This window comes from Coregonus lavaretus (assembly GCF_964263955.1).
Source record: "Coregonus lavaretus genome assembly, chromosome: 23".
NCBI classification, from domain to species: domain Eukaryota; kingdom Metazoa; phylum Chordata; class Actinopteri; order Salmoniformes; family Salmonidae; genus Coregonus; species Coregonus lavaretus.
Window position 1 is genome coordinate 16,615,357 of NC_140010.1, and position 127,186 is coordinate 16,742,542.

At 44.4% G+C, this 127,186-nt stretch overlaps 2 protein-coding genes across 2 annotated transcripts; one reads left to right on the forward strand and one right to left on the reverse strand.

Moving 5' to 3' along the window:
• Window positions 1-13,222: 13,222 nt before the first annotated feature.
• On the forward strand, window positions 13,223-27,230 carry mep1bb (meprin A subunit beta b; the record flags this gene model as incomplete). The annotated part of the gene is made up of 14 exons (XM_084139224.1): window positions 13,223-13,294; window positions 13,546-13,564; window positions 13,662-13,712; window positions 13,822-13,865; window positions 14,105-14,183; window positions 16,666-16,783; window positions 17,463-17,641; window positions 19,033-19,251; window positions 21,503-21,655; window positions 21,956-22,171; window positions 22,384-22,851; window positions 23,144-23,326; window positions 26,470-26,629; window positions 27,005-27,230. 14 exons carry the CDS (start codon window positions 13,223-13,225, stop codon window positions 27,228-27,230), a joined length of 2,187 nt encoding a protein of 728 aa, XP_083995350.1.
• Window positions 27,231-28,541: 1,311 nt separating this feature from the next.
• Window positions 28,542-121,272, reverse strand: LOC311150638 (PH domain leucine-rich repeat-containing protein phosphatase 1-like). The gene is made up of 17 exons (XM_084188129.1): window positions 119,555-121,272; window positions 60,089-60,285; window positions 58,460-58,585; window positions 57,509-57,657; window positions 54,844-54,990; window positions 49,449-49,676; window positions 45,698-45,900; window positions 45,298-45,358; window positions 45,069-45,164; window positions 35,896-36,051; window positions 34,895-35,095; window positions 34,187-34,349; window positions 33,888-34,018; window positions 33,628-33,741; window positions 32,142-32,336; window positions 31,828-32,056; window positions 28,542-31,128 (listed from the first exon to the last, which is right to left on the reverse strand). The coding sequence occupies exons 1-17, from the start codon at window positions 121,185-121,187 to the stop codon at window positions 29,842-29,844; spliced, it is 5,316 nt and encodes a 1,771-aa protein (XP_084044255.1). The 5' UTR covers window positions 121,188-121,272; the 3' UTR covers window positions 28,542-29,841.
• Window positions 121,273-127,186: the final 5,914 nt, after the last annotated feature.

Here is a 127,186-nt window from a genome sequence, read left to right on the forward strand (position 1 = left end):
AGCTCAATTGGTTCCGTAAGAGGAATCAGCTGTTTCACTCCCTCAAATCCGATTGTCCTAATTAGTTGATTGGACATAGGGAGATGTGTAGCATCTTCAGGCCGAACACAGGTAAAAGCAGCTCCGCTATCCGCCATCACTTCCAATGGTCGGTTGTTTATTTTCACCTCAATTGTAGGATCTTTTTCCGGTCCTGATGCTACCAGCTGACACCCCCCTTTCGGATCTTCTGGGCACCCCTAGAATCCTTGCTCCGGGCCCCTATAAGGGTTCACTGGTCCTCCAGATGATCTTGACTGGCCCCTGTATCTTCCTCTGAAATTCCCTCTGATGTTTCCTCCTGGCCCATTACACTCACGGGCAAAGCGACCAACCTGTCCACAATTATAACACACTTCTGAAGATTGCTGGAAGTATGGCTTAAATCTTCCTCCTCTTCCTCTTTCTAAGCCTTCTCGTCCTCTTCCTCTCCAATTCTGTATCTGTCCAGAGACTGGCTGTGGATATGAAACAACTGGTACCGCTATTGGTGGCTGGTACAATTGCGGTTGGAACTGGTCCGGTTGAAGCTGTGGCAGTGATTGTTGATTTGGTGCACACTGATTCTGCATAACCAAAGCTTGTTTCTTCTCCTTCTTATTCTCCACCAGTTGTATTTGATTGAGTTTTCTGAGAGTTTCTTGGTCCTGTTCTTTCTGGTTGTGTTCCTTTTTCCTGTACAGATCCACTTGATGGGCTATATGATCTGTATAGACACCTTTTGTCATGCTTCCAAGTCCAACCACCTCTGCCAGTTTGCTCCTTACTGGTGAGGGCAGTCCCATCTGCAGTTTAGCTCTCAAAATTGACTGCTCAATTTGACTCACATCTGGATCATTTCCGGTAATATTTCTCCACACTTGATGAACTCTTGACACATAGGCTCTCAGATTTTCTTGTTGTCCTAGTGGGTCAATCAGAATGTTTCAGTGCTCTCCACAGCCGTTTTCTACTTGCAGCCAACAATTCAGGGTCATTCACCACAGTCCCCACATATCTATTAAGTCCAGCTCTCTGAAACATTTCTTCCATATCGGGACTCCCAAGGAGATTAGCCAAAAGTCTCTTAATGTCTCCTATGGCAGACTGTGTTCCCACCGTAATTTCTTCCAATTTTGAAATCCAAGGATATGCTCCATCTTGAAGAGTAGGCAGCTTCTCAAATATATCTGACATATCGGTATTCTGCAAAGGCTTATACTCTAGGTTCTGTCCTCAAATTATCACTGGCATCATCTTCTTACTTGTGCTCTCTTTCCTTGGCCTCAATGTATACTTCTTCTCCAATTCTTGGGATCCTTTTCTCAGCAGTTTTTTCTTCTGTATCTTCAGCTTCTTGAGTTGTTCTTCCAGTTCTCTTACTTCTTCTAAATTATTCGCCTTATCCAGGCATGATACGCATCGGTCTATATCTCTTTCTATTTATTTTGTGCTAATCATTGTAGGATAAAATCCTCTTGAATATGAAGCACCTTTAATCTCCAAATCTTTATCGCTGTCTTCATCTTCACTTTCATCAGAACTCGAATATCTTCTATTCTTCTCCTTCAAACATCCATCACCCCTTCTTTCCGCTCTGGCCAACCTCCGCCTGATCACAGGGTCATATCCACCCATGATCTCTTCTGAATCACTCTGATCATCATCATCATCATCTTCAAGTTCCATCCTCCTGAACCTCACTCCACCCTTAGTTTCCAGACATCTCGTTTTCTTCTTACTTTTGGAGTTTGGATTCATCTTTATGGTCGTTTCTGCTTGTCCTCTCTCTATTATTCGCTCATCTTCATCTCTGATGCAATAATCACCCTCCTGAATGATCATTGGAAGCTGAGGATAGACGTCCTTAAACTCTTCTTCTTTCTCGTAAGGTGGGGGTCTTTTTGCTGAATCCGTATGTGAGAAAGCTGTATTGACTTCTGCCATTAGTTTTTCTGTCACCTTCACCTCTTTTGCCATTTTCTCTATACCTCTGTTTCTTTTATCGTTGGTATCTTTTATCAGTTTTTGTCCTTCATTTTCAAACAGCTTAAGAACACCCAGCTCTCTTTGTCTATTTTCTTTATGTTGTTCCCTTTTTTTTCTCCTTCTTTTGATCTGCCTTATAAATCGACAGAAGCACTTTCATTATGTTGATGACATCAGGGTTAAGAGTCCCTTCCACTGGCCATGGTTGTTCAATGTCAGGCCAACGTTTATTCAATTTTCCAGATAACCTTGCAATACCATTAACTAGAGGATTACTATTTTCTACTACATCAACTGGAGTAATTACTTTCATAGTTGTGATGTCCATTTTCCCCATTGTAACAACTCTTTTATATATGTAGCTTACGTTTCCCTCCCTTTTATTTTTTTATTTTTTTTATTTTTAATTATTTAATTAAATAATTAATTAATTAATCAATCAATCAATATGTTTATTTTTATTAATTAATTTATTTTTATTAATTATTGATTAGTGGCAATCTTACCACATCCAATCAGGAAAAGTAAAGGAAAGTAGTCAACTTCAGAGCAATCCAAAAAAGAAAGACTTCTAATCCAGCAACACTACAGCACTCACAAACCAATTGCTTAATAAGCACCCAATTACCTTAATTTTACAGAATAATGTCAGTGCTGGATTTCCAACACAACTCTAATCAAACCAACTCATGCACAAAAAACTTAATTACATCAATTGATCAGTCTGTTGCCAAGTCCCTGTCAAATTGTCACAACATGAAATATGCTAGGCACACAAAATATCCTCTATGGGAAGGTAAGTTTTGTGAACAGAACAGTACTAGCCTTAATTGGACTTGATCCGGGCAGCACACACTGTCGCGTGACACACTCGTCAGCACCTTCTCTCTCTCTCTGTCTCCTCCTTCTCGTCTCTCATATCACAGAAGAACAAAGGAACAGACAATAATTTAGTATTTTATGCACTCACTGGGTTATTTCAACCATGCAATACCCTTTTAGAAATGCCTATGTTCACACTCACGCTAAGAAATAAGCAAACAGCTTAACTCAGGAAAATTATTGTAAGGGATCGGGGGTTGGCAGGGTCTAGACAGAGTCTGACACTTCCCCGATCTACAGAGAGGGGGAGTCATCAGACTCGATCTGGTTCACCTGAGTTCTGAGCACACCTGTCAGTAATTAGTGTAGGATTTAAGGTGTGCTCAGAAGCTCAGTCGGCGCGAGGTATTGTTCCATTGTGACTTGCTAAGCGTTTTGTTCCGAGAGAGAGAGAGAGTTTGTTGTTTTTGATTAACTGTGTATCCGACCTGTGCCTTGTTGTTTGACTCCCCGAATTGCTTAATCCTCTACTTGTCTACCTCAGTGATTACCGTCCTCTGATCCTGTGCCTGTGCCCTTGACTATGACTAAGCCCGCTCCATTGGTACCTCTGCCTGTCTATGCCTGGCCCGGTTTTGACCACAGCCCGCCCGACCACGATTAAGCTATTCCCTTGTCTGTATTCTAATAAAGCATTGCTATTCTGCGATTGGATCTTACCACTCTGTCCGAGTATTCATTACAGAATACCTCGCCAATACCATGGATCCAGCGGAATTACAGAGGCGATGGGAGATACAGGAGAAACGGATGGATGAACTCCTACAGCTACTCAACGCTGGTGCGGCTGAAGGCATCACCCCGAGCACGGTCAGTCCTCGTCATGCACCTCCGATTTCTCTACCTACAAGGTACGACGGGGAACCTGGCAAATGTCAGGGGTTTCTACTCCAGACGTCCCTGTATATGTCGTATAATCGTACTATGTTTTCCGATGACCGTAGCAGGGTGGATTTCATGATTTCTCTGCTAACGGGAAGAGCACTGGATTGGGCTACTGCGCTTTGGGCAGCTGAGGTCCCCGAGTTGAATGCGGAAGTTCAGTTCAAGAGACTGTTTCAAGAGGTGTTCGACCACCCAGTATCTGGGCGTAGTGTGGGAGACCAACTATGCGAACTTCAGCAGGGCCGTCGCACAGTAGCCGACTACGCTTTAGAGTTCCGTACTATCGCAGCCGGTAGCGGATGGAGCGAGACTGCTTTGCTCACAGTTTTCCGAAGAGGGCTGCGCAAAGACGTACAGACTGAGTTGGCTTGTCGAGGAGATATCACTGCGCTACATGAGTTTATCAAAATAGCCATCTCTATTGATAATCTTATAGTGCAACACAAGGCATCCACAGTCCGGGAGTCCTCGATCACTGGTCCTATGCAATCGACAGAGCGGAGGAGAGAATCTGAGGAGGAACCTATGCAACTGGGACGGTCACCTCTACAAGGTTCGGTGAGACAACAACGTCGGCAAGACGGACTATGCCTGTATTGTGGTCAGTCGGGTCATTTCGTTCGTCAATGTCCGGTACGACCTAACCGTACACCAGGATATCGCCTCCAAACTGCCAAACCGGTGAGTGAGAATCAAGTTTTGAACATTACATCGAAACAAATGTATGTGCCAGTTACCTTATCTGTCGGAGAGAAAGTGCGCAGGTTGGAAGGACTTATTGATTCCGGAGCGGCTGCCAGCTTTCTGGATATGGGTCTTGCTGAGGAGTTGGGAGTTCAACTTATCCCAATTCAACCTCCCCTGCGAGTCAACGCGCTAGACGGTGAGCCCATGGGCACTGGGTTCATTACGCACCGTACAGAGGTAATCAAGTTACAAGTGGGCTCCATACACCAGGAGAACATCTTTTTTTTCGTCATCTCTGCTCCACGGGAGCCACTAGTTCTCGGCCACCCCTGGCTCGTCCTCCATGATCCGGTCATCTCCTGGAAATCTGGCGATATCACCGCTTGGAGTGAGGTATGTAGGGCAGAGTGCCTCAATTTACCGTGCAAAATGTCTACTGTGGAGGATGCGCAGGGTGCGGTGTCTACTGTGGTCCCTACAGAATACCAGGATTACGCGCAGGTGTTCTCCAAGGAGAGGGCTACCGTGTTACCACCTCATCGGGCCTGGGACTACGGGATTGATCTGCTATCCGGAGCTGCACCTCCTCGTGGAAGAATCTACCCGTTGTCACAGCCAGAACGAGAAGCGATGAGCCAGTATATTGATGCGGCACTACAGCAAGGGGCCATCCGCCCATCGACGTCTCCCGCCGCATCCAGTTTTTTCTTTGTGAAGAAAAAGGATGGCGGACTGCGTCCTTGTATAGACTATCGAGGGTTGAACGATATTACCATCAAAAATCGTTACCCTCTTCCTTTGATTCCAGCAGCCCTTGAACAGGTGGGACAGGCCTCCATGTACAGTAAACTGGACCTCAGGAGTGCGTACAATCTGGTGCGTATTAGAGAGGGGGATGAATGGAAGACCGCCTTCATCACACATCGAGGACACTACGAATATTGTGTCATGCCCTATGGACTTACCAACGCGCCCTCAGTATTCCAGGCGTTCATGAATGACATTTTCAGGGACATGATTGATCGATTTGTTATAGTGTACATTGATGACATCCTAATATATTCTAACTCTCTGAGTGAACATGTGTCCCATGTACGACAGGTTCTGGATCGGCTCCTACAACATTCTCTGTTCGTGAAGGCAGAAAAGAGTGAATTCCATGTCACTACGATTTCCTTCCTTGGGGCCATACTCACTCCCGACGGGGTTAAACTGGATGAATCCAAGGTGCAAGCGGTACAAGACTGGCCTCAACCCCAGACGGTGAAGGAGCTCCAGAGGTTCTTAGGGTTTGCCAATTACTATAGACGGTTCGTGCGTAATTTCAGCACAACCGCAGCGCCCCCGTCGGCGATGACCAGCTACAAGGGTCGCGGTCTGAACTGGACGGAGGGGGCAGTGCGTGCGTTTGAGACGTTGAAACAACGCTTTACCACCGCTCCTATTCTATGTCAGCCGGACCCTACCTTACCGTTTATCGTGGAAGTGGACGCTTCGGAGGTTGGAGTTGGAGCCGTGTTATCCCAACGCCAAGGTGAGCCGCCTAAATCACGACCCTGTGCTTTCTTTTCAAGGAAACTGAATTCTGCCGAGCAGAACTATGACGTGGGTAATCGGGAATTACTGGCGGTGAAGTTAGCACTGGAGGAGTGGAGACATTGGTTGGAGGGAGCAGAGCATCCGTTCCAAGTGCACACGGACCACCGCAACCTGGAGTATCTTCACAGTGCCAAACGACTGAACTCCCGACAGGCAAGGTGGTCTTTATTCTTCAACCGTTTCCGATTCACTGTCTCTTATATCCCCGGGTCCAAGAATGGTAAGGCCGACGCGCTTTCCCGACGGTTCGAGCGCACGGAAAGACCCGTGGAGCCAGAACCTATTCTCCCCATGAGTTACCGTGCTGGTCCGGTGAGGTGGGCTATTGATTACACGATTTAGGAGAGCTTACAAGCGGAACCAGCCCCTCCAGGTAACCCCGGGGTCTAAGGTGTTTGTGCCAGCTCCTCTGCGACCTCAACTGATGGAATGGTGCCACACGTCGCTGGGATCTGGTCATCCCGGAATCACTCGAACTACACGACTCATCAGCCGAAAATACTGGTGGGATTCCCTCACAGATGACGTCAGAGACTATGTCTTATCCTGTCCAGTATGTGCTCGGTCCAAGGTACCTCGTGCACTACCGGAGGGTAAGTTGATGCCATTGCCAACTCCTCAACGACCATGGTCGCACATTGCTATGGACTTTGTTACCGACCTACCAGAATCAGAGGGCCATACTGTAATTCTCGTGGTCATCGATCGTTTCTCCAAGATGTACCGGTTAGTACCCATGACCCGTTTGCCTAACGCCACTCAGATGGCTGAGACTATGTTTACCCAGGTGTTCCGGCAGTTTGGTGTCCCGGAGGATATTGTTTCCGACCGGGGACCCCAGTTTGTATCCCGGGTATGGAAGGCCTTCTGCGAACGCTTGGGCATCTCGGTTAGCCTAACCTCCGGATATCATCCCCAGGCCAATGGGCAGACAGAACGGCTCAACCAGGAAATTGGGAAATATCTACGGCAACAATGTTCGCGGCAGCCGCAAGAGTGGAGTCGATTCCTTCCTTGGGTAGAGTATGCTCAGAACTCACTCATTCACACCTCCCTACGCTTAACGCCCTTCCAGTGTGTTCTAGGGTATCAATCCCCCCTGTTCCCATGGGATACCGCATCAGGGATGGTACCGGCGGTGGACGAGTGGTTCCGTCGGAGTGCGCAGGTCTGGGAGACGGCCCATCAACATCTCAGTCAAGCCTCACAACAGCAAAAGACCTACGCCGACCGACGCCGGAGACCTACTCCCACTTATCAACCCGGGCAACGAGTGTGGCTGTCTACCCGAGACCTGCGGTTCCGACGGAGCTGCAAGAAGCTCCAACCCAGGTACATTGGTCCTTTCAAAGTTCAGAGACGTATTAACCCTGTCACCTACCGTCTGTTACTCCCTCGACACTACAGGATAAACCCTACGTTCCACGTCTCCCTGTTGAAACTTGTCCATTATAGCCCGATGTATCCACCAATCGCTCAACAACCTACTACACCACCTTTGGAGGATGAACAGGACATCACCTATACAGTCCACGAGATACTGGAGTCAAGAAGGAGACGAGGGGGCATCGAATATCTCGTGGACTGGGAGGGATATGGACCTGAGGAACGGTCCTGGGTTCCGGCTAAGGACATACTGGATCCCGCTCTCAAGGCCACTTTCCACGCTGAGCACCCAGATCATCCAAGACCCCGACCCAGAGGAAGACCACCCGGTAGAGGTAGAAGGCCGTCAGGAGCCGGCCCTGGGGAGGGGGATACTGTAAGGGATCGGGGGTTGGCAGGGTCTAGACAGAGTCTGACACTTCCCCGATCTACAGAGAGGGGGAGTCATCAGACTCGATCTGGTTCACCTGAGTTCTGAGCACACCTGTCAGTAATTAGTGTAGGATTTAAGGTGTGCTCAGAAGCTCAGTCGGCGCGAGGTATTGTTCCATTGTGACTTGCTAAGCATTTTGTTCCGAGAGAGAGAGAGAGTTTGTTGTTTTTGATTACCCGTGTATCCGACCTGTGCTTTGTTGTTTGACTCCCCGAATTGCTTAATCCTCTACTTGTCTACCTCAGTGATTACCGTCCTCTGATCCTGTGCCTGTGCCCTCGACTACGACTAAGCCCGCTCCATTGGTACCTCTGCCTGTCTATGCCTGGCCCGGTTTTGACCACAGCCCGCCCGACCACGATTAAGCTATTCCCTTGTCTGTACTCTAATAAAGCATCGCTATTCTGCGATTGGATCTTACCACTCTGTCCGAGTATTCATTACAATTATAAATAGCTCAATAACATTTTATTTTATTTATTTTTAATCCGTCAACATATCTCTCATTAATCAATTCAATAGATCTCAATCAAATAGTTTCATCGTTAAGCAACAGACGATTTAACAAACAGAATACTTTATTCGTGTGTAAGTCTCCCCCTCCTTCTCTGTCTGCATGTCACAGCAGCTCAGTGCAGGCAGGGGAGTGGCATATTTGCTCTACGTAACTCTAAACTCATAAAATCCCACACATGCGCAGTTCATTCACCAGTGCGATTTCAGAGTGAGAAGAGCTCCCAAGCAGCTCTCTCCAAGCTAAACAACAGAAAGTAGACAGACCAGCTGTCCCTCCGTTATTTCCCCAACACAGACAAACAGTAACACTTAACATAACTCACAAACCAACACAAAACATAGAACACAAATCCTACTTTTAAGTTTCTTAACTTCACTTATCCTAATCTGCAGATTTATAGTTATTTTCTTATCCATTACAAAACATCTCTATACACTCTTGAAACTCCTCCCTGTAGAATCATACTCTTTTAACAGTTATTAAATATTCTATTTTTATAGAGACTCATAAGATTTTAACCTTAACGTCCTTCCAGGGGGCTCATATTCAGTGGGGAAAAAAAGTATTTAGTCAGAGGCCTGTAATTTTCATCATAGGTACATGTCAACTATGACAGACAAAATAAGAAAAAAAATCCAGAAAATCACATTGTAGGATTTTTAATGAATTTATTTGCAAATTATGGTGGAAAATAAGTATTTGGTCAATAACAAAAGTTTCTCCATACTTTATATACCCTTTGTTGGTAATGACACAGGTCAAACGTTTTCTGTAAGTCTTCACAAGGTTTTCACACACTGTTGCTGGTATTTTGGCCCATTCCTCCATGCAGATCTCCTCTAGAGCAGTGATGTTTTGGGGCTGTCGCTGGGCAACACGGACTTTCAACTCCCTCCAAAGATTTTCTATGGGGTTGAGATCTGGAGACTGGCTAGGCCACTCCAGGACCTTGAAATGCTTCTTATGAAGCCACTCCTTCGTTGCCAGGGCGGTGTGTTTGGGATCATTGTCATGCTGAAAGACCCAGCCACGTTTCATCTTCAATGCAGTCGTCCTGGTCCCTTTGCAGAAAAACAGCCCCAAAGCATGATGTTTCCACCCCCATGCTTCACAGTAGGTATGGTGTTCTTTGGATGCAACTCAGCATTCTTTGTCCTCCAAACACGACGAGTTGAGTTTTTACCAAAAAGTTCTATTTTGGTTTCATCTGACCATATGACATTCTCCCAATCCTCTTCTGGATCATCCAAATGCACTCTAGCAAACTTCAGACGGGCCTGGACATGTACTGGCTTAAGCAGGGGGACACGTCTGGCACTGCAGGATTTGAGTCCCTGGCGGCGTAGTGTGTTACTGATGGTAGGCTTTGTTACTTTGGTCCCAGCTCTCTGCAGGTCATTCACTAGGTCCCCCCGTGTGGTTCTGGGATTTTTGCTCACCGTTCTTGTGATCATTTTGACCCCACGGGGTGAGATCTTGCGTGGAGCCCCAGATCGAGGGAGATTATCAGTGGTCTTGTATGTCTTCCATTTCCTAATAATTGCTCCCACAGTTGATTTCTTCAAACCAAGCTGCTTACCTATTGCAGATTCAGTCTTCCCAGCCTGGTGCAGGTCTACAATTTTGTTTCTGGTGTCCTTTGACAGCTCTTTGGTCTTGGCCATAGTGGAATTTAGAGTGTGACTGTTTGAGGTTGTGGACAGGTGTCTTTTATACTGATAACAAGTTCAAACAGGTGCCATTAATTCAGGTAACGAGTGGAGGACAGAGGAGCCTCTTAAAGAAGAAGTTACAGGTCTGTGAGAGCCAGAAATCTTGCTTGTTTGTAGGTGACCAAATACTTATTTTCCACCATAATTTGCAAATAAATTCATAAAAGATCCTACAATGTGATTTTCTGGATTTTTTTTCTCAATTTGTCTGTCATAGTTGACGTGTATCTATGATGACAATTACAGGCCTCTCTCGTATTTTTAAGTGGGAGAACTTGCACAATTGGTGGCTGACTAAATACTTTTTTCCCCACTGTATAGTTAACAATTATTAACGTTCTCACCAACGGAGACTCATAAGATTTTAACCTTAACTTACATATTTCCTTACAAAAAACAAAAACCCCTGTTCTCAACCAAAACATATATATGTATATATCTCTAACATAAATCTTATCCTAACATGAGTCGACACACAGTTTAAACACAACAGAGACGTCTTTATTTTATTATTATTTTTCTCCCCCACACACACACAATTCAAGAGGAATGCATCCATTCCTACGGTCCTCTAAAGCATGCTACCGTCATTCCTTATTTTTCATTGTTCCTAAATTTCTGCTACTTCGAGTTTGCAGATATTCAAATGAGAGGTTACATCGAACATATACCTCGTCAACTATAAGTCGAGGGGTAACTTGCAAACGAATGTATCTACCACAAACACCAGTTCCCGGAACTGACCTCAAAAATCAACCTAGTGAGTTTTCAGGATTTTCGGCCCATCCTAATGATCGCCTCGTTTGAGGGATTTCCATAGATCAACGACGTCCTAATTAGTATACATTTTTCCTTAGTTCCTGGCCTTATTCCTTCATTGTATTCTTTGTGAATTTTATTCAAGCCAAAAATCCCATTTGTGTCCAGTATTATCAATTCCTATAGACACTCCCCCCTGTTTGCGTTGTTTCCAGCGCAAACAAATTTTGAAATTTAGAACGGATTCTTATCCCACAGCAAATAACAGCAAAGTGCACACGTAAGTCTTTCAAACGGTACATCTCCTCAGCGCACACATCCACATAAGCAAACGAACCGACCAGCGCCCAAAATTGTGAGAAATCTCACCTTATGTGCCGGCGTCTTGAGCGGGAGTCACTTCGTAGCTCATGAATGGAACGCTGGAGAGACGCAACACATCCCAAAGTTCCTCGTCGCCATTCTGTGGTATCTAAATAACAATGCTAATTATGCTGTGAGGACAAGAAATCCGCTGACACTGTCCTTGATTATAATAGTTTATTATACCAAAGATTTCAGCGCCAATTTACAGACTCCTGCAGACATCTGGAGAACAACTGACCCAATCTCTAATATGTTGTTTCTCCCCGTCCTTTGTTTCAACCATGGTATTTATATCCTATGCCCTATGTAACATAATATGGGTGTTTTCCCATAAACCAATCCCAGGATGCCACATAACAGACTTCCTCTAACACACCATTTGCAAACATCAGCAAAGTCATAAACTGTTTAGACACTACAGTCCTCATTGTGGTTTTACAGACATGTTTAATACGTTTTATGTACACACTTTATTAGAATATTTATGAAATGTACATTGTTATATTTGGTAACACTTATTTTCCCTCGACTCCAACCCCATTCGATGCATTGAACGGATGTGGGTGGAGCTATGTCTACATAAGGGTGCTTTTTTTTTTTTTTTTTTCACAAAAGCTCTGACGAAGGCCTTGAGGTTGATACGTAAAGCTTATTAAAGAGCAGTGATACTATCAAGAGCAGTGTGCAGGTTTCTTATTTTTTCTCATCTTATTCAACTGTTACCATGCACCTTCAAAAAAAGAGAGCTGCAAAAAATATAGCTGCAAGGTGAGATATTAAGTAAAGGTTAAATAAAATAATACTTTTTTTTTTATGTGGGAGTACCTTTTGAATTAAAAAATAATAATTTCTAAAAGATAGGGGTCAAAATTATTTTCAATACCTCACCTTGCGAGGATAACGGCACTGAGCCTTTTTATCAAATGTTTTATGAGAATAGAGGTCTTTGGCCATGCACACCAATGATGGGTTTGGCATCAAAAACGGAAGCAAATGCAGAAAAGTACCTAATACCTACTCTAAAATATGGTAGTGGATCTTTGATATTATGGAGCTATTTTGCTTCCACTGGTCCTGGGGCCTTTAAGGTCAACGGCATCATGAACGTTACCCAGTGCCAGGACATTTTAACCAAAAACCTGGTTGCCTCTGCCAGGAGGCTGAAACTTGGCCGCAAGTGGATCTTCCAGCGAGACAATAACCCCAAACATACATCAAAATCCACCAAGAAATTGTTAATTGACTACAAAATCAACATTTTGCAATGGCCATCTCAGTCTCTGGACTTAAACCCCATTGAAAATCTGTGGTTTGAATTGAAGAGAACCATAAGCGCAGACAAAGAATATCAAGGATCTGGAAAGATTCTGTATGGAGGAATGATCTAAGATCCCTCCCAATGTGTTCTCCAATCTAATAAAACATTTTAGAAAAAAGCTCAGTGCCATTATCCTTGCAAGGTGAGGTATTGAAAACAGGCGTGGCAATAATTTTGACCCCTATCTTTTGAGAAAAAATTACTTGTTAAACAATGTTTTTATCTCAGCAATATATATGTAATAGTATACCATTTTTATTTACATTTGAGCGTACAATATAGCTCAGTATTTGTATTATGTATTTTATACAGTATTTTTTATCATCTTTATCAAGGGTGCAAATAATTCTGGACCTGACTGTACATGTGTGTATGTAGCGGTGTGTGTGTGAGTGTATGTGAAGAGGTATGTGAAGAGGTGTGTGAAGAGGTGTGTGAAGAGGGGTGAGTGAAGAGGTGAGTGAAGAGGTGAGTGGACAAGTCGACTGAGTCGACTGCAGGTGAATTATGACACATTGTTTACAGCTCTGTCAATTATTGATCTTGCAATCACATGTACTTTTATCTGGTCCATTGGACTAGCTTAGCACCTTTTACAAGTCTGTCTGAGAGGCCAAGGCTACTCATTCTTAGTGTTCCATACTAAGGGACACTTTGACTAGGGAGTAAACATGGGGAGGAGAACTACATACTTTTTCATCCTCCATATTTCATGGATCTTATGTGAAAATGTCTTATCTCTGGTAAGGTTATGTTGCATTTATTTGTTTATTTATATATTGGTGAAAATTGAATAAATGTCTCAAAGAAACAATGTAGTTTTAGTACTGGTATTGAATGGTTTGCTTTGTTATTGAGATATTGTAATATGATTTATGTTGACCTAATTTGCATATTCATTTAATATTAGTATAATGCTTGCCTAATTTGCATTGTTACAATGGTCACTCACTTTCTCTAAACAATGATACATTTTCCCTCTGTTGCTTGTCAGCCTACACCAAGAGTTTTAGGCAAGTGGAGTTTCTTATTTTTTTTTCAATATTTCAAATTGAATGTCACCCATTCAAAGCTCTCATTTACTGTATGCCCTTTACATTTATTCTACAGAATACGATGTGGATGGTGGAAGGGACCTGGACATATTTGATATCAATGAAGGTTTGTCAGTTAGGATTTTACTTATGTATGGCCACATTTAATCTCGTTTCTAATAAATCAATGGGAGTTTCATAGCAAAGTGCTGTGTGTGTGTGCTTGGTCCTTACAGAGGCTGGGTTAAACCTGGTGGAGGGGGATATTGAGCTTGATGAGGTGAGTTAATAAGTAGGTCTGCTGGTGTTCACTTGAACAATTACATGTTATATCAAGCATAGAAATAGAATGATGAGAATGGGGAAGTTCCATTGATTGCAGACCACAGCAATTTAACTGCACACTCATGGGCTTGAATAATTATATTTTTATGACATGAACTCACTGCCCAGGCTTAACAGAACTAATAATGATTTATTCTCAATTTTTTTGTAAAATGTAATCAATGGCGGACTCAGAAACAAGCCCGGAATTCTATAATAGGGGATCAATACAGATGGCCAAAGACTGTTCCCTACTACTTTGAGGATGACTTGGGTAAGACCATATAGACTTTTTCCACATTTTGTTACGTTACAGCCTTATTCATAAATTTATTACATTACTTTTTTCCCTCATCAATCTACACACAATACTCCATAATTACGAAGCAAAAACCCTTTTTTAGATTTTTTGGCAAATGTATATAGGCACACACCTGTCTATATAAGGTCCCACAGTTGACGGTGCAAGTCAGAGAAAAAACTAAGCCATGAGGTCCAAGGAATTGTCCAAAGAGCTCAGAGACAGGATTGTGTCGAGGCACAGATCTGGGGAAGGGTACCAAAAAATGTCAGCAGCATTGAAGGTCCCCAAGAACACAGTGGCCTCCATCATTCTTAAATGGAAGAAGTTTGGAACCATCAAGACTCTTCCTAGAGCTGGCCGCCCGGCCAAACTGAGCAATCAGGAAGAAGGGCCTTGGTCAGGGAGGTGACTCTGACAGAGCTCCAGAGTTCCTCTGTGGAGATGGGAGAACCTTCCAAAAGGACAACCATCTCTGCAGCACTCCACCAATCAGGCCTTTATGGTAGAGTGGCCAGACGGAAGCCTCTCCTCAATAAAAGGCACATGACAGCCCGCTTGGTTTGCCAAAAGGCACCTAAAGGACTCTCAGATCATGAGAAACAAGATTGTCTGGTCTGATGAAACCAAGATTGAACTCTACGGCATGGTGGGAGCATCATGCTGTGGGGATGTTTTTCAGCAGCAGGGACTGGGAGATTAGTCAGGATCGAGGGAAAGATGAACGGAGCAAAGTACAGAGAGATCCTTGATGAAAACCTGCTCCAGAGCGCTCAGGACCTCAGACTGGGGCAAAGGTACACCTTCCAACAGGACAACAACCCTAAGCACACAGCCAAGACAACGCAGAAGTGGCTTCAGGACAAATCTCTTTCATGAGCTGAAATAAAAGATCCCAGAAATGTTCCATATGCACAAAAAGGTTTTTTCTCTCAAATGTTGTGCACAAATTTGTTTACATCCCTGTTAGTGAGCATTTCTCCTTTGCCAAGATAATCCATCCACCTGACAGGTGTGGCATATCAAGAAGTTGATTAAACAGCCTGATCATTACACAGGTGCACCTTGTGCAGGGGACAACAAAGGGCCACTCTAAAATGTGCAGTTTTGTCCTACATGACAGTGCCACAAATTACTCAAGTTTTGAGGGAGCGTGCAATTGGCATGCAGACTGCAGGAATGTCCACCAGAGCTGTTGCCAGATAATGTAATTTTTATTTCTCTACCATAAGCCGCCTCCAAAGTCGTTTTAGAGAATTTGGCAGTACGTCCAACCGGCCTCACAACCACAGACCCCTTGTATGGCGTTGTGTGGGCGAGCAGTTTGCTGATGTCAATGTTGTGAACAGAGTGCCCCATGGGGGCGGTGGGGTTATGATATAGGCAGGCATAAGCTACAGACAACGAACACAATTGCATTTTATCAATGGCAATTTGAATGCACAGAGATACCATGATGAGATCCTGAGGGGCCATTGTCGTGCCATTCATCTGCTGCCATCACCTCATGTTTCAGCATGATAACGCACAGCCCCATGTCGCAAGGATCTGTACACAATTCCTGGAAGCTGAAAATGTCCCAGTTCTTCCATGGCCTGCATACTCACCAGACATGTCACCCATTGAGCATGTTTGGGATGCTCTGGATCGATGTGTACTACAACTTCGCACAGCCATTGAAGAGGAGTGGGACATCATTCCACAATCAACTCTATGCGAAGGAGATGTGTTGCACTGCATGAGGTAAATTTTACATTTTAGTCATTTAGCAGACGCTCTTATCCAGAGCGACTTACAGTTAGTGCATACATTATTATTATTATTTTTCATACCCCCCGTGGGAATCGAACCCACAACCCTGGCGTTGCAAACGCCATGCTCTACCAACTGAGCTACATCCCTGCCGGCCATTCCCTTCCCTACCCTGGACGACGCTGGGCCAATTGTGCGCCGCCACATGGGTCTCCCGGTCGCGGCCAGCTACGACAGAGCCTGGATTCGAACCAGGATCTCTAGTGCCTTAGACCACTGCGCCACTCGTGAGGCCCGGTGGTCACAAGCACCAGATACTGACTGGTTTTCTGATCCACGCCCCTACCTTTTTTAAGGTATCTGTGAGCAACAGATGCATATCGGTCTTCCCAGTCATGTGAAATCGATAGATTAGTGCCTAATACATTTTTTCAATTGACTGATTTCCTTATATGAACTGTAACTCAATCAAATCTTTGAAATTGTTGCATGTTGCGTTTATATTTTTGTTCAGTATAATACACATATTAACTTTCTGAGACATGTTTTTGGTTCTAAAGGTTGACCATTTAAGAGGGGCAATACATGAATATATGCAATTATACTATTTATGGTCCATTGCTCAAAATGGTCCATGTGGTGTAGCCTTCAATTGAATGTGTAATTTCATCGTTACAAGAGATATCTTCTATTCACACCACAGAGATCAATGCAAAAGGTGTTATCCTGAAGGCTTTTGAACAGTACCGGCTGAAGACCTGTATTGACTTCAATCCTTGGGAGGGAGAGCAGAACTACATTTCCATTTTCAAAGGGAGCGGGTAATATAAACTGTTATGGACAGCACTGTTTTTGATGTTTTTATTTATATTTGTAATGCTTCTACATTATGTTTTTTCAAGATACTATGTTCAGTTTCTTGAAAAAACATAATGTAGAAGCATTTCTCTTTGCTTATTTGAGCTGTTCTTGCCATAATATGGACTTGGTCTTTTACCAAATAGGGCTATCTTCTGTATACCCCCCTACCTTGTCACAAAACAACTGATTGGCGCAAATGCATTAAGAAATAAATAAATTCCACAAATTAACAAGACACACCTGTTAATTGAAATGCATTCCAGGTGACTACCTCATGAAACTGGTTGAGAGAATGCCAAGAGTGTGCAACGCTGTCATAAAGGCAAAGGGTGGCTATTTGAAGAATCTCAAATATAAAATATATTTTCATTTGTTTAACACTTTTTTGGTTACTACATGATTCCATAAGTGTTATTTAATAGTTTTGATGTCTTCGCTATATTCTACAATGTAAAACATTTTTTAAATAAAGAAAAACCCTTGAATGAGTAGGTGTGTCCAAACTTTTGACTGGTAGTGCATATCTTTTTTTATGTTGGAAGGATGTGCCCTTGGGGAAAAACAGTTAGGCTATAGTATAGCCTTTGAGTTTGTATTGTATTAATGCTCAACAAGGTTTTCTGGTTGTCTCTCTTTCAGTTGTTTCTCCTCTGTGGGTAACCGACATGTGGGGAAACAGAGGTTGTCCATCGGGACCAACTGTGACCGCATTGCGACCATCGAACACGAATTCCTCCATGCACTTGGTTTCTGGCATGAGCAGTCACGGTCGGACCGCGATGACTACGTCACCATCATGTGGGACCGCATCTCTGAGGGTACTGAACCTCTAAACGTATGGTAACCCTAACCTTAATGCTTACCCCTAACACTCTGACCCCAAAATGTAGGGGTTAGGGTTATGGCTAAGGTTTGGGTTTGGGTTAGGGTTAGGGTTGTACCAGGTGAGAGCTGTCAAATACACAAGCAGCTCATGGCATTACACCTAAAGCTGACATTGCCATTGGCTGCACAGAGTCGCATTAAGAGAACCATGCAGCCTTGATTACAAGTTCGACTGTAATGTGAGATGTAATCTACACCTTGATTGTTTAGTTAAACGTTTTTCGATTTGAGTGTCATTATTTCTATATAGCCTACACTTTCTAGTTCTGAACTTCTAACGCGAGTGGGACGGGTGTGGCTTCATGACAATAACCAAACGAGCAGCAGCTCTAATTTGACAGCTCTAACGCAGTTACACTAGCTATGCGGGTGTTGGCTATCGCCGATTAACCCTTGATCTGATTGAATCTAGGCCTTTCCCACTGGGTAAAAACTGGTTAAATCAACATTGTTTCCACGTCATGATGTTGAATCAACGTGGAAAACTTTTAACCTAAATCCAATGACATGGTGACATTTTTTGTTGATTTCATGTTAGTTGAAAATTCTACCAAATGTGAATCAAAACTAGACGTTGAGCTGACGTCTGTTCCCAGTGGGTTGTTTCTGCCTGCATGTGTATTTGTCATCAGAAACATGGTGATTGGAATTCTCGGGACAACATATCCTCTAATTGTCTGGACAAACAGTAATCTGTTTTCTTACCACAAGCATATTACAATATGTCAACATGACAACCAAAAGTCAGATTAGTGCTAGCCTGACCAAACAGGCCCACCCACAGTGTACACTAGTTGTTTCACACTCAACACACAGTTCATTAATCTTTACCTTTCCCAAGAGCTATAAGCTATGTGATCAGGACAAACAAATGTCTTATTGCACTGATCGCCTGCTTAATCCTCTCAGACAAACAGGCAAAGGGCACCATGTAAGCATCAACGGAAACTTAAAGTGAAATTTGAGATTAGGGCATGATCTATCAAGTCATTAATATCAAGTCATTCATTTCATGTAATTGAAGGTCAAAGAGCAGCGACATGATTAATAAGATTCCAGTCAGCATCTTGTCATCCACATGAAGCCCTAACCCTACAGATCTGCCATCGGAGACATTCTTTGTCTCGCTGACCTTTAGGGGTTGAAGGCTTATTACAGTACATGTCAACTCTGTCAATTCAGGAGACTAATTGAAAATCCAAGGCTAGATTTGAAGAAGTGAGTAAACTGGCTGATTTGAAATGGAATTAAACCCTCCAACCCGGTTGAACTCTCTCTCTCTCTCTCCCTCACACTCCCCCCCCCTCCCTCCCTCCATCCCCAGGTAAGGAACACAACTTCAACACGTACAATGACACCACGTCCAGTTCTCTGGGTGTCCCCTACGACTACGGTTCCATGATGCACTACAGTAAGACTGCGTTCAGGAACGGTACCGAGCCCACAATCGTCACCAAGATCCCCGCCTTCGCCGATGTCATCGGCCAGCGCATGGAGTTCAGTGATAATGACCTGCTCAAGCTCCGGCGCCTGTACAACTGCAGTAAGACTCAGTCACCTTAGGCCTCTACAACTGCAGTAAGACTCAGTCACTTTAGGCCTTTACAACTGCAGTAAGGCTCAGTCACTTTAGGCCTCTACAACTGCAGTAAGATTCAGTCACTTAAGGTTCTGCAACTGTAGTAAGACATAGGCACATTAGGCTGTACAACTGCAGTAAGACACAGGCCATGTTCAAGAGCATCAGTCTGCTCAGTAAGTGATCAAAATGACTGTCTGAGCAGACTGACTTATCTACCAAGTAAGTAGGACATACTCACATTGACCTGCTGATCTACCGATCTATTTGATGGAGGCTGTAATTCAGTCAAACCCACAGTGCAGGAGACATCCTTTGCTGGAATGTCACATTTGTGTTATAAAACGCATATTTGAAGTACAGTGATTAGTTAGGTGATATGTTCAAAGCAAAACTCCTGTTGATTTTAATGAAAGGAGGTCTTTTGGAAAAAGAGGAACAGCAGGATCTTTCTGCAGTGTGTATTTGATTGAGAACCCTAGTGGATTATAAAACGTGGTTTGAGAGAATGGATGTCCTAACTGCATGGGTACATGGTAAACCTAGATAAAAAGGTTTACAGCAGGTCAAAGTCTTCCTGTGATTTCTGTTTAGTTGATGGCGATTGTATGTACAGTTGAAGTCGGATGTTTAAATACACCTTAGCCAAATACATTTAAACTCAGTTTTTCACAATTCAGGACATTTAATCCTAGTAGAAATTCAATGTCTTAGGTCAGTTAGGATTTCCACTTTATTTTAAGAATGTGAAATGTCAGAATAATAGTAGAGAGAATGATTTATTTAAGCTTTTATTTCTTTCATCACATTCCCAGTGGGTCAGAAGTTTACATACACTCAATTAGTATTTGGTAGCATTGCCTTTAAATTGTTTAACTTGGGTCAAACGTTTCGGGTAGCCTTCCACAAGCTTCCCACAATAAGTTGAGTGAATTTTGGCACATTCCTCCTGACAGAGCTAAGGTAACATAGTCAGGTTTGTAGGCCTCCTTGCTCGCACATGCTTTTTCAGTTATGCCCACAAATGTTCTATAGGTTTGAGGTCAGGGCTTTGTGATGGCCACTCCAATACCTTGACTTTGTTGTCCTTAAGCCATTTTGCCACAACTTTGGAAGTACGCTTGGGGTCATTGTCCATTTGGAAGACCCATTTGCGACCAAGCTTTAACTTCCTGACTGATGTCTTGAGATGTTGCTTCAATATGTCCACATACTTTTCCTTCCTCATGATGCCATCTATTTTGTGAAGTGCACCAGTCCCTCCTGCAGCAAAGCACCCCCACAGCATGATGCTGCCACCCCCGTGCTTCACAGTTGGGATGGTGTTCTTCGGCTTGCAAACATAACAATGGTCGTTATGGCCAAACAGTTCTATTTTTGTTTCATCAGACCAGAGGACATTTCTCCAAAAAGTATGATCTTTGTCCCCATGTGCAGTTGCAAACCGTAGTCTGGCTTTTTTATGGTGGTTTTGGAGCAGTGGCTTCTTCCTTGCTGAGCGACCTTTCAGGTTATGTCGATATAGGACTTGTTTAACTGTGTATATAGATACTTTTGTACCTGTTTCCTCCAGCATTTTCACAAGGTCCTTTGCTGTTGTTCTGGGATTGATTTGCACTTTTCGCACCAAAGTACATTCACCTCTAGGAGACAGAATGTGTCTCCTTCCTGAGCGGTATGACGGCTGCGTGGTCCCATGGTGTTTATACTTGCATACTTGCGGAAATTGCTCCCAAGGATGAACCAGACTTGTGGAGGTCTACCATTTTTTTTCTGAGGTCTTGGCTGATTTCTTTTGATTATCCCATGATGTCAAGCAAAGAGGCACTGAGTTTGAAGGTAGGCCTTGAAATACATCCACAGGTACACGTCCAATTGACTCAAATGATGTCAATTAGCCTATCAGAAGCATCTAAAGCCATGACATCATTTTCTGGAATTTTCCAAGCTGTTTAAAGGCACAGTCAACTTAGTGTATGTAAACTTCTGACCCACTAGAATTGTGATACAGTGAATTATACGTGAAATAATCTGTCAGTAAACAATTGTTGGAAAAATGACTTGTGTCATGCACAAAGTAGATGTCCTAAACGACTTGCCCAAACTATAGCTGGTTAACAAGAAATGTGTGGGGTGGTTGAAAAACGAGTTTTAATGACTCCAACCTAAGTGTATGTAACCTTCCGACTTCAACTGTATGTGTCCTTTGATCCAGCACGCTCCTCCACTTTCCTGGACACCTGTGACTTTGAGAGGGAGAACATCTGTGGTATGATCCAAGGGCCGGGGGACCAGGCAGAATGGACCAGGGTGATCCAGGTGCCCGGCGGGCCCAACACGGACTACTCCAACATGGGCAAATGCACTGGTGAGCACACCCTCAGTACACACCAACCACAAAACAACACTTTCAACCTTCCATCCTCAGGACCTGACAGGGCAGATCACTATCAGCTCTATTCTTATCTTACAGTCCAAAGGGTGATCAAAGGTCCTGCAGAGTAAATTTTTGTGTTATAAACACTGCAGTTACAAATAAGACCTAGAGTTTTCCCTGACTACTTTACCTAGTCAGGAAAACTCTGAGCCATAGTTATAGGCTCAAGTTATAGGCTGGCCCTACTTAATAATCCAAAGGAAAATGTTTACTGATGTCCATTGTCCACAGGCTCAGGCTACTTCATGCACTTTAGCACTGCGACAGGCAGACCAGCAGACACAGCCAGGCTGGAGAGCAGACTGCTCTACCCCAAGAGAGGCTACCAGTGCCTGCAGTTCTTCCTCTACAACGGTGGTGGCGCCAACGATCAGCTGGTGATCCTTGTCCGAGAGTACGACGAAGCCCACCCCAACGGGACCCTGCGTGTTATTCAGCCCATATATGGTAACATCTCTAACATACTGTATCTAACATAGCTAACATCTCTAACATCAACCTATTGACATTCAAATCAATAATCTGTTATTAGTTTAGACCCATCATATTGGTTTTTCTTAACCTGTATAATGTATATAACATATAATATACTGTAAATTCTACACAACAATATGCTCTGTACTGTATTTATAAACTTAATGGTTTCCCCTTTCTCGCAGCACCACCTCAAGATCTATGGCAACTGCACCACGTGAGCCTGAACGTGGCCAAGAAGTTCCGGGTGGTGTTCGAGGGCATCAAGGGTGACGCCCCCTCCACAGGTGGTCTCTCCCTGGATGACATCAACCTCTCCGAGACTACCTGCCCCGACCACGTGTGGCGGGTGAAGAACTTCAGCCACGTCATGGAGACCACTCCTAACAACAAACCCATCTACAGCCCCCCGTTCAAGTCCAGAGAGGGCTACACCTTCCAGATGGGGCTCTACCCCAGTGGGAAGGAGGGCTACCCGGGGGAGCTTTCTGCCTACGCCCACCTGGTGACCATGACCGGTGACACGGAGGTGCGGAAGTGGCCGTGCCCGTGGAAACAGATGACCATGATGCTGTTTGACCAGAACCCAGACATCATGAGGCGTATGAACAACCAGCGCAGTGTCACCACCGATCCTACTAAGAAACTCAATGGTCAGTCCAGGGCCAGTATTCATTAAGCATCTTAGAGTGGGAGTGTTGATCTAGGATTCATTATTATCTGAAAGGCTAAACTGATTCTAGGTCAGTACCCTCTGAAATGCCTAATATGGACCAAGACAAGTGCAGAACGATTTGAGACCCAGGGATTTCCTTTAACATATGGAGTTATATTCCATTGACAAATTAATGGAATTACCATTATTTACTGAGATGTTCCACCTGGTTTTGCATTGACTTAAAGTAGCAGTCTTCTTATTTCATAGATGAAGTCATGTACTTTCAGAGACTTCAGAGCTGTTCTTCTGGGATGACCCTCTTAAGGTGGGCGTTGAAGTGTCAGAGGCGGACGGGACCAAATATTTTCGTGGGCCGGGTGCCGGGACAACCGCATACCTCACCCATGGCAGGGCCAAGAGCAGGGACTTCATCAAGGGGGGAGATGCCATCTTCCTGCTTACCATGGAGGGTAAGAAGTTCTGAAAAGTTACCCTGTCCCAGATCTGTTTGTGCTGTATTGCCAACTCCTATGGTCAGTCATGACTAAAGCTAGCCTGGTTCCAGATCTGTTTGGTCATTGTCGCGTTTGACACAATCACACAAACAGATCTGGGACCAGGGTACTGAAAATACCCTTTTATCAAAAACATGCTAAAAGCATTCTCTACATTCTCTCAAAGCATGATACATTGTCTCTATGTTTTGCATAACCATGTTCAAATATACCCACCAGTGGGGGCTGCTGAGGGGAGGACGGCTCATAATAATGGCTGGAATGGAGCGAATGGAATGGCATCAAACCATGTGTTTTGACGTTTTGATACAATTTCACTCATTCCGCTACAGCCATAACCACAAGCCTGTCCTCCCCAATTAAGGTGCCACCAACCTCCTGTGGATCCCACCATTCATATCTCATTAAGGCCTAGATTCAATCAGATCAAGTGTTAACTCGCGATAGCCGACACCCGCATAGCTGGTGTTTCGGCGGGTTCAGATGTGTAACTGCGTTAGAGCTGTCAAATCGTGATCGGCTGCTCGTGTGGTTATTGTCATGAAGCCACACCTGTCCCACTCGTGTTAGAAGTTCAGAATGAGATAGTGTAGGCTATATAGAAATAATGACACTCAAATTGAGCATCATAAAAAAATAAAAAAGGATTTCTATCAGCATAATCAAGGATTAGATAACATCTCACATTCTAGTGCGAACTTGTAAATAAGGTTGCATGGGATTTCTCTTAATGCAACTCCGTGCAGCCAATGGCAATGTCCGCTTTAGGTATAATGCCAGGAGCCACTTGTGGATTTGACAGCTCTAATGCAGTTCCACCTACGACAGCGCCAAAACAACCGCTATGCGGTGGGTCAGCTAGCCCTTACACTGCCTTGTTGATTATCATCACACTCATTCAAATACGATCATGGGTTGTGGTTTTCCATCTATTTAAAGGTAGACTTTGGGCAAAAAAAATCTAAAATAATGGCTTTAAACTGTATAATTGATCAACCAACATCATACAAGGGCATTTCATGCTTAAACCCTCAAAAAAGTTATGAATAAGATATTTGGCTACAGAAGTGCCATTTCTTACAGATCTCTACAGCTTCCGTCCAAAAACAAATCCTGTGAAATAAAGTCAACACATACTGGAGGAGTTACTGGCTAGCTACAAGTGGCTAGCTTAGCTAACGAACTAGCTACGCTGGTCGCGGTGCACATGACCAGAATGACACATCGATGAACCACCAAAGGAACACCCCATTTCTGTTTGAAAATTGAGAAAGGGGCGGAGTTGGACCGTTTTTCGTGGACAATGTCTACCGTGATGTCCACATCACGTGATTCATTACTAATTCACACCCATTCGCCATTTCTATAATCAATCATGCTATCCAATCCAATCCCATCCCAGTGATTGTAGGCCAACATTCATTTCTATGTTAGTACTGTATGTGTACCTCCTCATCTCATTCTCATTAGTATTTGATACTCTGCTGATTTTGCAGATTTTCCTACTTACAAAGCATGTAGAGGTCTGTAATTTTTTATCATAGGTACACTTCAACTGTGAGAGACGGAATCTAAAACAAAAATCCAGAAAATCACATTGTACGATTTTTAAGTAATTAATTTGCATTTTATTGCATGACATAAGTATTTGATACTTCAGAAAAGCAGAACTTAATATTTGGTACAGAAACCTTTGTTTGCAATTACAGAGATCATACGTTTCCTGTAGGTCTTGACCAGGTTTGCACACACTGCAGCAGGGATTTTGGCCCACTCCTCCATACAGACCTTTTCCAGATCCTTCAGGTTTTGGGGCTGTCGCTGGGCAATACAGACTTTCAGCTCCCTCCAAAGATTTTCTATTGGGTTCAGGTCTGGAGACTGGCTAGGGCACTCCAGGACCTTGAGATGCTTCTTACGGAGACACTCCTTAGTTGCCCTGGCTGTGTGTTTCGGGTCGTTGTCATGCTGGAAGACCCAGCCATGACCCATCTTCAATGCTCTTACTGAGGGAAGGAGGTTGTTGGCCAAGATCTCGCGATACATGGCCCCATCCCTCCTCCCCTCAATACGGTGCAGTCGTCCTGTCCCCTTTGCAGAAAAGCATCCCCAAAGAATGATGTTTCCACCTCCATGCTTCACGATTGGGATGGTGTTCTTGGGGTTGTACTCATCCTTCTTCTTCCTCCAAACACGATGAGTGGAGTTTAGACCAAAAAGTTCTATTTTTGTCTCATCAGACCACATGACCTTCTCCCATTCCTCCTCTGGATCATCCTGATGGTCATTGGCAAACTTCAGACGGGCCTGGACATGCGCTGGCTTGAGCAGGGGGACCTTGCGTGCGCTGAAGGATTTTAATCCATGACGGCGTAGTGTGTTACTAAGGGTTTTCTTTGAGACTGTGGTCCCAGCTCTCTTCAGGTCATTGACCAGGTCCTGCCGTGTAGTTCTGGGCTGATCCCTCACCTTCCTCATGATCATTGATGCCCCACTAGGTGAGATCTTGCATGGAGCCCCAGACCGAGGGTGATTGACCGTCATCTTGAACTTCTTCCATTTTCGAATAATTGCGCCAACAGTTGTTTCCTTCTCACCAAGCTGCTTGCCTATTGTCCTGTAGCCCATCCCATCCTTGTGCAGGTCTACAATTTTATCCCTGATGTGCTTGCACAGCTCTCTGGTCTTGGCCATTGTGGAGAGGTTGGAGTCTGTTTGATTGAGTGTGTGGACAGGTGTCATTTATACAGGTAACGAGTTCAATCAGGTGCAGTTAATACAGGAAATGAGTGGAGAACAGGAGGGCTTCTTAAAGAAAAACTAACAGGTCTGTGAGAGCCGGAATTCTTACTGGTTGGTAGGTGATCAAATACTTATGTCATGCAATAAAATGCAACTTAATTACTTAAAAATCATACAATGTGATTTTCTGGATTTTTGTTTTAGATTCCATCTCTCACAGTTGAAGTGTACCTATGATAAAAATGACAGACCTCTACATGCTTTGTAAGTAGCAAAACCTGCAAAATCAGCAGTGTATCAAATACTTGTTCTCCCCACTGTATGCCCCCTCCCCCTATCTCTGTAACTGTCTTCAGATGTGTCACATCTTACGGTGACCCAGCCCGTACCCTCCTCCACCATGCCACCAGTCACCACGATTACCACCGCCATATTGCCACCTACTGACCCCTGCACTAAGGTCACATGTGGGAATGAGGGAGTCTGTGTGGTGGATGCAGAAAATGCTGTTTGCAGGTGAGGACACTTTATTATCGAGGCTTGTGGCTTACACAATACAATGGTCTGAAATGCAATCATCCATACTGAATCATATTTATCTCTATCTTTCTCTCTCTGTTCTTCTCTCTCTGCATTGATAACCACAGCTTGTTTCTCTCCTCTTTTTATTATCTTGATGCAGCTGTGCAGATCAAATTATTCCTTGTTTCCTCAGAATGCTCAGTCTTACCCTTTCCACATACACTCAGCCCAGCAGGCAAAACTGGTTGTAAAAGACGAGTGTGGTTATAACGACATCATTACAACCTGTGTATTGACTCCCTCTTTCTCCCCCTCTATATAGGTGTGCAGTGGGTAGATTGGTGACTCTCTCTCTCGCTCCCTCTCTAGGTGTGCAGTTGGTGATGACTGGTGGTACTATGGAGAGAATTGTCAGTATCTGGGCTCCACCCAGGACACGATGACCACAGCACTTATAGCCTCTTTCTCTGTGCTGGGTGGCATGTTGGTGGTGACTGCGGTCAGTGTGGTGTGTGTGAAGAGGAAGTACAAGAACAGCGGAGGTGGAGGAGACAGGGGCATCACCATGTCCAATGTCAGAGTCACAGGGATGTAATGTGTTTTTTTCCCTGCCAGCACCAAAACTACTCATGGCCAGCATTAAGTAGATGAAGAAGTTTACTGCAAAAGCTACAACTCCTTCAAATATAAAATTACAAAATATCTACTGGAAATTCCACTTAATGCCTCATCCCAATAATGATCTGCCTATCAGCCATGTATTTTGATTAGCCTGTTCATTTTACTTGAATTTTCATTTTTCTTTGTGTAAATGTAAAGCTCCAATTATTTGTTTTCTGTCTTGAAAATCTGATTACTTTTCTTGTGTAAAATGTTTTTTTTTTAATTTTTATGTTTAAACATTTGAAAGGGCGAAGTGTGTTACAAGCCTCCCTTTTTTTTAAATTTATTTTCTACCTCTCCCGCAGAGGTTATTTTAGTTTACCTTAAAACAAAACATCCCATTGTTTTGTATTTTCTTGGGTGCAAATTTTAAAAAATCATAAAAGTTTAGAGAGATAAATATGCTATGAAGTGTACCTACAGTATTGTTCAGGGAATAATTATGCTACATTAGTGTTGCTGTCATGTCATTTTCATCATACCAGAGTCTTAATCGTTTAAATGGAGACAATTAAATCTGAAATATGTTTAATACGATTTTTCTTTAGTTGCAGGTGTTAGGGGTATAACTATAATAATAGTGGTTCTATGGTTAGTCTGATAAGAAACAAATGAGATGCTAATATAAACATTTTACAATATCGACCTCTTCTGGTCATAAGGTGCACATACACCTGTATGATTTTAGAATTAGGGCACTATTCAATCCGTAGCACTGAAGTTCCGTGTTGTAGCCCGATTGACATTTAAAGGCAATGTTCCTGCGTTAGCAGAGACTGCATTCACGGTAAACGCCATATATGTCAGCTCAATTGGAAATTACCATTACATTTCAAGCGTGCTATAGCACCAAACTTCGGCTATACAGATTGAATAGAGCCCTTACTCAAACTATAGCTATAGTATGACAGCGGCGAACAATAAAGAGACTATTATCCTGCATTTCTTGATAACAGTAATGTTGTAAAAATTGTACATTTTAAATTGTATAGTAAAGTCTAATTGAATGCTATCAGCTGCACTTCTGGCAGTTTTTTTGGTTTATATGAACTTAAAATTGTATGACCTTTGCAGTTACATTTGCATCTGTAAAATACAAGAGGGCCATACATTGAAAACGGGGGGGGGGGGGGGGGGGAATACTGAGAGAAATTATTCTATATCAGTCACACACGTGTGTCAAATGCACACAAAATAAATAATTTTAATTTTGACCCAGAAATATAAAATACCACTAGAACAAAGCTTACAAATGTAAGATTTATTATACTAAAGACAGGAACGTTTGTGTAGTTTACTTTCCATGTGGATATAGCATTTGTTTGCATTACTGAACTGGACACAGTCATGCCGGTGATAACAGTTAGGCGGGCGGTGGGATGGAATACTGTGTGTATGTATTGTATGTGTGTTGTGAGCACACTAGAGGGAGTGCTGACTAACCAAGATGTAAGTAACAATAGAACTGAATGAGAAGAACCATCGTGAATTGTGTGTGCCTGTACGGAATAATAGGGTGGGTGTACTGTGTATGTACGTATCGGTGTGTGTGTGTGTATTGAACATGAGTGAGTGTGTGTGTCTACGGGAGAAAGGAAGGTGAGATCTCCAAAATGGCGAAACCAGGTCTGACCCACAACCCCTCCACACCACTAAATCCATCCAGACATACTGGTACACAGTTCCTTTAAAAGCATCAGTATAAATTTCTCTTATTTACAATCATTGGAAAAAAATCACAATTTCTCTCAGAGAAGATTAGTAAAAGTGACTATGTCACCATAAAGAGTATGCAACTCCTAAGAGTTAGTCTTTCAAATTTCTACAAAAATGTCTATGCCTTTTTTACAGGCCAAGAGCCATGATTTACTGAAGAAATACAGTATCATTAAGTGCCCCATCTTCAACAGTTAAGCGTGGTATTATTGGTGTGTACCATTTCAATGTATTTCATTGATAATAAAAAAGATTGTGTTCTCCATGTTTCATTTAACAAAGTTTTTTCAGCAACTTAATTTTCTTTACATTAAAAGATATGGTAAGTAAAAAAACTATACGGAATCATATTATCCATAACTGTGTGTTGTGATAGGCTAACCCTATTGCAGAGAGACTAGTGTTGATTACATAGGTACTCATTGGTTTGTTGTCTAATGTAAAAACAACGTTTCGTACAGTCTGTCTGTGAGTAGTAGTGGAACTACTTTGGACCATAAAAAGGTGTGTCCATAAGTAGGATACCCAATAGGGTTGGGTTATCTTAAAGGACTCATTTGCATGTCCTATTCTATAGGCCACTTTGGGGAAAGGGGTGGAGCAGGTTACAGTGTTTGGTACTCCAGTGATGTGGTCTCAGAAAAGGGGTTGAGTGCTTGTAGTCTGTAGACATCTCAACAAGGTGCTGTTTTTCAGATACATAGGTTACTCAGCTAGTCCGAAGACTCTGTATGGACTCTCCACTGTAGGGATTTCGGGGTGTGTCCTAGTAGTCTGCAGAAACATAGTGGTGAGTTGTAGTAGACTGCTGTAGGGAGTGTGTCTGCTCAGAGGGGTGTGTCGTAGTAGTCTGCAGGCTGGTCGGGGCTAGGTGGGTTCTGTTGTTTCTGCTGATGCTGCTTCATGATCTCCTTGACCTCCTCCTCCAACTCTGGAGGGATGATGAACTGGTCGTCCGGGTCGGGCTGGGCGGGGGCCGTGAAGTACCCCCCTCCCTTCTTAGATGGGGCGTCTGCTGCCACCTCGATCAGGTTGTGGCTCTTCTCCTGAGGGGCCACAGAGCCGTTCCCCCTTCTCTTCCCCAGGGTCTTCAAGTCATCACCCGGTCTGCCGCAGCCCCCTGACCAGCTCTCCTCTCTATCCTCCCTCATTTCCGCCTCCCCTAGAGTCAGCTCCACCCCTTCCTCCAGGGGTTCTGGGGTGCAGGGTGGAGGAGGTGGAGGAGGGGCCAGCAAGCGTTCCCGTACTGACGATGATGATGATGAAGAGGCCTCAGCCCTAAGGCAGTGGATGTCGGCCTCCACCTCCACTCTGCTCCCGTTGGAGAAGACCCCGGCAATGGGCTCCTCGTCCTCACTGTCCAGCCCGTTGTCAGACAGTGCGCTGGAGAAAGTGGCGCTGGACAGCTGCCTCTGGAAGGACCCGGTCAGACAGGCAGGATGGAGAGCACAGCAGCCCCGGGCAGGGAGCTCCGAGCCTGGGTGAGGGTAGGGGCAGGGCTGGGCGGAGTGCTGGGCCTGGAGGGAGAGCTGGTGGGCCTGGTGGTGCAGGTGGAGCTGGTGGTGGTGGGGCTGTTCGTGCAGCAGCACCAGGGAGCTCTGGGGAGGCTCATCAGAGGAGGCCGTGGATCCCACCTCGCTGCTCATCTCACTAGTACTGATCTCACTGCTGATCTCACTGCAGGAGGACGGGGGGACGGGGAGGGAACCATCCCCTGTAGGACGCTCCTTTATTGACGAACCCCCCGAGGAGGGGTAGCCACCCAAGCCGGGGCTGGGGGGCGGCTGGGGATGGTCTCTACAGCAGCAGGAGCAGCAGTCCTCACTCACAGAGAGCTGGACCACCACGGCACAGAGACTGTCGGTGCAGCCATAGCCCTGGGCCAGTGTACACAGCTTCTTGGCTGCAGCCAGGCCGTCTGGGACGTTACGCACCGCCTCCACCGCCTCCGACGGTGAAACGGCATCCCACAAGCCCCGGCTGCCCAGGATGAAGAACTCGTCCTGCGGGGTGAGGGTTACCATGCAGACGTAGGGCCGTGGGATCACCGCCGGGTACAGGAAGGAATATCCCATGATGCGGGTGGAGTCTGTCACTCCATTCACCTTGTTGTCCTAGAGGAGTAGGAGAAGATTACTTAAAAGTCCAACAGAAACCTGTATTCTGCTGTATCCTAACCCCTCCCAGAAACACTTACACACACAGTATGTTTAGAGTGGGAGCAGTTAGTCATTCTAACACATACCCCAATCCTCACACATTCAGATTAAAGCTCAGGTCAAAATTCTATTAAAAGAGTAATTAAGTGTGGTATCAATGATGATTTTGACTTGACTTCAAAATCCCATAACCTTCGGGGTTATAGAATTTAACATGAAATGAAATTGATGTGCATCACAAGTCTTGAATTAAACTGAGTGATATAGTGAATTTTTATATCAGTACCATTTCATTTGGAGCAGTACTTCATTTAAATTAACATCCTCTTATTCACTGTCACACTCCCACCCACATGCATAATACACTTTTAACCCCTCGTCCCCCTCCATACACATACACATACACACACGCACACAACCACACACACACACACTTGTTTTTCTATCCTCGTGGTGATAGATTCAAAATCCTATTTTCCCTAACCCCTAACCCTAACACCTAAGCTTAAAATAGCGTTTGTCCTCATGGGGATGTGGAAAATGTCCCCATGTGGGAGACCTTTCCTTGTTTTACTATCCTTGTGGGGACTTTTGGGGATTTCAGGTCTCCACGAGGATAGAAGGCCACACACAAACACACCCCTCCCTGTGTACCTCAGTGATGATGGCGTTGTGTTGTCTGATGCGTCGGTACTCTTCCTCCAGGCCTACGTTGTGCAGCAGGGAGAGGGGCAGTGGCTTGCCATCCCGACACAGGATGGCCTGGCACTTGCCTACGTTGGCAGCGGTGAGGGTGAAGCAGCCGCCCGGGTCGGTGGGGTCGTGTCTGATGTGGCACAGGGCCGCCGAGCCACCCAGCTTCTGCCCTGCCGTACCCAGCTTCCTGAGGCACAGAGAGAGAACAGGAGAAGTTTGAATATCTGATTCTGTCTAAATAATAAGTTGCGTGTATGTGTTTCCATACTAACCTCTGCATGACGAGGAAGGTGTTGGTCATGTAGTCTTCTTCACTCTTGGTCTTGTGTAGCTCCTCGGCCAGCACATCGTTCATGGTACACTGCAGCAGGTAGGGCACTTCCACGTTCCTGTCTCCATCAAACACCCCATAGAGGGCCCCACGACTCCCACCGAAACTGTTCACCGACAGGGCGGCCACACACAGCCTGTGAGAGCGAGAGAGAGGAACACGCGCAAAATGTTAATAATATTCCCTTGAGGATGTTGAGAGTTTAAGACTTACTGTAGCTCCACAGCATTGCATCTCTCTCTCACATCTGTCACACACACAAACAGATGGATGTGTGCATGCACCCACACCCCCACCCTCTCATTTTTCACACACTAACTCTACTGCCCCCACATTGACCTCACCGACTGACGTATTCATCTTAGTTAACCTCTCCCTCAACGTGATCAAAACAAAGGAGATGATTGTGGACTACAGGGACTGAGCACGCCCCCATTCTCATCGACGGGGCTGTAGTGGAACAAGTTGAGAGCTTGAAGTTCCTTGGTGTCCACATCACCAACGAACTATCATGGTCCAAACACACCAAGACAGTCGTGAAGAGGGCACGACAAAGCCTATTCCCCCTCAGGAGACTGAAAACATTTGGCATGGGTCCTCAGATCCTCAAAAAGTTCTACAGCTGCACCATCGAGAGCATACTGACTGGTTGCATCACCGCCTGGTATGGCAACTGCTCTGCCTCCGACCGCAAGGCACTACAGAGGGTAGTGCGTACTGCCCAGTACATCACTGGGGCCAAGCTTCCTGCCATCCAGGACCTCTATACCAGGCGGTGTCAGAGGAAGGCCCTCAAAATTGTCAAAGACTCCAGCCACCCTAGTCATAGACTGTTCTCTCTGCTACCGCACAGCAAGCGGTACCGGAGCGCCAAGTCTAGGTCCAAAAGGCTTCTCAACAGCTTCTACCCCCAAGCCATAAGACTCCTGAACAGCTAATCATGGCTACCCGGACAATTTGCACTGCCCCCCACCCCCACCCCGTCCCCCTATTTTACTCTGCTGCTACTCTGTTTATTATTTATGCATAGTCACTTTAACTCTACCCACATGTACATATTACCTCAATTACCTCGACTAGCCGGTGCCCCCGCACATTGACTCTGCACCGGTACCATCCTGTATATAGCCTCCCTACTGTTATTTTATTTTACTGCTGCTCTTTAGTTATTTGCTTTTATTTTTTTTGCTTAACAATTTTTATAAAACATTTTACTTTGCATTGTTGGTTAAGGGCTTGTAAGTAAGCATTTCACTGTAATGTCTACACCTGTTGTATTCGGCGCATGTGGCAAATACAATTTGATTTGATTTGATTAGTCGCAATGGTAACTTCATTTGTTTTTCACACATGAAAGCTCCCCATGGTGGTCCATATGGTTCACACATGATGTGTATGTATCATGTAGCCTAGTGTATGTTACTCACTTGTTCTTGACGCCTGAGGCCTCTGTGTAACCATGACTCCACACAGCCGGCCCACCTGACGCCTCATTGGCTGAGAAGGTCGGTGGCGGGTCGATGCGGAAACAGCGGATGTTACTGCAACAAAGAGGAGAGAGGATACTTATTAAAAAGATCACAGTGCAGGAACAGGTATACATACAAATACAGGTACACAGACAAACTAAAGAATTCAATTCCGTTCATCTTTACTCACAATTTGTCTACACTTATAGAAGACTTACTTGAGTTGTTCCAGGGTTTTGTGGTCCAGGCTGAGGCGAGGGTTGCCAGTCAGATCCAGCTCCTGGAGTTTAGGAGGCAGGATCTCAGGCAGGCTGATCTCACTCAGCTTATTACAGCTCAGATCTACACACTGTGGAGAGAGGAGAGGGTTAACACACACACACATAAATATACAACCATCCTCACACACGCATGCACGCGCATGCACACACACATAAATATACATGCATTCACACACATGTGCGCGCGCACACACGCACACTCACACATTTCCGTCATATCTGCCTGACTGTCCTACCTTCATCTCCATAAGCTGCATGACCTCAGGGAAGACCTCTATGGTGTTGGAGTGGGCGATGAGTGTGTGCATGCGTCTGCAGTTCATGATGGTGGTGGGCACCGTCTTCAGCCTGTTCCCACTCAGGTCTACCTCCTCCAGCTCCTCCAACTTGGCCATTTTACTACAGATGAGGAAAAAGGAGAGTCAGTGAGTATTTACATAGAAGAGACAGTATATTGTAAGTGTGGTAGACAAAGAAAAAAGAGAGTTACAACAGTTATTTTGTGTGTGTGTGTGTGTGTGTGTGTGTGTGTGTGTGTGTGTGTATGTATGTATGTATGTATGTATGTGTGTGTGTGTGTGACTGGCAGTATGAAAATGTATGCACTCACTACTGTAAGTCGTTCTGGATAAGAGCGTCTGCTAAATGACTAAAATGTAAAAATTGTAATGTGTGTATACAGTATGTTTATTTTAATTATGTTTTATACCTTTATGTAACTAGGCAAGTCAGTTAAGAACAAATTCTTATTTACAATGATGGCCTACACCGGCCAAACCCGGACGACGCTGGGCCAATTGTGCGCCGCTCTATGGGACTCCCAATCACGGCTGGTTGTGATACAGCCTGGACTCGAACCAGGGGGTCTGTAGTGACGCCTCAAGCACTGAGATGCAGTGCCTTAGACCACTGCGCCACTCGGGAGCCTACATCTATCCCCTTACCTGGCAGGGAAGGTGTGCAGGTAGTTGTAAGCCATGTGTAGTACTCGGAGGTGTGTGTGTCCCGTCAGTAAGGAAACACACTTATCAGTCAGCCGGTTGTTGGTGAGGTACAGTTCTTGGAGGATGCTGTTGCTCTCCTCTGATAGACTGGAGGGAGGCAGGTGCTCCAGCTTATTGGCCGAGGCATTTAGGCACCGCAAACTGAAACAGGAAGTGAGCCCTAATGTCAGTCTTTCAACCATTACACATATTCTACCGGTGAAATAACTTGTCATAGCTTGTATTAACATGTTTAGTAAATAACTGAGTAATAATTTAAGGTCACCTCTTGTCATCAGGCTCTTGTATTGATCCTATTTTATCTCAACAATACCGCCATATAATTCATTTATTTTTTTAACACACTGAATGAGTTTAATTCAGTCCCATGTAATCACATTCATTGTATGTTTTAACATCCTATATTATAGTGTACAAAACATTAGGAACAACTGCTCTTTCCATGACATAGACTGACCATTTAAATCCAGTTGAAAGCTATGATCCCTTATTGATGTCACCTGTTAAATCCACTTCAATCAGTGTAGATGAACGGGAGGAGACAGGTTAAAGAAGGATTTTAAAGTCTCGATACAATTGAGACATGGATTGTGTATGTGTGCCATTCAGAGGGTGAATGGGCAAGACAAAATATTTAAGTGCCTTTGAACAGGGTATGGTAGTAGGTGCCAGGCGCACCGGTTTGAATGTGTCAAGAACTGCAACGCTGCTGGGTTTTTCACACTCAAAAGTTTCCTGTGTGTATCAAGAATGGTCCACCACCCAAAGGACATCCAGCCAACTTGACACAACTGTGGGAAGCATTGGTGTCAACATGGGCCAGCATCCCTGTGGAACGACGAATTGAGGCTGTTCTGAGGGCAAAGGGGGGTGCAACTCAATATTAGGAAGGTGTTCCTAATGTTTTGTACACTCAGTGTATGTCTATAATGATGTGCTACCTGTCAGATTTGAGGAAGAGGTTGCAGGGCAGCTCTGCTAGCTGGTTGTGTTGTACGTCCAACACCTCCAGTAGTGGGCGCTCTACTCTCTCAGGCAGCTTCTGCAGGTGGTTGTATCCTGCACTCAGCTTCCTCAGACTGCTGCTACACAGCAACCTGCCAGTAGGGGGAGTGGAGAGACGTCATTATCACAATCAGTAACAAAATCACTGTCACAATGGGCTGCATCTCAATGGTCAGAGTCAGACAGGGAGAGAAACAAGAGTTGCATCTCAATAGCCTAAAGTGGCTTCCTCTTCTCCTTTCCGTCATCTGCACTAATAAAGAAGTTAAGAGCAGGAATGGTGAAATAACAGGGGAGGGTAGCGCTTTTATTCCTGGGTTTACATTCACCCTTTTGCAGGTTTTACTATATCATTTCTTCCATTCTAGGCACATTTCCTAATCTGCTTGCATGCGCCTCCCCTACATCAAGGTGTTTTGGTACTTCCCTTATGCATTACACTTTTCCGAGCGCTAACTATACCACAGGCCAATATAGTCTACCAGTCTAACTGTCTATCCTGCCCTCTATCCACCATTCATAGTGACAATAGTGGTAGGTGGATTGTTTGTCCAGATCTGTAATAGGCTAACTAGCAATCCTATAAAGCTGCACCAATGTTCAATATAAGCGGAGAGGCAGCTCAAAAAGCTCCCCTATTGATCTTGTTCAGGGACAATACAATTATCCTACCTAGACTAGCCTTGAACACCACATTGCAAGGAATAATTGCATTATTGTTTTCAAATGAGTACAGAATTCTACTCTAGGCTGTAAACTGAAGTGAATATGTTATTTGAATAACGGAGCAAAAGCTCTGTGATTTGAATTTGGATCAGTTGTGGGTCTACTCTCTACAGTTTATAAGGCCTATAAAGGCACAGTAGCAGGTCAGTCTGGCTGTATTTTCAGTTCTGATACTGAATGCGCTGTCTGTTGCATCATCATTCTCCCAAGTCGTCCTATAATAATGTGGCCACATATGCTCCCAGCAGGCCCAGTTATTCAGGAAAGCTTAAAGTAAATATTCACCCATTTTGAATGTTATACTGTTTTTGGTGCATCTCTGATCAATGTTCTATTGATTCCCTGGGTCAATTCATGTTTTCATGTGTATCTGAGATATTGCCGTTCAAGCAGGCAGACATTCGGCTGGTATGACGTAGCATTGAGATAAAGTCGCTCTTACTACACTGGAAGTTAATAGGAATACGACTTTTAGATCACAAAAACGTCTATCATACATGTCAGATTTCAATACTGGCCAATGTCATAACGAGGTAGGTTGTCTTTTCTCGAATGAGCCATTGATCATATTTTCACGATATTCCTACCTCGAGAAATTAGCAATTTAACAGAGGGTTTAACACATTTCTCCTATTTGACTGCCTCTTCAGTCCATGGTGCATTGCATTGTGCCATTGCGAATGTCAGACTCCACTCTGTGAGGTACATCGATCTGCAGGTTGAACATGGTGAGATTGTAGACTCCTAAATTGAAAGTGCAGTTTGTTCAGGCGATTTTACAGCTAATTAGCTACTTCACATGCTGATTTTGACATTGGTATTATTGTGTGTAGATACGTTTGCTAGCGCTACCTAGCAAGCTAGCTAGCCCATAGAGAAAGCATTGCATTGTGGGTTTTGAAGTCGACTTGAGCTGCAACAGATTTACACAACGATTTTCACCTGTTGCTACCAACCTTATTATAACGACGAAATAAAACATTTGTTCACATATTAGTGTTATATAACACTGTAAATTATAGGAATGAGTGGTTTTGGGTGGATTTTTCCTTTAACGCGCTCTTCCTCCTCTCCAATTCGAGCGGCTATTCCTGGTGCACATACTGTAGAACCCATAACGCTTCAATATACTCTAAATATTTGTCATTTAACTTTTAATTTAAACTTTTCACAATGTTTTAATCTGATTAGGCTACTTAAAAAGTATCCTGTAGGCTACCTGCGCACGTTAATCCAAAATATAATTTAAGCATTCAAACTGCAGATTGTGGTGTTGAAAACGCAAACCATGATGTTGAAGCACCCAAAGTTGGTATGCTTTGCTTATTGGTTGTGGTGCATTGGAAGAGATGCCTGTTGGTGGAGAATTTGTTGAATATATTTTATGTAATTATAAATATAGCATAAAAACATTTGTGATGGGGGGGGGGTGGAAATCGCTACAATTACATATCGGGATATTGTTTTTGACTATATATCGTATCGTATTGACAATATTGCAATATTATTTTGGCGCTAGTTGGCTGTACCTGCACCAAAAGTCCTTCATAGCTTGCTTTCAGCACTTTTATTTCCATGACTGATCAAAACTCATTTTCTCATGGCTCTGTCTTGTCCCTCTGCAGCAAACATATGGTGAGCAATATGTTTGGAACACCGAATCGCAATAAAATCACAGTATTGAATCGCAATACATATAGAATCATGAGAATAGCAATACATACAGTATCATATCGGCACCTAAGTATCATGATAATATTGTATTGTGAGGTCCCTGGCTATTCGCAGCCCTGATAAAACAATTGAAAATCTGATTTCCACCTAACTGATCATTCTCTGCAGCCGGCTCTGATAATAATAATAATAATAATAATAATTGGTTATTTAGCAGACGCTCTTATCCAGAGCGACTTACAGGAGCAATTAGGGTTAAGTGCCTTGCTCAAGGGCACATCGACAGATTTTTCACCTAGTCGGCTTGGGGATTAGAACCAGCGACCTTTCGGTTACTGGCACAACGCTCTTAACCACTAAGCTACCTGCCGCCCTGATCATAGTGTACAGTGCATTCGGAAAGTATTCAGACCCCTTTACCTTTTCCACATTTTGTTACGTTACAGCCTTATTCTAAAATGGATGAATAAAAAAAAAATCCTTATCAATCTACACACAATAACCCATAATGACAAAATTAAAAACAGGTTTTTGGAAATGTTTGCTAATTTATTCATTTTTTTTTTTTTCAATATCTTATTTACTTAAGTATTCAGACCCTTTGCAATGAGACTCGAAATTGATTCACGTCAACATCCCTGCCCCACCCCCATCCCCTGCCTTCTATTACGATCCAGTTTAGACAACCCCCCCATATATATTTGTGTATTTTACATTTTGGGGGAACTCAGTCGGGTTAGAATAGTAGAATACACAAGGTGCAATTTCGAAATTTGGTTGTGCAGCAGCAGTTTTTCGCTTGTTATTTCAGTCACTGATAGCCTGTGTCACGGTTTCGGCCGAGGCTGCTCCTCCTCCTGGTTCGGGCAGGCTTCGGCGGTCGTCGTCCCCGGAGTACTAGCTGCCACCGATCTATGTTTCATGTTCGTTTGGTTTTGTCTTGATGTTGTACACCTGTGTCTTGTTAGTCCTCGTTAGTGTCCTATTTAGTTCTCATTGTGTGTGTTTGTCTTTGTGTGTGATTGCTCTTCTGTTTTGTGTTGGAGCTACGTACTTCCCTCCAGTGTTTTGGAGAGGTTTTTCGCACATGTTAGTGCGCCGGTTGTTTGACGCCTGTGTGCGCCGTTATTTCGCCTTCGGGCTTATTGTGCTTATTTTCTACGTGAATATTGCACTAAAGTCTTTTGGACTGAGCTTCTGCGTCCTGCGCTTGATTCATGCACCACACCCACCTTCAGCACCCCTTGACAGAATCACACACCAAAATGGAATCAGCAGGATCTGCAGTTACGCCTGAGTCGCTCGAGGAGCATGTTCGCGGCCAAGATGACCAGATACGACAACTGGGGACCGCTCTACAGGACGTCATCAACACCCTGCACCGATGGGAGGCCAGCGGGGTACCCACACCTCCACCTACCCTGCCAACCCCATCGGCCGGTCCACCAGTCCCAGGTCCGGAACCCAGGGGGATTCGGCTCTCGCTCCCGAGGGCGTATGACGGAACAGCTGCCGGGTGTCAGGGGTTCCTCCTGCAGGTGGAGCTCTACCTGGCCACTGTACACCCGGTGCCCTCGGGACACGAGAGCGTTTCCGCCCTCATCTCCTGTCTCACGGGCAAGGCGTTGGAGTGGGCTAACGCAGAGTGGAGGAAGATGGACGCCAACACCATCTCCTACGCCGAGTTCTCCCGCCGCTTCAAGGCCGTGTTCGACCATCCACCTGAGGGCAAAGCGGCGGGGGAGCGTCTAGTCCACCTTAGACAGGGGAGGAGGAGCGCACAGGCGTTTGCTCTAGAGTTCCGGACTCTAGCGGCAGACGCAGGGTGGAATGAACGGGCCCTCATCGACCATTTTCGATGTAGCCTACGGGAGGACTTCAACGTGAGTTGGCCTGCAGGGATACCCATCTCACCTTCGACCAGTTGGTCGATATGTCCATCCGTCTGGACACCCTGCTGGCCACCCGTGGACGTCCCGAGGGGGGTCCGTCCATTCCGCCCTCCGGCACCTCCGAGCCGAGCCCTATGGAGCTCGGGGGTGCCGGCGCTAGAGAAAGGAGGAGGAGGAGCCCGAGGGGGCCTGTCTCCTGCACCAAGTGCGGTCGTGGAGGGCACACTGCGGCCAGGTGCTGGGGAGGGTTCTCCGGGGGAGAAGACAACAGGCCACGCACTGGGGGGGCCTCCCAGGTGAGTAGACGTCCCACTTACCCAGAGCTTTCTGTTGCGCACTTTTGTATACCAGTGTGTTTTCCACAGGTTGCACCTCATTCCCAGCATAAGGCGCTAGTGGATTCAGGCGCAGCTGGGAATTTTGTTGATCAGAAGTTTTGTTTAGATTTAGGGATCCCTCTCCTACCTGTTGACAAACCTTTTCCCGTTCATGCCTTAGATAGCCGCCCGTTGGGGTCGGGGTTGATTAGGGAGATCACAGCACCACTTAGGATGTGTGCGCAGGGGGGTCATGAAGAGACTATACAGCTGTATCTGATCGACTCTGCTGCGTACCCAGTGGTGCTGGAAATTCCCTGGTTAAGCACCCATAACCCTGCTATTTCGTGGCAACAGAGGGCTCTCGATGGGTGGTCTGCTCAGTGCGAGGGGCGATGTCTGGGTGTTTCCGTGGGGGCGACTTCGGTGGAAAGTCCAAACCAAGTGCCCGCACTGCACATTCCGCCTGAATATGGGGATTTAGCTCTCGTGTTTAGTAAAACTAGGGCGACGCAGTTGCCTCCTCATAGACAGGGGGATTGTGCGATTGATCTCCAGGCAGGAGCAGCGCTCCCACGGAGCCACGTGTATCCTTTGTCTCAAGAGGAGAGAAAAGCTATGGAGACTTACATAGCCGAATCTTTGAGACAGGGATACATTCGGCCCTCCACTTCTCCCGCCTCCTCGAGCTTCTTTTTTGTGAAGAAGAAAGATGGAGGGTTGCGCCCGTGCATTGATTACCGTGGTCTCAATCAGATTACTGTGAAATACAGTTATCCACTCCCTCTGATTGCGACCATGACAGAGTCATTGCATGGAGCGCGGTTTTTCACAAAATTGGATCTCAGGAGCGCGTATAACTTGGTGCGCATTAGGGAGGGCGACGAATGGAAGACAGCGTTTAGTACCACGTCAGGTCATTTCGAATATCTCGTCATGCCATATGGGTTGATGAATGCTCCATCAGTCTTCCAATCCTTCGTAGATGACATTTTCCGGGATATGCAGGGACAAGGGGTGGTCGTGTACATTGATGACATTCTGGTGTACTCGTCTACCCGAGCCGAGCATATAACCCTGGTGCGTCGTGTATTGAGGAGGCTGTTGGAGCACGACCTATATGTCAAGGCAGAGAAATGTCTGTTTTTCCAGGAGTCGGTCTCCTTTTTGGGTTATCAGTTGTCCGCGTCAGGGGTGAGAATGGAGGTGGATCGTGTGTCCGCTGTGCGTAATTGGCAAACTCCAACCACTGTAAAAGAGGTGCAGCAGTTCTTGGGCTTTGCGAATTACTACCGGAGGTTTATCCGGGGTTTTGGACAGGTGGCAGCTCCCATCACGTCCCTTCTGAAAGGGGGTCCGGTGCGCCTGCAGTGGTCAGCTGATGCAGACAGGGCCTTTAGGAGACTGAAGGACCTGTTTACGTCGGCTCCGGTGCTGGCGCATCCGGATCCCGCATTACCCTTTCAGGTTGAGGTAGACGCGTCTGAGGCTGGTATAGGGGCCGTTCTCTCTCAACGGTCCGGCACGCCACCTAAACTCCGCCCCTGTGCTTTTTACTCAAAAAAGCTCAGCCCGGCGGAGCGTAACTATGACGTTGGGGACAGGGAGCTGTTAGCTGTAGTTCAAGCCCTTAAGGTGTGGAGGCATTGGCTTGAGGGGGCTCAACACCCTTTCCTCATTTTGACTGACCATCGGAACCTGGAGTACATCCGGGCAGCGAGGAGACTGAACCCTCGCCAGGCTCGATGGGAGTATGTTTCTCACCAGGTTCGTATTTAAAATCACGTACATCCCTGGGTCCCAGAATGGTAAGGCAGATGCGCTGTCCCGGCGGTATGACACGGAGGAGAGGTCCGTTGAGCCTACTCCCATACTACCGGAGTCTTGCCTTGTGGCACCGGTGGTGTGGGAGGTCGATGCCGAAATCGAGCGAGCGTTGCGTACCGACCCCAGCCCTCCACAGTGTCCTGAGGGTCGGAAGTACGTTCCGCTCCAGATTCGGGATCGACTCATTTACTGGGCTCACACGTCACCCTCCTCTGGACATCCGGGTATTGGCCGGACAGTGCATTGCCTTAGCACTAAATACTGGTGGCCCACTTTGGCTAGGGATGTGAGGGTTTATGTCTCGTCCTGCTCGGTGTGCGCCCAGTGTAAGGCGCCCCGACATCTGCCCAGGGGTAAGTTACAACCCCTGCCCGTTCCACAACGACCATGGTCCCACCTCTCGGTGGATTTTGTGACAGACCTTCCCCTCTCTCAGGGGAATACCACCATCCTGGTCGTTGTGGACCGGTTCTCTAAGGCCTGTCGTCTTCTCCCTATGTCGGGTCTTCCTACTGCCCTACAGACCGCTGAGGCCCTATTTACCCACGTCTTCCGGCATTACGGGGTACCCGAGGATATAGTGTCTGATCGAGGCCCCCAGTTTACCTCCCGTGTTTGGAGAGCGTTTATGGAGCGGTTGGGGGTCTCGGTTAGCCTTACCTCAGGGTACCACCCGGAGAGTAACGGGCAGGTAGAACGTGTCAACCAGGATGTGGGTAGGTTTCTGAGGTCGTATTGCCAGGGCCGGCCGGAGGAGTGGGCACGGTACATTCCCTGGGCCGAGATGGCCCAGAACTGCCTCCGCCACTCCTCTACCAACCTAACCCCCTTCCAATGTGTGTTAGGTTACCAGCCGGTTCTGGCACCTTGGCAGCAGAGCCAGATCGAGGCCCATGCGGTGGATGATTGGATGAGGCGCACCCGGAGATCGAGTCTGGCTCTCTACCAGAAACCTACCCCTCCGCCTGCCCTGCCGGAAGCTGGGTCGGCGGTTTGTGGGGCCCTTTAAAGTCCTGAGAAGATTGAACGAGGTGTGTTATAGGTTACATCTACCTGTTGAGTATAAGAATATTAACCCCTCGTTCCATGTGTCTCTTCTCAGGCCGGTGGTAGCTGGTCCACTCCAGGACAATGAGATAGGGGAGACTCCTCCGCCCCCACTGGACATCGAGGGGGCTCCGGCGTACACCGTTCGGTCCATCTTGGACTCAAGACGCCGGATGGGGGGTCTCCAGTATCTCGTGGAGTGGGAGGGGTACGGCCCGGAGGAGCGGTGCTGGGTGCCGCGGAGGGACATCCTAGACCCATCTCTCCTGTCGGAGTTCCACCGGGACCATCCCGCGCGCCCTGCTCCGCGTCCTCCTGGTCGTCCCCGAGGCCGGGGTCGGCGCACGGCTGGAGCCGCGCGTCAAGGGGGGGGTACTGTCACGGTTTCGGCCGAGGCTGCTCCTCCTCCTGGTTCGGGCAGGCTTCGGCGGTCGTCGTCCCCGGAGTACTAGCTGCCACCGATCTATGTTTCATGTTCGTTTGGTTTTGTCTTGATGTTGTACACCTGTGTCTTGTTAGTCCTCGTTAGTGTCCTATTTAGTTCTCGTTGTGTGTGTTTGTCTTTGTGTGTGATTGCTCTTCTGTTTTGTGTTGGAGCTACGTACTTCCCTCCAGTGTTTTGGAGAGGTTTTTCGCACATGTTAGTGCGCCGGTTGTTTGACGCCTGTGTGCGCCGTTATTTCGCCTTCGGGCTTATTGTGCTTATTTTCTACGTGAATATTGCACTAAAGTCTTTTGGACTGAGCTTCTGCGTCCTGCGCTTGATTCATGCACAACACCCACCTTCAGCACCCCTTGACAGCCTGTCAATTAGCCCATGTCAGCTAAATTTTTTTACATTGCTACGTCAGTTTAGTGGCCAGCTATCTAAACTTGTTGTCACGGCTGAATTACTGGCAGGGGGGCCCCCATTGATTTTGTTAGTCAATCTCCGTCAGAAAACTGCAAACATTTCTGTCCACCCTATGGCAAAATGTGTAAAATTGCAGGAAATAAGCTAGCTAATTTTCCTCAAAGCCCCATTGCAAAATGAGTAGAATGTGGGTGCGCACACCCGCAAGGAACTACGGCCCCTCATGATGAGTTCTGTTTTTTAGTGTCCCTCACCCCCATTAAAGTTGCCCATCCCTGATCTGAAGTGACCTTCTAGTGGGGGATATAAAAAGAGAGTTAGAGAGGATGGGATGGTTGTGACTATCAGGTTGATGTATTGTGCTAGGTGAGGGATAGAAGACTGTCCATGAGCAGGGCACACAGATATGCAATATTCCATTCTACACACAATGCTATGTGGCCGGAGGGATCAATGACACCACTGGCTGTGTCTCAACAGTTTGAACTAGCATCCTTGTTTCCTTTCCTTGTGTTCTTCCCTCCATGATCACTGATCTGGCAGGACATGAGAGGTAGAATCAACATGGTGGAATACCCATCCAGTGTTTTGACATCAGTGATTATGAAGGGAAGCAGACGAGGAAATTAAGCTGGGAGAATAGAAAGAGAGATTTGACAGTAGTGAGCCATTGGGAGCAGGGAACATTGAGAGAAACTGACTGTGCTGTGATAGGAGAGAATGTGAGCGAAAGAGAGATATAATGGGAGAGAGAGATAGAGAGAGAGACTGACCGTGCTGGGAGCTCAGTAACAAGGTTGTGGCTGAGGTCCAGAACTTCTAGTTTCTTAATCTCACACAGCCACTCTGGGATGGCCTCCATACGATTCCTACAGAACGAGAGAGGGAGAGGGGGAGAGAGAGAGGTCAGGTTTGAGGAGGCTTTGTGAGTATGTTGGATTTAAGAGAGTTTGTGTATTTTCAGCAATGTTGAGTGTGTTTATACGAGGGCATTGGCCTCACCTGGAGATGTCCATGTAGGTGAGGTTGGAGGGCACTGGACTGACATCTAGCTCCTGTAGCTCTGTAGAAGAGAACACATACGAGAGCACTAAACCACCAATGTGTGTGACATAAATGGAACCAGATACTGTAGCTAGGTAGTGATAGAGAAATGCAGTGATGGAGATTAAGAATGACACAGGCTATAATGGAGAAATCCCAAATGCAGCAGGCATAGATGGGCTCCGGGGTGAAGTTTCCGCTATTTACAGATCTGGGATCAGCTTCAACTCCCCCAATCCTAACCGTAATCATTGGTGTGGAAAATGCTAAACTGACCCAAGATCAGCGTCTAGGGGCAACTTCACCCTACACTATTACAAGCACAGCAAGCATAGATGAACTCAAACTGGGGAATCACCGTTGTTCTGTGCGTAGACAGCCTTGAGCATAGAGCCCTTGGCCTTGAGGGTGGCAATGTGGTTCCTCTCACAGTGGAGGACCTCCAGGCAGGGGAACAGGGAGATATCCAGCTCCTCCAGCCCGTTGTCACGCACGTCCAGCTGGGTCACGTGTCTCAGCAGGTCTGGTTCGTCTGGAACCACCACCCGGATCTTATTCAGCCTGATGGCACAGAGGTCAGAGGTTAGAGGTCTCATAACTGTACAGTAGGCAGTATGGCCCGTAGCATAATTAAACCTCCAGACGCAGACGTCAGATCAAAATCAATGTCTGTATGGATGGATATTTGATTGAGTTCTCAACTAAAGGAAATTCAATTTGAAATCAACTTTGATGGCCTGTTGTTGTTTTGTGGTTGACACCTGAGTTTAATTGAAATGAACACATTGTTTCAATATCTACAACCTCTAATAGATGGCCTGATATCTCATATAGGATGTGTGACTTAACAAAGGCGCTATCACTGTGTATTCACCATCAGGGTTACTCATTAACTGTTATACACTACCAGTCAAAAGTTTGGACACACCTACTCATTCAAGGGTTTTTCCTTATTTTTACAATTTTTTACATTGTAGAATAATAGTGAAGACATCAAAACTATGAAATGACACATATGGAACCATTTAGTAACCAGAAAAGTGTTAAACAAATCAAAATATATTTGAGATTTGAGATTGTTCAAATAGCCACTCTTTGCCTTCATGACAGCTTTGCACACTCTTGGCATTCTCTCAACCAGCTTCATGAGGTAGTCACCTGGAATGCATTTCAATTAACAGGTGTGCCTTCTTAAAAGTTAATTTGTGGAATGTATTTCCTTCTTAATTCGTTTGAGCCAATCAGTTGTGTTGTGACAAGGTAGGGGGGGGGGGGGGTATACTGAACATACCCCTATTTGGTAAAAGACCAAGTCCATATTATGGCAAGAACAGCTCAAATAAGCAAAGAGAAACGACAGTCCATCATTACTTTAAGACATGAAGGTCAGTCAATACTGAATATTTCAAGAACTTTGAAAGTTTCTTCAAGTGCAGTCGCAAAAACCCTCAAGCGCCATGATGAAACTGGTTCTCATGAGGACCGCCACAGGAATGGAAGACCCAGAGTTACCTCTGCTGCAGAGGATAAGTTCATTAGAGTTACCAGCCTCAGAAATTGGAGCCCAAATAAATGCTCCACAGAGTTCAAGTTACAGACACATCTCAACATCAACTGTTCAGAGGGGATTGTGTGAATCAGGCCTTCATGGTCGAATTGCTGCAAAGACACCACTACTAAAGGCCACCAGTAAGAAGAAGAGACCTGCTTGGGCCAAGAAACACGAGCAATGGACATTAGACCGGTGGAAATGTTTTCCTTTGATCTGGAGTCCAAATTTGAGATTTTTGGTTCAAACCGCCATGTCTTTGTGAGACTCGGTGTGGGTCAACGGATTATCTCTGCATGTGTAGTTCCCACCGTAAAGCATGGAGGAGGAGGTGTTATGGTGTGGGGGTGCTTTGCTGGTGACACTGCCTGTGATTTATTTAGAATTCAAGGCACAATTAACTAGCATGGCTACCACAGCATTCTGCAGCGATATGCCATCCCATCTGGTTTGGGCTTAGTGGGACTATAATTTGTTTTTCAACAGCACAATGACCCAACACACCTCCAGGCTGTGTAAGGGCTATTTTACCAAGAAGGACAGTGATGGAGTGCTCCATCAGATGACCTTGCCTCCACAATCCCCCGACCTCAACCAAATTGAGATGGTTTGGGATGAGTGAAGGAAAAGCAGCCAACAAGTGCTCAGCATATGTGGGAACTCTTTCAAGACTGTTGGAAAAGCATTCCAGGTGAAGCTGGTTGAGAGAATGCCAAGAGTGTGCAAAGCTGTCATCAAGGCAAAGGGTGGCTGTTTGAAGAAATACAAATATTAAATATATTTTGATTTGTTTAACACCTTTTTGGTTACTACATGATTCCACATGTGTTATTTCATAGTTTTGATGTCTTCACTATTATTCTACAATGTAAAGAATTGTAAAAGATAAAGAAAAACACTTGAATGAGTAGGTGTGTCCAAACCTTTGACTGGTACTGTAGGTGCCAGCTGACCTGACACTTGGCACATTTATACATTTCTGTACAAGACTGGAAAAAGCTGCACCCACCGACAAAAATAACAGAACAGACCACACCTCACCATCATCATCTCGATCTACACTCATGTGTGATCTTTGGTCCTGAGCTTGAGAACATGATGTAGAGGCACTTCAGTTATTATCTCCCAACACTGTGAGGAGTGATGTATTAACTAGACAAATAATGCTAAGTCACTCAAGGTCTGCTCTTTGCCAAGCAGGAGGGAGAACACCGCTATAGTAATCATTACGAGACTTTCCAAGCTGACTCTCTGTTTAGCCTGGTTACAAGCTAACGGTCTGTTTAGCCTGGTTCTGTTCCATACTGACTGTCTGTTTAGCCTGATTCTGTGAGATCATCTGATCCTAGATCTGTGGTTAAAGGCAACATGTACCTTGACCTCTGTGTCTTTGCCTGTTTAGCCTGGTTCTGTTCCATGCTGACTGTCTGTTTAGTCCGGTTCTGTCCCATACTGATTGTCTGTTTAGCCTGGTTCTGTTTCATACTGACTGTCTGTTTAGCCTGGTTCTGTTTCATACTGACTGTCTGTTTAGTCTGGTTCTGTTTCATACTGACTGTCTGTTTAGTCCGGTTCTGTCCCATACTGATTGTCTGTTAAGCCTGGTTCTGTTTCATACTGACTGTCTGTTTAGCCTGGTTCTGTTTCATACTGACTGTCTGTTTAGCCTGGTTCTGTTCCATGCTGACTGTCTGTTTAGCCTGGTTCTGTTTCATACTGACTGTCTGTTTAGCCTGGTTCTGTTTCATACTGACTGTCTGTTTAGCCTGGTTCTGTTCCATGCTGACTGTCTGTTTAGCCTGGTTCTGTTTCATACTGACTGTCTGTTTAGCCTGGTTCTGTTTCATACTGACTGTCTGTTTAGCCTGGTTCTGTTTCATACTGACTGTCTGTTTAGCCTGGTTCTGTTCCATACTGACTGTCTGTTTAGCCTGGTTCTGTTTCATACTGACTGTCTGTTTAGCCTGGTTCTGTTTCATACTGACTGTCTGTTTAGCCTGGTTCTGTTTCATACTGACTGTCTGTTTAGCCTGGTTCTGTTTCATACTGACTGTCTGTTTAGCCTGGTTCTGTTTCATACTGACTGTCTGTTTAGCCTGGTTCTGTTTCATACTGACTGTCTGTTTAGCCTGGTTCTGTTCCATGCTGACTGTCTGTTTAGTCTGGTTCTCGACTCATACAGTATAGTTTCCTCTCATTGTTTGAGTTTTGCAATAGAGAGATACTGTAACTCCGGTCAAACGTGTCTAGACATGGATGGGTTTATAAGCATTGTGTGATTGGATTGTAACCAAAATCAGATTAAATATTTCCCACCAGATGTTTAGACGTGATTTCGGCTAGGTGTACATTGTGATCAGATCATAAGAATGGACGAAAGGCTTGGTGTTTATCTTGTGACCACGTCTCCATGCATCTGCCATAACTGTACATGCAGTGGGGAAAAATGGGACACCAGATGGTTTGGGCTGGGTGCAAAGCCTGTTACCTACTTGTTATGAGGATACACTGTGACTGGAGATAGGATCTGAATAAAGAGTGTCTCTATCTAGCCGCATACCGTAGGTCGACATGTTTGAACCGGAGCAGTCTGAAGCTCTGCAGCACCAGTGTGTCCAGGCTGTTTCCAGCCATACACAGTCTCTCCATGGAGGTCAGCCGCTCCAGCACCTGGGGCACGTGGGTAAACTGGTTGAAGGACAGGCCCAGGTAGCCCAGTCTCTGGAGAGAGCCCAGCTCACTGGGTAACTCACTCAGACAGTTACCGTCCAGGAGAAACGTCTGCAGACTGAAGAGAGGGAGAGAGAAAGAGAGAGAGAGAGAGAGAAAGAGAGAGAGAGAGAGAGAGAGAGAGAGAGAGAGAGAGAGAGAGAGAGAGAGAGAGAGAGAGAGAGAGAGAGAGAGAGAGAGAGAGATGGGAGGGAGAGCATCATGTGAGTAGACAGCACTTTAACGTGTGAAAAACGTTTAGGAGCACCAGAAAGTAATAATATATTACTTTATTTGATTGCATATAGCCTCTATTAGGCTTAGACTGTATGAATTCAAGCTACTTTTGAAGCACATGTTGTACCCTAGAATCGAATATGTAATCCCGTAAAGACATTTGTGTATTATAAAAAACTCACATTTTTATAACACTGTCTCTTTAAGAAAGTCAAGTTTGTGAGTGACAATATCTAAGAGATCTGTCATTCATTCATTTGCTATGACAGAGAGGAAGAGGCAAAGCGAGAGGTTTTACTCTGCCCAAAATCTGTCCATGAAAACAAGTCCACGAAGTGAGGAATTTTTGTATGGAGGTCAATGAGTGTCGAATTTTGTGAAGCAGAAATGTAATTGCTAATTTTCTATGTGAACCATATTTGATCAAATAGAAGTTTCGTAATGGTTAGGTTGTTACGAATGCACTGATATAAGGGGACGCACGTGGCATTTCAGAAACTTTTAAAAAACGACTTTATATCCGAGTTGTGCTGGTTGTTCACATGTGTATCTGCCCTCTCATTGGCTAGAATGGTCCCACGGGATCTCGCCTCCTCCCACCTGCCTTCTAACTTTGAGGACATGTATTTTCATAGTCACATGACTATCTTGTCAATATAATAGAACATCTTTGGCTATGATATGATGATTGGTCTCCTGAAGAAGCTATCCGCACAGACTTTCTAAACCCAAAGGCGCAACATCGTGAGACTTCTAGGAACGCTTGCGAAACAGACCAAGCAGACCAGGCTGGAGTTTGGGGTTTGAGAAGTCAATGAGAGAAGTGAAAAATTATTCCTTAGTTGTTAATTTTCTCGAAATCTAAAGGCCTAGATTTGAGCCGATGTCTTAAGTAGTAGAACATGTTATTACTCCAAACTGACACGTTTTCATTTTCTTTAAAAACTCCTTAACATCGAAGGAGTGCCTTTGATTTGCCGGCCTGCACATGCGCAGTTCAGCACGAGACGACCGTTTAGGGCTGTCCCCGACTAAAAATGTTTTTAGTTGACCGAGAATCGTCTGTTCTTTTGACCAATCGATTGGTCAAAATGTTCAAATGTGTATTTTTTCCATATATAGACACATCCAATGTGTTTCAATCAAATCAACTAAATGCACTGAGCTTGTCTGATGCTTTAAGCGCACTGTTTGATGAAATAATTAAGACCCACAAATGACTAGAGGGAGTCCAACCACAATTGATTTGATTGTGCCGGGCCGCGCTCAGACTTGCTGCGCTGTGTTATTTTTTTTTTTACAGAGAGTGACTATGTGACTAGCACCTGTTGTCTCTCTCTCCTCCATGCTGCAGCGACCACCACAGAACATCAACAGTGTTCATCGCGCTGTCCGTCATGAATGACTTGTATGCTGTGTGATGACATGAACAAATTAATGATTGATTGATACAGTAGCCTATATAGCTATTGAAATATAGGCCTAAGAGTAAGTTACGGTATTAAGACTAAACAGGATGCGCTCTTAGGCCTACAGCTCAATGGTGATTATACAAGGCTGCTATACTAAGCCTACTAATTATAATGACATTACATATTTTTATAATGTGGATCATAATAATAATAACAATAAGGAGATCAAGAAAAAGGAGGGTTATTATTATTATTGGGAACAGTGTAAACAACACTAAAGAAACTATAAATAATACCAGAGAGGCTGTTCTAACAAAAAATGTGTAAAGTCTTTATTACAGTATAGTAAAGATTAAAAAACGAATTTGTTAATTAGTTTATCCGACATGTTGTGCTTGCAAGAGGCTAGGTGCTCACTGAATCAGTAGGCTTTTAAACAAACATTCAAACAGGCAACAGAAGCAGGATCTGTCTTATTTCTGTAGATACAGTTGAAGTCGGAAATTTACATCCACTTAGTTTGGAGTCATTAAAACTCGTTTTTTCAACCACTCCACATATTTATTGTTAACAAACTATAGTTTTGGCAAGTCGGTTAGGACATCTACTTTGGCCATAATAACCATTGTTATGTTTGCAGGAAAAGGGGGGGGGGGCTTGCAAGCCGAAGAACACCATCCCAACCGTGAATCACGGGGGTGGCAGCATCATGCTGTGGGGGTGCTTTGCTGCAGGAGGGACTGGTGCACTTCACAAAATAGATGGCATCATGAGGAAGGAAAAATATGTGGACATATTGAAGCAACATCTCAAGACATCAGTCAGGAAGTTAAAGCTTGGTCGCAAATGGGTCTTCCAAATGGACAATGACCCCAAGCATACTTCCAAAGTTGTGGCAAAATGGCTTAAGGACAACAAAGTAAAGGTATTGGAGTGGCCATCACAAAGCCCTGACCTCAATCCTATAGAACATTTGTGGGCAGAACTGAAAAAGCGTGTGCTAGCAACTCAGTTACACCAGCTCTGTCAGGAGGAATGGGCCAAAATTCATCCAACTTATTGTGGGAAGCTTGTGGAAGGCTACCCGAAACGTTTGACCCAAGTTAAAAAATTTAAAGGCAATGCTACCAAATACTAATTGAGTGTATATAAACTTCTGACCCTGGGAATGTGATGAAAGAAATAAAACCTGAAATAAATCATTCTCTCTACTATTATTCTGACATTTCACATTCTTAAAATAAAGTGGTGATCCTAACTGACCTAAGACAGGGAATTTTTACTAGGATTAAATGTCAGGAATTGTGAAAAACTGAGTTTAAATGTATTTGGCTAAGGTGTATGTAAACTTCCAACTTCAACTGTATCTATGGATGATTTATAAAGCCAGGCACATTTCACAGTTAGGCTATTGATTTTAGACCTAATTAAAGTTGGTTTCCTCACTCCTCACTTTTCTTAGACAATTAAGGCAAGGGCTGTTTTCTCGTCTCCTAACTCTGCTACTGCCTCCGCCGCATTGTTCTCAACACTAATATGCAGGTTAACTTTGCTATTATGCACATAGCAACATGGTCTAGGAAAAGGCGCCAATTCAACAGCACACTGTGTTTCAGAACCGCGGACAGCCACCACAATTTGTTATAAAATAATATCATTTTTATTAGTGTTGCAGCATTGCTCTTATGTAATATAACCACATACAATTTCAGTAGCACATGTCTTAGAGTGATGACTGTGCCACCCCCACATACATTTCATTTCATCCAAACTGCTCACGTGCATCAACGAGCGTTTACGTCGCCAGGGGCTCAAACAGAACCATCTCTTCATTGGTTTTTAGGAGCATATACCCACGTGGGTGATTGAAAGAGGAACTGAGGTCCACAGTCCAGTTGGTGGCAGTATTGCACCTTAAAGTTGGTTGCCAACTGCCATCTAAAGTCCACAGAAGAAGAAGAAGCCTAAGAGATTACTAGAAACTAACTAGGTTTCACCTTTTATCTGTGAATTATTTGTCGGAGTAGAGAACACACGATTTTGTGTGATTCAAAATGGGTAAAGATTCTACAAAGATCCAGAATAAAAGGACATTGTGCATTTCAAGTAAAATAACAACCCAATGTTTATATCCCAGGTCAAATTAGCTAGCAACAGCAAGCTAGCTAGCTAAATGTCTATGAATGTTTCATATGTGTTTCGACCTGTCCCCAAATTAATATAGTTGGTTCAGAGATTGTTTTGATATTTCAACATGCGTGTCCTGATCGCATCTGGTGTGGATGGACAAAATCAACATGTAAATGGGGTCAGCCCTATGCCTATTAGACCCGATGACGTGTTTCTACGCATGCGCTTAGCTAGCCAACGTCGCCATGACATCGCCTACAAGCGTTATCAGGGATTTCTATTGGAGAAGCAGTTTCTGCCTATCTTCATAATGTACTGTCTTTGCTATCACTTTTCCTTTCTTTCTGTGCCCCCACATGTTTGGATGTACTGGTAAAGTAACCAGGTTGTTAACTAGGAAGCTAATGAAGTAACATGACTGAACAAGGTGTAAACGAATGCCCACGAGTAGTTTTAGAATGGCCCGCAACATGGTTTATGAATGTAAAATGGGGCCCAACAATCCACTGACTATAGGAAGAAAAAAACATTGTGCTGGTAATATGGGTCATATCTTTTGAAATGTTTGGGCTAGAAACAATCAGTTTTCTCAGTGGTAATGGTGCAGCCGTCAAAGTAAAAAATTTATTTTCATCTCTAGGGCAGTCTGGAACAACGGTACAGCGAAGCCTAATCATTACAACAATTATTATATGGGTAAAATACAGTTTTGCCGCACTGGTGCTCCCAAAATGTCAGGCCGCACAGCAAAATATATAGGATTATATACAAATCAGTTCTGATTTTTCGGACATTTCTCTGTTCTTTCAAGAATCCCTGTCCAATGCATGGTGATCAAGTACAATCAAAAGAGCTTAATTACAAACAGTTAATTCCCTTTTGAACAACGTTCCTCACCACATTCTGATACTAAGGCCGATCTCGCTATAGCCGGTAGGTGGCAGCATTAGCATTGAGGCTGAGAGGGCTTACTGGGGAAGCCACAGGCTTATTCCAGATCCTTCCATATGAGAGGAGAGGAGCTCAGCTATGCTGCTGCTGAGAGGGAGCACGCATCACCTTATTACAGTTTCTCTCTTCTGTCCTAGATTAACGCCCCACTCTGAACTACTATCACTTTTCCTCTGTCAGATCATCAGACGATAACATCTTAAATATTTAATGTATTTCATATATTCATGACATTTCAGATAGCCTCCTAACACTGATACAGGGTCAGATATTCTGTCCTCTTCTTTATGTTGGAGGTTAGGGTTGGGGGTGGGGTCATCTGAACCTAGAACTGTGGTTAAGGGTGACATCTACCTCGACCTCTCTGTGTCTGTATATTCCCTCTGACCCCTTGTATGTGTCCCAAATATCACCCTATGAAGTTCACTACTATGAATTGCACTACTTTTCAATAGGGTACCATGGGAAGCAGCCTGTGTCTCTGTACATGCCCCCTAGACACTTCCTGCTTCTTACTTGGTCATGGATCCCACAGCTTGGTCCACATTGGTCAGGTAGTTACAGCTGAGGTTGACCTCGATGAGGGTGGAGATGTCACAGATGGCCATGGGGAACTGACCCAGCTGGTTATTAGACAAGTTGAGGCTACGCAAACGAGAGAACCTGTCAGAAAGAGAGAGCGAGAGAAGGGTGGGGGTGAGAGAAGAGAGAGAGAGAGAGAGAGAGAGAGAGAGAGAGAGAGAGAGAGATAGTGGGTAGAGAAAGATAGAAGAGAGAGTCAGTGGTCTGACTCAATGTCAGTGGTCTGACTCAACAGTTGAAAAGAAAATACAAACAGAACCTTCAGCACATCATAGTGGAAACCTTCATATTGTCATGTTGAGAAAACAAGCAGAGTGTGTGTTGTCAGTAGCAACATCAAAGGCAAGTGGCATTTGGCTTTGTGTCCTATAGTACATCAGTGACCTTCAGTCAAGTCATCCCTAGGGGAAAGGGGACAGGGGATGGGGGGAGGGTACATAACCCACCCCTCATGGGCCGTTTGCCATGTTAGCATCAAAGCTGATAACCTCACAGACAAGTCTGCTGCCTTTTAGTCTGGTAATGCTTTGAATTGCTCACACACTCACAAACAAATACACACACACACACACACACGCTCACAGGCAGGCAGGCACACCCTTCATCATTTGTTAGGAAGAAAAGGGAAGCTAGATGTCAGGGGTACTGATTTACATGGTCATTTAATTCCAGCTGAGGGAGGCGTCCTCCTGGAGGACCTGAATGAGACCAGGAGGCTGGGACAGAGAGAGAGAGAGGGAGAGAGAGAGAGAAAGGGAGCTAGGAGAGAGAGAGGAGGGACACTATCTGTGTTGTCATCTAACACCATCTATTTTCATTACTTCATCACCACCATTCTGCTCTCTCTCTCTCTCCCTCCCTCCCTCTCTCTCCCCCTCTCCCTTTCTCCATCGTTCTCTCTCTCGTTCTCTCTCTCAAATATGGGTGATCCCTACTAATGTATATGCCATACTCATTAGTACCCAACATTGTCTGTGTCTGATGACCAGCAGGGATGCTCTGTAGCAATTAAACCCTCATACATAAACAACCACATATCTTTTTAGCTCCAAACTAGCAGCTTTTCATCTGTCATGTCTGTCTTTTAAATGGTAATTATCCCCAGAATATGAAACAGCAGATAATTATGATATGCCAGAGCCTCGTTTAATCTTTAACCTGTTGATCCTGGCACATACAAGATGTTCTCTCTTAATTTGATCACTCCGTTGTCACAGAGAAATTTCCTGCACAGCAGGAAATGCAAACTATTTAAGGTTTAAAAAGGCTTCTAAAGTTTGTAATTTCCACTTAAAAATGTCAGACTTTATTTGCCCTAACTAAAAATTTATCAACCCCTACAAAAATTATAATAATTATAATCCACATAATAATTCACATTTCCTTGCTGAAAGATTATTTTCCTCCTGTGAGAACAAATCTGTATTCACAGAGTCGGAAGGGCACATGCACACACTACTCTAATCTGCAATGATCAAACAAAAACCCACTGTTTAAAGATTCTCCATGCCCCAATTCTGCAGGCTTCATCCAACCTCACTGTCTCTTTCATACACGCACACACACACTCTTTCTGTCTCACACACACAACCCAATATACTCTCTCTCACACACATACAATGCCCCACTCTGCTCCTCTCTCATAGAGTACAAGGATACAAACATACACTTGTACGTGCAGTTAAATGGCTAATCATCTTCTGGCTAGCATCCTAAGACAGGCTGTGACTTGTGTGCGCACGAACACACGCACACACACACACACACACACACATACACACATTGCACAGTACGTCTTTCTGTGTGCTTTAATCTGGGGCTAGCAACTGCCGTGTCCGCAACAACCGAACGTTCCAGTTTTCAGGGGAAATGGAAAAGGAGCCTGTGACTCGACTTCGGCTTTTGGACGTTAACAAGGAGACACTCCATCTTAACTCCTCCTTCACATTTACTGGATTGGTTGAACAGTGCAGAAGAGGACCTCCCCAGAATAAAACATTTTCTTCACATCAAGACCAGTATGTAGGGGATCTAGTTTCAGGCGTTTCTTTTACGTCTGCTACGTTAGGTTAATCTGGGGCCAGATGGTGCCCACTGAGCAGTACTGAGAGGGAGAGTGAAGGAGGGAGGCAGGCCATATTAAAAGCCTCCCTGCAGAGGCAGACAGGTCTGGGCTACTCTACTAGACAGGCAAACCCAACTAGGCCCTGTCCTGTCCTGTCCTTCCCAACTCAGTCTGTCTGTCTGACCAACCCAGCTCAGGCCAGCCTTATCCTGCCCAGCTCCACTATGCCTTGTGCTAAGCAGCTCAAGTCTGCCCAACCCAAGCCAACTGACACTTCCCTGCTAACTGAATTACATTACCCTATTCATTCATCTTAAGCCCAGCACTATTCTGCCAATTCCATTCCAATCTAGGCTAGTCCAGTCTAGTCCAGCTCCAGCCCTACCTTATTGTGGCCCAGCCAAACCATGCTATATCCAGATCTGTCCAGGCAGTGCAACCTTACCAGGCCAAGCCCAGCCTCCCCTATCCTTTTTTTGAGACCCATCCCATATAATTCCAGCCCAGCCCTTTCCCCTGGATCGTACCACCTACCTCTGTAGCTGGTGTAGACGGTGGTCTGTTGGGAGGAAGTTGTGTTTGAGGTTGAGGTGGGTGAGGTCCTGGCTGTAGAAGAGGTTGGGAGGCAGCTGCTCCAGACTGCAGCAGGACAAGTCCACAGAGTTGATCCTCTGGGATACCATCTGAACCAGCGGGGGAGGGGAGGGAAAGAAAGGGAAACCTGGTGTCAAACATGATTATCTCGACTCTGCTGGGATGTGTGTGTGTGTGTGTGTGTGTGTGTGGCCTAGCATGACCTAGGCTTGTAAACAGGTAATCTCCAGGTCAAGCTTTTTAAAATTAGAAAGTTAGGAAGTCAACCGTGAGTGAGACAGGACAGAACATGCCACATACTATCTACTGTACATCTACTGCTATCTGTCATACTAGCCAGTCCTACACCAACTGAACACTTAGTCTAGTTCCACTATACTCCTCTTACCTCTGTACTCTACAATACTCCCCTTACTGAACATAATTAACTAGCTACTCTACAGTCTGTGATTTGTGCTCGTGCCACACCTCCTCCTAGTCCCAGGTTCTATTCTGAGTGTTCCCCTGGGCTTCCATGACACGCTCGTCCCTGATAATATTTAGAATATTTGGCCTATATCACTTTGGATGAGGGAGAGGAGAGATCATAGGAGAGTGTGTGTGAGAGAGAGAGAGAGAGAGAGAGAGAGAGAGAGAGAGAGAGAGAGAGAGAGAGAGAGAGAGAGAGAGAGAGAGAGAGAGAGAAAGAGAGAGAGAAAGAGAGAGAGAGAGAGAGAGAGAGAGAGAGAGAGAGAGAGAGAGAAAGAGAGAGAGAGAGAGAGAGAGAGAGAGAGAGAGAGAGAGAGAGAGAGAGAGAGAGAGAGAGAGAGAGAGAGAGAGCATGTGTGTTACACCTCTGGAAGCTATTGTGCCACTCAGAGCTGTACTCCTCTGCACACTGTACGAATGTACCTTGGCTGCGTGTCTGTGCCAGCGCAGGTGTTCAGTGAAGCTGTCAAAGCTGACATAGTATGTCTGGCTCTGGGGCCCTGCTGAGCTGAACGCCAGGGAGTGGCTGTGCTTCTTCACCTCCTCCACCTACAGACACACACACACACACACACACCGTTAGGGCAAGACACAATATACACACCTTCAGAGTAAGACATACACTCAATGTAAGATAAACAGAAGATAAACAGACATTTGTATAAGCATTGGCTGAAAACAAATAGCGAGTTAGACAAGACATAAGACAACATACACACCTTTAGGGTTAGACACACAAGATAAACACACCTTTAGGGTTAGACACACAAGATAAACACACCTTTAGGGTTAGACACACAAGATAAACACATCTTTAGGGTTAGACACACAAGATAAACACATCTTTAGGGCCACTGACTGAACAAATATCTCTGGCATAACAAAAACACACACACAAACACCTACACTTTCAGGTAGAGATAATTTGTGTGACTATTTGTGTGACTGTTCTTGTCTATCAGTGTACCAGTGTTTTGTTACTTCTGTGTGTTTTTGTGGACCCCAGGAAGAGTAGCTGCTGTTTCGGCAAAAGCTAATGGGGATCTGAATAAACCAATAAAACCAATAATAACCCAGGGACTTTTCAGTAGACAAGACCAGACAATCACTATTTTTGAATATCTTCTACGTTACAGATCATGGTTCAGTTTAGCAGCAGAGAATATGATGTTCATATTAGATATGTTCATAGGCTGTAATTTCCCATCAAGCGTAACTATAGACACACACAAACATGTATGCACATGCAGACAGGATTATAATTGCATGCGCAAACACACGCATACATGCACTCATGCACACACACACTGTGGAGGTGAATGGTGATCTAGAGGTCGTGTCTTGTGCATGACATGATGGTTGAGCTGTGGATGTGGTGGGATGAGGAGTCCCAGTCCCTTGTATAGCTAGCTACAGTGTGAGGCAGGCTGATGTAAAGATCATTTCAGGAGGGCCCTTAGAGCTTATTCAATGGCCCTGTCTATCCTTCCCTGCTGCGATATATAGCCATAAAGCCATAAAGGGATAACAGTCATTAACCAAAGGCTCACTCCCTAACTCCCTTTTTGGAATGAGAAATGCCAAGCCAGAAAATGTATTTATAGGGATCCGGCCTAAACTAGGACTTTTAAATTGGAAGACAAGGTGAATAAAGGCTGAGAACCCATTCATGGTATAGAGTACTTCATCATAGTGGGAAAGCAGATCAGAAATAAGTTGTTGGAAGAGTTAACATTGATTTGCAATGATGGCTTATTGGCCCTTCACCAGGATTCTGTCCCTGAGTCGATTAAAGACTGTTGATTTATCTCTATGATTGCACCCGGATGAGACAGAGTCAAGAATGAAGACAAATGGAAATGGAATAGTAAAGCTGGTGATGTCACAGTAAAGGGAGGTTTGTTGAAACTTTGTGATTCTGCTTCCTGGAATGGGTACATTCAAATTAGCTGCCAGTCCACCCGTCACAGAAAATTGACTTGAATGGGTATGTCTATCCTAGTCATTCTATTTCTATGGTGTCAGTAACAGCAGTCCCGTGTCTTACTGTACCTTTCCTCCAATGAGGGGTAGGATGTGCATCTTGCCCATGTGGCTATCTTTGACGGAGGAGACGATGAGGCAGGTGCCACACAGGATGACCTGGCGCCTGGTCCACCGATTGACTGGCAGCTGGAGTTTCCCTTTGCGGACGTTATAGGTCCCCGACAGCTGCACTCGCTCCGAGCTCTCGATGCTGTGGGGCTTCCCTGGAACACACACAAGGAGAAAGGAGTTAGCATAGTTAGCATCCAGCTAACTTAACACACAGGTGAGGGGGATACAGTTATCATTGTTAGCATCCAGCTAACTCAACACAGGGCCAGTAGCACAGAGACCTGAGTACTGCCTCAGTATCTAGAGTATCTATTAGCCTGAAACTAATACATTGATTGATGATTTATTACTATAAAGCAAATAATAATGATAATTTTGTATACATACAATATACACTGAGTGTACAAACATTAAGGACACCTGCTCTTTCCATGACATAGACTGACCAGGTGAATCCAGGTGAAAGCTATGATCCCTTATTGATGTCACTTGTTAAATCCACTTCAATCAGTGTAGATGAAGGGGAGGAGACAGGTTAAAGAAGGATTTTTAAGCCTTGAGACAATTGAGACATGGATTGTGTATGTGTGCCATTCAGAGGGTGAATGGGCAAGACAAAATATTTAAGTGCCTTTTAACGGGGTATGCTAGTAGGTGCCACTGGTTTGTCTCAAGAACTGCAACACTGCTGGGTTTTTCACGCTCAACAGTTCCCATGTGTATCAAGAATGGTCCACCACCCTAAGGACATCCAGCCAGTCAACACAGAGATATGAATAGTTGAATAGTGTATCAGCCTAGCGCTCAGCACACAGTCAACACAATGCTGTGTTAGCATAAGCACTAAACACAGTCACAGTCAGCAGCATAAAGACTCTGTCTGAGGCCCCACTCTGTTAGCATTTTGCGCTGAATAGCTTTTAGCGTAGCATTCAACACAACAGTCAACATTGATAGTCAGATTATAGATCGGATGATGCCAGGTGCTCTCCTCTACTTCAACATTAATTTGTTCTATCAGTCTTTGAGCTGTCTTTATACCCTTCATCGATCCATCCATCTCCCCCCTGTGACGTGTTCCCTCGTTCTCTCTGTTACCCTGCCAGTCGACCTGTTTATCAGGTTGTTCTGTCCATCAGTCTGCCCATCTGTCTCTCCATTCAACCAAAACATCCACCTGCTCTATGTCTTGCAATACGTCCCCAAACTAGCCTGCCCTCTCTCACTCTCGCTCGCTCTCTCTCTTTCTCTCTCTCCCTCTCCCTCCCTCCCTCCCTCCCTCCACTTGCATGTGCCTTTCTGGCTGTCTTTATCCTAGGTATATTGATCTGTCTGTACAGTATCTCTGCCTACCTATACACTTGTTTGTGTGCTAGACCAAGAGGCTAGGTCAAGGTATCTAGTGTACATGACCCCAGGCCATAGAAAATGACTCAAATATTACTGCGAACCACAGCAAATCACTCCTGTCCTCTACATTTCTCCCATCCACTCCACACTGGGTTTATGAGAGAGAGGGAGCTACTGCCAGTAGTATAGTAGGGTAGGGTAAGTACATATGTGGACAGGACACCACCCCAGGTCAGAGAGATATAGGCCATCTCACAGAGTACTGTAACCCACGGTAAACTACATTAAATCACTCCTGCTCCCTCCAGCTCTCCCATCCACATCATTAGAAAAAAGGTTGCTATCTTGAACCTAAAAGGGTTCTCCTATGGGGACAGTCAAAGAACCCTTTTGAAACCATTTTTTCTAAGAGGGAAAGGGATAGAGAGAGAGAGAGAGAGAGAGAGAGAGAGAGAGAGAGAGAGAGAGAGAGAGAGAGAGAGAGAGAGAGAGAGAGAGAGAGAGAGAGAGAGAGAGAGAGAGAGAGAGAGAGAGAGAGAGAGAGAGAGAGAGAGAGAGAGAGAGAGAGAGAGAGAGAGAGAGAGAGAGATGGTAGTGTCGTACTACGAGGTAAGTACTAACTAAGTACCAGGACATGCTCTTACAGCTTTGAATAATTCAACTCAGGTCTCTTACATGCTGACTGTAACACAGGAGCATGCTGTACAGACTAACACAGGAGCCTGCTGTACAGACTAACACAGGAGCCTGCTGTACAGACTAACACAGGAGCCTGCTGTACAGACTAACACAGGAGCCTGCTGTACAGACTAACACAGGAGCCTGCTGTACAGACTAACACAGGAGCATGCTGTACAGACTAACACAGGAGCCTGCTGTACAGACTAACACAGGAGCCTGCTGTACAGACTAACACAGGAGCCTGCTGTACAGACTAACACAGGAGCATGCTGTACAGACTAACACAGGAGCATGCTGTACAGACTAACACAGGAGCCTGCTGTACAGACTAACACAGGAGCCTGCTGTACAGACTAACATAGGAGACTGCTGTACAGACTAACACAGGAGCATGCTGTACAGACTAACACAGGAGCCTGCTGTACAGACTAACATAGGAGGCTGCTGTACAGACTAACATAGGAGACTGCTGTACAGACTAACACAGGAGCCTGCTGTACAGATTAACACAGGAGCATGCTGTACAGACTAACACAGGAGCCTGCTGTACAGACTAACATAGGAGCCTGCTGTACAGACTAACACAGGAGCATGCTGTACAGACTAACACAGGAGCATGCTGTACAGACTAACACAGGAGCCTGCTGTACAGACTAACATAGGAGGCTGCTGTACAGACTAACATAGGAGACTGCTGTACAGACTAACACAGGAGCCTGCTGTACAGATTAACACAGGAGCATGCTGTACAGACTAACACAGGAGCCTGCTGTACAGACTAACATAGGAGACTGCTGTACAGACTAACACAGGAGCATGCTGTACAGACTAACACAGGAGCATGCTGTACAGACTAACACAGGAGCCTGCTGTACAGACTAACACAGGAGCCTGCTGTACAGACTAACACAGGAGACTGCTGTACAGACTAACACAGGAGCCTGCTGTACAGACTAACACAGGAGACTGCTGTACAGACTAACACAGGAGCCTGCTGTACAGACTAACATAGGAGCATGCTGTACAGACTAACATAGGAGACTGCTGTACAGACTAACACAGGAGCCTGCTGTACGACACAGGGCCCAGGGCTAACACTTTTAGCTTGGCTTTAACACTCCCCCAACCAGAGAACACTACTCACACTTTACCTACTCCGCACACAGTTTCCCTACTCTATTGTAGCGAGCTTAAACCAACACCTAGCGACCTCATCAAGAGGTTCAGATCTCTTGGCATAATGGCTAAGGGTTGACAGTTGCAAGGTCCCAGGTTCAAGCCCCGGTCAGGACTACATGTACACCCTACTTCACTAAAACATGTATCTGAACTGTAGCTATCTGGTGCTTTCAGTTTGGTGCTGATGATTGTGCTCATTTCTTTGTAGGTAATGATACAAACAGATAAAACTACAACTTATGGAACAGCGCAGACTGTGAAGAGACACACACACACACAGCATTCGCTAACACGCGCACTCTACACACATGTTATTTTGCTGTATTATTGATTTTGTATCGTAGATATGTTATGGTAGAGTAGTGTGTAATAATGTGTTGTGTAACGGATTGTTTTATTGTACAGTGGGGGAAAAAAGTATTTAGTCAGCCACCAATTGTGCAAGTTCTCCCACTTAAAAAGATGAGAGAGGCCTGTAATTTTCATCATAGGTACACGTCAACTATGACAGACAAAATGAGAAAAAAAATTCCAGAAAATCACATTGTAGGATTTTTAATGAATTTATTTGCAAATTATGGTGGAAAATAAGTATTTGGTCAATAACAAAAGTTTCTCAATACTTTGTTATATACCCTTTGTTGGCAATGACACAGGTCAAACGTTTTCTGTAAGTCTTCACAAGGTTTTCACACACTGTTGCTGGTATTTTGGCCCATTCCTCCATGCAGATCTCCTCTAGAGCAGTGATGTTTTGGGGCTGTCGCTGGGCAACACGGACTTTCAACTCCCTCCAAAGATTTTCTATGGGGTTGAGATCTGGAGACTGGCTAGGCCACTCCACGACCTTGAAATGCTTCTTACGAAGCCACTCCTTCGTTGCCCGGGCGGTGTGTTTGGGATCATTGTCATGCTGAAAGACCCAGCCACGTTTAATCTTCAATACCCTTGCTGATGGAAGGAGGTTTTCACTCAAAATCTCACGATACATGGCCCCATTAATTCTTTCCTTTACACGGATCAGTCGTCCTGGTCCCTTTGCAGAAAAACAGCCCCAAAGCATGATGTTTCCACCCCCATGCTTCACAGTAGGTATGGTGTTCTTTGGATGCAACTCAGCATTCTTTGTCCTCCAAACACGACGAGTTGAGTTTTTACCAAAAAGTTCTATTTTGGTTTCATCTGACCATATTACATTCTCCCAATCCTCTTCTGGATCATCCAAATGCACTTTAGCAAACTTCAGACGGGCCTGGACATGTACTGGCTTAAGCAGGGGGACACGTCTGGCACTGCAGGATTTGAGTCCCTGGCGGCGTAGTGTGTTACTGATGGTAGGCTTTGTTACTTTGGTCCCAGCTCTCTGCAGGTCATTCACTAGGTCTCGTGTGTGGTTCTGGGAAGATCTCACCCGTGTGGTTCTGGGATTTTTGCTCACCGTTCTTGTGATCATTTTGACCCCACGGGGTGAGATCAAGGGAGATTATCAGTGGTCTTGTATGTCTTCCATTTCCTAATAATTGCTCCCACAGTTGATTTCTTCAAACCAAGCTGCTTACCTATTGCAGATTCAGTCTTCCTAGCCTGGTGCAGGTCTACAATTTTGTTTCTGGTGTCCTTTGACAGCTCTTTGGTCTTGGCCATAGTGGAGTTTGGAGTGTGACTGTTTGAGGTTGTGGACAGGTGTCTTTTATACTGATAACAAGTTCAAACAGGTGCCATTAATACAGGTAACGAGTGGAGGACAGAGGAGCCTCTTAAAGAAGAAGTTACAGGTCTGTGAGAGCCAGAAATCTTGCTTGTTTGTAGGTGACCAAATACTTATTTTCCACCATAATTTGCAAATAAATTCATTAAAAATCCTACAATGTGATTTTCTGGAATTTTTTTTCTCATTTTGTCTGTCATAGTTGACGTGTACCTATGATGAAAATTACAGGCCTCTCTCATCTTTTTAAGTGGGAGAATTTGCACAATTGGTGGCTGACTAAATACTTTTTTCCCCCACTGTATGTAATTGTGATTGGACCCCAGGATCCAGAATAAAATACAAATACAAAAATACTGTGAAGTAGGCTTGATATTGTCAGAGATCAAGTGGAACTTTAAAGGTATTAGAATATTCAAACTATAGTTGAAAAATGCATTAATTGAGGAAGAGCTCATGTTCTGAAAAACAAACTATGAGAAAAGGGCAAAGGGCTACATTTGAATATTGAGCTACTGTGATGAGCATGTTTTCCCTCTGCATAATTACTATGCAGTGACCTTTACTCCATTCTTTGGTCTCGTTTTCAGGCTGAAATCAAATCAATAACCTACTTTGCAAATGGACATCTGCCTGGTTAACTTATGAGCTTGTGGTAAAGTACAGTGTTTCAGTAACTGACTAGCTGGGGTCTACAGGTCAGAAGTGAGATGCTGTGATACACCTCAGACCTTTACAGTACAACCCAGTTCATTTTCATTATTGAGCTTTCGAGTCAGATGAGAAATTGTTGGAATAAACAAATTATTGATCAGCTTTAGCCTCAATATGTCACACTGGCAATCTCACTATATTTATGGCTTTATTGGAACACTTTGTCTTCCACATAACATAATAAAACACATACAAACAACTCAAACCTCACACACCCTTTACACTCATGCTCAACACACACACAAAAACACACAACCCCCACCCACCGAAGCAAGCACACACACACACACACACACACACACACACACACACACACACACACACACACACACACACACACACACACACACATCACTCTCTCTCTCTCTCTCTCTCTGATTCAGTGACAGTGGTAAACTGCCTCCATGTGCATCAGAGCTTTATTGTTCCCCTGGATGATAAGGGACCACAACAGGAACACACTTTTTAAAAGGGAAACAATATGGAGTGGTGAAGTAGGAAGCCCTAATGATAACACTGAGCCTAAAACAGTCTCTGTCTCCCTGGGCGTTGGTTTGACCTGGCGGCTGTCTCTCTCTCCCTCCCAACCCAGTCACATGGACACAGTGGGTCTGTCTGTGTATAGACCAGACCACTACTCTGGCTGGGTTAGTTGAAAGGAAGGAGAAGAGTGGGTGTGTGGGGCTCCCATGTGAGCATCCTGTTTATATGGGGTCCAGGGGTGGACACAACTTCTTGACATCACCATTGGTGGCGGATAATATGCTAATTCAGTGGTCACTTTTAGTCTCATGCTAGAATCAAACCCACAACCCTGGTGGTGCAATAACCATGCTCCAACCAACCAAGCCATCGGAACAAGGACAACTGCTTCACAAGGACTGTGTGTTGCATTTGTTGTCCTAGGCCAGGAGCCTATTCAACTGAAAGGTAGACCTTGGGGATGGAAGCAATGTAGAGGAGGTGTAGGGTTCAGGTCAAAAGGACACTAAGGCCTTGGTTACTTGTGTGTGTGTGTGTGTGTGTGTGTGTCTGTGTAGAATGTGTTTCTAGGAGTCTGTTGAAGTGCTTTGGGACACGTGTGTGTGTGTGAGTAGGGAGTGGTGTGTGTTTAGGGTGTTCGTTGCCGGTTTCTCAGGATGGCTTCCTTCACCTTTCCCAAGCTCAGGAAAGGCCTTGGTTTCCCTCTCCACCCCAACACACACAAACACACGCAAAGAGGAACTGACTTCAAGACCCATGGCCAAACCCTACCTCCACTCACTATACGACAAATCCAGACACATATTCATGCCTTGTATCCACAAAGCACGGCAATGCAGGGAGGTTTTAGCTAATCCTAGATCTGAGCCGGTAACTTCTCCTCATCTTTAGTGGAGTGTAAGCCCCTCCCCCCTGTGTGATAACCAGGCCAATTCCCTTACCACCGCTCCTCCTCACTACACACGTATAATCAGGCTGACCTGCTAATGAAACAAGACACTGCAGTACACACACCTCCACCACTGGGCCTGGGCACGCCGTACCGCAGGGCTCTGACCCACATTACACACACCTGGCTGGGTGGGAATGAGAACAAGCCCCACTTACTTACAATGAATGCTATGGTGCTGTGGACTGGGACATATGAGACAAATGTATTGGTAAAGTAGTGTAGAGGAGGGTTTGTGTTCAGGCTATAACTGGCTCCTGCTGCCTGGTCTTGGCTGCCTCTTACAGCTGGTTGCATCTCAAATCCCTATGGGCCCTGGTCAAAAGTAGTGCACTATTTTGGGAATAGGGTGCCATTTGAGATGCAGCCTCTGTCTGTTCTCCTGTATGAGATTGATAAGATCTGAGGTGTTGTATCAAGGCCTTTCTCACTACTGAGGAGCTGTAGAGACACATCACTGTCAAATAAATAACACAGCTACTGTAGTGCATCCTTCAGGGTTTTTTTAATCATCAAATGATGTTTGATGACTGTTGTTTTCCACCACTGACATTGAAAAGCAGTAATGAGATATTGAAGAAAGTAAGAAAGACAGAGGAAGTGAGTAAGAGCCAACACATAAGGAGAGAGGGTGAGAGGGTGAGAGAGAGAGAGAGAAAGAGAGAGAGCAACCAGTGAAGAACAAACACCATTATAAATACAACCCATATTTATATTTATATATAGAGAGAGAGAGAGCAGGGCAGAGAGCGAGAGAGAGTGAGAGAGAGAGAGAGCAGGGCAGAGACATAAAGATAGAGAGAGAGAGAGAGAGCAGGGCAGAGACAGACAGAGAGAGAGCAGGGCAGAGACAGAGCGATAGAGAGAGCAGGGCAGAGACAGAGAGACAGAGACAGAGAGACAGAGAGACAGAGAGAGAGAGAGAGAGAGAGAGAGAGAGAGAGAGAGAGAGAGAGAGAGCAGGGCAGAGACAGATGGAGAGATAGAGGAGCCTCTATCTGTGAAGAACCGTTGTCAGTGCTGGGTGTGCTCTCAGGTAGGTGACACACACACACACACACACACACACACAGACCACAAACACACACAGACCACAAACACACACAGACCACAAACACACAGACAGACCACAAACACACAGACAGACCACAAACACACAGACAGACCACAAACACACACAGACCACAAACACACAGACAGACCACAAACACACAGACAGACCACAAACACACAGACAGACCACAAACACTGGCACGTAGCAGTAGCGGCGGTGAAGACCAGACAAGGTGACAGGCTGCTAGGGACAATTAGCGTGTGGGCCAAGGTAGCGCTATTATCGCGGCCACCTCCCATCTGCCAGCCTGGCGGGCTGGTGCAACATGTTACAACTTTCCCACAACCGTGGGACAACCTTCAGGACTATCCACCGTACTACACTGTGTGTGTGCCTTCAGGACTATCTATCATACTCTGTGTGTGTGCTTGCTTGTGTGTCTGTCTGTGTCTTTAAGTACATAGCTAAGTAAGTAGGCAAGAGTTAGGGAGACGCTATTGCTTTTAGGGAGTGATTTTCAATTGGGTCTGAGAGGCCTGTGAAGCCACCCTTCTATAGCTTCTAAAAGCCCTAATGCTTCATTAGTATATTCTTAATCCCCTAGACATCCTCTTTAAAAGTTCCCAGATGTTCTTGCACAAAAATTGTCTGTTCAGAAGATTTACTGGGGGTTGCCTCTAGCGCTAGCTTCTGTGTGTGTATGTGTGTGCATGCGTGCAGTTCTTTTCATGGGGTGAGGGCTGACAACTGCCCCAGTCCCTCCAGGCTAGGCTGAGTGACATTTGGTTTAGTTCTCTGACAGCTCCCGTCTCCTTTCACACAGACAGACAACAGCATTACAGCCAGGGAGCATCTCTGTCAGCTCAGAGCGTCTCTAGACATGTTCTAGGATGCCGTCCAAAAGGCCTTCCTCTCCTCCTGTTTTCTCCTTTATTTCCTCTCCTCTCCCCTCTACTCTCCTCTCTTCCCTCTACTCTGCTCTCCTCTCCTCTTCCCTCTACTCTGCTCTCCTCTACACTCCTCTTCCTTCTCCACTCCTCTTCCCTCTACTCTGCTCTCCTCCTCCCTCTCCTCCTCTCTTCCCTCTAATCTGCTCTCCTCTCCTCTTCCCTCTCCTCTTCCATCTCCTCTGCTCTCCTCTCCACTCCTCCTTCTACTCTGCTCTCCACTCCTCTTCCCTCTCCACTCCTCTTCCCTCTCCACTCCTCTTCCCTCTCCTCTACTCTCCTCTTCCCTCTCCACTCCTCTTTCCTTTCCTCTCCTCTTCCCTCTCCTCTCCTTTTCCCTCTTACCACTCCTCTTCCCTCCCCTTCGCTCCCCTCTCCTCTCCTCTCCTCTCCTCTCCTCTCCTCTCCTCTCCTCTCCTCTCCTCTTCTCATGTTTTCTCCTCCATTTCCTCTCCCTGCGCCGTGTTGGTAATTTACCACAGGGGCAGGGGACAATCTGCCATGGCGCAGGTGACCATGAAACCTCCATGTCTAATCAAGGGGACTCAAGGACAGAGGAGGATGATTAATGATTTGATGGATGTCATGGAGGAGTCCTGGTGACTCGACTCAGGTCCAGCGCTTGATGAGGAAGAGACACACATAAATGGGCACACAGATATGCACAAAATTCAGTGCAAAGAAACAATAGATCAGCAATATACAGAAAGAAGTGAACTTTGATACTGTTCAAATGACATCATCCTGATCAGCAGAACATTCACAATCAAACCTTTACCCTTACAGAGTACAGAAGGGAACAGCCTCCTGTTATTCCAGTGGAGGTGTTTTCCCACCAGGTCAGTGCAGTGCCACTAGGGGCAGTATGGAGGTGAGTTCCTGCTAGGGAGAGGACCTGGAAGACGAGCAAGCCAGAGCGTTGTGTAGCGCTGAATAATCTTTGTCCGAGTCCAGCGTTTGTCCCACTTTCACGTTCACTGATTATTTTATGGTTTACTTAACAGCAACGGCTTATGCACAGCAGTGTGCACAAAGCAGCTATCTACCACACCCACACACACACATTTGCCCTCCCTGACCTGGTATGTATCTATGTCCATTCAGAAGGAGTAGGCAGAGAAAAGGGATGTCATGCTACAGCCTTCCACATGAATCATGGCTGACTAGTGGAACTGGAGAACACACACATATGATTATATTCTAGTTCTATTCTATTCTATCCAGAGATAGAGGGGAAATATCAAATGCCATCAGAACCAAATATAGTAGTAGTCCGTCTATAATGTTGTCAGGGAGGCACCTTCCAGATCCTACTTTCCTACAGTACTATTTATAAATTATAATCCAAATACTGTACAAAAACGTCAGATCAACCTTTGATATACCTAATGGCCAAAATACTTGGTCCTAGACAAGACTAGGCGATAGGTCTATTCTTAAGGATATTCCTGAGGCTGAAGGGAACCTTTTCAGTGACCATCAATCTAGATCAAGTAAAGTAGGCCAATTAGGAGTGCCTGAACTGACACTGTAGTGTATTAGGTGTGTACTGGTCTGGATTTTCTGAGAAACTGACACAGTCGTGCATTCCCTGAACAGTTTTCTGAATCCCAAGTGAGCGTGCGAACGCGAGAGATAATCTGGTTGCTATGACATCATTACAACAGCTGTTTACTATGACATCATTACAACTGGTTGAAATCTGGTTGTAAGAGAGAAAGGAGCGAGAAAGGATTTTCCTCAGTGATTCCCTCCAATGAAAGGGTGGGAGGTTGATGTGATGTGTGTGCTCCCCTCTCCTCTCCTGACTCCCACTGTTATGCAACGAGCATGTTATGAAACCTTACATTTGAAACACGAGCCCTTTGATCAGCCAGCATACACACACACACACAAACACATACACAGAGCACTCAGCATTGTCTTCAGTGACAGAGGCCTGTGTTTGTGTGTGTTTGTGCATGTGTGTGTGTGTGTGTAATCTGTGTGCGTGTGTGTGTAATCAGTGTATGTGTGTGTGTGTACTGTGTGTATATATACAGTGAATTCAGAAAGTATTCAGACCCTTTGACTTTTTCCACATTTTGTTACGGTACAGTCTTATTCTAAAATTGATTAAATAAAACATTTTCCTCATCAATCTACACACAATACCCCATAATGACAAAGCAAAAACAGGTTTGTGGTTGTTCTCGGTGGTTCCAAACTTCTTCCATTTAAGAATGATGGAGGCCACTGTGTTCTTGGGGACCTTCAATGCTGCAGAATATTTCTGGTACCATTCCCCAGATCCGTGCCTCGACACAATCCTGTCTCGGAGCTCTAAGACAAATTCCTTCAACCTCATGGCTTGGTTTTTACTCTGACATGCACTATCAACTGTGGGACCTTATTATAGACAGGTGTGTGCCTTTCCAAATCATGTCCAATCAATTGAATTTACCACAGGTGGACTCCAATCAAGTTGTAGAAACTTCTCAAGGATGATCAATGGAAACAGGATGCAGCTGGGCTCAATTTCGAGTCTCTTAGCAAAGGGTCTGAATACTTATGTTTTTTTTTTTATAAATTTGCACACACACAAAAAATATATATATACAGAACCAGTCAAAAGTTTGGACTCACCTACTCATTCAAGGGTTTTTCTTTATTTTTACTATTTTCTACATTGTAGAATAATAGTGAAGACATCAAAACTATGAAATAACACATATGGAATTATGTAGTAACCAAAAAAGTGTTAAACAAATCTAAATATATATTATATTTGAGATTCTTCAAATAGCCACCCTTTGCCTTGATGACAGCTTTGCACACTCTTGGCATTCTCTCAACCAGCTTCACCTGGAATGCTTTTCCAACAGTCTTGAAGGAGTTCCCACATATGCTGAGCACTTGTTGGCTGCTTTTCCTTCACTCTGTGGTCCGACTCATCCCAAACCATCTCAATTTGGTTGAGGTCGGGGGATTATGGAGGCCAGGTCATCTGATGCAGCACTCCATCACTCTCCTTCTTGGTAAAATAGCCCTTACACAGCCTGGAGGAGTGTTGGGTCATTGTCCTGTTGAAAAACAAATTATAGTCCCACTAAGCCTAAACCAGATGGGATGGCATATCGCTGTAGAATGCTGTGGTAGCCATGCTGGTTAAGTGTGCCTTGAATTCTAAATAAATCACAGGCAGTGTCACCATCAAAGCACCCCCACACCATAACACCTCCTCCTCCATGCTTTACGGTTGGAAATACACATGCGGAGATCATCCGTTCACCCACACTGCTTCTCACAAAGACACGGTGGTTGGAACCAAAAATCTCAAATTTGGACTCCAGAACAAAGGACACATTTCCACCGGTCTAATGTCCATTGCTCATGTTTCTTGGCTCAAGCAAGTGCCTTCTTCTTATTGGTGTCCTTTAGTAGTGATTTATTTGCAGCAATTCGACCATGAAGGCCTGATTCACACAGTCTCCTCTGAACAGTTGATGTTGAGATGTGTCTGTTACTTGAACGCTGTGAAGCATTTATTTGGGCTGCAATTTCTGAGGCTGGTAACTCTAATGAACTTATCCTATGCAGCAGAGGTAACTCTGGGTCTTCCATTCCTGTGGCGGTCCTCATGAGAACCAGTTTCATCATAGCGCTTGATGGTTTTTACGACTGCACTTGAAGAAATGTTCAAAGTTCTTGACATTTTCCGTATTTACTGACCTTCATGTCTTAAAGTAATGATGGACTGTCGTTCCTCTTTGCTTATTTGAGCTGTTCTTGCCATAATATGGACTTGGTCTTTTACCAAATAGGGCTATATTCTGTATACCACCCCTACCTTGTCACAACAGAACTGATTGGCTGAAATTCCACAAATTAACTTTTAAGAAGGCACACCTGTTAATTGAAATGCATTCCAGGTGACTACCTCATGAAGCTGGTTGAGAGAATGTCAAGAGTGTGCAAAGCTGTCATCAAGGCAAAGGGTGGCTATTAGAACAATCTCAAATATAAAATATATTTAGATTTGTTTAACACTTTTTTGGTTACTACATCATTCCATATGTGTCATTTCATAGTTTTGATGTCTTCACTATTATTCTACAATATAAAAAATAGTAAAAATAAAGAAAAACCCTTGAATGAGTAGGTGTTCTAAAACCTTTGACCAGTAGTGTTTATATATACGTTATAAAGTAATTGATGTAAATCTGTGTGGAATATGCAAGGCTGTGAAAAGTGTTCAGAGAGCACATCTAAATTATTGAATGCGTTTGTTTGTGAGCGTGTGTGTAAAATAATATTATTGTGAATGTGTTTGCGTGTTGAAGTAAGAGCACTGTGTGAGATAGACAGAAAGATAGGGGGAGGGGAGGAAGGGAGAGGAGAGGGAGAGAGGAGAGAAATAAATACAGAGAGAGAGGGAGAGGGAAACATCGAGAGAGAAAGAGAAAGAGAAAAAGAGAGAGAAAGAAAAAGAGAGAGACTAAGACTCAGATGAAAGGTACTGTACTGTACAGTAGCGCTTGGAATTGCCAGGGATCTCACGATACGATATTATCACGATACTTAGGTGCCAATTCTATATGTATTGCAATTTGAATTTGATGTTCCAAACATATTGCTCACTATATGTCTGCTGTAGAGAGACAAGAGAGAGCATGAGAAATGAGTTTAATCAGTCATGGAAATTAAAGTGCTGAAAACATGTTGGCTCACTCTTTAAGAAGAAGATGGAGAACAAGCTATAGGATGAAAAATATCAGAGTTTTGGTGCAGGTACAGCAGACTAACACTATCTAACACTACAGTGAGGGAAAAAAAAGTATTTGATCCCCTGCTGATTTTGTACGTTTGCCCACTGACAAAGAAATGATCAGTCTATAATTTTAATGGTAGGTTTATTTGAACAGTGAGAGACAGAATAACAACAAAATAATCCAGAAAGACGCATGTCAAAAATGTTATACATTGATTTGCATTTTAATGAGGGAAATAAGTATTCGACCCCCTCTCAATCAGAAAGATTTCTGGCTCCCAGGTGTCTTTTATACAGGTAACGAGCTGAGATTACGAGCACACTCTTAAAGGGAGTGCTCCTAATCTCAGCTTGTTACCTGTATAAAAGACACCTGTCCACAGAAGCAATCAATCAATCAGATTCCAAACTCTCCACCATGGCCAAAGAGCTCTCCAAGGATGTCAGGGACAAGATTGTAGACCTACACAAGGCTGGAATGGGCTACAAGACCATCGCCAAGCAGCTTGGTGAGGAAGTGACAACAGTTGGTGTGATTATTCGCAAATGGAAGAAACACAAAAGAACTGTCAATCTCCCTAGGCCAGGCGCGAGTTGCAATGATCATGAGAACGGTGAGGAATCAGCCCAGAACTACACGGGAGGATCTTGTCAATGATCTCAAGGCAGCTGGGACCATAGTCACCAAGAAAACAATTGGTAACACACTACGCCATGAAGGACTGAAATCCTGCAGAGCCCGCAAGGTCCCCCTGCTCAAGCCAGCGCATGTCCAGGCCCGTCTGAAGTTTGCCAATGACCATCTGGATGATCCAGAGGAGGAATGGGAGAAGGTCATGTGGTCTGATGAGACAAAAATATAACTTTTTGGTCTAAACTCCACTCGCCGTGTTTGGAGGAAGAAGAAGGATGAGTACAACCCCAAGAACACCATCCCAACCGTGAAGCATGGAGGTGGAAACATGCTTTTCTGCAAAGGGGACAGGATGACTGCACCGTATTGAGGGGAGGATGGATGGGGCCATGTATCGTGAGATCTTGGCCAACAACCTCCTTCCCTCAGTAAGAGCATTGAAGATGGGTCGTGGCTGGGTCTTCCAGCATGACAACGACCTGAAACACACAGCCAGGGCAACTAAGGAGTGGCTCCGTAAGAAGCATCTCAAGGTCCTAGAGTGGCCTAGCCAGTCTCCAGACCTGAACCCAATAGAAAATCTTTGGAGGGAGCTGAAAGTCCGTATTGCCCAGCGACAGCCCCGAAACCTGAAGGATCTGGAGAAGGTCTGTATGGAGGAGTGGGCCAAAATCCCTGCTGCAGTGTGTGCAAACCTGGTCAAGACCTACAGGAAACGTATGATCTCTGTAATTGCAAACAAAGGTTTCTGTACCAAATATTAAGTTCTGCTTTTCTGATGTATCAAATACTTATGTCATGCAATAAAATGCAAATTAATTACTTAAAAATCATACAATGTGATTTTCTGGATTTTTGTTTTAGATTCTGTCTCTCACAGTTGAAGTGTACCTATGATAAAAAATTACAGACCTCTACATGCTTTGTAAGTAGGCAAACCTGCAAAATTAGCAGTGTATCAAATACTTGTTCTCCCCACTGTATATATATACACTACCGTTCAAAAGTTTGGGGTCACTTAGACATTTCCTTGTTTTCCAAAAATAATGATTTTTAATAGAAATAATAATTGTGTCCTTCAAACTTTGCTTTCGTCAACGAATCCTCCATTTGTAGCAATTACAGCCTTGCAGACCTTTGGCATTCTAGTTGTCAATTTGTTGAGGTAATCTGAATAGATTTCACCCCATGCTTCCTGAAGCACCTCCCACAAGTTGGATTGGCATGATGGGCACTTCTTACGGTCAAGCTGCTCCCACAACAGCTCAATAGGGTTGAGATCCGGTGACTGTGCTGGCCACTCCATTATAGACAGAATACCAGTTGACTACTTCTTCCCTAAATAGTTCTTGCATAGTTTGGAGCTGTGCTTTGGGTCATTGTCCTGTTGTATGAGGAAATTGGCTCCAATCAAGCACCGTCCACAGGGTATGGCATGGCGTTGCAAAATGGAGTGATAGCCTTCCTTCTTCAAGATCCCTTTTACCCTGTACAAATCTCCCACTTTACCACCACCAAAGCACCCACATACTATCACATTGCCTCCACCATGCTTGACAGATGGCATCAAGCACTCCTCCAGCATCTTTTCATTTGGTCTGCGTCTCACAAATTTACTTCTTTGTGATCCGAACACCTCAAACTTCGATTCGTCTGTCCATAACACTTTTTTCCAATCTTCCTCTGTCTAGTGTCCATGTTCTTTTGCCCATCTTAATCTTTTCTTTTTATTGGCCAGTCTGAGATTTGGCTTTTTCTTTCCAACTCTGCCTAGAAGGTCAGCATCCCGGAGTCGCCTCTTCACTGTTGACGTTGAGACTGATGTTTTGCGGGTACTATTTAATGAAGCTGCCAGTTGAGGACCTGTGAGGCGTCTGTTTCTCAAACTAGACACTCTAATGTATTTGTCCTCTTGCTCAGTTGTGCACCGGGGCCTCCCACTCCTCTTTCTATTCTGGTTAGAGACAGTTTGCGCTGTTCTGTGAAGGGAGTAGTACACAGCGTTGTACGAGAGCTTCAGTTTCTTGGCAATTTCTCACATGGAATAGCCTTCATTTCTCAAAACAAGAATAGACTGACGAGTTTCAGAAGAACATTTCTGGCCTTTTTGATCCTGTAATCGAACCCACAATTGCTGATGCTCCAGATACTCAACTAGTCTCAAGAAGGCCAGTTGTATTGCTTCTTTAATCAGCACAACCGTTTTCAGCTGTGCTAACATAATTGCAAAAGGGTTTTCTAATGATCAATTAGCCTTTTAAGATGATCAACTTGGATTAGCAAACACAACGTGCCATTGGAACACAGGACTGATGGTTGCTGATAATGGGCCTCTGTACGCCTATGTAGATATTCCATTTCCAGCTACAATAGCCATTTACAACATTAACAATGTCTACACTGTATTTCTGATCAATTTGATGTTATTATAATGGACAAAAAAATTGCTTTTCTTTCGAAAACAAGGACATTTCTAAGTGACCCCAATCTTTTGAACGGCAGTGTATATATATATATATATATATATATATATATATATATATATATATTTTTTTTTACAAATTGATACTTGGAGTCAAAGTACTGATTTGATATCATCCAAAATAACATTGTGATATGTAACTGTATCGATTCCCCCGCCACCCCATAACTACTGTACAGTAACAATATGTGAGTGAACATCTGCCACACACACACACACACAAATCCAGAGAGCGACAGTAGGCTATCGTGTGTACACAGACACACAAACAGAGGTAAGCACTATAAGAGGACCCAGAAATAGGCTTGAAGCATCACAGTGAGATACTGTACAAGAGGCAATAGCTGAGGTCACATCACCACAGAAATCCAAGCAAGGTGTCGGCATCAAGGGTTTGTAAAATAACAGAAACCACGTTTCCATCCAACCATTTCATCATGCGGATGAATTACCTGATGCCTGAAAAACGTCAAGACCGTGCTGATGGAAACATGAAATGCCAGTACAATTTTATAAACGCCGACAGACAATTTGTTCCTTCGACATGGTGGGATCTTTTTGTGTCGGTAAAATTAATGATGTGGTGGAAACGCCTTTATGCACAAATATTGATATAATTACCATCATATACACTGCTCAAAAAAAGAAAGGGAACACTTAAACAACACATCCTAGATCTGAATGAATGAAACAATCTTATTAAATACGTTTTTCTTTACATAGTTGAATGTTATGACAACAAAATCACACACAAATTATCAATGGAAATCAAATGTATCAACCCATGGAGTCTGGATTTGGAGTCACCCTCAAAATTAAAGTGGAAAACCACACTACAGGCTGATCCAACTTTGATGTAATGTCCTTAAAACAAGTCAAAATTAGGCTCAGTAGTGTGTGTGGCCTCCACGTGCCTGTATGACCTCCCTACAACGCCTGGGCATGCTCCTGATGAGGTGGCGGATGGTCTCCTGAGGGATCTCCTCCCAGACCTGGACTAAAGCATCCGCCAACTCCTGGACAGTCTGTGGTGGAACGTGGCGTAGGTGGATGGAGCAAGACATGATGTCCCAGATGTGCTCAATTGGATTCAGGTCTGGGGAACAGGCGGGCCAGTCCATAGCATCAATGCCTTCCTCTTGCAGGAACTGCTGACACACTCCAGCCACATGAGGACTAGCATTGTCTTGCATTAGGAGGAACCCAGGGCCAACCGCACTAGCATATGGTCTCACAAGGGGTCTGAGGATCTCATCTCGGTACCTAATGGCAGTCAGGCTACCTCTGGCGAGCACATGGAGGGCTGTGCGGCCCCCCAAAGAAATGCCACCCCACACCATGACTGACCCACCGCCAAACCGGTCATGCTGGAGGATGTTGCAGGCAGCAGAACGTTCTCCATGGCGTCTCCAGACTCTGTCACGTCTGTCACATGTGCTCAGTGTGAACCTGCTTTCATCTGTGAAGAGCACAGGGCGCCAGTGGCGAATTTGCCTATCTTGGTGTTCTCTGGCAAATGCCAAACGTCCTGCACGGTGTTGGGCTGTAAGCACAACCCCCACCTGTGGACGTCGGGCCCTCATACCACCCTCATGGAGTCTGTTTCTGACCGTTTGAGCAGACACATGCACATTTGTGGTCTGCTGGAGGTCATTTTGCAGGGCTCTGGCAGTGCTCCTCCTGCTCCTCCTTGCACAAAGGCGGAGGTAGCGGTCCTGCTGCTGGGTTGTTGCCCTCCTACGGCCTCCTCCACGTCTCCTGATGTACTGGCCTGTCTCCTGGTAGCGCCTCCATGCTCTGGACACTACGCTGACAGACACAGCAAACCTTCTTCCCACAGCTCGCATTGATGTGCCATCCTGGATGAGCTGCACTACCTGAGCCACTTGTGTGGGTTGTAGACTCCGTCTCACGCTACCACTAGAGTGAAAGCACCGCCAGCATTCAAAAGTGACCAAAACATCAGCCAAGAAGCATAGGAACTGAGAAGTGGTCTGTGGTCACCACCTGTAGAACCACTTCTTTATTGGGGGTGTCTTGCTAATTGCCTATAATTTCCACCTGTTGTCTATTCCATTTGCACAACAGCATGTGACATTTATTGTCAATCAGTGTTGCTTCCTAAGTGGACAGTTTGATTTCACAGAAGTGTGATTGACTTGGAGTTACATTGTGTTGTTTAAGTGTTCCCTTTATTTTTTTGAGCAGTGTATATACTGAACAAAAATATAAACGCAACATGTAAAGTGTTGGTCCCATGTTTCAAGAGCTGAAATAAAAGATCCCAGAAATGTTCCATATGCTCAAAAAGCTTATTTCTCTAAAATGTTGTGCACACATTTGTTTACATCCCTGTTAGTGAGCATTTCTCCTTTGCCAAGATAATCCATCCATATCATGGCATATCAAGAAGCTGATTAAACAGTATGATCATTAGGCAGGTGCACTTTGTGCTGGGGACAATAAAAGGCCATTCTATGATGTGCAGTTTTGTCACACAACACAATGCCACAGTTGTCTCAAGTTTTGAGGGAGTGTGCAATTGGCATGCTGACTGCAGGAATGTCCACCAGAGCTGTTGCCAGAGAATGTAATGTTCATTTCTCTACCATAAGCCGCCTCCGTCATTTTAGAGAATTTGGCAGTACGTCCAACCGGCCTCACAACCGCAGACCACGTGTAACCATGCCAGCCCAGGACCTCCACATCCGGCTTCTTCACCTGCGGGATCGTCTGAGACCAGCCACACGGACAGCTGATGAAACTTTCTGTCTGTAATAGAGCCCTTTTGTGGGGAAAAACTCATTCTGATTGGCTGGAACTGGCTCCCCAGTGGGTGGGTATGGCTCCCAAGTGTGTGGGCTTATGCCCTCCCAGGCCCACCGATAACTGCGCCCCTGCCCAGTCAGGTGAAATCCATAGATTAGAGCCTCATTTATTTATTTCCATTGACTGATTTCCTTATATGAACTGTAACTCAATAAAATCGTTGAAATTGTTGCATGTTGCGTTTATATTTTTGTTCAGTATAAGTAAACTTGGAGTCATGCGATGATATGTTGTGTGGTCCTCCCACTACAACTCGGGAAAGCATGCAGTTTATTAGGCTACAGATGAAATAAGTTACGATGAACTTCACAGGATGGTGAAAGTGCAAGGAGATGAGCTTGACGCTCCTTTCCAATAAATATCGAGGGTCTTATTCTGGTGACAAATACAAATAATATCACTCTTATCCATAATAATCTCATAATATGGGTAGCCTACCTGCACTGGATCTGATAGCTGTTGGCTAGAGCGCATGTGCCAAGACCAGAGTGGGCACATTTGCTGTAACAACAGTTTTTGGTGACAAAACCATCAGTAGAGTTGAAAATGCGATGGAAACCCATTTAACTTTTTTTCATTCGGTACATGGGAATTAAACGGCAAAAGTAATTTTTTTGTGCACTACGTCATCACGCACATCCTTCTATCCACAAAAAGTATGTTTTATGGAAACATCTCTGGTGGGAAAATGCACATATTGTTTATTGCAGATGTTATAATATTCGCATGAAGATCTGCCATTGAGTGAAAACCTAGCGACATACATTTTTTTCCAGATTGACTCCTACAAGGTCTGTCTGTTCGTCTCATAGGGCAGTTGAGTAGCTCATCTCCTGTTTCTGTAGCATTAGGCAGCTTCCTCTCTAACACTGCATAGTGAACATAATAGTGAGAGAACATTGAGGGTAGGATATAGTGTGCAGGCCACTTTCACACAGCATATAGATCAAGGTATAGGCTATATAGGACACTTCAGAACATTAGATGAAGACAGAAACGCAACATGCCAGATGGATCATTCAGCATCACCATCTAGTTAGTGACACTGCTATGTCACCTCACCACCCACATTGCCACTCAACATGCTCATTAGCTAGTCATTAGTTAGCTAAACAACCCACTCACATATCACTCTTCAAGGTCTTGCAGGTGGGTGTACTGTTTTGTGGGCTATTTACAGAGCTTCATAGAGAGATAGAGCTTCATAGAGGGATAGAGCTTCATAGAGAGAGAGAGAGAGAGAGAGAGAGAGAGAGAGAGAGAGAGAGAGAGAGAGAGAGAGAGAGAGAGAGAGAGAGAGAGAGAGAGAGAGAGAGAGAGAGAGCGAGAGAGAGCTAACGCTATTGTTGTTGTCTTGAGGTAGGATATAATAGCCCCCCCACACAGTGCCGTTTTGGTTTACCCTGGTGGCATCGGACCCCCAAAGGAGTGCACCATGGGAGGGTGTAGCGTGAGAGCAGAGGGGTGAGGCCGGGTGAGGGATGGCCAGACTTTTCTCTCTAATCCCTATATAAGATGACATCAGACTGTCGCTCCTTCTCTCCAACTTCCTGTGTGTGTGTATGGTATGTGTGTGTGTGCATGTGTATGCTTGTGTATGTGTGTGTGCTTGTCGTGTGTGCACATGCATCTGTGTCTGTGTCCGTGCATCTGTATGTGTGCACGTCCCTCCGTCTTTGTGCGTATGTATTCAGTGATTAGTTACCTTGCGCTGGGTGACTCCTGTCTGTCTGTAGCTGTTATATGGTCCTGGGTTTCCCTGTTCATTTGCAGCGCTGCATTAATAATAGCTGCTGGTGGCTGACAGAAACAGAGCGGAGACGTTTCACATTCAGACCCTGGACTGCTGCTACTCCTGCTGTCTGTCTCTGTCCTCAACCTCTCACTACATCGCTCTCCCTTTCTCCCCCTTTCTCTATGGTCATCTTTGTCTTAGTATCCTTCTCTTTCCCACTGTCTCCCGTTGTATGCCAACTTCTCCATCTTCTCTCTCTTTCTCTGTCACTAAAACGTTGCAGGGAAAGGAAGTCTGCCAAGTCTTCTGTGAGTCTCCAATCACTGCAGAGCTGTAGGTTCATGTAACCTACTACCTACTGGATGTAATGCTGTAATGTTGTCATGTGTTAACAGCTGTAATGTTGTCATGTGTTAACATTATGGGGAAAAAGAGCTGTCCATTTACAACACTTCCAGCAGCAACAGCTGAGTATTTAAATGTTTCATTTAACCAGGCAAGTCAATTAAGCACAAATTCACAAAAGGCCTCCTGTGGGGCTGGGGGCTAGGAATAAAAATAAAAATGTAGGACAAAACGTACATCACAACAAGAGAGACAACATGTTAGTAACACAACATGAAAACAACACAACATGATAGCAACACATGGTAACAACACAACATGACAGCAACACAACATGACAGCAACACAGCATGACAACACAACATGGTAGCAACACAACATGACAGCAACACAACAACATGGTAGCAACACAACATGACAGCAAGACAAAATGACAACACAGCATGGTAGCAACGCAGCATAACAACAAAACATGACAGCAACACAAAATTACAGCAACACAACATGGCAGCAACACAACATGACAGCACCACAACATAGTAGCAAAACATGACAACACAACATGGTAGCAACACAACATGACATCAGCACAATAAGGTAGCAACACAACATGGCAGCAGAACAACATGGTAGCAGGACAAACATGGTACAAACAATAGCACGAAGGACAAAATGGTAGAGACAAAACACATCACGCGAAGCAGTTTCAGGGCAGTATGTCTCTCTCTCTCTCACACACACACTGTTTCCAAGATGGCGTAGCAGTGCGGTCGCTTTTATTCATTGTCCTTGTGTAAATATCCCGTTTCTTGTTTTTTTTGGTCTATTTTGTATATATTTCTCAATTTTTACTTTTCATTCTTTAACTAAATATACTTTCCTGCAACCCGCCTCACCCAACGTGGAAAGGATTCTATTATTTCTTTATAACTTTCATCAAGAACCGTAAGCTGAAACTAGTGTAGCTGCAACTGAATGGCTACTTGCTATTAGTCACCGTTAGCGTCTTCACCACTGTCCGTGGCCTACACTATCCACCAGCCAGCTCTAGCTCTAGCCTGGACAATTCGTCGGCCAGTCTGCACAGCGTGCTATCGACCCAGCGTGCTATCGACCCAGAGCTTATTGGACTTTCTGCAGGAATCACTGGACCCTAGCGCCGGATCATCGCAACCAGCTAGCTAGCTGCAACCTGTTGTTGGCTGATTACCATTGCCCTATATCAAGCACAAGTTAGCCTTGAGCTAGCCTCAGGCCCATCTCCCGGCTATCTACCTCTCTGTCAACCGGACGGGACCTCCTAGTGTTGACACTGAGCCCCGCCGATCCAACACGACTGGTTTGCCGACGAAATAGTCTGATGTGGTTTCAACAGGCTTCCCGTTGCGACGACCACGAAGATCCATCTGCCAGCCCCGGCCCGCTAGCACACGCAAACTACAACTGTGCTCCCTGCTAGCTGTGCTGAAGCACCAATTTGAACTGCTCTCGGACTCACATATTGCTGTTCACTGGACCTTATGATCACTCAGCTGCACAGCTGATGCCTGCTGGACTGTTCCTTTACACGGTACCCTGTCCTGTTTATTCTGTTTAGCCTTAGCCCAAACGTTATCGCTATTTCCAGTTGTTGTCTTAGCTCTCTCTAATAACACCTGTGACTGCTTTATGCCTCTCTCCCATGTCAATTATGCCTTGCCTATTGCTGTTTGGGTTAGTTCTTATTATACAATTTCACTGTAGAACCCCTAGTCCCTCTCAAACTGCCTCAAATAGTTCCTTTGTTCCACCCCCCATACACGCCGAAACCGGCTCAATCGGTGCCTCCAGTGACGCTATCTCTTTCATTGTTACCCAACGCTTAGGGTTACCTGAACTGTACTCATATCCTTCCATATCCTTTTCTGTACATAATGCCCTGAATCTTTTCTACAACGCCCGGAGAACTGCCCCCTTTATTCTATGTACCCAACGCACTAGAAGACCAGTTCTTAAAGCCTTTAGTCGTATCCTTATTCTAGTCCTCCTCTGTTCCTCTGGTGATGTAGAGGCTAACCCAGGCCCTGCAGCCCCCAGTATCACTCCTACTCCCCAGGAGCTATTATTTGTTGACTTCTGTAACCGTAAAAGTCTTGGTTTTCTGCACGTAAATATCAGAAGCCTCCTTCCTAAGTTTGAGTTATTCACTGCGTTAGCACACTCCGCCAACCCTGATGTTCTAGCAGTGTCTGAATCCTGGCTTAGGAAGGCCACCAAAAATTCTGAAATTTCCATCCCCAACTATAACATTTTCCGTCTAGATAGAACTGCCAAAGGGGGTGGAGTTGCAATCTACTGTAGAGATAGCCTGCAGAGCTCTATCATACTATCCAGGTCTGTGCCCAAACAGTTTGAGCTTCTACTTCTAAAAATCCACCTTTCCAGAAATAAATCTCTCACTGTTGCCGCTTGCTACAGACCCCCCTCAGCCCCCAGCTGTGCCCTGGACACCATATGTGAATTGATTGCCCCCCATCTATCCTCAGAGTTCGTACTGCTTGGTGACCTAAATTGGGATATGCTTAACACCCCGGCCATCCTACAATCTAAACTAGATGCCCTCAATCTCACACAAATTATCAACGAACCTACCAGGTACAACCCTAAATCCGTAAACATGGGTACCCTCATAGATATCATCCTGACTAACTTACCCTCTAAATACACCTCCGCTGTCTTCAACCAGGATCTCAGCGATCACTGCCTTATTGCCTGCGTCCGTAACGGGTCTGCGGTCAAACGACCACCCCTCATCACTGTCAAATGCTCCCAAAAACACTTCAGCGAGCAGGCCTTCCTAATTGACCTGGCCCAGGTATCCTGGATGGATATAGATCTCATTCCGTCAGTAGAGGATGCCTGGTTGTTCTTTAAAAGTAATTTCCTCTCAATCTTAAATAAACATGCCCCATTCAAAAAATACAGAACTAAGAACAGATATAGCCCCTGGTTCTCCTCAGACTTGACTGCCCTTGACCAGCACAAAAACATCCTGTGGCGTACTGCATTAGCATCAAATAGCCCCCGCGATATGCAACTTTTCAGGGAAGTTAGGAACCAATATACACAAGCAGTTAGGAAAGCAAAGGCTAACTTTTTCAAACAGAAATTTGCATCCTGTAGCACTAACTCCAAAAAGTTTTGGGACACTGTAAAGTCCATGGAAAATAAGAGCACTTCCTCCCAGGTGCCCACTGCACTGAGGCTAGGAAACACTATCACCACCGATAAATCTACAATAATCGAGAATTTCAACAAGCATTTTGCTACGGCTGGCCATGCTTTCCACCTGGCTACCACTACCCCGGCCACCCGCTCTGCACCCTCCGCTGCAACTTGCCCATGCCCCCCCCGCTTCTCCTTCACACAAATCCAGACAGCTGATGTTCTGAAAGAGCTGCAAAATCTGGACCCCTACAAATCATCTAGGCTAGACAATCTGGACCCTTTCTTTCTAAAACTAGCCGCCGAAATTGTCGCAACCCCTATTACTAGCCTGTTCAACCTCTCTTTCGTAACGTCTGAGATCCCCAGAGATTGGAAAGCTGCCGTGGTCATCCCCCTCTTCAAAGGGGGTGACACTCTAGATCCAAACTGTTACAGACCCATATCCATCCTGCCCTGCCTTTCAAAAGTTTTTGAAAGCCAAGTCAACAAACAGATCACCGACCATTTCGAATCCCACCGTACCTTCTCCGCTATGCAATCCGGTTTCCGAGCTGGTCATGGGTGCACTTCAGCCACGCTCAAGGTCCTAAACGATATTATAACCGCGATCGATAATAGACAGTACTGTGCAGCCGTTTTCATTGACCTGGCCAAGGCTTTCGACTCTGTCAACCACCGCATTCTTATTGGCAGACTAAATAGCCTTGGTTTCTCAAATGACTGCCTCGCCTGGTTCACCAACTACTTCGTTGATAGAGTTCAATGTGTCAAATCGGAGGGCCTGTTGTCTGGACCTATGGCAGTCTCTATGGGGGTGCCACAGGGTTCAATTCTTGGGCCGACTCTTTTCTCTGTGTATATCAATGACGTCGCTCTTGCTGCTGGTGACTCTCAGATCCACCTCTACGCAGACGACACCATTTTGTATACATCTGGCCCTTCATTGGACACTGTGTTAACAAACCTCCAAACGAGCTTCAATGCCATACAACACTCCTTCAGTAGCCTCCAACTGCTCTTAAACACTAGTAAAACTAAATGCATGCTCTTCAACCGAACGCTGCTTGCACCCGCCCACCCGACTAGAATCACTACTCTCGACGGGTCTGACCTAGAGTATGTGGACAACTACAAATATCTAGGTGTCTGGTTAGACTGTAAACTCTCCTTCCAGACTCACATTAAGAATCTCCAATCCAAAGTTAAATCTAGAATCGGTTTCCTATTTCGCAACAAAGCCTCCTTCACTCATGCTGCCAAACATGCCCTCGTAAAACTGACTATCCTACCAATCCTTGACTTCGGCGATGTCATTTACAAAATAGCCTCCAACACTCTACTCAGCAAATTGGATGTAGTCTATCACAGTGCCATCCGTTTTGTCTCCAAAGCCCCATATAATACCCATCACTGTGACCTGTACGCTCTTGTTGGCTGGTCCTCACTACATATTCGTCGCCAAACCCACTGGCTCCAGGCCATCTATAAATCACTGCTAGGCAAATCCCCGCCTTATCTTAGCTCATTGGTCACCATAGCAACACCCACCCGTAGTCTGCGCTCCAGCAGGTATATCTCACTGGTCATCCCCAAAGCCAACACCTCCTTTGGCTGCAATTCCTTCCAGTTCTCTGCTGCCAATGACTGGAACAAATTGCAAAAATCTCTGAAGCTGGAGACACTTATCTCCCTCACTAACTTTAAGCATCAGTTGTCAGAGCACCTTACCGATCACTGCACCTGTACACAGCCCATCTGAAATTAGCCCGCCCAACTACCTCATCCCTATATTGTTATTTATTTTGCTCATTTGTACCCCAGTATCTCTATTTGCACATCATCTCTTGCACATCTATCATTCCAGTGTTAATACTAATTGTAATTATTTTGCACTATAGCCTATTTTATTGCCTTACCTCCATAACTTGCTACATTTGCACACACTGTATATATATGTATTTCTGTTGTATTTTTGACTTTGTTTTGTTTTACCCCATATGTAACTCTGTGTTGTTGTTTTTATCGCACTGCTTTGCTTTATCTTGGCCAGGTCGCAGTTGTAAATGAGAACTTGTTCTCAACTGGTTTACCTGGTTAAATAAAGGTGAAATAAAAATAAAAAACACACACACACACACACACACACACACACACACACACACACACACACACACACACACACACACACACACACACACACACACACACACACACACACACCACTATATATAAGTAACTCAGACAAGGCTGGTGGGAGGAGCTATAGGAGGAAGGGCTCATTTTAATGGCTGGAATGGAATCAATGGAAAGGTACGAAACACATGGAAACAACGTGTTTGACTCCATTCCATTGATTTCATTCCAGCCATTACAATGAGCCCGTCCTCCTATAGCTCCCTCCCACCTGCCTCCTCTGACGTAACTACTGTATGAACTCTCTGCCCCTGGAACTGTAGTCTGTTCTCGCCCACCCATTCCACCCTTCTATCTCTAGTGTGTGTGTGTGTGTGTCAGAGCCGACCAGCAGCAACTCTCTGATCACTGAGGACCTGATAAGTGAGTTAGGTCACATATCCAAAGGTTAATGAAGCCATTGACACTGTATCTGCATCTCAGTCTGTGTGTATGCGGTTTCAGGAGATGCAGTAGAATACACTGCATAGCCTACACCTGTCGTATTTACACTATAAACACAACACAACACTACTAGACTTGTGCTATTATAATGTGTTGGTGTGCAGTGTCACATAAACCCATTGACATAATCAACAGTGAGAGCGACAGCTATCCCAAACCATTATTCACAGCTGTTCAATGTGCCTCTATGAGATTAAGAGAGATTAAGATGACTTTATTGGTCAATTGCACACTAAATCCAACTAAAATGTAACTTCCGCTTTTAACCCAACCCCTCCGATAGGGCTGGGAGGTATACCTTATTTTACGATATACCGGTATTGATGCACAGACCGGTTTGGGTTTTTACTTTACCTTCTATAACGGTATTTGAATATTTGGTCTGTTAAATGTGACACGCCGTGTGTAACGTACATTTTTATAGTTTACTCCGCTACTTGAGTCATCTCTATCCGCTCTCTCTCTCTCCATGCCGCCTTCCACACAGACCTAGCCCCGCCCCCTGTCACTCAAGGAGCGCATTTGTTGTTCCTCGACCACGAGACACTTGCGTTCCGTCTGCATAGTCAATGCAGCACATGCAACAACGTTGAAGTCGTTTTCCCTTTGTTTCTTAATATAAATCCACTAGTGTTCTATAATTACACTATCAGTTTGTGTTTCTTACATCTACAAATTACTAGTTTGTCTTTTCTTAGCAAGTTGGACCTAAATTGTGTTAGCCACTAGTGCTAATCGCTAGTTAGCTGGCTAGCTAGCTAATAAATGTAATAAGTCAGCGCAAACGTAACTAGCTATACAGCCTGTTAATACCAGTGATGGTGTAGACCAGCCTTTCTTAAAGTATGGGTCACGGACCTGTTAATGGTGGGTCGCGATGTGTTAGAGTAAATGTATAATTATTTCATTAATTACTGGAATTGATTTGGCAGAGTTCAACTACACTGTTCAGTGACCTCTCTGCTTAGCAGCGATGTCAGTTTGGCAGCTGCGCGTGTGGGAGGGAGATTCGCGGTTTACCTGATATTTTTTCTGCAGTTTTCTTGAAGATCACTCCGCGAACCACACGCAGCAGCGCTGTCTGCCAATGACTTGTCATTCCCACTCGCCATCACTCACCGCTGCCATCAAATGGAGTCAAGCTAGCCACAAATTCTGACTGAGCTCAATAGTCATGAAACGCAAATACAGCGAAACGTTTCTCTCTCTTGGGGTGTGTTCTTAAATTCAATCTGAGTTGTCAGATTGTCAGTTTGTAAATTCAGTGTTGCACTCTCGGAGCATTCATAGCGCACACTGGACGCTCTGGCCGAGGAGTAGGGTTGATCCGTGCGTTCTGACCTCACAACGGCAGTCAAGCACCCAAGCTAACTTGCTAGCTACTTCCAGACACAAATGAGAAAACACCTCACTCTGACCATTTTACTCGCCCTAGCAGAGCTGGTTAGGCGGTTTTCGTGTTATCCAGAGCGTTGGTGACTAACTGTGCTGCTGGCAACAATTTAATAACGTTTTTTTGCCGACTTTTCCTGACACCGGCCATATTCAACAGGTGTTGAGCGTTCGTAAATGCATCAGTTATTCTGCGCTCTTGCACACTCAGACGAGAGTGCTCTGAAATCGGAGTAGATAGCCAGAGCGATTTTACGAAAGCACCCTTGGTTTCATACAAATTTGAGAAATAACGAGGAGCACCCACAATGTGTTTTGTGCGGGGAAGTGCTTAGTAATGGGTCTTTCAGAACAGGGCAGAATGCTGAAGGAAACTGCTTCGATAGTGGAAAAGTAAGTCAGCTAGCAGGGCATTGTTGTCATTTTATAACAGCTGATGATAAGCAGAAATAAGGGAGTTCTATCTCTCATAGTAATAGATGTGAGTTTCTCGTTCAAACAATTCCCTTGTACACAGCTAATAGCTAGACAGCTAACGTTAGCCAAAGCAAGATAGCTAGCTACTGATAGTGTGCAACCCTAAGTAACAGTACATATGAAGATGAAAAATGATCAGACCAAATGTACATCTTACTGTAGAAATGATTGGTGAAAACAAGCCTAGGTTGGAACTGTTGCTGTTCAAATACAAGTAATACTTTTCTCTGAACTGGAATAAACTGATTGAAGCAAGATGCTTTTTGAGGCAAACTCACTCACAGTTCTGGGTTGCTCATCTACAGCAGGAAGCGGTCTTCTGCCTGACTGAGAAAGCAGTAGATGTTCAGGGTTCTCAACGCTGGGTACTTAAAAAACAAGTACAGAAACAGACTCAAGGCTGAGCACAACCTCAGGGTTGCAGTGTCCAAAATTGAGCCCAGAATAGACATGCTTGTTGAAAACTTCAACCAGCCACACACCTCTCATTAAGACTGTGTGTGTGTTTTCTGGTGTGATCAGTCAGTTTATTCCAATTCAGAATACAAATTATTTATTGTATTTTAACAGCAACAGTTCCAACCTAGATTTTTTTAAACAATACTTTCTACAGTAAGATGTACAGTAGGCCTGATCTTTTTTCATATGTACTGTTACTTAGGGTTGCACTGTCAAAAACCAAGCCTGTGTGTGTGTTTCTGTAATGTTATACATCTGTGTGATGTGATCAATCAGTTTATTCCAGTTCAGAATGAAAATGATGTATTGTATTTTAACAGCAATAGTTCCAACCTAAACAGATATGTAAGTGTGTTTTTAACAGGGGAAAAAAACATGAACTATTTATATATTTTAATTTATTGTTATTTATTATTTTTCTATATTGCATTTGTTTTAGGCTGGCATAAGGGAAATGAAATGTACGGATATTTACGTACAGTGGGGAAAAAAAGTATTTAGTCAGCCACCAATTGTGCAAGTTCTCCCACTTAAAAAGATGAGAGAGGCCTGTAATTTTCATCATAGGTACACGTCAACTATGAAAGACAAAATGAGAAGAAAAAAAATCCTGAAAATCACATTGTAGGATTTTTAATGAATTTATTTGCAAATTATGGTGGAAAATAAGTATTTGGTCAATAACAAAAGTTTCTCAATACTTTGTTATATACCCTTTGTTGGCAATGACACAGGTCAAACGTTTTCTGTAAGTCTTCACAAGGTTTTCACACACTGTTGCTGGTATTTTGGCCCATTCCTCCATGCAGATCTCCTCTAGAGCAGTGATGTTTTGGGGCTGTCGCTGGGCAACACAGACTTTCAACTCCCTCCAAAGATTTTCTATGGGGTTGAGATCTGGAGACTGGCTAGGCCACTCCAGGACCTTGAAATGCTTCTTACGAAGCCACTCCTTCGTTGCCCGGGCGGTGTGTTTGGGATCATTGTCATGCTGAAAGACCCAGCCACGTTTCATCTTCAATGCCCTTGCTGATGGAAGGAGGTTTTCACTCAAAATCTCACGATACATGGCCCCATTCATTCTTTCCTTTACACGGATCAGTCGTCCTGGTCCCTTTGCAGAAAAACAGCCCCAAAGCATGATGTTTCCACCCCCATGCTTCACAGTAGGCATGGTGTTCTTTGGATGCAACTCAGCATTCTTTGTCCTCCAAACACGACGAGTTGAGTTTTAACCAAAGTTATATTTTGGTTTCATCTGACCATATGACATTCTCCCAACTCTTCTGGATCATCCAAATGCACTCTAGCAAACTTCAGACGGGCCTGGACATGTACTGGCTTAAGTAGGTGGACACGTCTGGCACTGCAGGATTTGAGTCCCTGGCGGCGTAGTGTGTTACTGATGGTAGGCTTTGTTACTTTGGTCCCAGCTCTCTGCAGGTCATTCACTAGGTCCCCCCGTGTGGTTCTGGGATTTTTGCTCACCGTTCTTGTGATCATTTTGACCCCACGGGGTGAGATCTTGCGTGGAGCCCCAGATCGAGGGAGATTATCAGTGGTTTTGTATGTCTTCCATTTCCTAATAATTGCTCCCACAGTTGATTTCTTCAAACCAAGCTGCTTACCTATTGCAGATTCAGTCTTCCCAGCCTGGTGCAGGTCTACAATTTTGTTTCTGGTGTCCTTTGACAGCTCTTTGGTCTTGGCCATAGTGGAGTTTGGAGTGTGACTGTTTGAGGTTGTGGACAGGTGTCTTTTATACTGATAACAAGTTCAAACAGGTGCCATTAATACAGGTAACGAGTGGAGGACAGAGGAGCCTCTTAAAGAAGAAGTTACAGGTCTGTGAGAGCCAGAAATCTTGCTTGTTTGTAGGTGACCAGATACTTATTTTCCACCATAATTTGCAAATAAATTCATAAAAAATCCTACAATGTGATTTTCTGCATTTTCTTTCTCAATTTGTCTGTCATAGTTGACGTGTACCTATGATGAAAATTACAGGCCTCTCTCATCTTTTTAAGTGGGAGAACTTGCACAATTGGTGGCTGACTAAATACTTTTTTCCCCCACTATACATACAGTGGGGAGAACAAGTATTTGATACACTGACAATTTTGCAGGTTTTCCTACTTACAAAGCATCTAGAGGTCTGTAATTTTTATCATAGGTACACTTCAACTGAGAGAGACGGAATCTAAAACAAAAATCCAGAAAATCACATTGTATGATTTTTAAGTAATAATTTGCATTTTATTGCATGACATAAGTATTTGATACATCAGAAAAGCAGAACTTAATATTTGGTAAAGAAACCTTTGTTTGCAATTACAGAGATCATACGTTTCCTGTAGGTTTTGACCAGGTTTGCACACACTGCAGCAGGGATTTTGGCCCACTCCTCCTTCCAGACCTTCTCCAGATCCTTCAGGTTTCGGGGCTGTCGTTGGGCAATACGGACTTTCAGCTCCCTCCAAAGATTTTCTATTGGGTTCAGGTCTGGAGACTGGCTAGGCCACTCCAGGACCTTGAGATGCTTCTTACGGAGCCACTCCTTAGTTGCCCTGGCTGTGTGTTTCGGGTCGTTGTCATGCTGGAAGACCCAGCCACGACCCATCTTCAATGCTCTTACTGAGGGAAGGAGGTTGTTGGCCAAGATCTTGCGATACATGGCCCCATCCATCCTCCCCTCAATACGGTGCAGTCGTCCTGTCCCCTTTGCAGAAAAGCATCCCCAAAGAATGATGTTTCCACCTCCATGCTTCACGGTTGGGATGGTGTTTTTGGGGTTGTACTCATCCTTCTTCTTCCTCCAAACACGGCGAGTGGAGTTTAGACCAAAAAGCTCTATTTTTGTCTCATCAGACCACATGACCTTCTCCCATTCCTCCTCTGGATCATCCAGATGGTCATTGGCAAACTTCAGACGGGCCTGGACATGCCCTGGCTTGAGCAGGGGGACCTTGCGTGCGCTGCAGGATTTTAATCCATGACGGCGTAGTGTGTTACTAATGGTTTTCTTTGAGACTGTGGTCCCAGCTCTCTTCAGGTCATTGACCAGGTCCTGCCGTGTAGTTCTGGGCTGATCCCTCACCTTCCTCATGATCATTGATGCCCCACGAGGTGAGATCTTGCATGGAGCCCCAGACCGAAGGTGATTGACCGTCATCTTGAACTTCTTCCATTTTCTAATAATTGCGCCAACAGTTGTTGCCTTCTCACCAAGCTGCTTGCCTATTGTCCTGTAGCCCATCCCAGCCTTGTGCAGGTCTATAATTTTATCCCTGATGTCCTTACACAGCTCTCTGGTCTTGGCCATTGTGGAGAGGTTGGAGTCTGTTTGATTGAGTGTGTGGACAGGTGTCTTTTTACAGGTAACGAGTTCAAACAGGTGCAGTTAATACAGGTAATGAGTGGAGAACAGAAGGGCGTCTTAAAGAAAAACTAACAGGTCTGTGAGAGCCGGAATTCTTACTGGTTGGTAGGTGATCAAATACTTATATCATGCAATAAAATGCAAATTAATTACTTAAAAATCGTACAATGTGATTTTCTGGATTTTTGTTTTAGATTCCGTCTCTCACAGTTGAAGTGTACCTAGGATAAAAATTACAGACCTCTACATGCTTTGTAAGTAGGAAAACCTGCAAAATCGGCAGTGTATCAAATACTTGTTCTCCCCACTGTATATACACTACCAGTCAAAAGTTTGGACACACCTACTCATTCAAGGGTTTTTCTTTATTTTTACATTGTACAATAATAGTGAAGACACCAAAACTATAAAATAACACATATGGAATCATGTAGTAACCAAAAAAGAGATTCTTCAAAGTAGCCACACTTTGCCTTGATGACAGTAACTTTTTTGGTTACTACATGATTCCATATGTGTTATTTCATAGTTTTGATGTCTTCACTATTATTCTACAATGTAAAAAATAGTACAAATAAAGAAAAACCCTTGAAAGAGTAGGTGTGTCCAAACCTTTGACTGGAACTGTATATATATATATTTCTTTTTATTCAGACACACATTTTATCTTCTCCTGACTGCATGTGTTATGTGTGCTGCTGCATTGTGCGGGGCGTTGCCTAAGCCAGTGGTTCCCAAAATAAAAGCTAGACCAGGGTTTCCCAAACTCGGTCCTTGGGACCCAAAGGGGTGCACGTTTTGGTTTTTGCCCTAACACTACACAGCTGATTAAAATAATCAAATAATCATCAAGCTTTGATAATTTGAATCAGCTTTGTAGTGTTAGGGCAAAAAACTAAACATGCACCTGTTGGGGTCCAAAGGACTCAGTTTGGGAAATGCTGAGCTAGACAATTAGGACCCCATTGATTTTATTATAATATGTGAGCATAAGAACAGCAGTAGCCATGTCAAAATGTATAGAATTTCAGGAAATTTGCTTTAAAACTGCAACATTTTATTTTAGCTCCTTGGCAAAATGTGTAGAATTGCAGGGAAATCCAATGTTTCTCTGCTCTGCCAAGATGAGATTATGCCCACGGCCTGGACATACAGTGGGGAAAAAAAGTATTTAGTCAGCCACCAATTGTGCAAGTTCTCCCACTTAAAAAGATGAGAGAGGCCTGTAATTGTCATCATAGGTACACGTCAACTATGACAGACAAATTAAGAAGAAAAAAATCCAGAAAATCACATTGTAGGATTTTTAATGAATTTATTTGCAAATTATGGTGGAAAATAAGTATTTGGTCACCTACAAATAAGCAAGATTTCTGGCTCTCACAGACCTGTAACTTCTTCTTTAAGAGGCTCCTCTGTCCTCCACTCGTTACCTGTATTAATGGCACCTGTTTGAACTTGTTATCAGTATAAAAAGTCTCCCGAGTGGCGCAGTGGTCTAAGGCCACTAGAGATCCTGGTTCGAATCCAGGCTCTGTCGTAGCCGACCGGGAGACCCATGGGGCGGCGCACAATTGGCTCAGCGTCGTCCAGGGTAGGGGAGGGAATGACCGGCAGGGATGTAGCTCAGTTGGTAGAGCATGGCGTTTGCAACGCCAGGGATGTGGGTTCGATTCCCATGGGGGGCCAGTATAAAAAAAATTATGTATGCACTCACTAACTGTAAGTCGCTCTGGATAAGAGCGTCTGCTAAATGACTAAAATGTAAATGTAAAATAAAAGACACCTGTCCACAACCTCAAACAGTCACACTCCAAACTCCACTATGGCCAAGACCAAAGAGCTGTCAAAGGACACCAGAAACAAAATTGTAGACCTGCACCAGGCTGGGAAGACTGAATCTGCAATAGGTAAGCAGCTTGGTTTGAAGAAATCAACTGTGGGAGCAATTATTAGGAAATGGAAGACATACAAAACCACTGATAATCTCCCTCGATCTGGGGCTCCACGCAAGATCTCACCCCGTGGGGTCAAAATGATCACAAGAACGGTGAGCAAAAATCCCAGAACCACACGGGGGGACCTAGTGAATGACCTGCAGAGAGCTGGGACCAAAGTAACAAAGCCTACCATCAGTAACACACTACGCCGCCAGGGACTCAAATCCTGCAGTGCCAGACGTGTCCCCCTACTTAAGCCAGTACATGTCCAGGCCCGTCTGAAGTTTGCTAGAGTGCATTTGGATGATCCAGAAGAGTTGGGAGAATGTCATATGGTCAGATGAAACCAAAATATAACTTTTTGGTTAAAACTCAACTCGTCGTGTTTGGAGGACAAAGAATGCTGAGTTGCATCCAAAGAACACCATACCTACTGTGAAGCATGGGGGTGGAAACATCATGCTTTGGGGCTGTTTTTCTGCAAAGGGACCAGGACGACTGATCCGTGTAAAGGAAATAATTAATGGGGCCATGTATCGTGAGATTTTGAGTGAAAACCTCCTTCCATCAGCAAGGGCATTGAAGATGAAACGTGGCTGGGTCTTTCAGCATGACAATGATCCCAAACAAACCGCCCGGGCAACGAAGGAGTGGCTTCGTAAGAAGCATTTCAAGGTCCTGGAGTGGCCTAGCCAGTCTCCAGATCTCAACCCCATAGAAAATCTTTGGAGGGAGTTGAAAGTCTGTGTTGCCCAGCGACAGCCCCAAAACATCACTGCTCTAGAGGAGATCTGCATGGAGGAATGGGCCAAAATACCAGCAACAGTGTGTGAAAACCTTGTGAAGACTTACAGAAAACGTTTGACCTGTGTCATTGCCAACAAAGGGTATATAACAAAGAATTGAGAAACTTTTGTTATTGACCAAATACTTATTTTCCACCATAGTTTGCAAATACATTCATTAAAAATCCTACAATGTGATTTTCTGGATTTTTTTTTCTCATTTTGTCTGTCATAGTTGACGTGTACCTATGATGAAAATTACAGGCCTCTCTCATCTTTTTAAGTGGGAGAACTTGCACAATTGGTGGCTGACTAAATACTTTTTTCCCCCACTGTCATTCAGCTGCGCAGACAACGGACCGTGCCCACCACCTAAGCCCCTTTTTGATCCCGAAAAAAACCTGCATTGTTACAAATAATGACATAATTTTAACAGTAACTGTCTTAAAATTGGTCACAAGAAGCAATACTAAAATCTACATTAGTTAAATGTTTTGAAAAAGAGGAAATTATAATATATATATTTTTTTACTTCTTTTGTGTGTGTATATTTTTTTCACCTCTCACCCTTATGGTGGGTCGCAACCCAAAATACACCTCAATTGGTGGGTCACAAAGCAAATAAGTTTGGGAATCCCTAGGCAACCGAAGACGTTCGCTCCAACACCTTGCTTGTTTCAGCAAGGAGCAACAAGGTTTCATCAAGTTGTTAAGAGTCCATGTTACCATAGAAACAGTCTCAACCACACGAATGCCCAGCCATCCCGTCTTCAGTTAGCTGTTCGTTCCACAATATACATATATATATATATTTTTTTTTTAAGGTTATGGCGGTTATTGTATTTTCATGATGGTCTTCATCCATAACCGTGTTACACACTTATACAGTATGTGTGCCAGCCCTACCCAAGATGACGCAGTGAGACCTTCCGAACCCGAGTGACCAGAGGAGAAGAGAGGAGAGTAGTGAATGAATGAGATTGTGATGCTTTTGCACATTCCCTGGCTCCACGTTCTCCCGGTCGCTTGCTCTCTCTTTCTTCTCTCACCTCGCTTTCTTTCCTTGCTTTGTTTTTTAAAATTTAATGAGGCCTGGTTGAAACGGCAGAACGGCAGGCAAAGAGGAGGGAGGCTGAGGCTACTGCAGGCATGGCATCCGGGGTGTTCTGGCTCAGCGCCCTGTCACATGCTGGGGCCATGTGAACGCAGTGGCACTGACAGAGGGAGGGATTGAGGGAGGAAGGAGGGAAAGGAGGGAGGAGGGGGAGTGAGGGAGAGTGATATAAAGAAAATAACCAAAGAGGGGAAGTCTAACCAGAGGGGAACAGGCAGAGAGAGAGAGTCGGAAGAGTGGTAGAGAGAGAGAGTGAGAGAGCTACAGAGAGGAGAGAACTAGTGGGAGGGCGGTGGAGGAAGAGTGAGAAATAGAGATTGAAAGAGCTACACAGAGAGATCTACAGATAGAAAGAGAACTAGATGGAAGAGAGAGACAACAAGAGAGGGAGGGGAAGCTAGAGAGAGAAAGAGAGAGGGATCTCCTCGGCCTGCCGGTGCAGCGGGTGACAGCTCCTCCTTTCCCATGGCTTGGGTCATTATAAGAGACCACAGCTGAGAACAATTAAGCCTGCAGCGCCGTAATGATTAAGTCTGGCTGCACACTGGGCCTGGCCCTATCCCTGGAACTTCACTGTGGAGAGAGGAGAGGGGAGGCAGACTGGTCATCGGGGACCACTGGCCCTTTAAGCTGGCCCTTTAACTTCGCACTGCTTCAGCAGCACAACATAGTACTGTCCTTTCTCAGTACCAAACTAATGACCAGAGCTACGACCACGAACAGTGTAGAACCATTGGTGCAGAGCTGTACTGGTACAAAACCATTGCCAGGGCAGAGCTGAACTGGTATGGAACCACTAGCAGTACTTGGGATGGGCACGGTTATTTGAATATTCAAATATCCGAAAGCACGTTAGTATTTGATTACTTGGGAGCATAGATCATTTTTAGAAGAAAAACCCCCCCGCCTATTTTAACAATGAAAAGGCTTTGTCTAAAAGTAAATTGAATGATCTATGTGACACATAGCCTACAAGGACAGAACATTATGTTTATTTATTTTATTTTTAACAACAGTAAAAAAGACACACTGGTTGCCTACACACGTTTCACACCTGTAGCTTGTTGTTATTGTCAGTCAATCAAAGCAGCGCTACAGTCCGAGGTTTCACGTGTAGCACGTGAAGTAAAATGACGGACTTAAGTTGGTTAAATGAGATCAAGTAGGCTACAATGATCAACCAACAGTTGCGCCAGCAAGTCTCCATTGAAGTTTAAAAATATATACAAATTGTATTTTGACTATCCGGATATCCCCAAAAATATAATGATATTATTTGAATAGTGAAATCATTTCAAATACCCATCCCTAAGCAGTATGTTGATTTTTTTCACCTATGGTACAGGTAACCTGTGTATTCAACAAACTTTTCTGCAGTGTCATGTGGGACAACACCACACATTCCAGTTCTAGCCTACTTCCTGGTAGTACCAGTGCTACCAAAGGCATTGTAAATGAGGTCAGTTGGTATCTTTTGCCCAATTGTTAGCAAAGATCTGATCTGATTGGCCAAAATACCAATTAGTGGGGGGAATAATCTGAATTAGACTGCCTGTGTAAACTTAGCCTTAGTTTCCCACCAGAGAGACAGACGTCTATAAACTTTACAGAACTACACCCAAACACACCTTATTTATCTTTGTCTGGACCACACAAACGTACAGTGGATGTTGTAACCTTTTACGTTCCGACAACAGCCATTTTATGTGGTCGTCAAGCAACCACTTCTCAGTCCAAAACCCATGTCAAAATTCCATAAGGTAAATTGGCTAACTAGCCAAACAAAATTATCCCAGATTAGAGCTAGGCCTAATGACTAGATTAGAGCTAGGCCTAATGACTGACCACATCCCGAGTGGCACAGTGGTCTAAGGCACTGCATCGCAGTGCTAGCTGTGCCACTAGAGATCCTGGTTCGAATCCAGGCTCTGTTGTAGCCGTCCACGACCGGGAGACCCAGGGGGTGGCGCACAATTGGCCCAGCGTCGTCCAGGGTAGGGGAGGGAATGGCCAGCAGGGATGTAGCTCAGTTGGTAGAGCATGGCGTTTGCAACGCCAGGGTTGTGGGTTTGATTCCCACGGGGGGCCAGTATGAAAAATAATAAAATAATGTATGCACTCTCTAAGTCGCTCTGGATAAGAGTGTCTGCTAAATGACTAAAATGTAATGTGACTAAAATGTAAAAATGTAATGAGCGAATCGGTTAAACAACATTTGAGATGGCATTTAAGGACCCAACTTAAAGCAGGCAGGCAGCAGTGTTTCCTAATCAGAGCGTTTTGGGGCTGCTTTTTTGGTCTGTTTTGCTGAGGGTTTCAGATGCTGGCTGGCATTAGGCTGGGCTGCTGTTGATCAAAGCTGGGGAGAGAGGGGAGAGTGAGTCCCTGCTGGCCTGGACCTAATCCCCCCTGCATGGGCCTGAGGAGCTCAAGGGACTGGGTCTGGGGAGAGGGAGGAGTAGGGAGGAGGCTGAAAGAGGGGACTGGGGCTGGGGAGAGAGAGGAGGACTGGGGATAGGACTGGGGAGGAGGCTGAAAGAGCGGACTGGAGAGGGAGGACTGGGGAGAAGGCTGAAAGAGTGGACTGGGGCTGGGGAGAGGGAGGACTGGGGAGAAGGCTGAAAGAGGGGACTGGGGCTGGGGAGAGGGAGGAGGCTGAAAGAGGGGACTGGGGAGAGGGGGGAGGACTGCGGAGGAGGCTGAAAGAGGGCACTGTGGCTGGGGAGAGGGAGGTGGACTGGGGTGGAGGCTGAAAGAGGGGACTGGGGCTGGGCAGAGGGAGAAGGTCTGGAGAGGAGGCTGAAAGAAGGGACTGGGGCTGGGAAGAGGGAGGAGTACAGGGGAGGAGGCTGAAAGAGGGGACTGGGTCTTGGAAGAGGGAGGAGGACTGGGGAGGAGTGGAAGGGAGGAGGGGATGTGTCGGAGAGGAGGGGACGGGAGGAGCAGAGCGGAGGAGGGGATATGGTGGAGAGGAGGGGATGTGGTGGAGAACAGGGGAGGAGGGGATGTGGTGTAGAAGAGGGGTGGTGTAGAAGAGGGGAGGTGGGAACTGGGGAGGAATGGAGGGGCTTGGGAGGAGAACAGGGCCTGAAGAGAAAGGGGGACTGAGGCTTCGAGGGCTGACCTGACTTTGGGGAGACCCCTTCACTGCCATGTTAGCCTCATTTGGCCCCACTTCCTCCATTTCCTACAAAGCTAGTTTGACAGAGCTGAAAAGGCTGGCTGTTCCCATAGGGTGTATAGGAACCCGCCCACTTCAGGTCCCCCTCCAGTCCCCCACTCTCTCCCTCCCTCGACATGCGAATGCTGGCCGGCTAGACAGGAATGACATATCAGCATGAAATTCTTTAGGCCAGATTTAGCTGCTTACCACAAAGCAGTGTTCACTTAAAAAACAATGCCTCTCTCGCTCCTTTTTCTTCCCCTTTCTCTCTCTTACACACTACTCCTTCCTCTCTTTCGTTGTTTGGTTAGAGATGTAAACTGTGTAGCGCTCATGTGATTGCAGAGTTTGCAAAACAAATGGCCACTGGATTGATGCAAATAATCATATTATTCTGCCAGGCTACTTTGTAGTTAAAATATTTAATTGACAAGGTTTTTGGGAAAGCCTTTAATCTCTACCAGAAGACGATTATCATAAGTGTCATCGCTAACGGCTACACAAAGTGTAGAGATGCCCATGTGTGTCTGCGTGCAGGAGTTGTGACAGGGCGAGTCTTCACTTTTGCACAGATATGGGATATACATTTTAAATTAAAATACACTACATGGCCATAAGTATGTGGACACCCGCTCGTCGAACTCTCACTCCAAAATCATGGGCTTTAATCAAATCAAATGTATTTATAAAGCCGTTTTTACATCGGCAGATATAACTCTGTGTTGTTGTAGTTTTTATCGCACTGCTTTGCTTTATCTTGGCCAGGTCGCAGTTGTAAATAAGAACTTGTTCTCAACTGGCTTACCTGGTTAAATAAAGGTGAAATAAAATAAAATAAATACAGAAACCCAGCCTAAAACCCCAAACAGCAAGCAATGCATTAATATGGAGTTGGTCCACCCTTTGCTGCTATAACAGCCTCCACTCTTCTAAGAAGGCTTTCCACCTGATGTTGGAACATTGCTGTGGGGACTTGCTTCCATTCAGCCACAAAAGCATTAGTGAGGTTGGGCACTGATGTTGGGCGATTAGGCCTGGCTCGCAGTCGGCATTCCAATTCATCCCAAAGGTGTTCGATGGATTTGAGGTCAGGGCTCTGTGCAGGCCAGTCAAGTTCTTCCAGACCGATCTCGACAAACCATTTCTGTATGGATCTCGCTTTGTGGACAGGGGGCATCGTCATGCTTAAACAGAAAAGGGCCTTCCCCAAACCGTTTCCACAAATATGGAAGCACAGAATCGCCTAGAATGTAAATGTATGCTGTAGCGTTAAAATTTCCCTTCACTGGAACTAAGGGGCCTAGCCCGAACCATGAAAAACAGCCCCAGACCATTATTCCTCCTCCACCAAACTTCACAGTTGGCACTATGCATTCGGACAGGTAGCATTCTCCTGGCATCCGCCAAACCCAGATTTGTCTGTCGGACTGCCAGATGGTAAAGCATGATTCATCACTCCAAAGAACGCGTTTCCACTGCTCCAGAGACCAATGGCGGCGAGCTTTACACCACTCCAGTAGTCAATTGGCATTGCGCATGGTGATCTTGTAGTGCATATAGTTTGTTTATTTTTGTCCTATCATGATGGAACGGTGCCAATCCTATATCCTAGACACCCATCTGAGCGACACACCCACTAAGGAGAAGTCCTTATCCATTTTATAGGCCTACTGCAAGTAGCCTTCGCAGCCATGACAGAAAGGTGAACGCGGTCAGAGACCCACTAAAGCAGCACTGCCCCCTCAAGAGTCTGAGCCTGCCTGGCAGGGTAGGTCCAAAAGCCAAAGCCCCCGGATGGGTGAGCATAATATACAATGATTTTCTCAAAGCTGCTAATGAGAACCTTGACGACCTTGTACCTAGCCGGTGGGAATTCCGGTGGAGTGCTGGCAACACTGGCTGCAGTAACCCATGGGGACGGAGTCACACTCAGACTATCAGAGGGGGCATATTATTTTGGCCCTGGCGGCGCTGAATAATCAAATGGTCTGACTGCACAGAGGTGCTTGGGAAGATGGGTCACAACGGGGGACCAGCGTGTGTGGGTTGGGGGATATAAGCTAGGACTAGATATTGGTTAATCAAATCTTCCCATTCCTGCTCAATTTGGCATGCCTTCTTAAACAGCCAAACTGTATACTCATTCACACATCAAGTCTTCTCTTGAGTTGGGCTCGGGATGGAACAACTGTTGAATACTTGAGCTTGTGGTTGTGTGTATGTGTGTGTGTGTGTGGGGCGGTTGTAGGTCGATCTATGGGTGGAAGGGGAGAGGAGGGCAGAGGTGTTTGTTTGGGAGGGGTGGGGTGAATGAGTGTATGCATCCCACATCTGTTGACAAAAATGTAGAATTCCTACTGCCAGCCCTTGTTATAGGTAACAATCCTTCGTAGAAGTGCTTATATTATTAGTCAGTTGTGGGAATAAATTAAGATATGCTAGATTTTTTAATATACAGTATATATATATTTTTTATAACTAGATGCACTACAACCGAGGCGAAGATGTTAGAAATTATGTTGGCAGCGGATCCAGTTCTGTACTGTAGGTGGCACCATGTGCTCTTTTTAAAGGATAGGCCCCCATTTCCTAAAGTTCCTAGGATCCATGTGTACAGGGATGGTCAGCCAGTCACTGGGACAACAACCCAACTTGGGATGGGGGGAGGTTTTAGCGGGTGGAATACTGGAGGACAATTAGAGGTTTACTTAGTCGCAGCTACAGTATGCTTAACAGTGCAAATATCATGGTACAGCTATATGGACACTCAATTATCATGGTACTTCTTAAATGGTAAGTTTACAAACATATATTATGGTAAGTATAATCAAATAAATACACAGTTCTAGTCCAACTAAAAAACTGGAGACCCTTTACACTTCAGTGTTGTGATGCCAAAATCCTAGAAAAATGCATAGAGCATATAATTAAAAAGGTATTGTCGGATATTATTCATCCTAATTAGACAGGTTTTTTACATGGAAGATACATTGGAGATAATATAAGACAAGTACTGGAAACAATAGAACAATCTGGGAAACCAGGCCTGGTATTCATAACTGACTTTGAAAAGGCCTTTGATAAAGTATGACTGGAATGCATACATAAATGCCTTGACTATTTTAAATTTGGAGAATCTCTTATTCAATGGGTAAAAATGATGTATAGTTACCCCAGGTGTAAAATAGTAAATAATGTCTACTTCTCAGAAAGTATTACATTGTCAAGAGGAGTAAAACAAGGTTGTCCACTATTGGTATTTATTATGGCTATTGAAATGTTAGCTATTAAAATCAGAATCAACAATAATATCAAGGGGCTAGAAATCCAGGACTTAAAAACAAAGGTATCATTGTACGCTTACGATTCATGTTCTTTTACATCCACATTTTGGATCCCTGCACAGCCTCAGAGGATCTAGATATTTTTTCGAACCTCTCTGGATTAAAACCAAATTATGATAAATGCACCATATTATGAATTGGATCTCTAAAAAATACAACGTTTATATTACCGTGTAGTTTACCAATAAAATGGTCCGACGGTGAAATGGACATACTCAGTAGTCATATCCCGAAAGAAAGAAATTCTCACTACAATACATTTTATTAGAAAGTTGGCCAAATTAGATAATATTTTGCTACCATGGAAAGGACAACACCTGTTTACATTTACATTTTACATTTTAGTCATTTATTTGTGGAAAAGTCACCCTGATGAATTCTTTAGTCATATCCCAGTTTACCTATTTACTTATGGCCCTGCCTACACCTTATGACTTTTTTAATTATATGAGCAAAACATATTCCACTTTATTTGGAACGGCAAGGCAGACAAAATTAAATGGGCCTATTTATATAATGAATATGAATTCGGAGGGCAAAAATGATTAAATATTAAAGCATTGGATCTCTCACTAAAGGCTTCAGTCATACAAAAACTATACCTAAATCCGAACTGGTGCTCTAGTAGATTAGTAAGAATGGCTCACCCCATGTTCAAGAATGGCCTTTTACACTTCATTCAGATTACAACCTCTCTTTCGGTTATTTGAAAATGAAATCTCCAAAATATCGCTATAAAAACAAAAAAAAAGCCATAGAAAGCTGGTCGCAATTTCAGTTTAATCCACCAGAAAAGGGAGAACAAATATTAGAACAAATATTATGGTTAAACTGACATATACTAAAAACATAAAAATAAAAAGTATCATCTTTGGAAATTATATCATAAATAGGACTGGTGGAGTCCAAAATACAGTGGGGAGAACAAGTATTTGATACACTGCCGATTTTGCAGGTTTTCCTACTTACAAAGCATGTAGTGGTCTGTCATTTTTATCATAGGTACACTTCAACTGTGAGAGACGTAATCTAAAACAAAAATCAAGAAAATCACATTGTATGATTTTTTTATAATTAATTTGCATTTTATTGCATGACATAAGTATTTGATCACCTACCAACCAGTAAGAATTCCGGCTCTCACAGACCTGTTAGTTTTTCTTTAAGAAGCCCTCCTGTTCTCCACTCATTACCTGTGTTAACTGCACCTGTTTGAACTCGTTACCTGTATAAAAGACATCTGTCCACTCACTCAATCAAACAGACTCCAACCTCTCCACAATGGCCAAGACCAGAGAGCTGTGTAAGGACATCAGGGATAAAATTGTAGACCTGCACAAGGCTGGGATGGGCTAAAGGACAATAGGCAAGCAGCTTGGTGAGAAGGCAACAACTGTTGGCGCAATTATTAGAAAATGGAAGAAGTTCAAGATGACGGTCAATCACCCTCGGTCTGGAACTCCATGCAAGATCTCACCTCGTGGGGCATCAATGATCATGAGGAAGGTGAGGGATCAGCCCAGAACTACACAGCAGGACCTGGTCAATGACCTGAAGAGAGCTGGGACCACAGTCTCAAAGAAAATCATTAGTAACACACTACGCCGTCATGGATTAAAATCCTGCAGCGCACGGTCTAAACTCCACTCGCCGTGTTTGGAGGAAGAAGAAGGATGAGTACAACCCCAAGAACACCATCCCAACCGTGAAGAATGGAGGTGGAAACATCATTCTTTGGGGATGCTTTTCTGCAAAGGGGACAGGACGACTGCACCGTATTGAGGGGAGGATGGATGGGGCCATGTATCGCGAGATCTTGGCCAACAACCTCCTTCCCTCAGTAAGAGCATTGAAGATGGGTCGTGGCTGGGTCTTCCAGCATGACAACGACCCGAAACACACAGCCAGGGCAACTAAGGAGTGGCTCCGTAAGAAGCATCTCAAGGTCCTGGAGTGGCCTAGCCAGTCTCCAGACCTGAACCCAATAGAAAATCTTTGGAGGGAGCTGAAAGTCCGTATTGCCCAGCGACAGCCCCCGAAACCTGAAGGATCTGGAGAAGGTCTGTATGGAGGAGTGGGCCAAAATCCCTGCTGCAGTGTGTGCAAACCTGGTCAAGAACTACAGGAAACGTATGATCTCTGTAATTGCAAACAAAGGTTTCTGTACCAAATATTAAGTTCTGCTTTTCTGATGTATCAAATACTTATGTCATGCAATAAAATGCAAATTAATTACTTAAAAATCATACATGTGATTTTCTGGATTTTTTCCGTCTCTCACAGTTGAAGTGTACCTATGATAAAAATTACAGACCTCTACATGCTTTGTAAGTAGGAAAACCTGCAAAATCGGCAGTGTATCAAATACTTGTTCTCCCCACTGTATATGGAAATGTCTGCCCTATCCAAAATTACAACCAACTGATTGCAGCATTACCGCAAAAATGTCGGAGGCAAGTGGAAAGGGGAGAAGGTAAGGAACATGTCGGCCCTGCATTAAAGACCAAAATTGGCTAAAAAAAATTGTGATTAATAAAAAGTATACCAGTTTAATTTAAGGACAAAAACATTGACAGCTGCAAAATAGTTGGGAGGAGATTTTCGATGTACTGACTCCGTGGCACATGGTTTATGAACTGATACACAAAACAGAACGCTGGATTCAAAACTTAGAGTTTTGCAATTTTAATTATTATACACAATTCTTTCAACTAATAGAATGTTATATATATATGGGGGATACAACCATCCTAGCTCTGCAGATTTTGCTGCGAAGAGACAGAATCATTTGATCACTTGTTTTGGTACTGCCCATATGTAGCTTGTTTTTGGTCGCAGGTTCAGGAATGGCTGAAAAATTGCAACATTGGAGCTAACTCTGCAATTAGCACTGCTGGGTGATTTGAAAAGTCATAGTCAATCGATCAATAATATAATAATACTCTTAGCAAAAAAAAAAGTATCTCTAATTTACAATCGGTAGAAACTACGAGAATAGAAAGGTTCAGAACTTTTGTGAAACATTACAGCACAGTGGGAAAAATATGGCAGCTAGAAATCAAAACTGGATGGTCTTCAGAGATAGATGGGCGGGGTTGACGGTAGCGGAAAGCTGGGACTAAAAACAAACAAAAGCTAACTAATGTAAAATCTACTGTCCGTAAAATGTATATAGTATGTATAAACTGGAAGTAGAAGCCTAAGTATTGTTGTCCATTAGTTTACTCCAATTAGGGGAGGGATGGTAGGGATAGGGGATAATAATAAAGTATATATATATATATTTACAAAATATATATATATATATATATATATATATGGGGGATTGGAAATTATGCAATTACATTGATAGAAGCCACAATCTATCAGTAATTTTAAAGCTGATCTACCCTTTTTTTTGTAGACGTGTGCGCACACACGCACAGTGGGGCATTCCTGTGCCGTTTCAGAAGGTTGCAGGAAAATACAAATCACTGATGCATTTTATTCATGCCTTATGATTAACTTGGGCACATTAATTAATGTTCTAATGAGTTCAATACATTTAGAACATTTCTTTGGATATTGTTTAATTCCTTTGTAATGTCTGGATTCCGTGATTCTTTCCATATTCTCTGCAAGGCAGATTTTGTAGGACCCTACCACAACCCTTTCTCATAACCACCTCAGGCTAAACTCAATCACCATGGTCACCATGAGTACTGGGCATCACTGTTCATTACAGGAGAGGAGGGTAGGGGAGAGGAGAGGGGAGAGGAGGGGAGTATACATCTAAATCAAGCAGCAACATCACTGTCCTTGTCCACAAGACTAGACCAGGGATGCAAACTGGTGAGGGCCCAAAAAGGTTACAGGGGGAAATGCAGGTTTTAACTAATTAAACAACAAAGAATATGATCTACATGATCAGTCTCTGTGTGTAAAATAAAAAGTGGTTAATGTGAACCTAACTCACAGTTAAAAAATGTAAAGAAAGCAATCCAATGTTATTTGTTGCCTAGACTTGACTGCAAATGACACTCAAGTCTTGAGAAAAAACAATACACTAATATTGCAGTTAGCCATGGCAGCCTTTATAATAGAACGCCTGTGACCACACACATCTAAATATTGCACTTGGGAAAAAACATCTTCAAGTAGAAATAGAATGACACAAACAGGCATTCTATTTTTGCTCTATTATAGTGGCCACCAGAGCATATGAGCGGAGTGGAGCGGAGTGGAGCGGTGAGAATCTCAGCTCCTCGCTCACGGAGCTGTTCACCCCTCCGCTCCCCCCGCTCAAAGCCACATCAGGCCAGTCCGCTCATTATCGCTCAGCGCTCAACGCAGTTTGCATCGCGCTCCACTCAAATCGCCCCCCGCTCACTCCAAAAAAGGAACAAAATCTGCATGTATTTCACTTTTAGCTTAAACCACAGCCTTACTTTATCTCCCCGAATTTGTTGCATACAGACTCATCTCGGATTATCCATTCTGTCTTGAAACGGGGATCTAACACTGACGCTAAAATGAGATGTTAATCAGTATAGTATATTCCATAGCGAATTAACACGTTGTTTGCCAATGTTTCTGCAAAAGCAGCGATGCCCATTGGAAGTGCAGCGTGAGTGTAATCGGTGAGCAGGGATTTGATTTCTGTGACAGCAGGGAGGATCATCCCCAGGTTGAACGACTGAATCATCCGCAGCTGGCTGCTCCATCGAATGGCGCAGGCATTTGTGGGGCGGACACCTAATTGGTCGGTTTCCTCTGTGCTCTTGCGTACACTTTTCACCAGGTGCCCGACTTTCACTAACAGCCTATTAATGTTGTCGTGCTCGTTAAAGGCGTTTTTGATCGCCAACTGAAGCATGTGAATGGGGCATCTCAGATGTAAATTTGACAAAGTAAAGTACTGATTTATCATAGTTTCTTGGGGGGGGTGTAGCCCGGTTGAGCTGCGCTGGCGAAGTGTTGCATCCCTTCGCGTTCTCCTTTACTCAGCGGTTCATAGTCCATGAAAATCATTTCAAAAAATGCTACATCCAGCTCTCTTTTTCTCTCCCTTGTTATGGTTGGGCCTTTGCGTGCAGTGAATAAACTTTTGAATTCCTCAACCCTTTTCTCTTGTTGCTGCTGCTGCTCCTCTCGCTCTATAAAATACAAATTCATGGACGACACAAATTAAATTAAACAGATGGATTCTGGGTCAGGCTTGAGCATGCTTCAGACTCGTGGTGTGAGCGAGCGAAATTGGAGCGGGACATAGGGCGACGCTCCGTCCTTTTAAAAATGCCGCTCTGCGCTCTGTTCAAAATCCGTCCGCTCACGCTCCACGCTCGCTCCCGCTCCACTCCGCTCCACTCCGCTCATATGCTCTGGTGGCCACTATAGTGGACATCGATCAAGTGCACAAGACTACATGTGTGCAAAAATAACGTTCACTGAGTAAAACATTTAATAATCCCCCCTCACTCACACACAAGTGTTACTGTCAATTTCAACACAACAAAAGCAATATATTTGGGCTACACTGCACATTATTACATCGTACACTTTCTGCCTGTTGACATCTGTTCTACAATGTGCCAGCAGAGCATGAGACCCTTTGTTGGCATAACTGATCTCTAACAGGCAGAGTACACCTGGCATACCCCTTTTTATCCACTGTATTGAAAAAGTGAGAAAGAGGGAAAGTGTATGGTATTCCATTCACCTCTATAGTGCCATCCAGCTTAAGCCAGGCCCAACCTAATTCTCTCATTCTGAAAATTAACCACATACTGTAGAGGGAAAACAGTTCACAGATAGTAGTTATTTTGTTAGCTAGTTAACTAGTTAACATTTCACACAGATTGCCAGGGTCCAGTAAGCAACTAACGCGTTATAACTTGAGGAATGGTAAGGAGTCGTATACCAGTTAATACTATAGCGAATTGGTTAGGTTACTAACGTTAGCTCATCTGATGTTGTAACGTTAGCTGTCTGACTATTAGCCAGCTAATTTTCACACCATAAACTCAATTATTTGATCAGTTAAGTTGGCTAACGTTGCTCAACATTTCTCTGGCTAGCTAACAGAGAATTCGATCCAGCTAGCAAGATACTTAACAATACTAACAATACTTGTTCCACCACACTTTCTCCCTCACCTCAAACTTTCCAAACGCCAGTTGTTTTTCGGTTACAGCTCATGAAGTACGCTTCATCACCTTCTCACCCCCGTCTCCGTGGTCAGGCTTCTCACCTACCTCTTCGTTATCGTTCAGGGGACGCGCTGCTGTAACTGGCAAACTGCCTTTCCACTCTCGGCTGTCTTTCTAGTGCGCGTGCTGATGCTGTAACTAGCAAGTTGGTTGTCTCTTCTCTCTTCAGTCGCGTGCTGCATTCTGTTGTTATGTGAACGATTGGCTGAGCTTTGGATACAGCCAGTATTGCTCCAAACGCGCATCACTCGTTCGCTTACAGCCAGTAGTGATCCTTTGTATTCAAAACTGGGAATTTCGCCGAAAGGTGACTAGTTTGCATCCCTGCTAGACAGATATCATGTTGAGATACAACATTCATTATGGGGCTCAGAGAGAGAGAGAGAGAGAGAGAGAGAGAGAGAGAGAGAGAGAGATATATATAATATTATATATATATATATATATATATATATATATATATATATATATATACACCTTGGCCTAAACTTCAGCGCCACAGGTAACTTCCACAAAGCTGCGAACGATCTGAGAGACAAAGCAAGAAGGGCCTTCTATGCCATCAAAAGGAACATAAAATTCGACATACCAATTAGGATCTGGCTAAAAATACTTGAATCAGTTATAGAACCCATTGCCCTTTATGGTTGTGAGGTCTGGGGTCCACTCACCAACCAAGAATTCACAAAATGGGACAAACACCAAATTGAGACTCTGCATGCAGAATTCTGCAAAAATATCCTCAGTGTACAACGAAAAACACAAAATAATGCATGCAGAGCAGAATTAGGCCGATACCCGCTAATTATGAAAATCCAGAAAAGAGCCGTTAAATTCTATAACCATTTAAAAGGAAGCGATTCACAAACCTTCCATAACAAAGCCATCACCTATAGGGAGATGAACTTGGAGAAGAGTCCCCTAAGAAGGGTGGTCCTGGGGCTCTGTTCACAAACACAAACAGACCCCACAGAGCCCCAGGACAACAACAATAACACAATTAGACCCAACCAAATTACTTGACACATTGGAAAGAATTAACAAAAAAAAACTGAGCAAACTAGAATGCTATTTGGCCCTTAACAGAGAGTACACAGTGGCAGAATACCTGACCACTGTGACTGACCCAAACTTAAGGAAAGCTTTGACTATGTACAGACTCAGTGAGCATTGCCTTGCTATTGAGAAAGGCCGCCGTAGGCAGACCTGGCTCTCAAGAGAAGACAGGCTATGTGCACACTGCCCACAAAATGAGGTGGAAAGCTGCACTTCCTAACCTCCTGCCAAATGTATGACCATATTAGAGACACATATTTCCCTCAGATTACAGAGATCCACAAAGATTTCGTAAACAAACCCAATTTTGATAAACTCCCTTATCTACTGAGTGAAATACCACAGTGTGCTATCACAGCAGCAACATTTGTGACCTGTTGCCACAAGAAAGGGGCAACCAGTGAAGAACAAACACCATTGTAAATACAACCCATATTTATGTTTATTTATTTCCCCATTTGTACTTTAACTATTTGCACATTGTTACAACACTGTATATATACATACTATGACATTTGAAATGTCTTTATTCTTTTGGAACATCTGAGTGTAATGTTTACTGTTAATATTTATTGTTTATTTCACTTTAGTTTACTATCTACTCACTTGCTTTGGCAATGTTAACATACGTTTCCCATGCCAATAAAGCCCTTAAATTGAAAGAGAAGCTTGAGCTGACATACCCTAAATATCAAACTCCCTGTTTAAGAGACATTGAGTGAGAAACACCAAGGCACGACCCCCCCCACCGTGGAATGGCAATGAGCTGAGTCGGTCAGGGCCAGGGATGAGGGTGGCAGAGAGAGAGAGAGGTAGCCTATGGACAGTTGGGGATGGAGGGAGAATAAGAAAGCTGGTCTTGTGAGGGAGAGAAAGAGAGATAAATAAATGCAATCTGTCAGATGGTCTGAGGGAGGAGGAGATGTGAGAAACGATAGTGCGAGGAGAGCGATGAGGACAGATTGAGAGAGCTAGAGATGGAGGGAGGGGGAGAGAGGCCATGAGAGGGATCTACTGTATATTAGAATGAAAACAGACATACTCCTCTGGATCTGCAGGCTGACACCACTATCCTAAAAGCATCTCACCACACACACACACCTCTTATGTAGTAGTGCGTTTCTCCCGTGAGGAGACAACACAACACATTCTTTAAGTGCCCCATTACCCTTTTCCTCTTCTCCTTGGGTGTGCACACACACACACACACACACACACACACGACACATTCGATTCGAGCCCTGGAACGTGCAACATCCGATTAGACAATTACATAATGACTCACCAATGGGCTGTTTACGAACACACCATTAGCTGCCAGCCAGTAGAGGAGAGGAGATGAGGGTAGACAGCCCCCATTAGGGGACTCATTCTCACTATCGGTTGGCATTAATTTTGAAGCAGCTTTCCATCTCCTTGACTACTAGAGAAACCTTGAATCTGATCAAGGTAAATCCCATTTAAGCATAACACTATCAAAGTAATTACATTCAGTTGACCTCAGATAGCTTCTGCGCCTAGAGACAATGCACTGGAATTATATTTTTAATTGCGTTTAATTCCCTAACTACTACTGTATGCATCAAATAGGGAGAGCTTCTAAAATTGTTGCCAAGACGACCAGTGAGCTCTTTCCATGACATTCCAGGTGAATCCAGGTGAAACATATGATCCCTTATTGATGTCACCTGTTAAATCCACTTCAATCAGTGTAGATGAAGGGGAGGAGACAGGTTAAAGAAGGATTTTTAAGCCTTGAGACATGGATTGTGTATGTGTGCCATTGATTCAGAGGGTGAATGGGCAAGACAAAAATGTAAGTGCCTTTGAACGGGGTATTGTAGTAGGTGCCAGGCGCACCAGTTTGAGTGTCAAGAACTGCAACACTGCTGGGTTTTTCACACTCAACAGTTTCCTGTGTTTATCAAGAATGGTCCACTACCCAAAGGACATCCAGCTAACTTGACACAACTGTGGGAAGCATTGGTGTCAACATGGGCCAGCATCCCTGTGGAACGCTTTCAACACCTTGTAGAGTCCATGCCCCGACGTACTGAGGCTGTTCTGAGAGCAAAAGGGAGTGCAACTCAATATTAGGAAGGTGTTCCTAATGCTATGTTCACTAAGTGTATATACATACAAAAGGTACCAGAAACAGTGTTCTTCTGCCATTATGTAAAATATTTGGAGAAGATGATGTGCAATTGTGGGCCCAATCTGGGGTGTTGAGTGAGAGACAAGAGGAGAGGCTCAGTCAACTATGTGCTTAATGGCTGTCATCAGGACTGCTTCAGAGAACTCCAAGCTTCATTAATCCTTTAAACCCCTAGCTAGCTGCAGAGTTCTTAGTCACTATGTCACCACCATATTCCTGCTCACTATCCAGCTATATGACAAGGGGAAAACGAGACGTGACATTATATATTGTATTTTATTTAAATGTGTGTGGACTGTGGACAAACTAATCAGACTAACTAATGTAAGGTAAATGTTAAAGACATAAAATGGCCACATGTATGCAAATATCACCAACAACATTTCCTATTAATCTCCTGAAAGAGTCCACTCTCCTTTCTCACTGTGCTTTCTGTGTGTACATGGAAATAAGGACCGCTTGGATTAGGGCGTCGTCATATGTTCCACATGAGCAATGCATTCCCATGCTGCACCTGTCCATCACGGCAAAATACACCTCATGACACATGCTGCCTCAAACACGTGTGACGCAGCAACATTGAAAAACCTTACCCAACTCTTTACCTGAGGGAAGGGAAAAACTCAACTCTGTCCTCTCTCTTACCTGACTGGCTAGCTCATCTGTAGTAACCTACTCTCTGAAGTGGAGACAGCACAGCAGTAGCCTAAAAGTATGATAGGACAAGCAATGTATTGTTTGTGTGACACTGACTCAGTAGTTCTTTTAAATAAATAGGCCTACCCAATAACAGTGAACCTCAATTAAAATGACAAAGCAATGCACACTGTCAACTAAACTCATATTTTGACTCACTGAGCTAAAACACTGCAGTTTGTGAAAGTAATACGTTTGACAGACTGAGAAAAAGTCTGAGAAAATCAAGTTTGGGCAGCTGTTTAAAAAAAAGTACAATCCTAACTTGTCCTAAATGTGGGGTGTTTGCTAAGTGAAGCTAGGTAGTAGGCTAATGACAGTAAATAATTCAGGGTTGGTATAAAGCACTCTGGCTCTCACACACACACACACACACACTCCAGCCATCCCTCTGAGTCTGTTAGTGGGGAAACAGTTGCATCCGCCTGGCAGGGGAGAGCTTCATTAGGATATTCTCCTGGGAAGGCTCTGGGCTGATCCTAGTTCAGTGTATCCACAGAGTGTGATCTCTCTGGCAGCCCCTCTACTCACCCGGTTAAGATACTGTATCTCATGTGGTCACTGAGGAGTGAACTCTAAGCATGACCTGACCTATCCAAACAAACTGAACTGACCAATGCACTGACAACATCTGGTTGGATCCAACTGAATATCACCAGCCAAACAGATCATTTAGCCTTGTGTCCATCTCGGTCTCCTTATCCTTGTAATTACACTGAACAAAAATATAAACGCAACATGTCAAGTGTTGGTCCCATGTTTCATGAGCTGAAATAAAATATTCCAGAAATGTTCCATACACACAAAACGCTTATTTCTCACAAATGTGATGCGTGTGATAGAAGGAGTCAGGCTCAGGAGAGTAATACGCATCCAAAGAGTTTATTCCGTCGATAAACAGTTGCGCAAGCATGCGACAACAAAACTGGGGAAATATCTACCCTGGCAACAACAAGGTAAGGGTATCTCAACCGAGCTACACACAGCTCATTACAAACAATCACCAACACAGACAAGGAAGCAGAGGGAACACTTATACAATGACTAATTGGGGATAAGGACCAGGTGTGTGTGATTAATTAGACAAGACAAGTGGAGTGATTTGATTTTTTTTTAAATAATTGCTTTATGAGAAGTACGTGACCCTAGGGTGGCAACATATACATTCTAAGTGATTTCAATGAGTCTTTCTCCATTCTGATTGTTTTATAGTGTTGAATTAAACTTAAACCCAAAATCATTTTCAGCATTTATCAATTTCTGCATTTCCTGCACTCATTTGAGATCATTTCCACATTGTCACGTAGGGCTGCACAATATGGGTAAGCAATCTAGGCCTTATTTTTAACCAAATGTTGCAATTGCGATTTGACATGCGATTTAGAGAAAAACACTTGGGTGAACTGTTGGAATCATGGAAATAGAAGTATTATTCTCATTCTATAGTTAGAATATAATAGTGGGCACTTTGAATAGATTGTTGTTTGACATGACAGCAAATTACAATGCAAGGGAGGAGTAATTATGACAGGATAGGAACCAAAGTGTTGATAAGTGTTTCCTAGGGGACCCTATAATCTTTGGCTACATTGAATGTTTTCTCCTAGCTACTTCATGTAGCTAACATATTCATGCTTCACGTATTCCTCTTTCATTTTGAAGATACTGTTGCACAAACAACATTCTGATTTAGGTCTACACCATCACTGGTATTATCAGGCTGTATAGCCAATAACGTTTGCTCTGACTCAGTACATTTATTAGCTAGCTAGCCAACTAGCGATTAGCATTAGCGGCTAACAAGATTTAGGTTCAACTTGCTAAGAAATTACAAACTAGTTGTTTGCAGATGTAAGAAACACGAACTAATAGTGTAATTGTAGAACGCTAGTGGATTTATATTAAGAAGCAAAGTGAAAACAGCATCGTTGTCATCAACATTGTTGCATGTGCTGTATTGACCATGCAGACTGAACACAAGTGTCTCGTGATCGAGGAACAACAAATGCGCTCCTTGAGTGACATGGCGCGGTGCTAGGTCTGTGTGGAAAGCGGCATGGAGAGAGAGCAGAGAGATGACTCAAGTAGCGAATAAACTTTTTAAATGTACGGCGTATCAAATTTTACAAACCAAACATTCAAAGACCATTATTGAAGGTAAAGTAAAAACCCAAACCAGTCTGTCCTTCAATACGGGTATATCGTAAAATAGGGTATACCGCTCAGCCCTAGATTAGGGCCTAATGTATTTATTTCAATTGACTAATTTCCTAATATGAACAGTAACTCAGTAAAATCTTTGAAATTGTTTCTTGTTGCATTTTATATTTTTGTTCAGTGTAGTATCTTCGCAGTGCAGACCCAATTTTATTCTCCTCAGCAATCTCACTGTATTTGCTGGCCTTTCAGGCCTATTCCTCCAACAGACTTATTTCACAACAGGTGTTGTTGCATGTAAAAACATGAGACTGTCTGTGCTACAGGCGTAAAGAGCCATTAATGCATAACTACAGAGATTAGATAGTGGAGTCTACTGGACTTCCTGTTACAGAGGCCTCACACACACGCACCGAGGCCCTCTGTGCCATAGCGACCTACAGTAAAGGCAGCTGTGCCTGCAGCCAGGCAGCCGAGGCCGCTCCCTCCTCTTATCTTCACTATCTGAGAGGAACTGTCACTCAGTCAGTCAGTCGAACATGTGGCAGTAGCAGTATGGTGAGGTAGTATCCCACTCCAACCCTGTAACCTCTCCCCCTCCCCTTTCACTTCCTCCCCAGCAGACGTGCCTGACATTCTAGAGGAGCCAGCGTACATTCCTCACATGCCTCCACCGTATGAGAGAGGGGGCGAGAGGGGAGGGGGAGAGAGGGGGCGTGGTGGAAGTGGGAGTGCCTCACACAAGGGCATATGGGCTGTTGGGTTTTAACTTCCTTGTTGAATGCTGCTTCTGCTGCGGCTGCTGCTTTGCTGGCCTTTTAAACCAGAGTCAGGCTGTTGAACTGTAGACAGACAGGGACCTGGGTGTTGGGAAGTGAACCAGGGGGGTGAGAAGAGGGTCGCACAGGGCCTGATGAGGCCCGGGGAGGGCTCAGGTGACCAGAGTTAAGCTGGCTCATGTGGGACAGGGAAAGGAGACAGGGAGAGGACAGGGATGGAGGTGTTGGCTGGCTGGCCCCTGGAGGTGGAGGATCATCAAAGCTACCGTACTGTAATGGCTGTCACTGCTGGTTGGTTGACTGATTGGCTGTCTGGCTTGACTCAGCTGACTGCATATGTATGCCACACTGGTAGGCTGCAGGCCTATTGTTAACCCTGTTAACCACAAATATCACACACACTCTCTCTCTCTCTTTGTGTCACAAACCACACGCTCATGCTCATTCAGCCTATCATATAAAACCATCTAAATTAACTCATATCCACTCAAGCCACTGTGGGCCTTTGAAACACAGACACAAAATAATTATGGGCCTAGCATGTGACCGTGAAAGTGAATGGGACAGCGACAACCACGTGGCCATTTTCAGTCTTACATCGACAACGACCTCTGCAACAATAGGCTCTCTCAGTCAAGGCAGGACAGGACAGACATTTGGGGAGACAAAGAGTGTGTGTTTTGGCCTCTGCTCACTTGCAGTACCAGGCTCCTACATGAAAAAGCTCACCTTCACATTACTAAGACCTTCATGACCCTGGAAAACATTGTAGAAACTTCTCTCTCCCCCCAGCTAAAGCAGAAGCGGTGGTGGTGGGGTATCAGCGGTGGGAGAGTGAATGAAAAGAGCTTCCTGGTCTCTGGTGGAGCTGAGGCTGTGACTGGGGCTGGGGGCTAGGGCTGGGACTGGGACTGAACTTGGGACTGAGGCTGAGACTGGGGTACGCAAACCCAGCTTGGCAGGCAGTTAGTGTGACAGTCCAGAAGACAGGGTGCCTGGAGGACAGGGCCTGTGCAGCATCTAAATGACCACAATTCACTGAATTCTTCCTCAGAGCTGGGGTTTCATGCTCCCCCACCCACCTTACATCCCTCTCTCTACCCATCCATCCCCCTATCCCTCGCTCTCTCCCTCCCTCCATCCATCCACCCACACAGGCATTCAGGCCTTTCATTGCAATGATAATGGGCCAAAAGCCGGAACAGGACCCATGTCTGAGCACCATAAGTTCAGCGCTGGCTTTGTGGCCATGTCATGTGTGTCCATGGGAGCAGAGCGTGCTGCCACGGTTCAACAAAGACGGAAGGAGAGGAGGGAAAAAAACAACCACACTAAAAATCCTACTGCCTTCAGCAGGGCAACTTTGCCCAAAGCATAGTTCCCCGTAACTCTCAAACAACCTTATGCCAGCATACACACACAGTGTGGCCTGGTCTGCAAGCCTGGACACCATAGGGGACGGGTGTTCAAAATGTGTGTGAGCTATACACACTATGGTGATATTGGATAGGCAGTTATTGTCAATACTTGTGCCCAGGAGCCTTATATCTGCCCACCTTTACCCTCCTGCACGGAGTATGGAGTGTTACACTCACTCACCTTGCCTGTCAAAGTTCACAGCTAATGACAACAGGAAGGAGTGGGCCTGTTATTCCACCTGCATGGCATTATTACAGAGGACATTCAACTGTTTCTACCAATGGTGTATATAAACCCTGGATTGATGATATGTAATGGCCAATGTGAGGCTTTGATGCCAATGGTCGGCCATATTGGCACTCCCCAGAAGGAGCCGTCCTCCAAAGGAATGAATGGAATTCTACAGTATTTCAATTAAATGTTTCAAGGACAAAATTACATGTATTTAAGTTTTTTTGTTGTTGTAGTGGGGACAGTAATATTATTACTTTCAAAAAACCCAGCGTCATCCGGGTTTGGCCGGTGTGGGCCATCATTGTAAATAAGAATTTGTTCTTAACTGACTTGCCTACTTAAATAAAATAAAAAATAAAAAAATATTTTAAGGACATTTTTATATATTTTTGAATTTTACATTTTTATGTTTAGCTCACATAATATAATTTTAAAGTATGCATTATCATGTCTGTAATGGAATAAATGTGGCAAAAACAAATGTAGACATGAATAAATGCATTTCTATAGCTTCCAAAATATTTTTTTACAATGGTGGGGGAGTGTCAAGATGGAGGCATGGAAGTGTGTGGTTAATGATCATGGGAAGTGTTTGGTTAATGATCTATCCCTAAGGCAAGGGTTGTCATGTTTTACTCTGTTATTGCAATGGTATAGCATATACACCATGTAGGCTAATACCATTCCCCCAATACAAATAGAGATGGTAGGCTTAGGAATGACATGTAGGGAGGTCTACACCAATACAAAAGTGTAGGCGCAACAGTTAACCTCTTAAATGCATTTCCATTCAACCACCAAATGGCGCAAAACTAACATATGCATGAGAAAGAAAATTGCGCACAGTGATAAACAAGATAAATGGCTTTACCATTCTTACCAACTTCAAGAGTAGCCTGGGCCCATTCATCTCTCTGACATTATGTCAACATCAGGTATGTTGTAATAACATTCAAACATATTGCACACCTCAACAGTACTGTAACAAGTGGCTTTTTACCTGCGTAAAACCGTAACATGGAGCCAATCTCGGTGTTCATCCCTTCCTCCTGCACGCGCCACGGGTCCTTAAATCCCAGTTTAAAGAGAAAGTCATTCTGGATCTGGAGAGGCCTCTCATCTTGCCCGAGCCTCCTGACAGCTTCACCGTGGAGCTGAACGTAAAGTGTAGGACTGGTGTCACCTGCTGCGTCTCTATCCTCATGAGCCGCCGCCGACCCTGTTTTCAAAGCACCCTGGCTATTATCAGGGTCTTGGATGTCGGGCCTATTACCTGTCGAACAGGCCCGGGACAATGAGCTACCGCTACTACTGGGTGGCAGCCTGCTTAGACTGAGAGGTTCGAGTATGTTACCTGCCCCAGTATCCTGTGTCACGTCGTTTAAATGCCCACCGTTGCTAAACTTGTAGTTGGCAGAGACTGTGTTGCCATTGGGGAGAATAGGGTCAATGCTTGTGGTAGGACAGTCGAGCTCCAGTTCGTCTGAGGAGCTGCCATAGGTGTCGTGGCCCTCCGTGGCGCTGTCAAAACTAGGGCTCAGGATGGATGCGTCTGTGCCCAGGATCATGTCGTCGCTGAGGGAGTCCCGGTGCTCACTGAGCCGAGCCCCCGAAATGCTGAGGTCATCGAATGCGCTGCTGCTCTCCACGTCCGAACCAGAATTGAGCCCGTAGCTGTCCACTCCGTTCAGTCTCTGTTCTGGGTCATCCTCGTTAGGAGTATCCAGGTTAGAATTCGAATTTAGATCCGACAACGAGTGAGTTATATTATCTTTCGACTCTGAGTCCGGACTAAAAAGTTTTGCATCCTGTTGCTTTTGCCGCTCATCGGCGTTCTCCATAAGCAGTAGCCTCAACCCGTCACTTGGCTTGTCCGATAGGCCGCCCCTGAATTCTGGGGATCCCGAATCTTTGCACTTCATATTAACGTTACCGTCTTCAATTAGTTTGCACTGGCTGTCATTATATGGATACTTCACGTTACAGTTTCTGTTTTGATCAGTCTTTAGGTTGTCATTACAAAATATACGCAATACAGAGCTCGACTTACTGAGTTTGCTCAAACGGAGCGCCATCTCGCCAGCGGTGGTATCAATCGTGCACAGCACCGGCCTAGGATATGAAGGCGAGGTGAGTTTGTCGTGGACATGTATGGAACCCCTGTGAAGATCCACTCGCACCCACTCTCTATCTGAAGGCTGCAGTTGCATGTTCTGCCGATGCCTCAGCAACGTCTTCCTATCCAGACTCCGAGTATGCAGAGACGCAGAAGAGAGGGTCGATTTCATCTTGGCGCCGCAGGCGGCAGTGACAATCGATGTGGCAGTGGTTGCAGCTGCAGCGGAGAGGTTCCTCTTCAGCCTCCTCCGTCTCAACAGGAGCGAGTTGGAGTTACTGGATAAACTACGGCCATTCGTAGATGTGCTTCCGTTACTTTTATTCGAAGCACTAGAACCCACTGCAGCCTGAGAGGGGTTGTTCCCATTTCTAATATCTATACGAGAGGCCGTCAAATGTCCACCGCCATCATCCACTGGCGTCCCCTGGGCGACAGACAGTCCGCTAGGCTTCTTAAACTTAGTTGCACTTCCATCTTCCAAGCCTTTGTCAACGACAGTCCGCGCACTTTCCATTTTGCCAAATGGAAAGTACACTATATATCCGTGCGTACGTGGCTTAACATCAGCCTTCTACATTAAAAAAGCGCGACAATATGAACACAATACAATAAATGTCCGCGGGTTGGGTCGTGTACTTATCCCACTATTCATTCACTTCTTTGCCTTCGTGCTCCAGTTGGAATCTCCCCTGCGTTCCCGAAAACATTTAAGAGGAAATCCGCTAAAAACAGGTCGGACTTGAAGTGAGGGAGACGTTACCGTGTGTCTCACTTACACCACAATACTATGGTAGAATATGAAATAAACGTTGGCCGACCTCTTACGCAAATACTGTACAATAAATATTAATGAGGTGACACAAGATGTGGGAACAATATTGTATTGCCTTGTGGGAAATGTATTTCAATTTAAGGACATCTACAATCTTTCATGTTGAAATACTGAAGTAAAAACTACATTTCCCAAAAAAAAGGGGCATCCAAACAGCAGACAGAAGGGGCAAGTTTCAGAATGGTGTAAATAGATATGTAACACACAGAAATACAAGTCCCTGTTATTTGGTAGAGAGCCTTATCAGTCTATGCACATGGATACATTTCTATATGCAAATACCTTTACGCACCGCCCACATCTTTTACGCACTGCCCAGTCTGAGGAATATCCCGCTTGTTGCGTTGTTTTGATGAGTCGGATTCAACCTTCTGACTACGATGGCAAGATACTTGGGAAATAAACTTGTCAAGCGCATCAAGCATAAAACCATTCTAAATCAAAATGGGAGACAGAACATGTTTTTCCCCACAGCACTAATATTAAATACCCCACTTATTTATCAGCAGTTTTAAGCCAATGTATTTTATGATATGTGCGTGCTTGCATTAAATAGCATGGGAAAATAACGTTCGAGTCTACTCGATCATTAACGACGAGGGTGAAATAACTTGAGTTGAGCACCATCTCATCAGGACGCCATTTCATAAGGCCACGCCGACTGGCCGACTTTCTGTACTCAGTGATATTCTATTGTCCTCTTCCACCACCTAGTGGAGTTCCAGCTCAGATTAGTGACAATAATCCACCGCCATCATCTGAAGGGTGCAGGTTTTTGCTCCATCCCAGTACTAAAACGCTTATAATATTGAGGTCATTGAATTTCTCATTAAGTACACTCGACACTGTCCCTAATGCTAATCCATAACCTATCCCCACTGTGTTAGTAGGCTACAGTGTAACAAATAGGCTAATAAAAAAATAACAGTTAAACTTAATTGATTTAAACCCTTGGCCCCTATAAGGAGCATAGGCCATTGACAAATGTCTTCCATCGTTCTCTGATCGGGCAAGTTCTTCCAGGTCACAGCAGTGCTGCGCTCTGGTCATTTCTGCTTGGATGTCTCTCCTCCAACAGTTTGAATCCTGGAATTGGGTACAAATGGAGTTTGACTGAATCACTGAAATAAATTGACACCAGTGAAGCATGATTGCTGGAAAAAATCCTTTTAATAAGATTTTTTGGACATAAACAAATCAGTCTACCCGTTACATGCATGGTCTACCTGTACAAAGTAAATATTTGACAGAGGGTAGGCCATTGGAGAATCCTGTCTTTCTGTACATAGATTTTACTATACATTACTGTACTGGTGTAAAGCTGGCAACAAGGGACCTTGAAGTACACTTAAGACTTATTTCTGAGATGTTTAAACAAGTTAGTGAACACTTGCATGTCGTGAAAGTATTAAAAAAGACAGCACTGCCAATGTCGTGGCCTGGGCCATTATAACCATATGATTGTTATATAATTACATCTGGGATGCACTTTGAGCTTATTCTGTATAATGAAAAGTGCTTTACAAATGTAATAAATTGTCAAAATTGACCTTTTAGTTGGATGAAAATATTTTGAAGAGCTTGAAAGTTATTGGATCTATGAAACCCCAAAACACCAACAAGTGGTACATCCATCAGACTACTTGGGATGAGAGAGAGCTTCCCTGAACCCATAGTGATTAATAGGAGCTCTGTGGGATAACCTCTTCAATGATAGACTGATGAGGTTGTGGTCAACATAAAGATAAAAAAGCATAACTGACACACACACACACACACACACACACACACACACACACACGCTTTGAGATAAAAGGAAAGCCAAAGTAGTAAGGCAGTATTTTACTCTAAATCACATTAGCTACAATTCCTGGGCAGCCATAAAGACCCAATAGCTGATGGCAATATTGCCATGGTTTGAGAAAACATGTCTTATAAATGATAGTGAACAGAATGCAAAATACATAATGACGTTTAATAGAGAGAGACATGGCAGTCATTCACATTGTAAATGGAAAGGAATCCATATTTCCAAAATAAATGGCAAATATCACTTTCAAATTAATTAATTGTCACCAAGTACATGTCACAGAAAACAGTTTATGGCTGAATTCATATTCGTCGATTCCAACATGACGCCATCCTCATGCTATGCGGTTAAGTGGTTTTTCAATAGACAAACAGAGAGCAGCCTCCTCAAGGTGTTGATCAAAGCTTTAGGATTCTCCACTATGCCCAAAACGGTTTGAGGCAAACATGATGACGTGTGTGGCATGATGCTGGAATCAAAAAGGAAACTGGTTCGAGCAGAAAACATGGCCCCATCATCTCTTGAAGGCTCTACTGATTTAAGGTGCTCCAATTAAATTAGGAAAATCAAACTGGGACATTGGGAAAGAGAATAACCTGTGTAATAAAGTAAGCAATATGTGGAGAATAAATGCTCCAAACTAACATTTTATATAATGACCCATGTTTACCTGATAACCAAACATATGTGCAATACCTTCTATGTTCCAGAATGTTTTCGTAAATTTCATTGGGGCCTCAACTACAAAGACGTAAAAAATGACAGAGCATGTCTTTTTGTTGGTGCATCTTCCTATGCAGGTACATGAATACAGTAGGTGGCCAATCAGGCCCTTCACCATATCTAATCTACGTCTTATGACAAGCAAACTTTTTCATATTGCAACTATAAGAGTAATGCGTACCATTTAAAAACAACTCAGACAGTGGCCAATAGAAATCCAATTCCGATATTCCCATTGGGGCCTTTCCTAAAATATCAACAAAAAAATGAAATGAAGGAGAGGACCATTTACAAGCAAAGTAAAAAAGTTTTCATACAGTTTGCCAAGAGGCAGAAAGACTATTGCTCGTTCTTAAATATACAGAAAATACAGAAGAAAACAAAAACACAGAGTGCAGTGCAGTCACATCAGCAGAGTTCATTAAACATAAGACTGCAAAACGAGAAAAGCGTCATTCTCAACAATAAAAAACAAAGTATCCCTGGATGGTGAGCCACACGTTACATCCTAAATGGCACCCTATTCCCTATTCAGTGCACTACTTTTGAACAGGGCCCATATGTCTCTGGTCAAAAGTAGTGTACTATATAGGAAATAGGATGCGATTTGGGACGTATTATAGCTCTTCTCTGAAGGAGTCTATATTCAAACATCAGAGACCTGTGACACCCCTAAAGCCACGTAACCCACAGTTTAAAATAAAAAAGTGGCACTTAAAAAAAAAAAAAATTATATAAAAAGCTGTTCAACCTTAACACATACAGTCAGTGCATTATCTGCCAGCTACATTTTTCATTAAGGTTACCCTTTCATCCTTTCAGGATCCCAACATGAAATGGACAGTATTGAAGCATGATTCTATTTAAAATGTTACTTCATATCTCTGTATAAACACAATGTATATTTGGAGAGAGTGTAAACAAAACACTGTCTGCACTCTCAAATTCACAGTTAGCAATAGATATCAACATTGTCGGTACAGTGGGAACTGAACTGACCACCATGGGGAGAAGTAGAGGTGGGAGTACATGGTAATGACAGGGTGAACCCCAGAGGGCACTATGACCTAAGGAGAGGGCAGAGGGAAAATATTGCACATAATTCTGGAGTGTTGTATGGACTGGATCCCTCACTTATTTTTCTATTTAACCACTCAAACACTTGTAGATGAATCCACACACAGCACTAGGTTAATCTTAACAGACCAAGGATAACATTCTCCAAGTGGTTGATGTCCATCTCTCCCAATGTCCATGGGTAAAAATGTCCTTTCTGATTAAGAGTGAGGATGTGGAGGCTCCTTCCACCAATAGTGACAAGCCAATCACATCCAATGATGAGACCGTGACAAGGGTGGGGCATAGGTACCTGGTAACCATGACAGCCAGTCCATGGAGTAGAAATGGCAGGTGTCCAATCCCAACCAGCCCATCATCATCATCCCCAAAGCACTGAGCGCCTTCCTGAGAGCTCAGCACTAGGGTGTGGGACGAACTAGTCAGTTACATAGAGAAAGGGCTGAGAAAATTGAGGTGGGAGTTGGGGGGGCTACTAAATCAGGTGTCCAACTACTGTTTGTCTCTGGAGGGGAAGGTACCGACCGACTGAGTAGCAGGGTATTGACAAGGCATTTCAGATCAGAAGAAGACATGACCTTATTGTAGAAACGGGCACCATTTACTGTCCAGCACTTATGGTTCTCAGTGAAGGAAAACAGCCAGTCTGTCTTGCGTTCCTATAGACAGTGATGGTCTACGGTCTGTGAAACCTGAGGGAGAAAAGAGCAGAAAATACTGTCATTTGTACGAATTCCAAAGGTCACATATTGCAATTCCCTTATTATAGGTTACTGGAAAAGGTATGCCGTATACATACAGTACATTCGGAAAGCATTCAGACCCCTTGATTTATCCCAAATGTTGTTACGTTACAGCCTTATTCTAAAATGGATGAAATAGTTTTTTCCTCTCAAATCTACACACAATAATGACAAACAAAAACATATTTTTAGACATTTTTGCAAATGTATAAAAAATAAAAAACGGAAATAACACATTTACATAAGTATTCAGACCCTTTACTCAGTACTTTGTTGAAGCACCTATGGCAGCGATAACAGCCTTGAGTCTTCTTGGGTATGATGCTACAAGCTTGGCACACCTGTATTTGGAGAGTTCCTCCAATTCTTCTCTGCAGATCCTCTCAAGCTCTGTCAGGTTGGATGGGGAGCGTCGCTGCACAGTTATTTTCAGGTCTCTCCAGAGATGTTCGATCAGGTTCAATTCCGGGCTCTGGCTGGCCCACTCGGGGACATTCAGAGACTTGTCCCGAAGCCACTCCTGCATTTTCTTGGCTGTGTGCTTAGGGTCGTTGTCCTGTTGGAAGGTGAACCTTCCCCCCAGTCTGAGGTCCTGAGCAGGTTTTCATCAAGGATCTCTCTGTACTTTGCTCTGTTCATCTTTCCCTTGATCCTGACTAGTCTCCCGGTCCCCGCCGCTGAAAAACATCCCTACAGCATGATGCTGCCACCACGCTTCACCGTAGGGATGATGCCAGGTGTCCTCCAGATGTGATGCTCAATCTTGGTTTCATCTGACTAGAGAATCTTGTTTTTCATGGACTGAGAGTCTTTAGGTGCCTTTTGGCAAACTCCAAGCGGGCTGTCATGTGCCTTTTACTGAGGAGTGGCTTCCGTCTGGCCACTACCATAAAGGCCTGATTGGTGGCCGGGCAGCCAGATCTACATTTTAGTCATTTAGCAGACGCGCTTATCCAGAGCGACTTACAGTTAGTGAGTGCATACATATATATATATATATTACACATATACACACACACACACACACACACACACACACACACACACATATATATATATATATATATATATATATATATATATATATATATATATATATATATATATATATATATATATATATATATATATATATATATATATATATTTTTTTTTCATACTGGCTCCCCGTGGGAATAGAACCCACAACCCTGGCGTTGCAAGCGCCATGCTCTACCAACTGAGCTACACGGGGCCTAGGAAGAGTCTTGGTGGTTCCAAACTTCTTCCATTTAAGAATGATGGAGGCCACTGTTCTTGGGGACCTTCAATGCTGCAGACATTTTCTG

Coding starts and splice junctions, on each gene's coding strand:
- LOC311150638 (XM_084188129.1), bottom strand. CDS start 121,187: ATGGAAAGTGCGCGGACTGTCGTTGACAAAGGCTTGGAAGATGGAAGT. Junction 60,286..119,554: donor CATGTTACGGTTTTACGCAG/GTAAAAAGCCAC, acceptor TGTGTGTTCCAG/GGAAGCCCCACAGCATCGAG. Junction 45,165..45,297: donor ACCTACATGGACATCTCCAG/GTGAGGCCAATG, acceptor CTCGTTCTGTAG/GAATCGTATGGAGGCCATCC.